The sequence below is a fragment of the Dasypus novemcinctus genome, chromosome 4, assembly GCF_030445035.2.
Source record: "Dasypus novemcinctus isolate mDasNov1 chromosome 4, mDasNov1.1.hap2, whole genome shotgun sequence".
In the NCBI taxonomy this organism is placed as follows: Eukaryota; Metazoa; Chordata; class Mammalia; order Cingulata; family Dasypodidae; genus Dasypus; species Dasypus novemcinctus.
This window is the reverse complement of record NC_080676.1, coordinates 163,605,844-163,747,803: the sequence shown is the minus strand read 5'-3', so window position 1 is coordinate 163,747,803 and position 141,960 is coordinate 163,605,844. Positions and strand designations below refer to the sequence as shown.

General features: G+C 55.0%; 1 protein-coding gene across 1 annotated transcript; it reads right to left on the bottom strand.

Moving 5' to 3' along the window:
- Window positions 1–39,145: 39,145 nt before the first annotated feature.
- Window positions 39,146–106,645, bottom strand: UMODL1 (uromodulin like 1). The gene is made up of 22 exons (XM_071214496.1): window positions 106,534–106,645; window positions 102,750–102,992; window positions 95,181–95,342; window positions 94,328–94,449; window positions 90,874–91,060; window positions 88,943–89,083; window positions 75,103–75,357; window positions 73,545–73,657; window positions 71,757–71,976; window positions 68,332–68,469; window positions 66,212–66,850; window positions 57,734–57,991; window positions 55,671–55,783; window positions 53,048–53,261; window positions 51,222–51,359; window positions 49,261–49,586; window positions 47,047–47,192; window positions 46,707–46,943; window positions 46,306–46,465; window positions 44,887–44,971; window positions 41,492–41,694; window positions 39,146–40,093 (listed from the first exon to the last, which is right to left on the bottom strand). Exons 1-21 carry the CDS (start codon window positions 106,643–106,645, stop codon window positions 41,513–41,515), a joined length of 4,191 nt encoding a protein of 1,396 aa, XP_071070597.1. The 3' UTR covers window positions 39,146–40,093; window positions 41,492–41,512.
- Between the last annotated feature and the right edge of the window lie 35,315 nt (window positions 106,646–141,960).

The following is a 141,960-nucleotide window of genomic DNA, read 5'->3' as shown; positions in this document are numbered from 1 at the left end:
TAGAGCAAAAGTTTACGCCACCTCTACTCCCAGCCCCTGGGACGGAGCAGCCAGTGCGAATGCTTGGTCCGCAGCTTCCGCAACCATCTCTGTCATAAAACAAGTGTGTGTGTGCGTGAATAATTCACGTAAAATAGCTTCCTCCTTTTGGAGGTAGGAGACCAGTGGGCTCCCCAAGTAAGCAGGCACCCCAGGGCCATCCTGGGGCAGGGGTGGGGGGTGACCTCCCTCTCTCAAACCTTGGACAGACAATTCTGAGAATTCCACACTCTCCTGAGCAGGTCCCAGCTGAGCCAAGCACCAGTGCCCTCAGCAGCGGCCAACTTTATAGAAACCGAGAAATGGGAAATGTGCCTGCCGTTTAAGGACACGGAACCAGAGCGATGAACCAGGAATCAAGGTGGGTTTTCCTTTCTTTCTTTTTTTTTGTCATTGCTGTTTTTCAAGTTTCCACCAATTGAAAGAATTGCTGGCCCCCAAGCGTGTTCTCAGACCTCAATGCAGTTAAATGAGAAATCAACAGCGTAAATACTTCAGAAATATGTTTAGGAAAAAAAAAAAGGCCTTCCTAAAAGACTCTTGGGTTAAGAAATTATAAAAGACGCTGTTCCACCTGAATGGCTGCGGGAAAGGACATATGATTTTGTATGGGCTGAATATTATCCCTGGGAATAATTTTAAAAATCAACAAACTCAAAAGTGAGTTCTTTATAAAACTAATAAAATAGAAACAACTCACATGGTGACTAACGGGAATGGAAAGGGAAAATTAATTGCCATGGAAATTTAAAACACTGTTAAGATATACTCTGAATAACTTCATCTAATAAACGTGGAAACACTGATGAAATGAATAATCATTAGAGAAGTAAATATCACCAAAATTGAATCAAGAAAACAGGCATAAGCATGCATAACCAGTACATAAATTATATTGGTAGTAAAAATTCTCCCACCAACCTAGAGGAACCAAGTAGATATTTCAAATGAGTTTTATCAAACTTTGAATGAATAAATAACCTTTATTTATGCAAATTACTTAAAAGAATAGAGAAAGTATGTGCTATTCAACTCATTTTTAAGATGTTAGCATAAGCTGGGTAAAAATCATACTAGGAAAATCTGTACATACAATTTAACCACACAAGTTTAAGAGCTAGAATATCTGAAGACATCATACAAATCAATAACAAAAAGGAAACAATCTAATTTATTTTTTAAATTAATATCACCTTTTTTTTTAACCTTTTTTTAATGTGTCTACTTGGACATTTTTATTTTTATTTTTTTAAGATTACTTTTTATTTCTCTCCCCTCCCCTTAGTTGTCTGCTCTCTGTGTCCATTTGCTGTGTGTCTGTTTTCGCTTGCATTCTTGTCAGTGGCACCGGGAATCTGTGTCTCTTTTTGTTGTGTCATCTTGCGCATCACCTCTGTGTGTGTGTGGTGCCACTCCTGGGCTTGGGCCAGGCGGCGCTCCTTTACAGGGTGCACTCCTTGTGTGTGGGGGTCCCCTATGCGGGGGAAACCCCTGTGTGGCACGGCTCTCCTTGCATGCATCAGCACTGCACGTGGGCCAGTTCACCACACGGGTCAGGAGGCCCTGGGTTTGAACCCTGGACCTCCCATGTGGTAGGTGAACGCTCTATCAGTTGAGCCAAATCCACTTCCCACAATCTAATTTATAAATTGGCCAAGTATACCAAAAGGAAATTCACAGGAGAGAAACCCAAACATATGATAAGCGCGTGAAAAAAAGGTTCACATACGTTATAATCATAAAGCTGGACTTTAAAATGATGCTGGACGTTTTCACTCGTTAGGCTGGGAAACTTTTTAAATCTGTCTGCTCTCCTAACGCACATTCCGCGGGGTGTAAATGGACCCCCATCTCTGTAGGGCGAGCTGGCAGCACTGGGAGAAGCTGAAGATGTGAATGTTCCACGGCTTGCTGCGTTTCCTGCTGAGATGACCCTGGAGGCACAAAGTGCTCGAGGAGGAGCAGAGGACGGTCACCGCAGCTTTGTAAGAGCAACTCCAGCCGCATCATCTCCAGCCAGCCATCGTGCGTTCCTCCGCACACCTCGCCAGCGCGACTCCCGCGGGTAAGGGTGGGCGGCTGGCGGGGGGCCTGGAGCGCCCCCTCGGCTGCACAGCGGAGCTCTTCCCGTGCAGGGCTTCTCTGTCCCACCTCTGCAGACATGCGTGGGGACAGGATCCGCTGCGCTCGCTGGGTATGGAGACACTAACAACCCCTTGACCAAGGCGGACGGGAGCTGGTGGATAAAACTGCCCAGGCCGGGTCTCAGGTGGACAGTCACGGGACACGCTCTGTGTCAGCAGGGCTGAGGTCAAGCCCCATCGCGGTCCCTGGTCTTCCCTTCCACCTTCCCGTTTCGTCCTTCCAAGTCCGCCACGTGTGCTGCCCTGGGGTGGCTTTCCCAGATAAGCTGCCTTCGGGAGCTACTACAACCAAGAGGTCTCTGGGTGGCCAGCAGTGGAAGACGGGGGCATTGTCACGAGCTCAAAGGACGGGAAACCGGGGGGGGGACGGCCGTTTGTTCTCCCAATACGCTCTTTCCCTTTTCCCTTTAGTAAAAGCAGTTTTAGCTCAGGACACGGTCCCCATCGACCTCCGTGGGCCCGTGGGCCCTGGTGCCTGCACCTGGCCAGTGAACTTGAGTGAGACCAAGGGCAGCCAGCTCCCTGGCTTTCCCTTAGGAAGAAAGCAGAGTTCCCTTCAGGGCCCCCTCCCCCACACCCTCCCATCCCCCTTCTTCCCGGTCCCGCAGGCTGGAACAACACAGTGGCAGCCCCCGTTCCTGACTGTGAGACACATGCTGCCCATCGAGGCCAGCAGCGCTGCAGACAGAAGGACCCCACGTACCTGCCACATCGACCCTGCACTGTTCCCACTCAGAACCCTACCTGAGCGAGGTCCTCTCGTGTCCTTTTTGCCACACCAGCAGCACCTGCCTCCTAACTAGGACAAGCGCAGGGTCTCCTGCTCACCACCCTCGCCCTGTCCGAATCGCCGAACGTGAGTTTATTCGGATAAAACTGTTAGGCTCTTCCTCTATGTTCAAACTCTCACAAGTTCCTAGAGCAGTTCAGCGCTGTTTCTCAAGCCCCTAGAACTCCGCAGCTGGACATCCCTTACTTAGACAAGTTCACTGTTGGAATGTCCAGCCAGCAGCCAAGGGAAGCGGTGGGGAGCCGAGGAGCTGTAAGAGGTTGTCAGGTGGCGTCGGGTGATCGCGAGGGTCTCACGGCACAGACGGCCTGAAGGGAAGCGTGCAGACAAATGTTTGAAGGCTTTTGGAAACTGTATTGACCTTTGAAAAGAAACCTGCCAGCAAGGAGGGGGCGGTCAGTGTAGAGTCCCCCGCTGCAGCCCTTCCTGGCAGGTTGAAGGTGTTTGGGCATCAAAGTCGCCGGGGACAGTAGGTGAAAGAAAGACAAATTGCAAAGACAGGTCAGAGTCAAAAGCTCACCACTGAGGGGCTTTGAGGTAGGACCCTGCTGAGTTGGTCGGAATTCTGGAAGTCAGGATGGAAGTGGACTGCCAGACAAATTGGCTCTACGTGCAGAAATGAAGCCTGGCGGAAAGTTAAGTGCTATACATGCCAAGCAAGGGGCAGCTGGCAACACGGCTTTAAAATAATGCCCGATGCATTTGGCTTTTAATGCAGCCTTGCTCCGGGGGGGTGAGGGGAAGAGCGGGTGCCGTTCTGGGGCCTGTCAATAGTGAGATAATTTGAGAGACAGAGAAGCAGGATCTAATGCCACAGGCCCGCAGTGGGTTCTGCCTGCCTCCCTTCACTTAACCACTCACCTTTCCTCTGGGGAGGAATCCTTTCTGCGTGGTCCAGGTAGGTCCCACCCCTCGCCAAACCTGCATCCCACCTGACCAGTCAGAGCACCCTGCCGTGCTAATTGGTTAGAGCCCGAGCACATGACTCAAGCCGGGCCAATCAGAGGCCCTCCTGGCCTGGGCTAGGGAGCTCGTGGGAAAGTCTTGCCCACGAACGTGGTTGTGACCCAGGAGATGGGAGCGCGGGGGTGCGGCCGGCCCCCTCCCCAGTGGAGCCGGGAGCGCCTCTGAGCAATGGGGGCACGAGCAGGGGGTGGGAGAAGACCCGCGGCGCCTTTGAGCCCCGCCGGGGCCCGCCGTGCACTTCCTGGACTTGGCGTTTATGTGACCCAATAAACTCCCCGTTTTGCTTAGGCTAGTTTGAGGTGGTTGCATCTTGGACAAAATCCTGACTTTACAGCTTTTTACGAGAATGCTTTTTTAAGTAGCAGTTTAAAGAAATTACGTCTAGCCATTCCCCCAGATAGAAATAAAACTAGCTATTAATGCAGGCCATTGCGAGAAGAATGAGCTACCTTGTAGATGTTCTGATAAACCCTGGCGTTGCGGCACCCTTTCCCACCCCCGCCCTCACCCCCACGCTTTACAGCCTGTGACGAGAGGAAAGTACTTTTCCTTGTCAGCATTTTCCAAGTGGTACCTTATCATCTTGGAAGGGTTACTGGAACTTCTGAGACGATGCCTGCAGCAGGGTGAATGCTTGGCCCCTGCCCTTACACTGCCACTTCGAATGCAAACAAGACATTGACACTCTGGTGTGGGCGCCAGGCCTTGGGGCGCTCAGGTGGTGATTTGGACATTCTTCCCCAGCAGTTGTGCTGCCTGCCTCCCCAACTAGGACATTTCCTGAGGAAAAAATCCTGCCCAGGTCCCCCTCTTAGGGATCTCCTGGATTCACTGATGTCCCTGTGGGACCCTCAATTAGCCGGTTCCTCTTGTCCCTTCCAGCCACCCAACAGCTCTCCAGCGGGCTGGGACCCAAACAGAGATAGGCAGGATGCTTGGTGGGACCCTGGCCTCAGCCTTCAGGCTCTGAGGGGTCCTGGATGCTAGAAGCGCCAGCCCCAACTCACCAGCCACTGCTGTGCAGCTTGCCTGGCCATCAGACAGAGGAGCAGGGGTCCCGGTCATCCCCAAAGCAGCCACTCCTTTTTCCCCACCCCTACCCTTAGCCAGTACATTCTGTGGACTTGCGGCCCAAGGAGTCAAGAGGGACAGAGCTCTGAGAACGGGGTGCAATTGGAGGCAGCGACCTAGCGGTGGAAGACCCACCACTCAGCCAGCTCTGCTGCCGGGGGCTGGGGGAGCTTGGTTAAGTCCTGTGGGTCTCTGGCTCCTGCTCCCCACGTGTAAACGAGGGATTGGAGGAGATCAGTGACGTTCACTGTCCCACCACGCGTCGGAGGCCGTGGGGCTGGGGGTGAGTGGGCACCGCTGCCAGCCCCTGCCCCCTTTAACAGGGGCAGCTCTTTTTCCATCGGAATCACTCAACAGTGGATTTCTGGGCTGAAAAATAATTTGAAAACTACCGAAGTGCATTCTTCTCAAAAAGTCTCTCCAGTTCTGTGGTGCAGTGAATGAGAAAATTAATGCTAATCCAGAATAACCAAAGTGCTGGGAAGCCAAAAGTAAGTCTGGAGTGAATCAGTGAGCGTTTGGTGGGAGCTGTCCATGCCTCTTTTGGGGCATATAACACCACTGACCTCATATTGGAGTCATGGATACGTGTGACCTACCTTCCCCCTCCTGTTAGCGCTTAAAAAATATGTTGTAAATAAAATACGTTGAACTTACTTCTGATTTTACATTTGAAAGAAAATTCCTTAGTTTTGTAAAAAATTAATATATATTAAAGATCTTTCTTTGATATAAGTCTCCTTCTATAACAGAAGGCTAAAATAAGCTGGAAGGAAATATTATTTTTGTTTTTTTGTTGTTGTTGTCTATTTATGTAGTAACTTTTGTTAAAACACATTGTGAGCATTGTTATTATCTTCCCAACATTTCAAGGATTAGAAAATTAGACAAAGGTCAGCAAAGCAGAGTAAAAGTCATAATGCTGTAATTGTTCTGAATTCAAAATGCTAGAAGAGAAATATTTCCACACCCTCATTTTCAGAACAGAGAACACTGTTGCATATTGTGAGCCAATTTTAGCTATTTTCGTGCCCCCCAGTCACATGAGAAAACACTCAGGGCATAATTTTAAAACTTTGAGCATGAAATTTCCATACCCCAGATGCTTAATGCCATTCACATTAGTATGTATTCAAATCTAGTTCAGTTTCAGAAAATCCCTAGCATTTGATGAAGCTGCAAGCTGCCTCAATTTCCCCAATGAGACTGGGACAGTCTGGTCCCAAGAGACCACAGTAGCAAAAGCAGTGCTCTGGGCCACCGTGCAGGACAGTTGGTGCACTCCCACTTCCAGACAGCCGTCCATAGCCACATTTATTTACTACACAACCACATCTGGGACCTCTAGACACAAAGGTCCCAACAGGGCCCGGTCCTGCTGCTCCCAGAAGGAGGCCAAAGTCAGATTCCACGCTGTGTCCTGATTTGTCTCTTTGGCACATCTTTTGATGTGCCATGCTTTCTTCTTCCCTCTGGCCAAAATTCGAATGGGAGGTTGATATTGAGTGGCAAGGACAGCAGGGCGAGGTGATGTGCATCTCTGGTTCTCTCGGTGACAGAGAGATCCAGCCTGTGTTCAGCATTCGTACTCCAGCGGTCTCATCGTTCCTTCATTCCCTAAGTCAGAAAGGCAATCAGGAAGTTAGTGACTGGAACATTTGTTGAACTTCTACCGAGTGCCAGGCATTGTGCGAAGGTTACAAGATGAATAGATATTGTTTCTGCTCTCAAGGACCTTATTGTCTAATGCAGGAGGACAAACAAATAAATAGCACAAAAATGCTGCTGCAATCAAAGTATGAATAGCACGCTCTGGAAGCAAGAGGAAAATGCCACACATCTGCAATGTGATTATGGCACTTTATATTAACAATCTTTTTATCTGAAAATTATTTTTCCTTCTAATTGTGATTTTAAGAGGAAGGCCTGCTTTTAAAAGATGGCTGTGTTTTACAGGGTTCCTAGCAAATGTAAGAATAAAATTTATGGAAACAATAGCTCAAAGAAGGGGTAAGGAAAATAAAAGTATGGAGTCATAGTTGTAAGTTTCTTACATTATAGTGAAGTGGTATAATGCTATCTAAAGGAAGACGGTGAACATTTTAAGTTTCCCGTAGAGCATAATACTAAAAAACCATAAAACAACCACTAAATAACAAAGCAAGGAGATACAACTAGTAAGCCAATGGTAGAGATGAAACGGAATACTAAAAGGAAAAAAAAAATAACAACTGATTGAAATAAGGCAGAAAAAAAAAAAGGAAACATGAACAAGCATCAGATGGGGTAAATAGTAAATAATATATTTATCCAATCCTATCCAAAATTATCTTAAATATAAATGGGCTAAATTTGCTTCCAGTTGAAAGGCAGAGATTGTCAATGGACAAAAACAACAACAACAACAACGAGACCCAATTATAGGCTGTTTACGAGAAATCCACTTTAAAAACAAAGACACAGATAGGTTAAAGGTAAAATAGTGGGAAAAGATACAACACGCAAACACTAAGGATAGAATAGCTGAAACGGTGTCTTAGTTTGCCAGGGCTGCTATGACAAACACCACACACTGGTTGGCTTAATCAACAGGAATTTACTGCCTCAGACTTGGATGGCCAAAGGCCCAATACCAAGGTACTGGCAGGGCTCACTATCTCTCAGGGTCTACAGTATCCCAACAATCCTCCATCACATGGTGATCTCTCTCTACTTGCATCTCTCCTTCTGACTCCTACTGATTTCTGACTTCTACTGACTGACTGTCCCTGAATTTCCTTTGCTTTTAAGGACTCCATTCAAATGGACTAAGGCCCACCCTGATTCAATTTGGCCTCCTCTAAATAGGACTTTTTTAAGATCCTACTCACAAAAGAGTCCACACCTTAACTAATAACAGTTTCAAAGCTTTTATTTACAAAATGGTTCCACCCACAAGACTAGGGATTAGGACTTGAACTTGTCATTATGGGGGACCTGATTTAATCTCCAACAAATGACTCTATTAGCATCATACAATATGAACTTCAGAACAAGAACTATTACCCCAGATAAAGAGGGATATTTCAGAAGAGTTCCTTTTTCAAGAGGACATAACAGTCTTAAGTATATATGCACCTGGGGGGAATTTATAGCTTTAAATGTTCATGTCAGAAAAGAATTACAGAGCTTCAAAATACGTAAAGGAAAAGCTGATAGATCTGAAAGGAGAAATAGGCAAATCTCTAATTATAGTGGAGATTTAAATGCTTCTCTCTCAGTAATTGATTGAGCAAGTAGAGAGAAAATTAGAATATTTCCCTTACTCAGGGGCAATACTATCAACTGCTATCACCAACAAGCCTTATTAACCTTTATAAACACCTCACCCAACAACGAGGAAAGTATCATTCTTGTCAAGTACACATGGAGTAGTCAACAAGATAGACCATATTCTGGCCCATAAAACAAGTCTCAATAAATGTTAAAGGATTCAAATCATGCAATGAATGTTCTTTGACCACAAAGGGGTTAAACTAGAAATCAATAACAGAAAAGGATGTGGATAATCCCCTAATATTTTAAATTAAAGAACATACTTCTCAAAAACCCATGGATCAAAAAAAGAAATCACAAAGGAAATTAGAAAATATTTTGAATGGAATGTGTGATGGTTTGAAGTTATATGTTCCCTCAGAAAAACATGCTCTTAAATTTAATCCATCCCTGTGGGTGTGGGTCTTTTGGTGAGGTTGCTTCAGCCAAGATGTCTGTGGCCCAGCCCAATCAGAATGGATCTTAATCCTATTACTAGAGTTCTTTATAAGTGGAATGAATTCAGTCAAGAAAGAGAGATAGCCACAGGAAGCGAGGAGCTGAAATAAAACCTGGAAGAGAAGGGAGAGACCAGCAGATGACACCATATACCTTGCCATGTAACAGAGGAGCTAACCCAGAGTGCCACAGTGCTCATAGAGAAAGCATCACCTTGATGATACCTTGGTTTGGACTTTCTCTTAGTCTCAAAACCCTTTCTCTTAGCCTCAAAACCATGGGTGAATAAATTCCCATTGTTTAAGCTGAACCATCTCATGGTATTTGCTTAAGCAGCCTAGGAAACTAAAACAGAATGAAAATGAAATCACAGTATATCAGAATTTATGGGATGCAGCTAGAGAGAAATGTACATCTTTAAATGCTTATATAAGCAAAAGGCAAAGTTCTCAAATCAATAGTCTAATTTTACAAGTGAAGAAATTAGTAAAACAACAGCAAATTAAACCCAAAGTAAGAAGGAAGGAAACAATTCAGATGTGGGTGATGAAACAGAAAACAGGAAAAGAATGGACAAATCAACAATGATATAATATGTATATATATAAACAAGATCTAGTGAATAAAAATATATATTTCCATTGGGGTTAACCCTTTCCACTCTCTAGGTAATCTCCATCCTAATATTATATCTCGGTATTATTATGCTTTTAAAGGTGTGCCTCCTCATTACCATAGATCTGGGGGTGGCTGATTGCCACAGTGTTTGCTTAACTGAATGTGCTTAAAACAAAGGACAATTCAGATGGGAAAGTGGTTGCTTTTAAACTCTGAGAAACATGAGCCGGTCCTGCTAATTGCCAGTCATCTTGACACTGAATGTGTTCAAGTCCAGGGACCCTTTCTTCCTTGAACATCCGAGTCCTAGGAGTCCCCTCGTCAGAGTTGTTGGTCCTCTCTTCCTCAGTCCTTGCCTTGCCACCTGCTTTTTCTGTGAAACTCAAATGAAAGTAAAACAAAGTTTAATTAAAGCAGAAACCTCTGTTACTCCAACCCAACTGTGCTCGAGGCAGACTTGAGCTTCTTGCTCACAGGCCAGGCTGCCTGCATGGGTGGGACCTGGAGCTCCGGTCGGGGCTGACGGGGAAGGAGAACAAGAACGCAGCAGATCGTAGCACCTCCGTGCTGAGAGCATCACCTGACTGGCTCCTGAAAGCAGACGGTTGAGACCCAGCTTTGGCTCATGTATGCACCAATTTTTCTCTGTTTCCATTTTTAAAATGGTGGTTGAAATGAGCCCATTATGTATGGAGAGAAAGTGAGATGAACCTGAAATCTTACTTTATTCAACCAAGGATGATAATTACGACTATTTTTAGGCAAAAAAGAGTTTGCCTAAGAGCTATGTATTTTTCAAACCGACTGCAGCAAAGTTGAAAGGATCTGTGCTGGCTAATGCCTCGATTTTCAATCAGGCTAGTATCAGAAGTTATTAAAGTACTCCTGGGTTATTCATTCATATGACAAATATTTATGGAGTACTTACTAATTTCCAGGAGTTATTCTACGTATTAGGGTTTATTAGTGACAAAACACACAAAAATCTCTGCCCTCATGGAGCTGAGGTAAAGCAATGTTTGAAAATCCTTTGCATGCAAAAGTATTTTATGAGCTTCATTAATTGATGCATTAGGGGAATGTTTGTTGTTTATAACATCCCCTTATTATCACTTTTATATCTACAGGATCTCCAGTAATGCTTTCTTACAATTCCTGATATTGATAATACATGTCTTCTCTTCTTTTCTCTCATTTTGTTTTTGTTTTTATAGAGAAACTTAGCATTTGTATTGATTTTTTCCAAGGAAGTTGGTTTTGGGTTTGCTGAGTGTAGAATCTATGGCACTGTTGGTAAACTTTTTCTGTAAAGGGCCAGAGAGTATAAATTTTAGGCTTTATGGGCCATGGAGTCTTTGTCACAATTACTCAATCTGCCATTGTAGCAAGAGCACAGCAATAGACAGCATCTAAATGAGTGAGCGTGGCTATGTTCCAGTGAACCTTTATTTAGGAATGCTAGAATTTGAATTTCATATCATTTTCATATGTTACAAAATAGTAGTCCTCTTTGGTTGCTCTCCAACCATTTAAAAATGTTGGAACCATTCTTAGCTCCCAGACCACACCAAAACAGGTGGTGGCCCAGATTCAGCCCACAGGCCAGAGTTTGCCAGGGGTGGGTATATGGGCAGTCGCAGTACAATTCTATCAACTTCTCTATATATTTGTATTTTTAAATAAAATATTGGGGGCAAAAAAAGATTAAAAAGTGAACCACAACAGATACCTTTTTACAGACTCCTGTTGGTATGTATTGGTATGTATTCATGTACACCTGTAAGTTTTACTCCATATATTTTGCTTCTGGTAACTCAACAGCCTTGGGGAAGTTTCTTCTGCCTGCACACAGACCTCACTTGCTCTGTTCCATGCACAAGATTTTGCCTTAGTGATGTGTTCCTTCACAGCTTTTTCTGAAATTTCAGCTGCAGGATCCATTCTCCATTTCTTCCCACATCCTTGCTCAATAACCATCGCTTTCAATATTCCTTTGTATTAGTCAGCCAAAGGGGTGAAATCTGTTGGCATTTATAAAGGGTCTTTATTTGGGGTAGAAGCTTACAGTCACAAGGCCATAAAGCATAAGTTACTTCCCTCACCGAAGTCTATTTTCATGTGTTGGAGCAAGATGGCTGCCGATGTCTGTGAAGGTTCAGACTTCCCAGGTTCCTCTCTTCCAGGGTCTTGCTTTTCTCCGGGTTCAGGGTTCCTCTTTTCCCAGGGCTTGCTTCTTCCTGGGCTCAGGGTTCCTCTCTTCCTGGGGTTTACTTCTCTTTCCTCTGTTTGCTTACTTCCTGGGGCTCCAGCTTAAGGCTTCAGCATCAAACTCCAACATCAAAAACCCTTGCATCAAAAGCTTCAACTCTGTCCTCTGCCATGCCTTTTATCTGTGAGTCCCCACCCACCAAGGAGTGGGGACTCAACACCCTAATGACATGTCCCAATCAAAGCCCTAATCATAACTTAAGCATGTCCTGATACAGACCAGATTACAAATATAATCCAATATCTATTTTTGGAATTCATAACCATATCAAAATGCTACATATGCCTTGTCATTTTCTCTGTGAGTCCCCATCCACCAAGGGGGCAGGAACTCAATGTCCTACTGACGTGGCCAAATCAAAGTCCTAATCATAATTTAATCAAGTAAAAGTGAAACCTCTGGATTTAGTACAATCTAATATGCTCAGAGGAACAGACCAGTTTACAAACACAATCAAATATGTATTTTTGGAATTCATAAACAATGCAAAACTGCTATGCTCCACTCTCTGAATTCTAAAAAGACATTGCAACATTCAAAAAACCTTATTTCAATAGCAATGCTCACTACAAAATCACATCACAGTCAATAAATAGAAACACAGTTTATCTTGGGGCAAAGTCCCTTCTGGCTGTAAACCTCTGAAACTTACAAAACCACTTATCTGCTTCCAATATACAAAGAGACAAAGGATAAACATTTGCATTATCATAAAGAGAAATTGGGAGGGAAATATGAATCATAGGTCCCAAGAGTTCTGAAAACCTGCAGGGCATACTTCATTAGATTTCAAAGTGTGAGAGTCATTCTTACAATGATGGTTTCTTCTCCCAGGGGTGTCACGGGGACCTACCCTTTCCACATGCTTAACCAACAGCCAAGGAACCTGGGTGGTGACTGAGCTCTAGACCTCACCTTCCAAGAGCTTTGAGGTGATGGCCACTCTTGACCCAAACTTTGGAGTAGAGTCTCAACCCCCTTGGTACAGGGAGGGGGAGGCAACATTCTCCCTAAGTGGTGGCATACAGGCCCAACCCTCTCAAAGCAAAGAGTTGAAAATCTGAACTTCCCTGATCCATGAGGGACAGGCCCAGCCCTCTCAGACCTATGGGGTGTCCACCTTCCCCTCCCTAGCCCTTGGGGGTGTGCTCCACTCTCTCTGTACCCTGGGGCTTCAACACTCTCCCTGAACAGCGGGCAGGAACATCCACCCTCATCAACTGCTGGGGCAAACTCACCCACTCCATACACATGGGTGGGGTTCCTCTCTTGGCCCAAGGAGATGTCTTAATTCCAGATCTCAGCTTTATGGTTTTCCTCTTCAAGCTGTTTTCCCTTCCATCTTTCCCCTGCATGTCCCTTTTAGTCTAAGCTGATGTGGCTAAATCAAAGCCCCAATTATAACTTAAACAAGTAAAAGTGATTAAATCCTCTGGATTTAATACAGTCTAATACACCGAGAGGAACAGATTAGTTTACAAATACAATCCAAATCTATTTTTGGAATTCATAAACAATGCCAAACTGCTACACCCTTCCATCAAGTCTATGGCTTGAGGTTTCGGGTCTGGCCTGATTTCATTAAAGGTAGAGTTTATATGTCTGCTTCTCATTCCTCTTGCTGCTCTTGAGTCTTTAGAATATAAGGGGAAATTCTGACTTAAAACCATTTTTACAACAGTACTCCTATAGTGCATTTTAAATGTGCCAGCTACAATCATGATTTACACTTTACCACATTATTTTCTATGTAAGAAGTAAAATAGATGTTTTCCTTCTTCAGAGAAAACTAAACCATTCTTTTAGATTGCTGTTGGGGTTATTAAAACAAGATAGTCTGTAGGTTAAATGTAATAAGGTTGGTGAGTGAATCTAATTTCCTATAATGAATAAGGAATAGACAAATATAATTTATCTCCACAAGTAAGTATTGCAAACGTCATAGTCTCAAGGATAAGAGTTATATAAAATAAACCATTGCAGAGAAGCAGGTGAAGCTCAGGGGCTGAGTGCCTGCTTTGCGCGTACAATGTCCTGGGTTCAATTTAATTTAAAAAAATTACAAAATAAAAACAATAAACCATCGTAGTTTAAGTAGACTCATGGGGAAGCATCTTGCTAATAAGTGGCTGTTTTATGACAGCAAGATGCTGCTAACGGTAGATTTAATTTTAAACGATTCCCAGGTAGCTGCAGTTGTTCTTGTTTTCTGAGATGGATTTAGACTTGTTGTCAGCACTCACCACATCTGTAGAACATCAGACCATGTCCAGACCGGGGCATTCTCAAAAACTTTGTGTCCCTTGTCCCTTCACGAAGGTTCTCGTCTGAGAATCATTTAACCTCTGGCCTTTGGTTCCAGCTCTAACTCACCCCACATTGAAACAAGGTCTAGGGAGTCAAATTCATCTGTTTCGATCCCCTTCTCCCAGAGTTGTCTCCCCAGTTTGGGGGACCTCTCCTCACCCATAGTGTGAGGGCTGCCAATCAAGGAGCTCAGCCACCTCGCCCAGTCCAGGCCAATTGGACTCTCTGTCCAGCAGCCTTTACTGGGGCAATGGAGGGAGGCGACTGTTGGAGCCGCTTCCTCCCAGGGCCAGTGGCCTGTGGCTGCTCTGCTATCGGATCCTTGGCGCTGCCCGGAAACTGCCCTCTCTTGTTCTTTTGCCCGCCCTCCAGTCCTATGCATTCCCCCAAATCCCGCCTGTGAGTCCCCTTTTGGCTTCTCAACCAGATCCGTACTCTGTTGTAACCGATGACCCTGGACTGGCTTAGCTGACCACAGGCCCCATTCTGGATCCCAGAGGCCCAGCCCAGACCCCAGGGGTCAGGTCATCAATAATCTCCCCAGGTAAGCCAGCAGGTCTCAGGCCAGGTGCTGTAACTACATTACACACAGAACAAAGGCTTAGGGGGGGTGGAAGCACAGCCTCCGGGAGGAAAGGAGGTGCCGAGGCACCCAGGGGACTTGCCAGGGAGACCTTCAGCCAAGCAAGATGTTCCTGGGGGTGGGGCGCCACCACTTCTTACAATTATCTCAAAACAAGGAGTTTTAATAATGGAAGACGTCAGCAGGTGCAACCCTGAACTGCCCTCGCAGTCCCCACCCCCTTCGGCCCCTGGCTCTGAGCCAAGGCTCCTCTCCTGCTCTGTCCCCCAGCCCAGGCCTCCTGACCATCTCCACCCCTCCACCTGGCCCCTCACCCGACCCACTGGATCCAGAGGCTGCCCTCGTGTGTCCTCCTTCTCCTTTTGAGGCTGGCAGTACCCCTGCCCCACCCCGTCAGCACCTGCTTGCTTGGCCCTTCTCCCTGCTTCCTTCCCGCGGGGTGTGCCCTCTGCCTCTTTCCCACTGACCTACGACTTCCCACTTTTGCTCCTGGCTGAAACAAGCCCCTCTGAATCCGGTAGCTCTTCCTCTCGGCGCCAACGCCCTAAAGGACAGTCTGTTCTGACACCTCATTTCCTCGCCAGCCCGCCCTGACCCGGCCAGCGGCTGGATTCCTGGCCCTTGCCCGGACCCGCCTTCGCCTTCCCGGCCGCCCCTCCTTCCCCTCCGTGGGGCCAGGCCATTCTGTGACTTCACGGCGCCAGCTCTGCCCCTCCGCTGCCCCAGGCTCCCTGCTCTCAGGGGCTGCTGGAATCTTCAAGTCTTGAATAAATCAGGGAGAACAGAGCCTGTCTAGAGAGGCGGCTGTCTTCTAAACACAAGCAGCCTGAAAATGCCAAGGTGCCGAGGGAGGGGGGGCGGCTGGGTGCGAGTCCTGGGTGAGCAGTGAGGACGTTAACCAGCGGGTCCCAGACATGCCGCAGACACTGCGTGTGTGCATGCGTGTGTGTCCGTGTGTATGTGTGTGCGTCCATGTGTGTGCACGTGTGCATGAATGTGTGCGTGTGCAGGTGTGTGCAGGTGTGTGTGTGCATGCATGTGGCCTGTGGAGCAGGGAAGCCCTTGCCCATGGCTCACTGCCGCGGCGAGCCCCTTGCTTCCCGACTGGGGGAGGTGATCTTAACTGCAGAGTGGACGGATTGGGAAGCAGATTTGGCTCAACTGATAGAGCATCCTCCTACCACATGGGAGGTCCAGGGTTCAAACCCCGGGCCTCCTTGACTTGTGTGGAGCTGGCCCATGTGCAGTGCTGATGCGCACAAGGGGTGCCGTGCCATGCAGGGTGTCCCCGCATAGGGGAGCCCCACGTGCAAGGAGTGCACCCTGTGAGGAGAGCCGCCCAGTGTGAAAAAAAGCACAGCCTGCCCAGGAATGGTGCCACACACAGAGAGCTGACACAACAAGATGATGCAACAAAAAGAGACACACATTCCTGTGCCTCTGACAAGAATGTAAGTGGACACAGAAGAACACACAGCAAATGGACACAGAGTGGACAATGGGGGCAGGGAAGGGGAGAGAAATAAATTTAAAAAAAGAAATCTTTAAAAAAAAAAACTAAATGCGTTCCCCATAAGGACACATTCCAGTGCTAAGCCCGGGCCTGCGGGTGGGAACTGGTTCACAGAGTCTTCAAAGACCCTCGGAGGTAAGGGGAAGTCAACCTGCCCCAGGTGGGGCCTTCTCCAGGGAGGCTGGAGTCCTCCCTGGACACCTGGACCTGGCGGGAAGCAGGAAAGAAACGAGGAGGCTGGACAGGGATGTGACCGTGACAGGGGCCAGGCTGTGCCGTGGGCAGCCTCCACCAGACAGCAGGGGACCAGAGAAAGCCTGGCCCTGCCTACACCTCTTTTTGGACTCCTACCCCCAAAACAGTGAAGCAAAGCTCCCTGTCATTCGCGCCTCCAGCCTGCCGTCCTTTTTTACTGCAGGTCTGGAAAACCGAGACCTGAAGTCACTGAAAACTGGTGACGTGCAGGACAGCTCGCCTGGGCTTATCCCTGACTCTTCCGAACACAAGCCAGTGAGCCTCCTTGTGGCAAAGGAACCCGGTTCTGCCCGAAGAAGGCTGGCGGACGGAGCCTGTGGACCCAGCCAGGAGGATGGCGGGGCGTCGGGCCGAGCTTTGCGGCTGCCCCGGACGAGGCGGAGTGGAGGGTCCGCCGGGGCTGCCCGCTGTCCCGTCCTCCTCCAGCCCTCCCTCCAGCCCCTGTGGCCAAGGAGACATGCCCACACCCCTGCAAACTCCCGAGCTCTGAGTCGCCCACTTTCCCCCGCCCTCCTGGGGTCTGCTAAGGGGAACGGGGTGGCTCGGCCGCCCGGGACACATGGTGCTCGTGAACGGCTCTTGGGGAGCAAGGGGTTCTCGTCGACATTATATGGATGCAGTGAGCAATTGGGCCAGCCTGGAGGCCGAGTGAGGCTGTCTAGCCCCCAGGGCTTGCTGCCCTTTCCACGGGGCTCACAGAATAGATGGGTCCAGGTAGTGCTGGCCGCCCTCTCCAGGGCGTCCTTCTAAAGATGCTGCTGTCAGGGGCGTCAGGCGGCCTGTGCACGAGGCAGAAGGCTCCAGAAGGGCCCTCTGTCTGGACACAGCGGCAGACACAGGGCTCCCCAGCCCCCTCCCATCTGCCCAGAAGACCCCATCTGGCAGCAGGTGGCCCTCTTCAGAGCCATGCTGACCTTGGTGCGTTCTCCTTCCTTGCTTTTGTGTCCTCGGAGACCCTTGATGGCTCTATTTCATCGTGAGCGGTTCCAACCCCTTATGTGAAATCTCCTGCCCATTCTGCTGAGCTAATATTTACTGAGCACCTCCTACATAGGAATCGTGCTGGGCTCCAGGGATACAAGGGAAAATGCACAATCCTGCCAACTAGGCACCACAGCCCAGTGAGGATGCCCGCGGAGCAAGCCAGGATTCCAGGGGCGTGTGGCACACGCTGTGCCCAGGAGAAGCCGGGGCTGGCGGGGACGTCGAGGGCACTTGACCCAGCCTGCCAATTGGGGGGAAATGTTCCTGGGGCGTGCCTGCAGGACAAGGAGGACCTGCTGGGCAAGGGGACAGGGGGCCACGGGGCATCCCATGTGGAGGCTACCTGTGTGCAAGCAGGGTCGGGAGGGGGTGGGAGGGGGCAAGCACGGGGTGTGAGCGGCTGAGTGAGGTTAGAGATGGAGGCAGGCAGTGGCGTGCTGCAAAGGTTTGACAGCCAGCTCTCTGCAAGATGATGTGTGTTTGTGTGGATGTACAAAAGGTTATCCTAAGTTTTTACCCATATAAAGCATGCATAGCACGCAGTTTACAAATAATTGTAAAATGTCAATATAAATTCCTTTGGCCATTGATTCATGCAGAATGCTTCTGTGGATTTTTATCAGACTTGTGTTTGTAGCCAACCTCTAATTGCAATTTGACCAATTATTGTGCTATTCACAAGGCAAAAGGTACAAATGCAACACACGTGTAGGTTCATCTTCTTTCTTGACAATTTTCTCCATCACCTACTTAATCCTAGGCAGTCAACAAAACAATCAGTCAAGCCTGGTTTGCAGCATTTGCTGATTTCTGTATTGTAAATACTCCCTCCCTGGGCAATTTCAAGCTGCCAGTTCGAGGTCACTGGAGAAGCTGGGAAGGAGGAGGGCAGCTCACCACCGCCAGCTTTCCCATCGTGCAGGTGCAATAGGTGTAAATCACCTCGAGGGCATGGATGACAGTAAAATGGAGCAATTAGGGTGTGATGAATCCTGAGCGATTCTTACCTTGGTTTTAATATAATTTATTTAGTTGTAACTTTATATCATTTGATGTTTGAAACCAGCAGTTTAACAAGGGGCTCCCAGAAGCCAGGGTCAGGCAGGTGCAGCCCACCCTGCCAGTAGGGGGTGGATCTGCATGGGCCCCCATCCAAGTTAGGGAAAGGCCGTGGAAAGTTTGCAGCTGGGGGTGATCCGTGTTTGGGGGTTCACTCTGGCTGCCCTGGGGAGGTCAGCCAGGCTGCGGCAAGCCTGAAGGAGAGTTTGTGGAGAAGAAGCTGAAATAAGAGGGGTGTGGAGTGGAGAGAGACACGCGCAGAGAGAGGCAGATTAGAGACCTCTACTCCCTGCTGTAAAAAAAAAAAATCCTAGCGGGGGGGAGGAAGGAAGAAGGAGCCAATGGGGTGAGTGAGGAGGCTGAGGAGTGAGAAGAAGAGGAGGGCAGAGGAGAGGGAGGAGAGGGCAAGATGTCAGCGGTCCAAGAGGCGGCTGTAAAAGCAGGCAAAGGTGGCAGTTCTCCTCCTTGTGACCACATGCAACCAGGACACAAAACAGCGCTGGGGCCGAATAGCGCGCAGGGACGTCTGCGCAGAACCCCTGGCCCCTGTGCTCGTGGCACCTCACGGCAAGGGGGACGAGGGCTGCTAATCGGCTGGCCTTGAACGAGCTCGTATTTTTTTCCCTTTTTTAAAAATTCTTTATTTTCTTTTAAATGTTACATTCAAAAAATATGAGGTCCCCATATACCCCCACCCCACCCACACCACCCTTCCCTCATCAACCTCTCCCATCATCACGGCACATCCACCGCACCTGGCGAATACATTCTGGAGAACCGCTGCACACATGGACAGTGGTCCACACTGTAGTCCACACTCTCCCCCAGTCCACCCAGTGGGCCACGGTAGGACACACAACGTCCAGCATCCGTCCCTGCAGCACCACCTAGACAACTCCAAATCCTGAAAACGCCCCCACACCAGATCTCTTCTTTCCTTTCCCAACCATCAGCAGCCACCGTGGCCGCCCTCTCCACATCACTACTACAATTTCCAGCCTTACTAATCACAGTAGTTCCCCAGCAGAACACCAGTAAGTCCACTCTAATCCATACTCTATTCCTCCATCTTATGGACCTGGGATGGCTATGTCCAGTCCCCCTCTACATCAAGAGGGGGATTAGATTCCACACGGATGATGGATGCAATTCTCCTGCTTGCAGCTGTAGGCACTCTTGGCTCCCTGGTGTGGTGGTTGACCCTCTTCACCTCCTGTCAGCTGGCCAGGGTAAGTCCAAGAAACCAGAGGGTAGGAGTTGCAAGTCTGCTGAGGCCCAGGGCCTGGCCGTCACATGGACAGTTCAGAGATTCAGGCCTCCTGAGTATGCACCAACCCAAACGCCAACCACAGGTCCGGTGAAAGTAACAGAAGAGGCATGTGTAGAAAGGTTATATCTGAGCCCAACTCCATCACACTCAGGAACACAAACTCCAAAGCAGGGCCAACTGACATAGCACTGAACTCCAGAGCCATCTGCCTTGACCATAGAACCTGTGGGTCGCTGCAGCCCTCAGGAGAACCAGCACCTGGGTGTCCATCTCCCTTGGCTGTCTCTGGCACCCTGCTGAGGCATGCATAAGCATCACCCTCTGATGACCTCTCAACTCTTTTTTGGAGACTCTTAGCCATATAAACTCATTCGTCCTTTCCATTTCCCCCTTTTATCAAAGGTCAAAATGCAGTTTTTAACACCTGATATTACATTCAGGCTGAGATATTCTGCCGGTCTGAGTTGACCTCTTTGTTCATGGTCTTTTCGTAGTTACATCATCAGCTGGTGCTTGGTAGTAATCCCTCGAACGAGCTCACTTTGGACTAACCGGGGGCCCAAGGTCATCACAAGGCTCTGAGCGGGGAGGAGGCTGCAGGCGGGTCAGCGGGAGAAAGCCTTTGAGGACGGAGGCAGCGCCACGTGCCCAGGGACGCGGGCTCAGGGAGCTGGAGAAGGCCAGGAGAGGGTGTTTCCCCGGAGCCTCCAGGGGACCCAGCCGTGCCCACTCCTTGATTTTAGCCCGTTTCAGCAACACAGTAAGAGAATAATGAACCTGTGACGGCTGCGCTGCCCATCACCGCGGTGCGGGAGGCTCACGCGCGAAGTCACCAGTGGACCCCCCTCCTTTGTCCCACCGTGGTGGTGGGAGACCTGCCCTGCCCTGCGGCGTGGCGTTCAGTCGTGAGCGGACCGGCTTGCAGCGGGACTGCGCAGTGAAGTGCCGCCCGTGAGCCGCGCCGGCTGCCATCGCAGCAACGTGGGCGTCCAAGCGGGTGCGTCACGTCCAGCCGCTTCTCCTGGAAACCTAGGTTCTATTTTTCCAGAAACAGCAGTGGCCGGAGGCTGGCCTGAAGCCGGGGACAGTGACCGCTGTGCATTGTTTTCCCGCAGATGCAGCCGGCATGAGCCGCTTCATGCCTGACACCGGTGCCCAGAGCCGCCGGCCAGCTTGCTTTTGTCCCTTAATGACTTGGGGGAAAGCCATCTTTGGGAGTTATTCTTTTCAAACAGATCGGCAAAGCAGAAAATGCCTCTTGGCCCGCCCGGCCGCAGCTGGCCCTGCGGTCTCGCCCGCAGCCTGCCGTGCAGGGCAGAGAGCTTTCCAGCAAACTGACCTTTCCAGCGGGCCCTGGCCACGCTGGGGAAAGGACTGGAGGAAGCAAAGGCGGTTAAGATTTCCCTTTGCACCCCGGGCAGAGGGTGGCACGTGCCAAATCAGACTGATTCCCACAAAATCACTGCTAAGTGAGAGAAAAAAATATCAGAAACCAGGACAGCTATTTGGGGGCAACCTCCCCAATGCCTGCCTCAGGCTTCCTTCCCCAGCCACCCCCGTCCTCGCCAAGCCTGGGGACCCCCGAGTGCTTCTGGCATCAGAGATATGGGCCTCGGAGTCTGGAAAAATCCCAAAGTGAGCCAGAAGGGCAGAGTCGGGGCTGGGGTGGCACTGGGGTCCCCTTCCTGGCCCAGCTCCAGGACCCCTCTCCCCCACTGCACCTCCAAGGCAGGTCTGCAGGTGGAGGGGCAAGGACCAGCCGAGAAACCCTCAGTATGGCTCAAGCTGGGGCTCCCTCTCTCGTGCCAGCCCCTGGGGCAGGGAGGTCTTCCCCTCTCGTGCCAGCCCCCGGGCTGGGGGGGGGGACTCCCTCTCTCGTGCCAGCCCCCGGGGTGGTGGTGGTGGTGGCTTTGGCCCATGGGCCTTGGGGAGAAGAGGAACGCTCTTTTGGGGGGTGGTCTGGAGAGATCCACGGGTGTAAGTCAGACCCTGTGCCCTGGTGGGCTGGGCCGTCAGGTGCCACAGGAGCAGGCCGGGGGTGCTCGGGGGTCCTGCCCAGGTCCCAGAGCGCCCCCAGCCTCTGCTTTGCTCAGCATCCTGCTGAGGGCACAGGTGCTCACTGCCTCCCTCCTCTGCCGTCCACGGAACGGAGCCTCGGCCATGGCCTGGGGTCCTATTCATAGAGGGCAGGCTGCTCTTTCTCAAAACACCTGGACTGCACCTGGAGGCCAAGAGCAAGAGCAGCTTATTTCCTGGCTGCTAAAGCAAATTCCAGACAATGGGCTGGTTGAGCAACAGGACTTTATTGGCTCAGGGATTAGAGGTTGGGGGGCTTCTTGGGGATCTGGATCTTCTGGCTGGCGGGCAGTCTTGGGGGCTCCTTGGCTCTCCCGTGACGCGGCTATGCCCATGGAGGCATCCCCCCCTTCCCTTCTGGGTCCCGCTGACCTCAGGTTCTGGCTGCTCTCCGGCCCCTCTCTTTCTACCTTATCTGTAATCATTAAGAGGGTTACGACCCACCCTGGGTTAGCGGGGCCACAGCTCAACGGGAGGCACCCCATCAGAGGGTCCTGTTAAAATGGGATCACACCCACACGAGTGGATTAAGATCTTAGAACATGTTTTTCTGGGCTTCGTAATTTTAAGCCACCAGAAGGGATTTGAAGGGAATCAGGTCAGAATTCAGTGGGGTAAGATCTGACCTTACCAAGGGGCCCGGATCTAGACTGTGCGTTTATTCAAGCTTGCATAGTTTCCTGAAAGTCAATTAAGTGATATGGGCTCTGTGTAATTTAGGAAGGCTGGGGGTGGTTTGTATATTTAAGCTTACCTGGGGTCCTAACAACCCCTAGGCCCTAAGAGACTGAAACCTGACCTAGCAAAGAAAGTTATTTTTTGCACCAAAGGCGCCGCTTGACCCTCACTCCTAAATCCTCTGCGTAAAAGGGACCTAGAAGCCCAGCTGGGGGCTCGGTCTTTTGGACAGAAGTCTGCCGGGCCCCGCCGGCCGTAATAAACCTTCCTTCTCGGAGAATTCCTGCATCCTAGCCTTCAATACGCGATCACCGAATCCTCTCGACTTCTGCTCCATTAGCAGAACCCAAGTAAAGTGCCGGGTCCGGCTGCCCTCTGCTCGGGGGTGTTCTACCCTATGCCTCTTGTCCTCCAACTAGGCAGTAAGTTCTTTGGGGCCTGGGCTGTGTGTCTCACTCTCCCCAGAATATCTATCCTTGGGAGAATCGACAGGACTGGAGGACTCCATCAATGCTGAATTGCAGAAAGAGAAAAATGTCAGGCGTGCACCAGGGTAACTTCCACCATCGTTGACACTCCACACCAATGATCCTATCCTGTCATAGAGGCAACCCTTCTGCGATCCAAAACTTCTTCGAATGTGAAGCCAATAACCAAATAAATTCAGTAAGAAAGTGAGATAATGATAGTTTTAAAAATAAGAAATAAAATAGAAAAAATTAAAAATGTACAGATAATAAAAGTATAAAAATTAAAAGTAAAAAAAAAGCATATTCTTGCTTTGTACACTGCAGGTGCTAAATAAATGTTTACTTCCAACAGAGACTCTATGATTTACTCCACAACATCCTATAAAAGCAGACCACGAGGGCCTTGGCTGTGGCGCCTGTGTCCTCGGCTTCTAGTTCTTCCCAAGCAACACCGGTCTAAGTCATGGGGAGCAGTGAGCATCTCCCTCGTGTTTTAAAACCTGCAGAGAAGATCCCCACCCTGCTCAGAGCGTGTGGGGAAGCAGGCGGGTCACCTGCCTCATCCCACCTGAAGCAAGGCCTGGAAACGTGGATAAGAAATGAGGGCTGCTTCTCATTTATGGAATCAGAAACCCCGGGGTGGGGCCTGGGGAGCTGCGCTGGGAACCCCGCAAGCCCCAGCTGGCTCTGGTGCCTGTGACAGCAGCAAAGGCCCTCCTGAGACCCAGGGCGTGCTGCTTCCCAGTCACGCAGAGGCCCCTGCATCATCTAAGCCTGCCGGAGGACACACCTGGGCAGGTGATTGCCCAAGGAGCCCAGGGGCAGGTGCAGCCTGAGTGCCGCCCGCCCCCAGCCTTCCTCTGCAGAGCCCGGGAAATGCGTCCTCCGCCTTGTCCCTGTGCCGTGGTGAGAGCCCAGAATGACCACTGGGACCATCGGGTGTGTCATGGAGGGCAGGGATCACTGTCCCCTGGTCGTTTTTAACCCCAGCCTCGTCTCCAGCCCCCAAGGGCGGCCGGGGGTCTCCAACAGTGAGGCCAAGGGCTGACCGCTGCTGGGGGCTCTGGGCAAGGCTGGCCGGCTCTCAGTGCGCCCACCAGAACCCAGCCTTGTGCCTCTTCCGTGCCCGTGCACTTGTGGCCGTACAACCTGCTGGACTGCGTGGGACAATGATTGTAGAAATGCAGAAGGAGGCTGTGGGGGCTGGCTGCTTGGGTTTTCTAAGAATTCTGAAATAATTTCCATCAAAACGGTTCTTCTAATACTACCCACACCAGCTGAGACCACAGGGACAGCGTGGGCAAAGAGATGCCCGCCTTGAGCCCTTGGACTGGGAGCTGGCCAAGCCCTGGGACCCTCTCCCCTGGAAGTCTCCTGCTCTGCCGCCCACCTGGTGGAGACCCCTCCCCAGATTCTGCTGGGTTCCCTCGCCCCATGGGTGCCCTGCCTCTCTTGTGGATTAAACGCAGTCCCCACCCCCCTCCTGGTAGAGGGTTTAGGAGGTTTAAGACTCAGCATCTTGGTACACAACACCTGCAGCCTCGGAACGCAAAGTGGCGCAGACCCAGCATTCCTCTTTGGAAGTAGCCCCTTACACCGTTCTCTTACCTGAACTCCCGTGGATTTGACATGGAGGGAATATAATCATTTTACAGCCATAGGCGCGGCTCCCAGACTTGTAGGGAGGCTGTTGATGACTTGGGGGGAATTTTTCATTGAAAATCCTACACGTTAATTATGTTTTCCTTTATCCTTAGTTCCCTCAGTTTCTTTCTCTTCTTTTTTTTTTTTCCGCTTTAATCTCAAAACCCACAGAGATTAAGACTGGGGTTAGCTGGTAAATGCTGTAATACTTGGCTTTTCTGGTGCCACCTTGGTGAAAAAAGAAACTGAGCGGCTCATCGTTCTGGTCTTGTGTCCTGATTATCCACAGTCCCTGCCCAGGGGGACGGGGCTGGCTCTACTGGAGACTGGCACCGGTGGCAGCATCCTGTGGCTGCTCGGGCCTCACAGGTGATTTATGAAACAGAAACGCGCCCCCGGAGGCAGCCCAGGACGTCCCGGCAGCAAGACTGCAGGTTTTCAATGTGACCAACTCCATCTTTAAGCGAGCCCCCTGGATCAGCACACGGGGTGCCAGGTGGCCGACCGCGGCACGAGGTCCTCTCCGCCCAGGGCTTGAAAGCTTCCATCACCATGGTTACCTCTGTGTTTATTTTTGCTGGGCGGAGGGTGATTTCTGCCACTCTAAAGAAAATATTTATAAACGCTTTCGGAGATGTGTAAAATAGGAGGCAGCCAAAACTGACTTAGGGGAGCCCCCACCCAGCTTCACACACTTGTCATGTTCTCCAGCCAGCGTTCAGTTTTTTCACACCACTGAAATCAAGGAAATCCTGAGCTGAAGTCTCCCTTGATCCCCGAGGCCAGGTTATCTGTGGATGGGGGTGGTTTCCCTGCCCCAGAAGGGCTGGCGGCCAGCGGGCAAGGGGCTGTTGCGGGAAACTGGCTTACCTGTTCCTTACTGTACCTATTATACCTGTTCTATTGTAGATGTTGCAGTTGTTCCCTATTACTGTAGATGATGTTGCAGTTCTAAGAGCAAACAGCTGCTCAGCAGTTTCCAATAAATACGAGGTGGAAACTAGGGTCGAGGCTCTCAGTTCCAGCAGCTGGGAATGCCCTGGTCCCAGCTTTGTCTCCTTTCTCGTGTCCTTTATTGTAAAGTTCTGAGTTGCCTTCCCTTCGAGCCAACCTATCACTGAGCTGATCACAGCAAGGGGCTGGGGACGAGGGCGTGTATGAGAATTCCGTACTCTGCGGGACACACCATCAGACCCTCGCTACTTTCCCCTCCGTGCCCCAAGTCCCCCATGCCACGTGGGGTTAGCTCAGCAGGCTTGGGGTGCGCAAATCCTGCACACTCCAAGGAAAGGAGGAGCCTTTTCCTGGCCCCTGGAAGGTGACCTCTGAGCCTCTGGAATACCCTCTGATAAAAGGGCCGCCACAGGCCCTGGGCTGTGCTGCATCGGTTTAACCTTTGGGGATGGTGGAGAGCAAGTGTCCAAGGTCAGACACGAGCCCCCTCACCTATGGGACTGACGCCCAATAAAATCCCTGGACACCGTGGCTCGAGTGAGCCTCCTGGTTGGCCCTACCCCAAGGTGTTGTCACTTGGTGGCTGGGAGAATGACGTGCCGTCCACACGACTCCGCTGGCAGAGGACACTGAGAAGCTGGTGCCTGGCCTCTCCTGGACACCCCCTCATGTGCTTTTCCTTTGCTGATTTTAATCTGCATCCTTTCACTGAAATAAAGCATAACCTCTATGTTCTGTGAGTCCCGCTAGTGGATCATCCAAACGGCGTGCTCGGTGGGGAGTCCCAGTACACCCCTCCCCCACAAACAGCCCCGGCCTGAGCCTCGATGGAAACAGGATGCCAATGATCCCTGCCCTTTTGTGAAAGAAAGAGATGCGTCCCCGGCTAGCATTCGCCGCATCATCTTGTAACAGAGCGGTGGGCGGGGAGCTGGGCGTGGCGTGGAAAAGGGTGGGCTGAATCCCAGTCTCCACCACCTTCCCCTCTGGCCACGGAGGCTCCCTGAGATCCGGAGCAAATCCAGCCCCACTGCAGCGTCTGGGGCCAAGCCCACGAGAAGGAGGGTGCCGGCCCATCCTGCCGAGTTCCAGGGCCCATCTGAGCAGCCTGGAGTCAGCTCTAACTACACTGATTTGCACCCCGAGCCCCCCTGGTACGGCCTGACGAGGCTTGAACCGTGCACCCCAGCCGGGCGTGTTCTTGGTTCTGGTCCCCATTCTGGGGTGTCTTTCCACAGGAAACAAGAGCTCCTCGAGATGTCACTTCAGCAGAGGGGTGGCCCTGCGGAGTCAGGGGGCTCTACTCCCATGGCTAGTGTCCTGTTTAAGCAGGGGGAAAGTCAGATGGAGAAAGAAGCCACAGGGAGCAGCCTGAAGCCAAAGTCCACGGAACGCGGCAGAGAAGGGAGCAGCCAGGGGAGGCCGCCACGTGCGTGGCCGTGAAGTGGAAGAGCCAAGGGCCAAGGGTCAGCGGCTGCCAGCCCCGGAACGCCACGGTCTTCTGGAAGAAAGCATCGCCTCGGTGACTCCTTAATTATGGACATTTTCTAGCCTCAGAACTGTAACACAATAAATCCCCATTACTTAAGCCAATTCATTGCATGGTATTTGTGATAGAGGCTGGGACACTAAGACTGAGTCCCAGAGGCAATGAGTGCTGGGTTGGAATCCCAATCCTGCCCCAGGCCAGGGACCTTGGGCCAGTCACACCTGCTCCCTGTGCTCCCGTCCTCCTGCTGAAGAATGAGGATGGTGGTGCCTGCCCGGGAGGGTAGACTAAAGGGCTCCATCAATACCAAGTGCATAGTACAGTGCCTGGCATGTAAAAAGAAGCTCAGTAAGTGTTAGCACTAGAAACTGTGCTGGCTTAGAGCTAGATGCCCTAGAAAAGCGTTCTTAAGCTTCATAAATCCCTGAGGGTGTGAATCCATTGTAAACAGGCTTTTTAAATAAGGAGACTTTAGTTAGGGCGTGGCAACTGAGTCAGGATGGGTCTTAATCCTATCACTAAGGACCTACAGGGAAGGTCACGGAGAGCGAGAAAGAGGGAGCAGCCGGAAGCCGAAAGTCAAGGGAACCCGGAAGAGAAGGGAGCAGCCAGGGGAGCCCGCCACGTGCATGGCCGTGAAGTGGAAAAGCCGAGGACCAAGGCTCAGCGGCTGCCAGCCCCAGAACGCCGCGGTCTTCTGGAAGGAAGCATCGCCTCGGTGACTGCTTGATTTTGGACCTCTCCTAGCTTCAAAACTGTGAGCCAGGGAAGCAGACGTGGCCCAGTGGTTAGGGCGTCCGTCTACCACGTGGGAGGTCCGCGGTTCAAACCCCGGGCCTCCTTGACCCGTGTGGAGCTGGCCCACGCGCAGTGCTGATGCGCGCAAGGAATGCCGTGCCACGCAGGGGTGTCCCCCGGTAGGGGAGCCCCACATGCAAGGACTGCACCCCGTAAGGAGAGCCGCCCAGCACAAAAAAAGTGCAGCCTGTCCAGGAATGGCACCGCACACACGGAGAGCTGACACAACAAGATGACGCAACAAAAAAGAGACAGATTCCGGGTGTCGTGGACAAGAAAGTGAGAGGACACAGAAGAACACACAGCGAATGGGCACAAAGGGCAGACAACTGGGGGGCGGGGCAGGGCGGGGAAGGGGAGAGAAATAAATAAAAAATAAGTCTGAAAAAAAACCAACTATGAGCCAATACATTCCCATTGTTTAAATTCACCCATTGCTTGGTATTTGTTTTGGCAGCTGAGAAAGTCTTAGAGGGAGTGATTTAGTTTCATGGCTGCCGAAACAAACGCCATAGGATGGGCTGGCTCAGCAGCAGGGATGGAATGGCCCGTGCTTCAGAGGCTGGGAGGCTGGCTTCCTCCCGTATCTTCCGGCCGGCCGCGATCTCTGGGTTTCCTTGGCTTTTCCATCCCGTGGCGATGCACAAGGTGGCACCCTCTTTCTCTTCCAGGTTCCGTTGAGTCCCAGCTCTGGCTGCTCCCTGGGCGTCCCCTCCCATCTGCGGTTTCCTTCGCTTCCGAGGCCTTCAGCTCGTGTGACCAAGGCCCGCCCTCCTTCAGCGTGGACACCTGAGCCAATAACACCTTCAAATTCCTGCTGACGACGGACCAGGCGCTGGGAGCCGAACGTGCCTCCGTGTGGGACGCAATTCAGTCCCCAGCAGGGCACTAGTTACACGACCTTGAGAAGGTCCTTCTGGGTGTTTAGCCTCCATGGCCCCACCCGTGAAACTGGGAAAACGCCACCCCCTGCCAGCTTTCCTGAGGTGCTGTGATGCAAGGTCAGTGGAGCTCTAAGCAGTCCCGGCGCCGTGCAGGCCACCCATGGTGCCATGCGTTCCCTGGGCTGTCCCTTAGAACAGGCCAACCAGGGGGTCCAGGACAGCGGCGGGAGAGCCGGGGACAGGCGTGGAGCCCGGCGTAGACCAGTGGACGCACCAGAGGGCCGGGCGGGCCCTGGGCCTGTCAGCAGAGCGAGAGGCCCCGCCATAAGATGGAAAGGTCTGACACGTAATTTAGCATCGACTCAGGGAAGAAGGAGGGACTGAGCTGAGTCCTCGCCCGGGGGGCACAGAGCACACGGTGGAAGGACCGGGCGTGTTCTAGGAGAACCTGGGCCAGGCTTGGCGCCCCGCAGGAGGGGGCCCCTGGGTCAGGGCGGCTCTTCCTGCAGGCTTCCCCGGGGGTGACGGAAACACCCCGGGATCTCCAAGCCCAGGGCTCGAGTCCTGGAAAAAACCTCCCGGCACTGGGCGAGGGTGGCTCCAAGCAACGAGGGCAGCTCCGTTCTCGCGTGGGCCGGCGAAATTGTTTCTTTTAACTCCAGGAAGGGTTAGAATCAGGTGAAGAAAACAAAGAAAACCAAACCCACATGTTAATTCTTTCCCAGTAAGTTTTGGACTAGCCCACATGTGTGTTTTAAAGTGTCCGTTGAAACGTAGCGTGTTAGGGACACCACAGAATAGCTCTGTGACTCTAGATAAAAACGTGCTGTTCCTTTTGGGCTAGTGACTTTAGCCCAAATAAAAAAGTAAATTTTAAAAAATTTTAAAAATTGAAAAAAAGAAGTAAATATGTAAACAGACAGAGAGAAATAGTGAAGTATGAAGAGAAATGAAGTAAATGTGTAGGCAATCAGAATGTTACTACACTGCGAGAGGGACCGTGCTTATAAATTTAAATTATCATTAGCTTCACCAGAGTTTTTAAAAGTATTGGGAAAAGTATTGATTGCCGTGTTAGGCAGATGAAGTGCCTTAAAAAGAAAATCAAATGAGTTAAATTTGCAAATACACTTTTAAATGGCTGAGGGAATTTAATTCCCAGGATCGATGGAGGGGGTTTCGATTGTTGAGTTCATCAAACATTAATCAAAGCTTCTTCAAAAGTGATTGTTAGAAAATGCCAGATGTATGGGGGGAGAAAGATTTATGAGTTGAATTGAATTGATTTAGGGAAACAAATCGTTTTTAAAAACTAACTTCAATAGATTATAAAATACATGTTGAGGCCTCAAGCAGCCTGGACAAGCCAAGCTCCCAGAGAGCTGAAGGTGGAGAAGCCCCAGGGCCAGGTGGGAGAGGGTGGGGGGGGAGGCTGGGGTCCCAGCCCGGCCCAAGGCCGCCTCCTCCCCAGCCAGGAAGCGCCCCACTTCCCACCTGCAGGAGCCAACCTGGCTGCAGGGGAAACGACGGTGGCACTCCTGGCCGCGAGGACCCGGCAGCCGTGGCCGTGGCCGGCCATGCCCAAGCCCCAGCCCAGCACCTGCCCTTGGGGTTCCACAGGGCCGAACCCACCCCTGCCAGCCAGATCACCCTGGCCTGGGGCCGAGCCTCCAGGTGTGTCCTGGGAGGAAGCAGGAGCAGCCGCTCAATGGCCAAGGGCACCGCAAACGAAGCCACCACCGAGAAGGGGTCCCTGGGGGACGGGGCCCATCTGCCCCCAGGAACACGTGGCCCCCTTGAGAAGTGGAAGGATTCAAGGACTCAGCGCCATTCTGTGAAAGACCTGGGGGTACCCGGGGGGCGTGGATCTGCCCTGCTGCTGGCCGCACCCCCAGAGGGGCCGTGGGCCTCGAGCCAGGCCTGGGCTCCGGGCGGGGAGGCCAGCGGGGGACGAGTCGCTGACCCTGCGAGAAAGACGAGCAGGCCCGGGGCGGGGAGGGCGAGCAGCCACCGGCCAATCCTGCACCCAGCCAGGGCTGCACAGGGCGGCTCCAGAGCGAGGCGTGGGGACCTCGGAGGCCGAGGCCACGCCGGCCACATGGCAGCCGTGGGCAGGGGGTGCCTTCTCCACCCCTTGGAGAGGGCCCCAGGCTGGTGTGGCGCGGGCCCAGCCCCACCCAGCTCCCTCCTGGGGGGGGTCCCCGGAGGCTCACGGGACTTTCCGGAGCCCCTGCCTCGGAGCCAGGCGCCGTGCCCCCCACATGGAGCCTTGAACCTGCCGGCACCAACGGCTTGTGGAGAAGCTCAATGGCCACGGCAGGGTCCAGCGGGGACCCCTTGACTGTGGAGCACCCAGGACCCCCATGGAAGAAACGGAGATTAGTTTAGTTTTCACATAAAGGAAGAAAATATTGATTAATGTAACCTGACAGCCTACTGCCTCAGTCTCCCACTCCTGGGTTAAGCAGGTCCTGTAGGCAGTAGAAAAGATGCCTAAGAAAGAGCTAAGTCAATACCAATTCAGCACTAAATTCCATTCCTTATTTGCAAAGGGGAGCAGGTAAAAGCTAAAATAGGGGAAGCAGACTTGGCCCAGTTGTTGGGGCGTCCGTCTACCACATGGGAGGTCCGCAGTTCAAACCCCGGGCCTCCTCGACCCGTGTGGAGCTGGCCCATGCGCAGTGCTGATGCGCGCAAGGAGTGCCTTGCCATGCAGGGGTGTCCCCCGCGTAGGGGAGCCCCACGCGCAAGGAGTGCGCCCATAAGGAGAGCCGCCCAGCGTGAAAGAAAGTGCAGCCTGCCCAGGAATGGTGCTGCCCACATGAAGAGCTGACACAGCAAGATGACGCACCAAAAAGAAACACAGATTCCCTTGCCACTGACAACAACAGAAGCAGACAAAGAAGAAGACACAGCAAATAGACACGGAAAATAGACAACCGGGGTGGGAGGGGAAGGGGGAGAAATAAATAAATAAATCTTAAAAAAACAAAAAGAAACAAAAAAACAAAAATGGTTGGAATGTGACAGGGGAAGCGGTTAATCACAAACTCCTGTGCAGAAAAGTTAGACCTTCTCGGATAGGCTGTAACCTCTGAAGCATCCAATCTATGGAGAAACAGAAGAAGAGCTAGCTGCTAGGCTTAGGGGTATGAATTGTGCCATTTTTCTTTTTTGGGGACGCCAGCCACGTTTTCTGGTTGTGCGCCCCTTCTGGCAAGATTGAGAATAAATTCTTTTCTTCTTCACTATCAGGTAAGTCTTATTTTCTTCCTGAAGATTTCTTTCTTACACCCACAGACGCTGGCAGCAGCATTCACCCAGCCTTGCCCACCGGTGTGGACGAAAAGCCCCCGGCTCCCAGAGGCCGTGGACAGGCCAAGCAGGCGAGGCAGGGGCCCCCAGGACCGGGAATCACCCGCAGCCTCGGACTCCTCTGGTCTGGGGTGGTGACGCCCCTCCGGGTGCGAGCTCCAAGGCCGAGGGCACGTGCCTCCAGCTCCCCCGCCTGGGTCCCCCAGGCATCGCTGTCCCCAGCCAGGCCCCCACCCCCAGGGGCAGGTGATTTCGTGCTGCCTCTCTCAACTGCCAGAGGAGGAACTCGAGAGAACGCGAGTGGCTGGCCCGAGACTCCCCAGGGCCCCCAGCCCCGGCCAGGCCCCCCAGCCCCCGCCCTCCTCCCTGGGGCTGCTTCTCAGTGGGGATCAGAGCCCTAAAGGAGCGAGTGGGCAAGCCTAAAGTCTCCTTCCCTGTTCCAGAACAGCTACCGGACCCTGGCACCCCCAGCGCCAGTCCCCCTGGGGCGAGGAGGGGAGCAGTCCCCAGGCCAAGAGCCGGCCTCTGGCCCCCACAATGGCTGTCGCTCTGAGTCGCCCTCGAGGGCGGGCAGGCTGCACCAGCCCAGGACCCGTCCACGGAGAGAGGCCCCAGGTCCATGGACTGTGGCTGGAGCAGGCGCTGCCTCGGGGTACCCCTCCCCACACGCTCCCCAAGAAGAAGTGAGCTCCCTGGCGGTCAGCCTGTGGGAAGGGGGATGTTGGGTGATGGATGGATGGATGGATAGATAGATGCGGATGTGGCTCAAGCAATTAAGCTCCCACCTGCCACATGGGAGGTCCTGGGTTCGGTTCCCGGTGCCTCCTGGAGAAGACAACAAGCTGGTGCAACAGGCAGGCATATTGTGCTGATGCAACAGAATGACGCAACAAGGAGACACAAAGGGGAAAGACAACGAGAGACACGGCAAAGCAGGGAGCTGAGGTGGCTTGAGCAATTGAGCACCTCTCTCCCACATGGGAGGTACCAGATTCAGCTCCCAGTGCCTCCAAAAGAAAAGGTGAGCGGGCACAGAGAGCACCCAGCAAATGGACACAGAGAGCAGACAATGGCCAAGGGCCAAGGGGGAAATAAATACATAAAATAAATCTTTTTTTAAAAAAGCCAGTCAGCACTTTGGGTCACAAGTGGGGCGAAGACCCCTCTCTCTTGTGCCAGGCACAAATGAGCCTGTACCCCGATGACGGTGACAGCAACCAGGTCCTTGGGGACAGACCAGGAGCTTCAGGCTGACGCTCAAGCCCTGGGAGGCAGAGCAAAAAGAGAACCAACCTGGGTGCCTGGGCGCTGCCGGATCGAGCTGCGCCCTCCTCGGGACTTTTCCCATGCAAGGACCCACAAGTTGTCTTTATTGTTAGAGCCTATTGGAGTTGATTTCTGTTTCTTTTTAAAGATTTATTGTAGTTCTCTCTCCCCCCTCCCCGTTGTCTGCTCTCTGTGTCCATTCGCTGTGTGTTCTTCTGTGTCTGCTTGCATTCTCATTAGGCAGCTCCAGGAACTGATCCTGGGACCTTCCAGAGTGGGAGAGAGGCAATTGCTCTCTTGTGGCACCTCAGCTCCCTGTTCTGCTACGTCTTCTTATTTTCTCTGTGTCTCTTGCTGCGTCATCTTGCTGCACCAGCTCTCCGTGTCGGCCGGCACTCCTGTACGGGGTGGCTTTTCCCACACAAGGCGGCGTTCTCATGCAGGGGGCACTCCTGTGCAGGGCCACATTCCCACATGGGCCGGCAGTCCACGTGGGCCAGCTCGCCACGTGGGCCAGCTTGCCCTCACCAAGAGACCCCGGGCATTGAACCCTGGGCCTCGAACCCTGGACCTCCCACGTGGTAGACGGGAGCCCAGTGGCTTGAGCCACACCCACTTCCTGATTTCTCTGTTTCCTGTTGTCCAGAGCTTCCTGGCAGGTGCTGGTGCCCTCTCTACGGAAGAGGAAACTGAGGCTCAGAAAGACAAGGTGACATGCCCGACATGGCTGAGCCAAGACTCGAACCCCAAATTCCTTGGCCAGAAAACCCACACTCTTGGCCACCGTCCCCACAGCTGCACACTAACTCAGGTGCAAACTCCAGCTGTCACTGGTTTGGGGGAACTCCAGGGGAAGCTCTTACTGCTCCTTCTCTACACCGGAATCCCTGGTGCCCAGGGTCTCACGAAGCGAGAATCTGCTGTCCCTGGGAAGGGCGAGCTCTGTGCCCCCCACCAAGCAGGCTCAACGCCAGAGTCCTGGGGCCACCCCGGGCCCACGAGGCTCCTCGGTGGCAGGCACTGCTCCCGTAGCCCCTGATGGCCGCATCACACCCCAGAGCCTCCCTTGCCAGGCTATGGGTTCCCAAAACAGCCCACTAGATGTGCAGACACGTGCACTTTGGTGAGAAAGCCCTTCCCCCCGAGTCGGGCCCGAGCCCCTGCTGCACCTGCTGCTGCCCACGCCTCGTGGGCCTCTCTGGGCCCAAACCTTCCGAGCTTTCTCGGCGTTTCCCGGTGTGGGAACGTGGCACAGGGACTCGGCCTGCGTGAGTGGGTTTCTCCTGGGCCCTGCCACAGCCGGGCGTTCTCTTGCAGCAGGCGAGCTGCGCGAGTGAACCCTGCCACCCCAGGGCCTTGGCGTGGCCAGTGGCAGAGTGGGAGACCCAGGCCTGGCCCCAAAACCAGCAGTCCCAGGGAATCCAGACATCAGCCAACCCCGTCCTGAGCAAGTAGCTCCCACGTCAACCAGCCTCGGCCTCGGCGGCAGCCCTCTATGGCCCTTTGACACCCGCCGGGAGGTAAATGCCGGAGCCTCTCCGTCTCCCAGCCACGCGCGGGCCCGTGGGCTTCAGGGTGCAGGTCCAGAGTGCCGGGGTGCGTTCCTCCAGCAGCCGCGTTGGCCGTGGGCAGCCGGGCCAGGCGCAGTGCCCTGGGGTGCAGCCAGCTCCGGGCTGTCGGCCGAGCCGCGTGGCACCTGCTCCCGTTTCCAAGTCCAGTCCCAGCCGCAGTCCACGCCTCCCGGCTGTGGCCCCGTGGGCGTCACCGCAGCCCGTGGCGCAGAGCACGCTTCCGGATAGGGAGGCGCTGGGCGCTCGTTGGTCTGGCTCGGCCCCAGCCTCGTCGTCATCTTTGTCTTTCCAGAGGGACAGGGCAACGAGGTGGAGGAGGGTTTGGGAACAAAACCAAGGATTTGATGCTCGCGCTGAGACAAAGCAGAGACTCCAATAAGGGCGGTTTCCTACCACCCAGACCCCGCTGGGTACGAGAGCGGACGCGTCTGTCCAGCCCTCCCACTTGACAGCGTAGACGACGCATCACCGCTTTCGAACACTCGCTTTTGGTTTTGTCATTCATTAGGCAAAGTGCCAGACTCAGCCTCCAAAACAAACCCAGGGGTCACCCACCTCTGGGGAGGCTTTACTTGCATTAGCACCCCGAGTGTCACCCACATTCACACCCCCAACCACACGGACTAGCTCAACTGTGGGCATCACCGCGGCACCATCCTTTCACACGGCCGCGCCTCGAGGCTCCCGAAGGGCTGTCTGTGCCCCGACTATCTATTGAGCAGTCCTTATTCTCCCAGAAATGGAACGGGGTGGAGAGAGAAGATGTCTTGTCTGCTTTGGATAGCAGGTGGGACCCTGGCTTTGTCCACAAAGACACATTTTTGTCCCATACACCTAAATAGCTCATTGTTGCTTGAAGAAGGCGTGGCCGGTTGCCCCCGAAACACAGCGGTCACCTTCTGAGCCGCTTACAGGGCCCACAGGGCACCGCCTCAGCGGACACACGTCCTGAGACCCCGCAGTCCTGAGGACAATTTCAGATTCTAGAGAACAAACAAGAAAACAGGCCTTTGGCTGCAGCACAGGCTGAAGGCAGCTCAGGGGCCCGCACGGCACAGCCCTGGTTTGTGGCGCCATCTAGTGGCCTCAGCAGGCAGTGCAGCCTGGACTAGAGGGTGTGCCTGGGAGCCGAGGGCTGGACTCTGGGGACCCCCCATGCCCTCCAATCCCTTTTAGCTGAACAAGTGACAGTGTCAGGTCCTGGGTGGGAGACCCGCCTGGGGCCTGGAACCACAGCAGGCTGAGGCCCTTGGGCCTGGGGAGCACCCAGGTTGGGTCTCCCCAGCTCAGAGGCACCCCAAGTTCTAAGGTCCTCTAGCACCCTCCCTCCCACCCATCAGAAAAGCAACCAGCACCCCCTGCAGGGGCCTGGGAGCCGAACCAGGGTGAGAAGACCTGGGTTTCGGTTCTGGGCCCCTCGGGCCAGTCACTGAACACTTGGCCTCGGTCTCCCTACCTGTCAGTGGAATTAGCGACGCGGAACTCATGGGGTTCTTGCGGCACCTGGGCCCGCGGCGGGGCGGGCAGTGCTTATTGCCACATTCGCCGTCCGGGCATGGCCCGCTGCAGGATGCACCCCCGCCACCTTCCAACCACAGCGGCCTGGGTTTAAATCCAGCCACAGCGCCTGCCCTGGAAAAGTTGTGAGATACCTCTGTTTCCCCTAGAGGGAGGATACCCAGAGTGGCAGGCTGAATAGGAGGATACCAGCAATGTGTGCACAGATCCAAGCCAATCGCCTACCCCCCCGCAGCAGAGGACCCAGTCAGCCACTGAAGGGACCCTTCTAGAGACCCTGCATGGCCCCAAAGTCTGGCCCATAGGTTGTGCCCTGCACCAGCCCAGGGAGGACACTCCCACTGAAGAGCAGTGACAGCCTCCACCGACCTCCCAGGGGCCCCCTGGGTCCCTCCCTCCTTCTGCCTCAGTGCACTCGGCATTTAATCCCTTGAGCCATGCCAGCAGAAAGGGTCTGGGATGGGAGAGTTTAAACTACAAGCATTTTCGGGACTTGGAGTTGTCCTGGGTGGTGCTTCACGGACAATTACGGGACATTGTAGATCCCCCCAGGGCCCACTGGATGGAACGTGGAAGAGTGTGGGCTATGATGTGGACAATTGACCATGAGGTACAGTGATGCCCAGAGATGTACTTACCAAATGCAATGGATGTGTCATAATGATGGGAGAGAGTGTTGCTGTGGGGAGAGTGGGGGGTGGGGGCGGTGGGGTTGAATGGGACCTCATATTTTTTTAATGTAATATTTTTTAAAAATGAATTAAAAAAAACTACAAGCATTATGCAGATGAGAATATTCTTACACAGCAGCATCCCCTTTGAAGGGCGCCCCTTTGAAGGAGTGTGGGTGCATACACACGCATATGCACAAACACATGCAGGCCTTCTTTTTCTCTTTCTCTCCCTCCCTTGTGAGGGCTCCCCAGCCTCACTGTATGTTGTATTCACAGGGTTTTCTCTCCAAAAGTTTGTAAATTCCTGGGGTAAGGATTCCACCTCATTCTCTTTGTCTTGCTAACATCAGGATTAATGGTGGGAAAAAATACATTCCTTCATTAGATGAATGGATGAAAGATGGATGAGTGGATAGATGTTGGATGGATATTGGATGATTGGATGGGTAGATGAATGGATTGGATGCATGGGTGGGTGGTGTTTGGATGGACAGATGGATGGGTGGATGGATGATGGATGGATAGATGGATGTTGGACAAATGGATGGATGGATGTTGGATGGGTGGATGGATGGAAGAATGGATAGATGAATAACTTGGATGGATGGCTAGATGGATTTTGGATGAATGGATGGATGGATAATGGATGATAGATGTTGGATGATGGATGTTGGATGGATGGATGGGTGGATGGATGATGGATGTTGGATGGATGGATGGATGGATAGGTGGATGTTGGATGGATGGATGGATGTTGGATGTGTGGATGGATGGGTGTTGGATGGATGAATACCTTGGATGATGGGTAGATGGATTTTGGATGGATGAATGGATGGATGGATGTCAGATGGATGGATGGATGGATGGATGGATGGATGGATGGATGATGGATAGATAGATGGATGCTAGATGAATGGATGGATAGATGTTGGATGGGTAGATGGATGGAAGGATGGATGGATGAATAACAATGGATGGCTAGATGGATTTTGGATGGTTGGATGGATAGATGGATTAAGGATAACTAGAAGACATGTGCAGATTGCCTGCTCCTTCGGTGATCCTTTTCGTGTGAGTTTTACACACCCACACACTATATAGAGGGTGCCGCATCCTCCCAGTAGGATAATAAATGCTTCTGAGTGTAAATGTGTTCCTGAGACCCCAAGCCATGACTCTGAATTTCTAGCTCTTACAGCTGGCAGTAATAGCTACGTCTCAACTTGGATGATACGTCTCAGAAGTAACACATCCAACCCAGACACAGCCCCCCCCGAACCTGAAACCCCTAACATGTCCCATGATCCAATCTGCGCCATCGCCACCCCTGAGGTTCCCAGGCCACCAACCAGGGTCAGCCTCTTCATTGCTCACACTCAGTCGTCAAGTTCTGTCCACTTTATGTCCACTGTCTCCCTCCCAGGGTAAGCTGGTCGCATCTTTTGCCCAAATTTGTGCAATCGCCTCTTACCTGAACCCCCAGCACCCACTCTTGTCTCTTTCAATCCACCTGAGCACTGCGGCCACCGCGACGGTTTACAAACCCAGTCGGGTCTTCATCCCTCCCCTGTCGCGGCCGTCCTCTCCGCCTCTTAGAATAAGGAGTGGGACAATTCCTACCCTGGCCGCAGAGGCCCAGCCCCCCGCGCGCCCAGCCCCTCGCTCCCGCCGGCCTCGCCTCTGACCTTCACCCAGAGCCAGGACCTTCCTGCCTCGGCCCTCCTGGGGTTCTCGACCCACTCCCCGCTCAGGTCTCCTGTGCCACCACGGCACCTGCGGCACCGAGTGCAGGGCAGGGTGCGCGGAGGGTGTCAGGAGATACGGGCCAAGGAACAGGGGTGAGAGAGGGCAGGGAGGCGAGTCTCTGCTCTTAGGGAGCACGAGTGCAAGCGGCTCAGTGCTTCATCATGCACGAAGTGAGAATGAAAGTCCACATCGACCACTTTGATCCGGAATCCACAGGTCCATGGTTCTGCTGCCCAGTGCCTGGCTTAACCAGGTACTTCAAGAAAGACACCGGGCAGAGGGACGCCGCTCATGTAGAGCCACACGCGAGCCGGACTCCCCCGCGCCCGTGCAGACCTGCCGGCAGGTGCACGCGCCATTGCCGAGCCCGGGCAGGCGGCCAGCGTGGCCAGGGGCTGTGCTAGGTGCATTCGAGTCGCTCAAAGTCAGCTGACCACACTCTCAGCGTACTCTAATGATTTATTAACTCTGAGAACATACACAAAACCCAACTCTCCTAGTTTCCAAATGTTCTGTAGGAAGGACAGCCAATTGCCGTCTGCACATTTCATCTCAGAAATTAAGAATGAAGACCGTGCTACAATTCAGTCTAAGCGCCTCAAGGTAAAATACGATAATTTCCAGTGCTATTTAATACTACTCTAATTTTTCAATAAAATAAAAAAGCATTATATGCTAGCATAATAGGGAAAATAGATTCTAGGCCGCTTTCCTCATGAATTCATTTTATGACCTCAAGTAATTCATCCAGTTTTTCTCTAGCTTCTTGTCTGTGAAGCAGGTACAGAGTGTGCTCTGGCAGGATTCTATAACAAAATAGCTGTGAAATGCTTGGAAAAATGTAAGAGATCTATAGGCACATTATTGTATGTTTACTGATTAAAAAGATTATTCTCTGAAGAGAGTGCCTTTTAGTCATTGTATCTATATAAAAGCAACATCCCAGGAACACAGCAGAAAAATTTCCCAGGGGCTTTTAAGGACCACATAGTCTACTTAAAATAACATCAGCAATCTGTTCATAAGAGCTAGTTTTTAAATGAACTTCAAGTGCACTGTCCAATATCTTAGGAAACGCGAGGTGTTCTGTATCTGGCGGCGTGCTGGGTGGTGGGGTTGCAGCCACCCTGGCAGGGCTGCCCTGACCCCCCCGGACGTGCGGCTGCAGGGGTCGGGGATGGAGCGGGTGGTGCAGGGACGGTGGAGCCGCAGGCGGGTCTGCTCGGAAGCTGTCAGGCCCGTCGCGTCGGGGGCTTGGGGCCCCACGTCTCCATCAGCCTGTCTCACCCGCCTCCTGAGGCTGCCGATCTGGTAGCTGCCTGGACAGTGGGTCTCGGGGCGTACACTGAGGCTGTGTTCTCATCTCTGGGGCTCCTCCAAGCGCTGGCCCTGTGTGGGGGACAGAGCGGGCTCCCGTTAATGCTGGATGGACCCAGAACCGAGTCCCCGCTCCCTGGATGGGAAGGAGGCCATGCAGGTGAGCGCACCTGCAGCACAGGAGCAGGTAGGAAGCACCCCCGGAGAACGCCAGTGGAGGGCTGTTGTGGCTGATTGTATAGAGAAAGCCCCGGACCCCGGGCGCCCAAAGAGCCTGAGCCCCCTGGAGTTTTCTCTTCATCTTCTAAATATTACAATGCCCACCCAGGGAGCCAACCCAGGGAGCCAAGCAGACCCTAGTTCTTTCCGTTTGTCCCAGTGCAAAATAACCAACCCCGCCCCGTAAGACGGACAAACGCCATCCAGTCACGGGAGTCCAGCTGGGAACACCCTGTGCCGTCCCTAGAACCCCAAGGCGACTCCCATTCCGGCTTCCTTTGCTGCGGCAGGACTTGGGTGTCCTGAGCAAAGTGCACGGTCCGCCAGCTCGACTTCGGTTGGCCTTTCACACCCCAAAACGGATGTGGTCACGTCCTCCCCCAGGTCCCGAGGGTGGCCTCGCTTGGAAAGAGGGTCTTTGAAGATGTGATCAGCTGGGAAGAGGCCAAACTGGGTTAGGGCAGACCCTAGCCCCATGGGCCCTTATGGGAAGGGGAAATGGGACACAGAGGCAGAGAATGCCAGGAATTGCCAGGAAGCCCCCCCAGAAGCCAGGAGGGGCATGGCCCGGCCCGCCCCACACCCAAGGGCCCCGTCGACCCCGCGGGGGCAGGACGGACACCTGCTGCTCAAGCGCCCGGTGGGTGGCCCTGCAGACTCAGACGCAGCCCCACCTCCGTCCTCCAGAATGCGACTTCCAGCGCCTCCCAGAGGCGTGGCGGGGCAGGTACACGGGGCGGGGCTGGACACAGCGTCCAGGACGCAGGTGAGCGAGCCCCTGCCCCGTCACCCGTCACCCGTCACCTGGTGGGTGCAACGGCGCAGACCCCTGAGTCAGGCAAACAGCATCTGTGCCCCCTGGGGCCCCAGGGACGCTGGGCGCAGGCCCAGGTGGGCTGCGCCAAGGCTAGCCCGGTGGGGGCACATGTTGGACGCTTCTTTAAACAGAGTTTAGAGGAACTTGAGAACGACTGATGGAGGTTTTCACCCCGGAAGTAGGAAATCCCAGGAGAATGCGGGAAGACAAGGTGACTTGCCCCCAGCGTGGCAGTTTCAAGGAAGGGGAAACAGGCGTGATCCTGGGGCTCACACACCCAGTTTTTCCTTGGAAGATCTGCAGGACAAGCGTCTGCCCCGCTGCTGGGATTCACATTTCAAGCCCGGGACCACCGAATTCGAACACCCACAAATCTACGCCCTGCCGTGGGGAGGCGGGTCGAGAGCCCCCAGCCTCTCTCGCCCCTTACCCACCTTCTGCTCCTCCAGGGACCCCTACTCGTGGAACACCTGGTAGTTGAAGCTGCCGGGCTGTATTGCGAAGCTGTAGGTCCCGGTCGCTCTCTGGTGGTGCATGGCCAGAAGGGTGACGACGCCCGCTACCACGGCGAGGACGGCCGCCGCGATCAGGATGATGTAGCCCACCCCCAGGCCAGGTCCCGTGCCGGGGGGGCCGCCTGCAGGGGACAAAGCAGGCACAAGGTGAAACGACTGCCCAGCCGGGGGCACCCATCTCCATGGGGCCGGGCAGCACCGGTCCCCAGGGCTGACAAGCTCTCCGCAAGCGTCGCCTACTTCAGAATAACTGCTCTTATCTGGAGGTGATTGCTCAGGAGAGCTGGTGTAGAGAGGGCCCCTGTGTGCCCAGGTGGTTGAGGGTTCCCAGCACGGTGGAGGCAGCGAGCTAAAGCCCGGAGAGCCCAGCCACGCGGCTCAGTCTGCCCCATGCCTCGGGACAAGGACTAGCCAAGGGAAAGGAGGGCTGAGCTGGCTGGTGGCAAGGAGACACGGCTGAGCCTGCCCTTGTCCCACAGCACAGCGGGTGGGGCCTGCCCGAGACCACGGGGGCCGTGAAACCACAGGAGAGTGCACACACAGAGCAATCAAAGCAGGGACTCGAACAGACGCTGCTGCAGCGCTGCTCACAGCAGCCACCAGGAGAAAAGAATCCAAGTGCCCATCTGCAGATGGGCCAATGGACAAATGATGGTACAGCCGTGAGATGGGGTATTACTCAGCCTTAAAAAGGGAATGAGGTGCTGATACATGCTACAACCTGGATGGACCTGAAAACATCATGTTAAATGAAAGAAGGGAGCTGCAAAAGGTAAATATCGTGTGATTCTACTTATACGAAAGCCCAGAAGAGGGGAATCCACAGAGTCAAAAAGTGGACAATCAATTGCCAGGGGCCGGGGGGTGGGGGATGGAGAAGGACCGCTAATGGGGGCAGGGTTCCTTTCTGGGGTGATGAAAATTTTCTGGATGTAGATAGTGGTGACGTTTGCACACTAAATACACTGAATGTCCCTGAACTGATCACGTAAAAATGGTTACTTTCATGCTCTGTGAATGTCATCTCAATTAAAACATACACACAGGAGAAAACTGTGCTGCCTGAGAAAATGGAAGCCACCAGCCCACCCTTCAGCCTTCCCTCCTTCACCCCCCAAGACGTGGCCCAGCATCGTGGGAATGAGTGTGTGTGGCACGTTGTGGAGGGCATCTCTAGCAGGAGTCAAAGTCGCACCCGGCTGCAGGTTCCTTTCTGTCCAGTCCCCTTCTATTGCAGAGCAACTGCCTTGGTGTGACACGAAGGTCTTATTTACAAAGGATTCTTATTTACTGTAACCCACTGGACACCCACAACAACCTTGTGAGGGAGGCAGGGCAGGTGTTACGACTCCTGTTACAGAGAAAAAACAGAATGCCTGACACGTAGTAGATGACGTAATATAGAATAAATGAGTAGATGGAAAGATGGACGAATGAGTGGATGGATGGCTGGCTGGATGAGTGGAAGGATGGATGGATGGATGAATGGGTGGGTAGATGGATGGGTGGAAGGAAGCAAAGAAGGGAGGGAGGGAGGGATGAAGGAAGGAAGGAAGGAGGGAGGGAGGGAGGGAGGGAGGGAGGGAGGGAGGGAGGGAGGAAGGAAGGAAGGGTAGATGGGTGGATGGGATTCAGGATGTTCTGTAGTTTTCCCAGAACCATACAGCTCACGTTGTTCAAGTCAATATTCAAACCCAGGTGTTCTAAGTCCAGTGCTTTGCCCACTCTAGTTTTGATATTCCCTATACTATCTATGAATAAATGAATATGTATTCTATTTCATATCAGGACCTAAGGCCAACTGGTTCTCCCCAACTATTTAAGAAAAGGGCAAGAACACCAGGTTGTCTCAGGACCTCACCAGCAGTCACCTGCGGGCCAGTTAAAACTCATGGGCCAGGATACAGCATCACAGGTTCTGAGTTGGCAGGTCAGGGGTGTGGCCAGGGATCTGTGTCTATTTTTGAAATTTCTCAAATGGTTTGGATGAAAATCAGTGGTTGAGAATCACCAGCCCAGACCCCCGTCCTGCTTCTCCAGCTTCTTCCCCAAGGTCTGCTCAGCCCTCGGCTCCCAGCTGGTTCCCTGAAGCACAAACCACAAGTCCTCGTACTATAGACAGGTGGGGGCGGGTCACTAATGTAAGGAAGAAAAGAAAAAAGTAAAAGGAAGGAAACCCACTAGGATGAGGTTCAGTCATAAAAAAAAAAAATAAGAGTGGCTTTTGAAACAAGGCAAGTTTCTTTCTTCCTTGCAAATAATGGAAGGTCAGAGCCAAGGCCCAGCAGCTTTGCTCCACGGTGTCCTTGGGGCACCAGGCTCCTTCCCTGAGTTCACACCCAGAGTGGGTAGTCCTTGGCCTCAGGTCTAGGATGGCGACCGGCCACAGCCATCTCATCTGCAGGCCAGGCAGCAGGAAGGGATAGCACCAAAGAAGAAAGGACAAAGGCTAGGAGCCAGGGGACTTTTAAGGAAGGTGCCCCAAAGTTGTCACCTGGCATTTCCATCTGCACGTCACTGGCCAGAGCTTACTCGTTTGGCCACACGTAGCTGCAAGGGAGTCAGGAATTATGTGTTTGGCTCCAGGCAGCCGTGTGCCAACTGAAAATTGGATTCTATTACCGCAGAACGGAAGGAGAACATATACAGGGGACCATGGGCAGTTTCTGTCCTCACACCTAAAGCACATGATTTCATCAAACCAAAAATTTTTTCAAAACAATAAAATAGATCACATAGAAAATAAAGTCAAGTTTTCTGGATTTTTTGGGGTGAAAGAGGCCGATGGAAGTGGTACATGGAGAGAAATCAGCAATGCCATATTTTGCCTCTTCCGACTTAGAGCCCTGAATAAAACGGCTTTTTCGTGTGAGCACACATGCGCGTGATCACCCACACTCAGAGAAGTTGACCCTGCCTGGGTACAGCCCGAGTTCCTTCCTCTTAGAAACCCACTTGATGTACCTATCCCGAGTTGGAAGGCTTTACTGGCTGCGTGTTACACAGCTCAAGCTGTTGTATTACTTAACCTTGTGCTTGACCTGCTGGAGCTTCCAGCTCTGCACCAAGAAGGTGGAGAGAGCAATATATCCCGCTCCTCAGTGTTGCTGAGGGGCATACATTGCACCCTGCCACTGGCACAGAGCAGGCTCTTAATAAATGTTAGCTATCATTATTTTTACTATTATGCATCTTCTAGGAAAATCTTAAAAGAGTTTTGTGTTTCAGAGCTGTTCTTTTTCCTCTTGACGTGCTCAGGAAACAGAATCGGCTGCATCGTTTCGGCAGCTGTTTAAACGGCGTCACCGACTCACCTTCAGAGCGCATGAGGGGGCCCCAGGAGGTCTGGTGTGTTCCAGGTTCTTCACTACTCCTCAGCAACCGGAAATTGTTGCAGTTCTGTTTTTTCAAGGAGAGAAACTTCACATCAGTTGACGGTGTTAATGAGGTCGTAATTCACTATCAGGGATGATCCCTGCTCCGTGCTGGGGTTTTTCCTGCTGCAGAAATCGAGTTACTGGACAGAGAAGTTTGGATGGGGGGTAGGAGAACAGGGAGGCCTGGGTCCCGGGCTCTGCCAGGTGGGGTGGCACCGAGGGGTGGGGTGGGGGCACCAGGAGGCCAGAGGAGGGCTGCAGAACGCGGGCACGCCAAAGCGGGGAATGTAGAGGGCCCCTCGGCGTGTCTTCTCATCCCTCTGGGGACCGAGACTCCGCCCCGGCTCCCAGAATCAGGAAGCTGCAGCCACTTTCTGCTCTTCACGCCTCTGCCTTCCAAAAAGGCTGCCTGGCTCCGTGACATTATGGGGTCTGCTCACCAAACACCCATCCTAAAGGAACTCGTAGAGAGGTAGGTGGCGGTCACGTGGCAAAGAATTTGAGAACCAGCAGCTCTCTGCAAACGAGCATTCGGGAGCTGATGTGTTATTTCTGAGGGTGTCAGGGGCCCAGGTGCCGCGTGGTCATTGGCCACCCTGGGCGTCTACCCTATTGCTCAGGAAGAAAAAGTGACATCAGCAGGATCGGCGTCCTGTGCTGCTCCTCCTCTCTGTGTCCTACAGACGCTCTCACCGGGGCACGGCTGGCGTTCAGATGAGCACAGCAGCCAGGATGTGCCTCAAGGCAGCCGTGCAAATCAGCGCAGCCCTCTGAGCTGTCCTCAGCCAGAGAACGCCTGACGAAACACCAGTCCCTTCACCCACTTGTCTCGAGGCAAAAGGACGGCGGGGCAGCAAAGGCTGGCTGTAAATCTCAGCAGCGCCCAGTCGCTGTCCCCTTGACCGTGTAAGGGAGTGAGGACGCAGGACTAGTCCCGGCCCCAGCACCAACGCCGAACGTGGGGGAGCCTCGTGAAATAGCTCAGTGTGAGGTACTTAGGGGACGTTTGGCCAATGTGGTTGGAAACAACATTAAATTAAATCGCCTTTTTACACTAGATAGTCTCTATATCTCCTCGGCGGGAAGCACCGCGGCGGCGCCCCGGAGTCGAGCCCGTGGAGCCGACCAGGGGCATGGGCCGGTCTCGAGGAGGTTTAGACCGATAAAGCCCAGATGTCCCCGCGCGGCCGCCCGCCTTGGCGCTCCCCCCGGAGGCTGCGGCCGCTGGACATGGTTTCACATCTTTTAGGCGCCGGGACGGCGGGGTCCAGTCCCTGCCCCCCACCCGGTACTGGGGCCCAGCGTCCCCCAGAGCAACAGAAACCCAGACAGCGCTCAGCCAAGGGAATCGCCTACTATTCTGCAGGTGGCCTCGGGGGACTCCACGCAGACGCGGAGCTTGCAGTGCAGGTAGACCACGGAGTTGTTGACGAAGGAGAAGACCTTGAGCTTGAACTGCGCCCGGCTGGACAGCCCGTTCTCGATGACGTCGGTGTATGTGTTGGGCACGGGGCAGCTGCGGAGAGAGGGAGGGGCCCGTCGTTGTTCCCGGCCCCCAGCCCCGGCCGGCACCCCCCCGAGCGCACACATTACCGCAGCGCTCCCCCGACAAGGGCTCCGTGGGAGTCGGGGAGACGGGCTCCCCTCACCAGCCCCCCCAGAGACGGGCCTCCCGGGGCAGGGGGCGTCCGAACCCCCGCCTCGGGCTTGTCCGGAGACGCAGGGGCGGCCGCGCAGGCGGCGGGGGACGCCCCCACCTGTTGTTGATGAACCCGAACGTGACGGGGTCCCCGGCGTCGCTGGACGGGGTGGCCCAGCACTCGGTCAGCACCACCCTGAGGAGGCCCCGCTGCCGGTAGAGCCCCACTTCGATCTTGACGTCGTCGCTGGCCGACACGCTGGAGTTTTGCGGGATGGGAGAGTCCCCGATGAACAGCTGCATCTCGGTGACGAAGCTGCCGGCCCCGTGCAGGTCCTCGACGACCGCGTACACCCTGCGGGGGGCCCACGTCAGCGCGCGCCTCTTCCCAGCCGGCCGCCGCGGGGGGTCCTCGGGGGGTGGGGGGCCCGGGGGGCTGCAGGGGCGCGCCCACTCACCCCCACTGCGGGGTGTACCCCGATGACGTCAGGAGGTCGTTGCGGAAGGTGCAGTGGATGGGGCTGAGGATCTGCAGGTGGTGGATGACGCCCTCCGCGGACAGGTCGCTCCGGAGCGTGGTCCTCACCAGCGTGTCCGTCTTGTTCTGCGCCGAGAGGGTGGCGTGAGCGCGGGGCGCCGGGCGCGGGGCGGCTTCTCTCTCTGAAGCTTGTTCCCCAACATCCCTGGCGACCCCCCCCCCTCCCGTTGCCTCCCACTCTCCGTGTGCCTCGCCGCTGGGAAGACAGGTGCGTCTTTAGGGGAACCCTGGCTTGTCCAATGTCCAGAAATAACCATCTAGAACTTCTGGGTTCCAGGGGCTCGACGACTCCTCAGGGACACATTAGCCCCTGCTCTGAATGCTGCTGGACTTAATTGCCAAACCAGGTGTCTGTCCAGCTCAGAAAAGCAACAGCTGCGCATCGCCATCTGCCAGGAGACGGCTCTGACGTCCTCTGTCCCGGGGCAGGTGCAGACAACATGGCCGGCGTGCGGTCAGCTGCCACAGGCGCCCGGCGCAGACACGGCCGCCTTGGATTTAGCGCCTTTAACTTGGGTTCTGCAGCTCGGCCCGGCGGCCGCCGCGTCCCCGGGACTCGAGAAGCTGGCACGGCAGCTGCCCTGCCCACCGCAGCCTCCACGCACGCCATCGGACGTCCCAGCTTGTGGCCGAGGCCGCCCAGAAGCTGCCACTGGGCCGTCGGCTCACACTGCTCGTTCCCTTCCCAAAATCGTCCGCGGGCTGAGATTGTCACCCACCTCCAGGTGAGCGTCTAAAGAACCTTAAGAAAGAGGATCTTCAGAAATAAAACCCAGACGGTTGTTTTTCAGTTATGCACGTTTGGGAGGTGGGAGCGGAATGCCGTGTGGCCACATGAGGCTTCTCGGGCCACAGGACCTGCCTTGGGGTGTCCAGGCCCCTCCTGAGCAGGGCCAAGTGGTGCCTCGCAGTGACCCCCACACTTCAGGTCACCCCAAGCTTCCCGGAACCCCCATATCCTGGGTGGCTGTTGCCTCTCCATGCCGCAAAGGCTCCTTCTCTGCCTCGTCTGGCCGCATCCTCAAGCCGCGTCTCCTGCTCTGAGAAGCCCCCAATCGCCGTCTGTCCCCAGCCTTGGAGGGTCCCTGCTCCACGCCCCAGCAGCCACTCTTAGCCTCAAGGTCAAAGTCTGAGCCCCCTCCTCAGACGCACTCCCCGGTCCCTCCCTTCCAGCCCCCCCAGTAGTCGCCCCCAGCCCCATGGCCCTTCAGCTCATCTGTAAGCTGAGCCCCCAACTTGTCCCTGCAGGGTAGCATGTCGAGGCTCCAAGGGGAGCCCTGATGTCTGCATGTGGCGTGTCTGAGGGCGAGGGTCCCCCTGAAGAGGCCCCTGGAGAGGCAGAGTCAAGGAGCAGCGGGGCTGACCTTGACCTTGACCCTCCATGGGCCTGGCTGAGCCTCCGTGGATCATGGTCAAGCGAGGACAGTGTTACCTGCCCTCGGGGCTGCTGGGAAGAGCACGCGGCACACAGGAGGGCTCCTCTTCCTAGGAACCACGGCCTCCCCTGACTTGCTCTCTGTGGCCCCGGGGACAGAAGCCCACCCCAAGCCACTGTCCAGTCTCCCCGAGGTGACAGCTTCTCTGTCCCAGGTCCCTGGCCGGGCTCTGGCCCTGCCGAGACTCTCCCTGCAGTCCAGTCTTTGGCCCTGGACCCACGCCCCAGCCCCTGCCTGGAAGGCCACCCCTCCTTTCTTGCACATGGGGTGGGCTGCCCCCCTGGGTGGAGCCCCTGGGATGCCCGAAGCCTGAACCCTCCCCCTGGCTCTCCAGCCGCCTGTTCTGGCCAGTGCTGGCATGTCTCCCAGGCCACACGGGGCCATTCGCACGCAGGCGCCTCCACTCTCCCGTCCCACTGGCTCTCGCTCCTGCCCACTCGTTAAATCCAGCGGGAGGAGTCAGGGACGCTGCTGCCCCTGCCCAGGGGGTTCCATTGGACCCCCATGGCATGGGGGGGCCCCAGCCCCACCTGCTCCTGCCTCCAGCCATTTGGGGCTCAGACCCTCAGCCCTGACTCCCTTTGCTGGGCCCCCATCCCGTAGAAACGGAGACTCAGGATGCAGGGTCTTCCCAGACCCCCAGCCAGATGCCTGGATGCCCAGAGCACCCGAGCCGCCCGTGGGGCTCCCCCACTTACGCTCTGCACGACGGTGCCGCACTCGCCCCAGCCGGCCGCCAGGAGCACGTGGGTGCTGTTGCTGCCGCTGACGTTGCAGGCGGGCTCCCCCAGGTAGAGGGAGGACTCGGGGATGGCCTCCTGCTGAAGGAAGCGCCTCTGCACCGCGATGGCCACCTTCTCCAGCTCACACAGCACCCTGACCGCCCCGGTCAGGTTCATCCGCCCAGGCGGGCCCTCAGGGGTGGCCGCGAGGGCAGCCCCTGCTCCTGACGTGCTGGGAGGCCCCTCCGGGTCGGGGGTCACAGTGGACCCAGGGGCCCAGGTGGTGTTGCCAGGAGAGTCGCCTGCAAGGCACGAGGGAGACCAAGGCAAAGGGGGGGTCTGTGCTCCGGGAACCGCTGCTCGGCCCCCGGCAGTGCCGGCCTGAGAATGGCGCATTCGGGCCACGTGTGCGCCCAGGCTCCACGTCTGCCCGCTCACGGGGGGCCGTGCCTGGTCCGGCCTCTGTGGGCCACCACGGGCCACTGTGGACCAGAGCACCAGGGCCCTGTGCTTGCAGCCTCTCCCAGGCGCTCTGGGTGGGCACCAGCCTGTGGACTGGGCAAGCTGTCTAAGTCAGGGTCGTGGTGGCTGACACGGGGCTAATTCCCCCTGGAAAACTGGGGACCCGGGTTCCAGCTCCCTGTCCACACTAAAAGGAAAAGGGGTTATAACTAATCACCAGGTGCTCAGAGGGCCCATGCCCTGTCTACACTAGAAGAACAAGTGGTCGTTGGTTACCAGATGCTCAGAGGGCGCACACCCTGCCTACACTAAAAGAAAAACAGGGGACATGACACATCACTGGTGCTGAGAGTGCCCACATCCCATCTACACTAGAAGAACAAGGGGTGTTGGCATACTAGGTTCTTGGAGGGCCCACACCCCGTCTACACTAGAGGAACAAGGGGTCGTTGTATACCAGGTGCTCAGAAAGCCCATGCCCCGTCTACACTAGAGATACAAGGGGTTGTAGCATACCAGGTTCTTACCCCGTCTACACTAGAGGAACAAGGGGTAGTGGCATACCAGGTGTTCAGAGGACCCATGCCCCGTCTACACTAGAGGAACAAGGGGTCATTGTCTACCAGGTCCTCAGAGGGCCCATGGCCCATCTACATTAGAGGAACAACGGGTCATTGTATACCAGGTGCTCAGAGGGCCCACGGCCCATCTGCAATAGAGGAGCAAGGGGTCATTGTATACCAGGTGCTCAGAGGGCCCACGGCCCGTCTGCTCTAGAGGAACAAGAGGTTGTAGCATACCAGGTTCTTAGAGGCCCCAGGCCCCGTCCACACTAGAGGAACCATGGCTGGAGGCGCGTCACCACGTCCTCAGAGCTCATCTGGTCTCGGGGAGCAGGTGCAGGCTCGCTCCCAGCCCTGGCTGGGCCTCCGGCTGGCCTTGTGCCCTCCTCCAGCCCGTGGCCTTGGCTCTCCAAGCTCCCTGCCCCTTCCTAGTCCACCCCGTCTCCCTGTGTTGGACCTTGGATCCCTGTGTGCCTGGGTCATCCGGAGGTCACAGCTGAATCCCTAAAGCCCCACTTAATGGACTTGCTGAGTGCAGAGTGACGGAGCCCAAGTGTCTCCCACGTGTCATGTCACTAGGCCGCAAGTTCTGCAAGACCATCCTTTAGCACCTGAGCACCCATGAGCCCGCCTGAGTTAGGTGCTGCCTCGAGCTAGCACTGGCCGAGGTAAGGCACCATGCAGAAGGCTGGGGTGCTTGAAAGATATGAGGGGGCACGCTCGTGCCCACGCCCCACCATACATGCTCACACACACGCATAAACCCACACACGTGCACATGCGTGTGCATGTAATGAAGACACCTGCCCAGGCCACAGACATACCCTGGCCTTGTTTGGAAGTGAAGCTCGCTGCGCCGATGCGCCTTAAAGAACGGACACGCAGGCGGCCCTGCGCGCCCGGCACATTTACCTGCACAGCCTCGCCTGGGGTACTCAACGACGAGCCCGGGGACCCCACCCGGGCAGCTGCACGCAAACGACCCGAGCGTGTTGTGGCACGAGGCACCCGCTGGGCAGTCGTCCTCGCTCTGCGTACACTCGTCAAAATCTGCGCAACATTTAGAAGAAGAGACGGAGAAACGTGACACGTGCATGAGGGCCAGCAGCCGGCCCAGGGGCGAAGTGCATCTCGGGGAGCAGCGGTGAAAAGCCTTAGGTGGGGGCAAGCCACACGCCAGAGCAGCAGCTTGGGGTTCGGTGAGAGGTGTGACCCCATCGTCTACAGGGGTGGGCGGAGGAGCAGTGGAAGGAACCTGCAGGGGCTGCCTCTGCCCAGGGGGGGTGGGCTTGGGGAGACGCTGGGAGCCAAGCGGGCGGGCGGCAGCACCCACCGGCAGGGGCCCTGGCACGACTGTCCTGTCCGCCCTTTTAGGCTCCATCGGGGGAGCGACAGGGCCCAGGGTTTGCTGCAGAAAAGCGGGACCCAGAATCTAAAACCTACCCCAGAAGGCCTCCGCCGGGTGTAACTGCCTGCCCGGGTCGCTGGACTTCCTTCTACATCGCTACGATCATGGTTTACACACAAATCAGCAATATTTCCTAACTTAACAAACCTCGTTTTTAATAATTTCCTAACAGCCCATGACATTTACTTAAAATCTTCCCCTCCTCCTGGCCCATCAGGTATTTCCAATCCTTTTGCTTTTAAAATACCTTCGTACATAAACTGCGATCCACATTGAAATCTATTTCCTTAGGAAAAAGTCCTAGAAGTGTTATTCCAAAGTCAAAGTGGATGAGCATTTCGTAAAGCCCTTGACACAAAGTGCCAACTGACTTCCAGGAAGTGTGAGCGGTTTCTAATCCCCTCTGCAATGCACGCAAGCGGCTGTTCTACCACACTTCCAACAGTGCTGTTATTACTACAAGTGTTATCATTGGAAAGAAAACAAAGAGCACATTTCACTGCGTATGTCTTTGTTAGTCATTTGTCTTCCTTTATATGTGTCTGCTCAGGTCTTTTTTGCATATATTTATCAGATGCTTAGGATTCTGTTATTCATTTGGGTGATCTCTCTATATTTTGGCTACTAATTCTTCATCAAATTTGTCAAAAGTATTTTTTTTGGTTTGTTTGTTTTTTTATTTTGTCTGACATGAAAGCTTTCCATTTACATGTAGCTGAATGGTTCAGTCTTCTTTTATGGCTTGTTTGCCCCCTGCTTTAAACCATGAAAAACCTTTGTCATTCCAAAAATCAGGAAAATGACCACCTTTATCGTCCTCCACTTTGGCTTTATATGTAACTATAAGCCAGTTATCGCTTATTTTCCAGTAATTTTCAACAGCTAATTAAGTTTAATTTTTCATTCACTTATTTTCAAATGATTTGCTTTCCATGTGAAAGGAGACAAGCACTTAAGTTGCCTGTTTCCTCTGCTTTCCTTTTCAGTTATTTCCATGAGGCTCTCCTTGCAAACCACCTGCCAGGAAATCTGGCTGCAGAGAGGGGCGCCTGCCCTCGGCGCGCCGCAGTGGGGGAGCAGTGGGGCAGCAGCGGGGCGCGCCCTGGACAGGAGGAGCAGCTTCTGTGGGAGGCTGGGTGGGTCCCCCCGAGAACGCCTAAACCCGCCAGCCCCTCGGGCCCCGGCGGCGGGAGCAGCGACAACCATGAGGAGGCCCCCGCCTCTCTCAGCTGCATCTACCTCCCGGGAGAGCCCTCGCCCTGGCACACGGGACAGCTTCCGAAAGCCGGGGGCAGAGCCGCACCTTTTCGGGGGGCCCACCCCCGCGTACCCTCTATGACCGTGTCATCCGCAGCCACCTCCAGCAGCGACGTGTTCCGAAAGGCAGCAAGGAACGCGGCCGACACCTCCCGGACGTCCACGTCTGCGATGACCAGCAGGTGAAACGCCACCACAACGCTGCCCCTGGAGATGTTGGTGACCTCCAACCGGATGCCCCCGGCGTCCAAGTGCCCACGCATGGCAGCTGGCAGGGATGTCCGCACCTTTATAAAACACCGGGAGGGAGGAGCTGCCCACCCCGCTCCTCCTGGCACAGGGAGCAGAGCTGCCCGCGGCTGAGAGGGGGCGGGCACTGGGCAGCCCAGGGCCCCGCTCCAGCACAAGGCCTGGGTGTTTCAAAACCAGCCGGAAGCTGCAGAAAGATTTCAGTGGTCGGGTGTGGGGCTGGGTGCAGAGGCAGGGACCCTACTGAAGGGGCTTGCCACTTGGCAGGAGGCCACGAGCGCATTTAGACTCTGCTATCCTCAGCGCAGAGCCACTGGGAGCAGTGGGCATCACAAGCGGTCCTGGCGGAGGGAGACCACCCCCCCTTAGTTGTTTCTAGAACAGCTCTTTTCTTCTGTTTCTGCAGAACGTTTCCACCTTCCGTGCTTCCTCCCCAGACTGCTTCCCCTTGACCAATGCCAGCATTCCTTTTGGAGGGATGCCCCGTAAAGCCTGGTTTTTATACTCTAACTTTGGGTAGAGTTATACATCATACACCGCATTATTCTATTCTAACCCATCAAGGTCAATATGCCCAGAAAGACACACTCTTACAACGTGTTTCAAATATTTGCTATAATGCAAAACTTCTACAGAAAAAAGGACCTCAGAGATTTGCCGCACAGAGAACACCCCCTCCTTCTCTGAACAGGGATGGGGGGCAGCGTCTCAGAGCACGGGCTCCTGGCTTCATTTCCCGAACATGGAGTGGACCAGCTTAAGTAAATCCATTGTTCTGTCACCCCTGCAGACGCCCTGAGAGCCCAGGGCCGTCTTTGGTTGGTGCTGTCACCCCCTGTCACTTTACCATTTGAACAGACAGTGCTCTCTCTAGCTCCCTCTCTCTGATTCCAGACAAGGCTCTGTCACATTTTGGATTAATGTCACTTTCAGTTGCATTTCAAACAAGACTCCAAGCAGAGTTCCTGGGCCCTTGTCAGGAAGTGATGAAAAATTGGGTTCTGCCTTAACCCCCCACCCCTCAAAGCCTATTTTAAGGTCCTGCAGTCATAAGCAAGTGCACAGTCATCTGCTATCCTGAAATTCTAGACAAACGAAAAACAGCTATGCCCCAAAATGGACAAAGAAGGAAAGATTCATCAAGCCACGTGGGGCGGAACTGGAGCCATCTCACTGGCCGCGCTGGTGCCAGCTGAGCACCTGCTGAGTATTTTGAGTAACTCGCCTTCACCCTGAAGGAGATGAGGATACCCAATTGCCATCGACCACCCACGACTCTTGGATGCCAGGCGCTGGGCCAGGAGCTGCAGATCCTGATTCATCAGGCACGGCCCAGCCCTTGAGGCCGCCGGATCCGCGTTAGTAAAGCCGATAGGGCTGGACAGAACCACTGGCATTGCCCCCGCGCCACCCTCCTACCGCCCTCCACCACCAGGGGGCACTGCCAAGCGCTCTCTGTTCTGCGTCCTGAAATCAAACTCCCAGACTAAGGAAAAGCTAGAATTTAGGAGATTTCCACTATGCCAACAAGATCACTAGATCATCATTTTCAAGTGCATCCTCTAGTCTTCGAAGGGTAACCTAACCCTTATCCAAAAGAATATGGTACCCTAAGAGGGAACCCTAGCAAAACGCATCCCAAAGAATGCCAAGGCATGGCTGGGGGAGGCACAGGAAGGAGGGAAGGGATCACAGCAGCATTGCCCTATAACCAAAAGGTGGAAGCAACCCAAATGCCCGTCGACAGACGGATGCACAAGCCAAGCGTGGCATATCCTTTCAAAAGGAAATACAAGCCAGCGGTTGTAAGAAATGACGCCCTGACACAGGCTGCAGCGGGGTGAACCTTGAAAATCTCTGCTCAGGGGAAGAAGCAGATGCAAAGGACCACGCTTTGTACGAGCTCACTGATAGGAAACGTCCAGAAGAGGCAAATCCGAGACAGAAGGCAGGTAGGTGGTTAGCAGGGGCTGGGGGGGTGGGGGGCAGGACTGGGGGGCGGGGCGGGGCGGGACTGCTAACATACAGGCTTTCCTTGATAAAAATGTTCTGGGATTAGATCGTGGGATGCTGGACAATTTTGCGAATCTACTAACATCCCCTGAATGGTACGCTTCTAAAATGTCAAATTTTGTGATAGGTGAAACCAGTCTTAAATTTTTAAAAACATGTTAAAGGCCAGGGTAGGGCTCTGCACTGCTCAGGGTCCCAAAATCAATAACGAAGTTTCACTGGGAAAAAGTCAGCATGAAGCAAGGATGCAGCAAAGAAGCGGGGGTGCCTCCTGCCACCGGCCTCGTCAGGGTGCTGGCGGGTGGTGGGAGAGGCCGGTCGACACCCAGCGGAGCCGCAAGGAGCCACACGTCCAATGCCGGGCTGAGCCTAGAACTCGGCCCCTGCCGTCCCTCAGGCCCCAAGGGAAATGAGCCTGCATTTCCCCAACTCACCGTCCTCAGGAACAGTCCCCGGAAGTCCCGATACTCCTTGCTGCCGGCATCGCGGAAGGATTCCGAGTACCTGACGTTTATGATTCTGACCCTCCCATGGAGCTTCTGCGCCGCTGCAGGGGAAGAGCGGGAGCCCTGGCAGGCTCTGCACGAGGTGGCCGACGACCTTTTCTTTTTTTCCCTCTCTTTATCTATTTATTTTATGTTACATTCAAAACATACGAGGCTCCACATACCTCCCACCCCCTCACCCCACTCCTCCCACATCAACATCCTCTTTCATCATCGTGGCACATTCATTGCACCTGGTGAATACATTTTGGAGCACTGCTGCACCACATGGATAGTGGTTTACGCTGTAGTTTACACTCTCCCGCAGTCCACCCAGTGGGCCGTGGCAGGACATACAATGTCCAGCATCTGTCCCTGCAGCACCACCCAGGACAACTCCTGAAATGTCCAGCATCTGTCCCTGTAGCACCACCCAGGACAAGTCCAAGTCCTGAAAATGCCCCACATCACATCTCTTCTTCCTCTCCCCACCCTCAGCAGCTACCATGGCCACTTGCTCTGCATCAAGACGACCATTTTAACATCAGCCATGGTGCCAGGCTGCCCGGGGCCCCAGGAAGGAGGGTCAGCCCCCAGAGCTCAGCACCACAGCCCAGACCCCAGAGGGGCTGCACCACTGTGGCCTCACTCGCTCGCTGTGCTCTCACCTGGAGGATCCTCCCCTGGGCTGGGGCTTGCGGGCCCCTTAGCAGAGCCAGGGCCATTTGAGAGACAAATGCTGAGAAAGAGGGCCCCGTGGACAGCCAGGCCGGGGCCACGGGTGGAAGCAGCCCAGGCAGGGCAGGGCCTGGGGTCGCCTTGCAGCATCCCACTCAGCTCAGCAGCCCCGGGCCCCGGCAGGCCTCGTTCACGGCCAGCTCTGCTCTCTCCCCCGATGCCCTGCCTCCCTCAGAGTTCAGGGCAGCCCCTGCCCGGGTCTGCTGCTCCATCCAAAACCTTTTCTGTCCACGGAGGGCTTTTGGTGGATGTGGTACGTGAATGGGGCCCAGGCAAGGCCGGGACCTGGGACGCACCTGGCACCGGGGGGGGCGGGGAGGACATGGGCAGCGACAGAGAGACGAGGCTGCTTTCCCATCGGGTGTCCAGCCCCTCCTGAGTGCTTCTACCCAACGCCCTCCCCTCCTGGAGAAGTCCCAAATCCTTGCCCTCGGGATCTCCACTGCTGCCACACCCTAGGCCTGAGGTCCCAGGTTGTGACAGCTGGAGACTGTGACCTCGTCTAAAGGACGTCAGGAGGAGGAGGACAGGCGTGTGGGCAGGAGAGGACCGGGACCCAGCTCGGGCTGGCGGGGTCTTTACCATGAGAGCCCGGCTCCAGCCCTGAGTAGGGACCACCCTCCCTGACCGCCCCACGCCACGCTGACCTCCTTTTGAGCTCGTCCCCAACTCAATGTCCACCTGGCACAATTAGCAGCAGCATCCTATCTTTTCTCTGGCTAGTCAGGGAAGCTACAGATTAAGGCACAGATATTTCTGGATTATAGATGCCCTTGAGGAGAAAAGAGGACATTTACCTGAATCAATAATTAGCAACAAGGATTAGCGCCAATTTACTGAGTCTACGTTTGATTTGCTATCACTCAACTCTATCACTGCCCCTTTTTCTTTGTGCTCCCAGGCTCTCAGGGGCTATTCAAAGATTTTCTATTTGTGCTTGTCTTTCCTGAAAGCCTAGTATGGACTCCCTGAGGGCAAGCATGAGCAAGTGTTTGCAACCTCTGTGGGCAGAGCTGGGGCACCTGGCAATGCTGCCTCTTTGACCACAGTCTACCTGACAACTTTTCCTGAACGAGCCAACTCACATCTGGCAGTTCCAAGCCAGTCAAGTAGGAAGCAAGTGAGCCAAACGCTACTACATTGAGAAGCACAAGAAGAGCTGGCAGCCCTCAGACAACTCCAGCTCTTCTCAAAACTTAACCACCTAAAGTCTTTTCATGCATTCTTTCCTGCCCTTGGAGAACCAGTGGCAATGTGTTTCTGAAACCCATTACCTGTCCTCACTTTCAGGCGTGCTGCGGTGCTTTCTTCTCCACATGCTTTGGCCGCTATCTCAACCACATGCAGCATACCAGGCTCCAGCCCTGACAGCATCAGGCTCGTGTTCTGTGTCTCCAGGTCCAGGATGAGGTTTCTCATTGAAATCAGGGTGAGCTGGAAAGTGGGACTCAGGGCGAGATCTGCAGCCCATGCCACGTGAAAGCCGGAGCTGGTCACGTTGAAAACCGTGATCTTCTGGATGGGAACGGGAGCTGGGAGAGAAATATAAAACAAGGCTGAAGTTAAAGCCAATCATTTGGTTCAGAGAAAGGAAAAGAGAAGCCTCACTTCATGCTAAAATCCTTTTATAATTAATGTTGATGGGCCACTGCCTATAGTGACCTGATACAGGGGATAGATACTTTTAAGCTCTTATAAATTAGAGGCATTTTTTTACAAAAATTCTCAGCCCATGAATATCTGTCAGAATATTCTGATTCTGCCACGTCTTTCCCTGAGACCAACACCAAATAGCAGCCAAGGCGTTTGTCACTGGGTAAAGGTGACGATGGTAACCACTTTCTATTCTCAAACATTACGCATGAAGCATAAGAGCCAAACGTCCCAGGTTAAATCATAAGGGTGGATGCAGCAACTCCTCTGGTCTGTCCCAAATCTCCTGTGTGGTCCCCACCCTTGGCTAACCAAGAACGTGCAAAACAGAAGCTGGTTTAACAAATAATTATTGGGCATTTGCTGTCGGCAAAGCACACTACGAGAGGCAGTGGGAGGGGTGAGGTGGGGGAAGATGTATGAAAGTAAATAATGCAAAGTTCTTTCATCTGGAAGCACATAAGAGACACTGGAGTTTGAAAGATCAGACCTTTGTGTCGCCAGTAGCCACTGGGCTCAGGGTGACTGGGACGTGTCAGGCAGGGCCAGCTCTGTAATTTGTGGGGCCCGGTGCAAAGTGAAAACCTGGGGACACTTCTCCAGAAGGGAGTCGGGGTGTCAAGATGGCGATGGCAGAGCATTAAACCAAGCTCAGGGCACTTCTGAGTTTGGGCCTGGTGACCGCTCAGGCCAGTGCCCTCGAGGCTGGCCCTGCATAGAAATTCCTACATTCCTTGGGGAAAGGAGGCACAGTCGCCTCTCGGGCTGGGGCTCTGCCCTCTCCTTCAGCAGGGGCAGTGTCTTCAACCAAAGACGAATCCCAGGGAGTCAGCGCAGCAGGCTCCTAACCCGGCCACAGATGGAGTCCGCCCGCCCCTGGGCTCTCCGACCCTAAGAAGCCTGCGAGAGGACGTGAGGACGGGAATTTCCACCGCTCCTCCTCTGACCCTGGAGACAAGTCCTCCACTCCCCTGTCCATGGCGAGGCAGAGACGACTCATGATTTCCAAGGAGCACGTCCTGCTGTGCCCTGCAGAACTGTTTAGCCCTTCTTTGTAGAGAAGGACAAAGGGACACACTGAGAGGAGCATGACTTGAAGTCGGACGGGGAGTTGGTGGTGGAGCCATAACATCTGACTCCCTGCCCTGTTTTGTTTTGTTTCCGTTTTTTGCTTTGTTTTTAATTATAGCAGTTGTAGATTTATAAAAAAATCTTGCAGAAAGAGCAGAGTTCCCATATGCCCCCCTACACACATACACAGTTTTCCCTATAATTAACATTTTGCGATAGCACGATACTTTCATTGCAATTGATGAAACAATATTATTGTAATTATGTTATTAACTTTAGCCTCTTGTTTAAATTAAGGTTCACTCTGTGTTGTACAGTTCTGTGTGTGTGTGTGTGGTAACATATACAACCTAAAATTTCCCTTTTTATCTCTTTTCAAATACACAATTCAGTGGCGCTAATTACATTTGCAGTATTGTGCTACCATTACCCTCCTCAATTGCCAAAAACTTTCATCACACCAAACAGAAACTCTGTACCAATTAAACATTAACTCCACATCCCCGGCCCTGCTCAGACCCTAGTACCCTGTATTCTAGTTTGAGAATATATGAATGTGAATATTCTACTTACTTTATATAAGTGAGATACACTGTTTTGTCCTTTTGTGTCTGGTTTATTTCGCTCAATACAATGTCTTCAAGACGCATCCATGTTACCACATGTATCAGGACTTTGTGCCTTCTTACAGTGTGATAATGTTACAGTGTGTGCACAGACCGCAGCCATTCATCTGCTGATGGTCATTTGGGTTTCCATCTTTTAGTACTTGTGAACAATGCCTCTATGAATCGAACTTTGGTGTGCAAATATCTGTTTGAGTCCCTGCTTTCAATTCTTTCGGGTTTATTTCTAAATGTGGGATTGCCAGGTTTTTTGGTACTTGCATCCTTGACTTTCTGAGGAATTGGCAAACTGTTTTTCTCAGGGGCTGCACCATTTTACATTTCCACCAACAATGAACAAGTGTTCCTGATCCTACATATCCTCTCCAACACTTACTTTCTCTTTTTAATAGTAACTCTTCCGCTGGGTGTGAGGTGGTGTCTCATTGTGGTGGTTTTTTTTAAGGACTTACAAGGGATTGAACCTTGAACCTCATACATGTGAGGCAGGCCCTGAACCACTGAACCACGCCTCATTGTAGTTTTGATTTGCATTTACCAGATGGCTAATGATATTGAGCATCTTTTCATATTTTTATTGGTCATTTGCATATCTTCTTTGGAGAAATGATTATTCCAGTCTTTCAACCAATTTTTAATTGGTTTGTCTTTGTTGTTGCATTGTAGGCAATCTTTAGATATTCTGTCATATAGTTTCAAATATTTTTCACCCATTCTGCTACTTGTCTTTTTACTTTCTGGGTAATCTTTGACTTTTTATGTGCAAAAGTTTTACAAATTTTACTTAAGTCCCATTTATCTATTTTTTTCTTTTGTTGCTCATGTTTTCGACGTAAATTCTAAGCAACCATGCCTAGCCCAAGGTCCTGAAGCCGTTCCCCCTGTCTTCTTCTAGGGCTTTTATAATCCTGGCTCCTCTATTTAGGTCTTTGATCCCTTTTGAGTTAATTTGTGTCTATGGTGGGAGTAGAAGTCCACTCCCTCCAAGCACCATTTGTTGACGAGACTCTTCTTTCCCCACGGAGTGGACTTGGTACCCTGGCCAAAGAGCAATTGGCCAAAGGTTTGAAGTTGTATTTCTGAACTCTCAATCAGATTCCGTTTGTCAGTATGTCTGTCCTTGAGCCAGTACTGTGTTGTTTTGGCTACTGTAGCTTTAAATAAGCTTTCAAATCAGGACGTGTGAGTCTCCCAAATCTGATTTTTTAAGGATGATTTTGGCTATTTTAAGTCTCTTCCCCTTCCACATGAATTTGTTCATTGGCTTTTCCATTTCTGTGAAAAAGCTACTGGAATATTGATTGTGGTTTCATAGAATCTGCACATCGCTTTCAGAATTGCCATATTAACAATATTTAGTCTTCCAAACCATTTCCATTCAAAGTCTTCTTGACCTTTTTTAGCATTGTTTTATAGTTTTCTGTATAAAAGTTCTTTACATTTTTGGTTAAATTTATTCCTAGATATTTGATTTATTTAGTTGCTATTATAAATGGAATTTTTTCTTGCTTTCATCTTTGGATTATTCATTACTATTATATAGAAACACAACTGATTTTTGCTGGTTGGTCTTGTACCCCCACCACTTTGCTGAAGTTATTTCATGATTTCCTTTGTGATTTCTTCTTTGACCCATTGATTGTTTAAGACTGTGTTTAACTTACATACATTGTAGGTTTTCCAGTTCTTTCTCTGTTATTGATTTTTTCCCTCCATTCCATCATGGTCAGAGAAGATGCCATGCATTATTCCAATATTTTTAAATTTATTGATACTTGTTTTGTGACCTAACATGTAGTATATCCTGGAGAATGATCCATGTGCACTTGAGAAGAATGTATATTCTGCTATTTCAGGTTGCAGTATTTTAAATATGTCTGTTAGGTCTAATTAATTTTTGTATTGTTCAAATTATCTATTTCCTTATTAATCTACTGGCTAGATGTTTTAACCACTGATGAAAGTGGTGTATTTAAGCCTCCAACTATTATTATAGATAAGCCTATTTTTCCTTTCAGTTTTGTCAGTGTTTGCCTCATGTATTTTGGGGCACTGTGGTTAGGTGCATAAATGTTTGTGATTGTTATTTCTTCTTGGCAGCTTGACCCTTTTATTAATATATAGTGTACTTCTTTGTCTCTTGTAACAGTTTTTTACTTAAAATATATTTTATCTGATGTTAGTAAATCCCAGCTCTCTTCTGTTTACTATTTTCATGGTATATTTTCTTCCATCCTTTCACTTTCAAACTATTTGTGACTTTGTGTCAAAGGTGAATCTCTTGTAAATAACTTACAGCTGGAGCATGCTTTTTTATCCTTTTTGCCAGTCTATGTCTTTTGATTAGACATTTACTCCATTTACCTTTAGTGTAATTGCTGATAAAGACAACACTTACTTCTGCCTTTGTCCTCTGTTTCTTATACATCTTATTTCCTTTTTGGCCTTCTTTTTCTTAATTACAGCATTCTTTTGTGAATAGTTGATGTTTTGTGATTTAACTGAGTGATCCCTTCCTTATTTCTATTTCTGTATATATTTTAAATACATTGTGGTTAACCTACAGTTTGTATTAAACAACCTAAGTATATAACCTACTATTTAGAAAATACACCAACTTAACTTCAATAGCATACACAGTTTCTGCTCCTAAATCCTTCCTTTTCGCCTCTTTATGTTGTTTTTGTCATACATTCCCTCCTTATATTTTGTGTGTTCATAACATGGGAACTATGATTATTTCTTATTCAATAGCATTCTAAATCTTAGAGGAAACAAGGAGTAGAGTTACACACCAAGGATACTGTACTACTGGGTTTTATATTCACCTTTACTAGAGACCTTCACTTCTCCATTCTGCTCCCAGCTACTATCTCCTTTCAACCTGAAGAACTTCCTTCAGCATTCTTTATAGGGCAGGTCTCTTGGAGATGAACTCTTGGATTTTTGTTTATCCATGACTGTCTTAAACTCTCCCTCCACTTTAAAGGACAGTTTTGCCAGATTCTCTCTCTGCCCTGTTTCTATACTGGTGGTTCTCTGACCCAAGCGGGCATCGGAAGCACCACGAGGGCTTGGGAAAACAGGTGGCCGGGCCACCTGTTTCTGGTTTCTGGTTAGAGTTTCTGGTTCAGTAGGTCTGGGTTGGGATCTGAGCATTTGCGTTTCCCCAAGTTCCCAGGTGGTGCTGAGGCTGCCGGTACAGAGACCACACTTGGAGAACCTCTGCTCCTCATCAGTGGAGACCCCAGAGCAGAAGAGCCTGTGAGTCTCCCCAACATTGGTGCTCACCTCTAAGCAGAGCCAAAGGCCAGCAGCCCTTTTGCTGCACAGAAGGAGGTGGCGGGGGTCCCCAACCCACACATCTCGAGTCTGCTGCTGCTTGTAACAAAGGGCCATTGGGAAGGTTCAGAGGTAGGAGTTTTCTGAGAATCTGACTTAGAGAAAGGCTGGTGACCCCAAGTTTGAGAGTCCACACTCCCACCTCTGAGGAATCTTCATGCACTTGATTTTAACTCTTCTCCAAGCCAAGGAATGTGGGGCGCTCCTGCAGCTTGAGAGTAAACCAGGTGATGGGCAGGGGGCAGACTGGAGTGAAGTGGGAATGCCCATTGAGTGACTGGAATACCTCGAGCCCTGCCCCAAACCCTTCCTGTACGTACCCGTGTGGATATACGTGCGTGTGTGACTACAAGTACATGAGAGCATGCCTGGGTGTACTTGCCATGTGGTCAAACCACACGTGTACCCTGGTGCTTGACTGGGTCAGTGTGTTTGTTAGATTCAGCATCGTAGAGGTACAAGGAGTCTTGATATCATCTAGCCTGCTCCCCTCGACCTACACTTGGGAAACTGAGGCTCAGAGAAGCAGAGTTCCCACCTGAGCCTCAAGGCGGGCATGGGGATTCAGGGTGGAAAGCCCTCCCAGGCATGCCCTCCTGTCTGCTCACATGCCACCTGCTTGCAGGAGCACACACCCACTGCTGCCTAGAAGTTGAACACATAGAATTGCCTTACGTTGAGGCACACTGGCTCTATAAACGTCAAAACCAGTCCTAATTCTGCTGGCGAGCGTGCTAGACTTGCTTGAAAAGACACAGCTCCAAACCCATATTGCTAAAGGAGAAATGGGAGCACCGTAGTGGGGAGCAGTCAGTCCACTGTGGTTTTCTGGTTCTCGGTTGTCTTTCCCCCACTGCCCCTCTTGATGGCCTTATTAAGGACATTGTGATTCAAGGGTAAAGCGCACCCCTAGAGCTCTCTCCACAAATAAAACATTAGATCATGGAAGCATCTGCTCCCAGTAAGAGAAGAGAGCCCTGACATGAAAACACAGTAGACCCCTAGACCTGGACTTGGAGAGCACAGTAGACCTCTAGCACCTGGACTTGGAGAGCACAGTAGACCCTAGACCTGGACTTGGAGAGCACAGTAGACCCCTAGACCTGGACTTGGAGAGCACAGTAGACCCTAGACCTGGACTTGGAGAGCACAGTAGACCTCTAGCACCTGAACTTGGAGAGCACAGTAGACCCCTAGACCTGGACTTGGAGAGCACAGTAGACCCCTAGACCTGGACTTGGAGAGCACAGTAGACCCCTAGACCTGGACTTGGAGAGCACAGTAGACCCCTAGACCTGGACTTGGAGAGCACAGTAGACCCCTAGACCTGGACTTGGAGAGCACAGTAGACCCCTAGACTTGGAGAGCAGGGTTTCATGAAGAGCCCCAAAAAAGGGCACAGAACAAATGGAAAAGATGTAAAACCACATGGATATAACGGGCCAAGGTCAGGGTTAAGCAGTGTGTCTCCCCAACCAGATGGGCACAGGCCCAAGGAGGGCACCATTATTTTGAATGTAGAAGCCTCCAAGTCCTCTTCTTTCCCTCCCTCTGCTGAGAATGCCCCAAGAAATGGCCGTCTGCTCAAGAAGATGAAGCCCACTGCTGCTTACAGAATGTGAACTCTCAAAACAAAACTCCGGGAAAGGAAAGGGAAGATGAGCAGACTTCCCATCTCGAGGGCTGTCGGTGGCACCAAGGCAAGTCCTGTGAAGTCCCCACTCTACTACATGTGCAGGTGCTCCTACGTGACCTCCTGAGGCCAGCACGTCCCAGGACAGCCCCCAGCCCTGACACAAAAGGACTCTGGGCTCATCTTGGCCTCAGGTTACGGCTCAGACTCACCGAGACCGCCCTGGACCTTCAGACACCTGCGGGCAGGTTCTGCCGAGGGGCCGTCCACCTTGAAGCCCCGGGGTGGGCACTGAGGGGCCGGCCGGGTGGGCGCTGCTGGCCAGGGAGCCCCGGGGGCCTCGATGTTACTGGCTTACGTGGGCTTCAGAGTGTAGATCAGGAGCCTTCTCTCATTTGGCCGGAGAAAGCACTGCGGCCCTCACAGGTGACAGTGAGTTTCATCTGGGTGAAACCCAGGGTGGGTGGCCCGCCGCGTTTCCGACCCCTCTCCTGTGCAGCCCAGGCCCGTACCTTTGACAGCTGGGGACCTTGGCAATGGCTGAGTCCCTTCTGTGCAATGTGGACCTGCTAAGGGTGCAGAACTGTGGGGGTGCAGCACTGCTGGGAGGCACGGCGCTGCTGTGGTGTGCAGGAATGTGGGGGTACAGAGCTGACAGTGCAGGATTGTTTGGAAGTGCAGGATTGTGGAGGTGCAAAACTGTGGGGGTACAGAGCTGTGGGGTTCAGAACTGTGGGGGGATACAGAGATGTGGGGTGCAAAGTTGTGGGGGTGCAGGGCTGTGGGGTTCAGAAATGTGGGGGTACAGAGCTGTGGGGTGCAGGGCTGTGGGGTATAGGGCTATTGGGGTACAGCGCTGTGGGGATGCAGAATTTTTGGGGTGCAGGGTATGGGGTATAGAGCTCTGGGGTGCAGGGTCACGGGGGTACAGGGCTGTGAGGGTATAGGGCTGTGGGGGTGCAGGGCTGTGGGGGTGCAGGGTTGTGGGGATAGAGAGTTCTGAGATGCAGGGCTATGGGGGTGCAGAGCCGTGGGAGTGCAGAGCTCTGGGGTGCAGGGCTGTGGGTGTGCAGGGCCGTGGGGGTGCACCACTTGGCTGGGGGTGCTCTGGGGCTCAATGTACCCCACAGACCCAGAGGTCCTTCCCGGGCGTCCAGCTTCCTGCCCGAGCAGCCCACAGACCTGGAGACCCATGAAGTGGGGCAGAGAGGAGGGAGGAGGAGACCCAGTTCTCTGGAGACCAGAAAGCCGCACCGAGGGGCCCGGCACCCCCGCACCGCGCCGCTGGCACCCAGAGCCTGCGAAGGCTGTCCGCGCGGTTCCAGGAGGCCCTATGTCTTTGCCAACCCACAGTTGCACAGACCACTCGGTTCCCACCCCCTCTGGCCTCTCCCCCGCCTGAGAACACAAGCGGCTCGAGCACTCACCACAGGCGGGGGTCCCCGGCAAGACGGGGCTGGGGGCCGACGTCAGGCGGGGGGAGCTGGGGGCTCCGGGGCCTGTGGCGTCCAGGGCTGCGGGCGCCGTCTCCTGCGGGGGGGCGCTGGAGTGCCACAGGATGTGGCCCGTGGGGGCCACGGTCGGGGTAGGCCAGGAGGGCGGCTCGGGGGTGGCGTTTTGCAGGGACTGCCCGGGGGGGTCCTGCAGGCCGTCTGTGGCCCCCGGGAGGGAGCCGTGGGTCGGCCCGAGCGTGCCGGGGGCGGAGGCGGTGCTGGCCAGCGAGGCGGTGCTGGCCAGCCCGCCGGCCCTCCACTGGCCCGTCCCCAGGCCTGGGGCCGTGCCGGACACCTCCTCTCCCCTTCCTCCCCCTGTGCTGTTCCGGTCGTACCCAACCATGCCACCGTCACCCGCTCTCCCGGGTGGGGATCCAGACGCCGGGGCCCGGCCTGCCTCCGCGGTGTGCTCCAGGTACGCGGGGCCGTGCGACGTGGCGGGGGTCCCTGGGCCCGGGGTGGCCTTGCCTGCAGCTCCTGCTGCACCATCAGCCGCCACTCCGGTTCCGAAAGCTGGGGCCGTCCCCCCTGTTGAGGGAGACAGCGTGCCTTCCGCGGGGCTCACCACGTCACCTGCAAGACACACGGCCATTCAGACCCACAACCATGCTCGGGGGGGCAGCTGGTCTACCACTGATAGCTGAGGCCTGCTGGGAGGAAGGGTGCCCTGCTAGGAGGAAAGCCCGGGCTGCTCAGCCAGGCCGCACTTGCACCCCCGGGGGGACCCCAAGTGGGGGCCCGGCTGTGCTGGCGGGTGGTTTAGACGCTCACGGGGGCCTGTGTCAAGCTCTCGAGGGAAGCCGGGCAGCTTGTCCACTTTGTAAGTGACTGAGCTCAGACCCCGCGAGCCAGGGCAATGCCCGAGGACGTGGACACAGGCTCGGTGCTTGCTGGCCTCGGATCAACCCTCAGGCTGTCGGGGAAATGAACCGCCTCGCACTCAGGGCGGTGCGGGCCGGACTTTGGCAGAAATTGGAAAAAAAAACAATAGGAGACGAGGAGACAGAATATAAGAAGCGAGCAGCATCCGTGCTGGTCAGGGGTCCAGTGGCTCTCCGCAGGGACACTTGTCCACCTGCTCCTCCCGGCTGGAAGGGCCTCCACGGGGGGTGGTGGACAGGTGCCAGGCACCTCCGTGCCCGCTGTGTCCAGGGCAGGTACGGCTAATCCATCACAGCATTTTAATCGGGATGTTCCTCCTCCTGCTGTATGACTGACCCACTAGAACTGGCCCCCAAAAGACTTGGGGGGCAGAAATGTGGCAGGCCTGGGGCTCAGGAAGACCCACACTGAGCCGCTGCTCCGTGCTCAGCCCACGTGGGCTTCCACGCGCTCTCCAGGGCCACTTCCAGGCTGTCCCCTCCCTCCATCAAAAATGTAAAGTGGGAAGTGGACTTGGCCCAGTGGTTAGGGCGTCTGCCTACCACATGGGAGGTCCGCGGTTCAAACCCCGGGCCTCCTTGACCCGTGTGGAGCTGGCCCATGCGCAGTGCTGATGCGCGCAAGGAGTGCCGTGCCACACAGGGGTGTCCCCGCGTAGGGGAGCCCCACGCGCAAGGAGTGTGCCCTGTAAGGAGAGCCGCCCAGCGCGAAAGAAAGTGCAGCCTGCCCAGGAATGGCGCCGCCCACACAGAGAGCTGACACAGCAAGATGACGCAACAGAAAGAAACACAGATTCCCATGCCGCTGACAACAACAGAAGCGGACAGAGAAGAACATGCAGCAAATGGACACAGAACAGACAACCGGGGTGGGGGGGGGGGGGAGGGGAGAGAAATAAATAAATAAATAAATAAATCTTTTTTAAAAAATGTAAAGTTACATTTTCCCACTGCCTTGTCCTAAAGAGGAGCAGAACCCAGCCCGGATTCACTATTCCATGGTCAGTATCATTAGATCAACTTTTTTTAAATATCATTTTTAAAGAACTCAGAACGGAAAACTTTCTGTGGGCTCCCCCAAAATATTGGGGGGCATCAGACCCCATGCCCCCCGTGCTGAAAACCTTGCTGCCCCCCCACCCGCCCCGGCTCCCCAGAGGCTGGGGGACCCACCTGCACAGGCGCGGCCCGCTGGGCCGGGGTCGGCGTCGCCCGCCGTGCGGCATTCGCAGGTGTAGGCGCCCTCGAGGTTGACGCAGCGGGCGGCCGGCGAGCAGCCGTGCCCCAGGCTGTCGGCACACTCGTCCCAGTCTGCGGGGGGTGGGGGGGTGAAGAGAGGCGCCGGTCAGAAAGTGACGGGGGCTGGCGGGAAAACGGAACCGCGGGCGCCTCCGCTCCCAGGGAAGGCAGGGCTGCCGGGGAGCGGCAGGGAGCGGTCAAGGCATCCCGGGCTCAGCACCCTGAGGGAAGGGCCAGGGCGAGGGCCACCTCCCGGGAAGCCCGTACCTAGCCAGTGCCGCAGGCCCACAGCCCAGCGCCTCCCCCGTCCCCCTTCGGGGCTGCTTGGCTTCTCAGGGGGCCAAGGGCAGGGAAGGTGGCTGGTGGGTGCAACCCAAACGTGCAAAGCTTTTCCTCTCTTGTGTGTTCCTTCACCCCAGCCCCGGGAAGCTGGCCTTTACGCCTTTTCTCCCATATGCCAACATCCCGTGATATTTAGTGTTTCAGCCAAGAAGCAGGAAAGGTAACCGGGCCAGGAGGTATCCGGTAACAGCAACATGATGCCACGTGCCGATTTGCAAGGGCCAGGTGTTTTGACAGGTATAGGAAGGGCACTCGATGCCCCCCCGCCCCGTGTCCTAGCATTGGCTCTGGGCGCCCTGCTGTGACTTGAGTTGTGTCCCCAAAAAGACGCGCTCAAGTCCTCACCCGCAGTTCCGTGAGTGAGACCCTACGGGGAAGCTGGATCTCTGAAGATGTGATTCATAAAATGAGGCCACACTGGAGTGGGGGGTCCAGCACACTGAGCCGGTGTGCTTCTAGGAAGAGGGGATTGCACGCAGATAGAGGGGAGACGCCGCGTGGAGGCAGAGGCAGGGCTGTCACCCCACAGCCGAGAGCACCTGGGAGGGCGCCCCCTTCCCCGAATCCTGGGCTTCAGCACCCGGAATTCGGGCTTCCGGCCTCCGGCGCTGGGAGATGATACATTTCTGTTGTTTCAAGCTGGGGGCATTTGTCTCAGCAGCCACAGGAAACAAAGACGTGCCCCAAAGATCAGAGATGCCGTGTCTGTCCCTGGAGAGCCCCGCCCCTTCTGGCTTGGGCAGGAAAGACCCCACCCCTGCCCGCACCCAACAAGCCCCATGTGTCCTGGTCAGCCAGGGCTAGCTTGCGGCCAAATTTTGAGAGAGAAAAGTCCTCGGGGACGCCATCCCTGCCCTCTCTCCTCCTCTCCTCCCTTTGGGTTTCCCTGGTCATGGCCACCCCCGCCCCAGACCTGCGCTAAGAGAGTCTGACCGCCTCGTGCACTTTGACGTGTGACTGGACTGTGTAAGCGTTGATGCCGCAGGCCTGCAACAGAGCCTGAAGGAATGAACTTCTTGGGCTGTATTTCAAGCATGAAGGAGTTTCCCGCACCCCAATTCCACCCTTCAGCTCAGACCCGGCTCTGCAGGTCGCTGCCTGTGCCCCGCTTCTCCGGGAAGGGGGCTGGGGCGTCTCCTGGGGGATGCTTGGTAGCTGGGCAGGGCTTTGAAGGAGCCGCCTCTGCTAGCAGGGTAGGGTGTGGTGAGGGGCGTGATTCGCACGCGGGTCGCTCAGGCTGAGGCCAGGCAGGTAAGCAGAAGCACCCCAGGGGCATACCGTTCCACACCCGGCAGACAGCTGGGCTGGGCCTGGCTGGAGTTCAAGTCCCACAAGGGACTAGCTCCATTCTGTTCAAGGAGAAGCGTGCAGCCCCGGGCTGCGAGGCTCACTTGTTCTCGCCTTGCCTGAAACCCTGGCACACTCGTGGGAGTGCGAGACCCTGAGACCAGCGAGCGCGCCAGTGGACGCAGCACTGACCCCAGCCCAGCCCAGGGCCGCTTGCTGCCACCAGGGCGCCGCTCCACCCGCCCCGTCTGCAGGCAGCGCCTGGGGGCCTGGGGAGGCCGCGTGCGGGGCCCAGGCTGGCAGGAGGCACCAGGCAGATGTGCCCCGAGCTCAGCACGGCTGGCATCCCCGTCCAGCACAGGCGGGTCTCCTCGGCCCTCGCCGCCCCCGCCCCGAGCTGACAGCTAGCGAGGAGCTTGGCGTGAGCCCCGGCCGCGCAGCTGTCTCATGTTCCTGGGGCGGGAGGAAGGTGGGGGGCAAGAGCGCGGAGAACCTGATGCACCCCCAGCCTAGCCAGGGCGGGGCAGGGAGCTGAGGTCCCCTCCCCAAGGACGGGGGTGCCTGCCGCAGCGCTGTGGCCCCCGGCACAGCGTGTCCCTCCTGAGCTGGCCCCCGAGACAGGACCCAAGCCCCAGCAAGCTGGAGCTGCGGGGCTGCCAGGGGGTCACGGGCCATCTCTTGGGGCCCCAGGGTGCCCTTGGGAGGGGCAGCCCTGGGCCAGAGCCCCCATCCCTCCTGGGGGGCTGACAGGCACGCGGGCAAGCATCTGATTCCCACTCGGAGAAACGGGGGCACGTTGGGTCCCTGCAGCACAGAGGAAGTCAGGCCAACAGCAGCGCTGCAGAGTTCAGGGAAGGAAGACCCACGCAGGGCGTCATGCCAGCCCAGGCCAGGGCACGGGAGCTCTTCCCTCAGCCCCGCAGTGCCATGGGAGGCGGTCTGGGGCTGGGGCTGGGGCAGCGCGGCCAGGCCCGTGGCTCCTGCCGAAGGAGGCTGCGCTGGTGGGGCCAGGGTGGGGAGGTGCAGAGGGGACCCGCAGACCCAGGAAGCCATCCCACCGGGTGGCACCACTGGTGCATCCCGCTGTGCAGCATAATATGGAAAGGCAAGGGGTCCCGGGAAGGCTGAGCAGGAGCCCCTGGGCCAGCTTCCCCCGAGGGCAGGCGAGTGCCCCCACCTCTCCTGAGAGCAGAGGGGGGCGGGCAGGAGGCCGGGTACCCACTCAAAGGAGGGGGCGGGGGGAGGAGCAGGGGACACCTTCTGTGTCTGTGATTTCTGAACATTATCCACCTCCAGGCAACACTGAGCAAAATTCGACAACGCGTGGGCTAGTGAAGCAGCTCCGCGGGTTAGCAAGTCCAGCAGCCGCACGACAAAGCCGGGGTCCCAGCCTCAAGGCGCACGTGAGCACCCCAAACCCTTTCCCTCGTGCAGCCCTGCACCCGGACTTCCACCCTGTGCTCTGGGCCCGCTGCAGCCTAGCAACCTCATCCTGGTGGGTGCGAGCGCCACCCCAGACCCTCCAGAACCTTCTCCCACCTGGGCCCACCACGTGAGCTGCAAGCGGCCTCGGTGTTTCACGGCCCCCGTTCTGGTGAGGGAACACAAACTAACGATCTGCATTTCATTTATTTACTTATCTCTTGGGATAAAATGAATGTGGGCCCAAAGTAACGTAGCCCGTAGGTCGGAGGGCGCCGTGGCGCGCCGCGGGCCTGAGACGCACCTACCTTGCACCCATGTGCCCTGCGGGTCAACTTGGAACACTGCACTGGCCAGCAGAGGTCGGAGCAGGGGCGACAGGGTCTCCATGCCCACCGGGAACTCGGGGTCTCGCACCGTGATTCTGAGTCTCACGACCACGCTTCCAGCCTGGAGCGACACGATCTGCACCCGCAGCTTCCCCCTTCTGTGCAGGTCGGCCACGGCCGGCGGGAAGCATTTTTCAACCTAGCCGAGAGGAAGCAACGCGACTCAGAGGGAGCACGCGCTCCCATCGTCATCCTCTTCAACGCCGTGAACCGGGCGCCTGGTGGGTTCGGTGGCCGGTGCACAGAAGCCATTCGTCTCCCTTGAGATCAAGAAGAGACGCCCGCAGCCACCCTGCCAGGACCACGCAGGGACACGTGCCCGACTGCACCGGGCTTCGCTGGGACAGCGGGGATCGGGCCAGGTCTTTGTCGGGGAGCTCACGCCGACCACTGTGATCAGCCCCTGGACGTGAGGCAGTGGGTGAAAAATTCCCTCTGGCTGCCCCCGAATTTGGTGTGAAGATAATTTGTATGGGAGGAGAGGGAGCGAGACAGCCAAAGAGACAGAGAAAGAGAGACCATTGGACTGATGGACTGACTGACGGACAAATAGACTACCAAGGAACCATCCTCGTGGCTATTTGGAGCTGCCCCTCTCCTCCTATGGGCTGTATCCCCAGGAAACCCACAGGCAGAGCCAGGTGCTCAGGGCCCCTCACGCTGGGGCAAGAGAGACCCCAGCCGTGGCCCCTGACCCCCACCCCCTCCCCTCTATACCTGCAACACAATTGAATTGACCTAGAGAGAGAGCCAATTCACCAAGAAATCCCCAGCACGGATCTCCCCTGTAGGTGGGAGACCATCTCCTCGGGTCTCACATTTCTGCAAGCCTTAGGAGAAGAGGCACCAACTGCCCTTTCATTCCAGGATATTTTTTCAAGGATGCCTAGATAGAGAACAGCCTCAGAAGATAGCGACGGTGTCTTTCTCTGGAGCAAAGGAAAGCTTTGTCTACCATCCGGTACGACGCAGATAAGGTCTCCTGCTAGCACAAGTTCTGGAGGATTGCTTCCAGCCCACTAGAAAAGACTTGAGTTCCTCAGCCGTGACCCAAGCCCACGGTGCGGGAAGCTTGTACCTGAGCCCCTGGCCACCCCCGGAGGGACGTGAAGCGAGGGGAGCAGGCAGGAGCGTGAAGCTCGTGTCGCCTGCTGTGCAGGAGCAGGAACATGCTTTATCTCTGACCCAGGAGGCTCGTGTCCCCTGCCAAGAGCCGTGAAACTGCGAGGGGCTCACTCATTAGCGGGCAAGAAGGCTATGATCTCAGAGCCCTCAGCTCTTCCCAGATAAATAAGTCATTTTCCCTCCAATTCATCACCCGTGGATAGTGTCAAACACGGGTGCTGACTTCTCCCTTTAGCCACAAGGGAGGGGTGGACACTGTGACCATTGGCAAATGCTGGTCAATGAAGTTACCCCCAGGCAGGAAGACAGACCACCCGGGGGAAGGAAAACCAGAGGTGCCATCAAGTGGGGCAGCCCCTTGGAATTTTAGGCACGTGCTTCAAAGATGGACCAGCCCAATCCAAAATCTAGACTAAAAAGCCTATAAAAGAGAAAGATGAAAGCTTCCGCACAGCTACAGTGAGATTTGGGTTTCGCCCCCTGACGCTGTGATAAAACGTGGGCAGGCACCGCTGGCCTGCGTTTGGTGTTCTTTCTCAGAACCTCCACGGAAAGCTCAGCGTCTCGGTGCTCGGGCTTTACCTCATCAAGCAGCTGTCTGGAAAAGTCCTGGTATTCTGCGCTGCTGCGGTTGAGCAGCTTCTCGGTGACGTTGCGGTTGAGGATGCGTATTGTGACTTCAAACACCCGGGCCTCTGAGACAGAGAGCAGTGCGAGTTAGCTGAAATCGTGCTCCCTACGGCCTGTTCTCTTGAAGGGACATTCTTTAAATAGCACGTGTCTTCGTCAGGGGGGCTGCGATTCGACCGCGCACGTCGGCGGTCAGAGGCCCCCCCAGCATCCCGCTCTCCTTGGCCCGCTCACGGCCTGGGGCCCCGTCAGGCGCACGTGCTGGCCCCACCCACACTCCCACTCCTGGGTGACAACTTGTCCCTGGTTGCCCAAAACGTCCCCAGCTTTAATGCCGAGAACCTGCCTCCCAAGGAGCCCCTCAGCGCCGGGTCCATCAGTTACGTTGCTCACCCCACAAGGAGGATGCCTTCTCTTTGAACATCAGCAAAGCTGGGAAAGACTCGAGGTGACAGATGTGTCTCTTTCATCACCGAGAACAAATCAGGCCCCCGCAGCTGCCTCTTAATCAGTGGGCATTGGAAGCAGGTCCCACTGCAACTCTGCACCTTTCTCTGATTACATGACAGCTGCTAAGAGCTGTGCCCCTGCCCTGGTTTGCCCCTGCCCTGGTTTGCCCCAGCTGGGACACTTCAGCCCAGGGGACTTTGGGTTGTCACACAGTTGGCCACCTCTGTACAGTCCCTTTTTTTTTTTTTAAAGATTTATTTATTTATTTCTCTCCCCCCTCACCCTGCCCCGGCTCTCTGTTCTCTGTGTCTATTTGCTGCATCTTCTTCTTTGTCCGCTTCTGTTGTTGTCAGCGGCATGGGAATCTGTGTTTCTTTTTGTTGCGTCATCTTGTTGTGTCAGCTCTGTGTGTGTGTGGTACCACCCCTGAGCAGGCTGCACTTTCTTTCCCACTGGGCGGCTCTCCTTATGGGGTGCACTCCTTGCGTGTGGGGCTCTCCTACGCGGGGACACCCCTGTGTGGCACGGCACTCCTTGCGCGCATCAGCGCTGCGCATGGCCAGCTCCACACGGGTCAAGGAGGCCCGGGGTTTGAACCGCGGACCTCCCATGTGGTAGGCGGACGCCCTAACCACTGGGCCAAGTCCGCCTCCCTTTTAAGGCCATAGAAATGTCACCATTGAGTATTTGCATATTTCCAAATCAAGTCCCCTCAGAACCTTCTTAGCAACAGAGATGAGGTGGCTTCACGTGACCTGGTCTCTGATATTAGGCCTTCAGAACATGCAAAGGTGACTCTTCACGGAACTCCTCCCTGGGCCCTTGGATGCCAGAGGAGGCCCCGGCCGGAATGAGCCGCGCGGACGCGAGCGGGGCCATGAAGGCCCAGGCCAGGTCCCAGCTGGGGCACTGGGTGCCCTCCCCGCCCCGCCGGGAGCGGGCGTCCTGCCCCGCCGCTCCCCTGCCCCTGGTACCGACGACGCGGAGCCCCGCGGCCGGCAGAACCGGGACGGAAAAGCAGACAGGAGAAGCGACGCGGGCGCGTGAGGCCGGCCCTCACCTGTCCTGACGGTCAGCACGGCCGTGGCGCCAGCCCCGCGCGCCGGGCAGCCGGCCTTCACCCTGTACAGCTCTCCGGCCTCCAGCCCAGTGACGGCCACCGTCCTCCCCACCGTTCTGATGCTCCTCAGCAGCTCCTCGCCCTTGTAAATCTGCACGTGGACAGTGCAGTTCTGGGTGGAATCCACGCTCCAGGACACTTGGAAGCCGCTGCTGGTGACGTTGAAGACCGTGTAGTTTCTGATTGGAGAACAATCTAGAAAAGCCCCAAGGAGGAAGGGTCAAGAGAGGCCAGAAACGGCCCTTTTATCTGCTGTGTACGTAATACTGTTTTGCCTTTATTTAGCTCTCACCTATTTATTGATAAAGTCTACAAGTGCAGGACTCACTTTTTTTAAAAATTACAAATTAAACCCACTACTTCCAAAAAGAGCCATCAAGCCTTTCTTCCTTGAGGCTCCTGAGTCGTTTTGGAAGGGAGCAGAGGATTGCATGGAGGCGACAGGGAAATCTGAGATGAAATGGAGAAGCACGATAAGGTAACGTGTGACCTCTCAGCCCCTGGACCACTGAGCCAGGTTTGGGGGCAGCTAACCCAAGCTTGCTGAGGTCCACACTGCAAATAACGCTTTGTCGTGCTGCCGTTTTCGTCATCCAGAATCCGCGGTTCCCGAAGAGCCTGGGACCGTCAGCGGATTCATCCTACGGAAAACATTCAGTAGTGGCGGCTGCTACGGTGTGATTTTTCTGTCCTTTGTCTAAACACCGCCCCATCATAAACTCACAGGGATCTTAGCCTGTGTGCCTCCTGACAAAGACTTGATCTTTTGCGCAGGTGATTCGCACTCACCATGCTGAGAGGATGGACGCACGGAGTCACACTGAGATCCCTTGACTAGAATTAAAGCTCTTGGGGGAGGGGGTGGGGTGTTTCTCGGTCTATCTACTACAGGCACCTGAGCAATGTGAATTATATAAAAATGCCTGGTAGCCCTCTGTGTAGTCACCATCATTTTTATATCAGAATTTCAATTATATGGAGAACTATCAATGAGAAACATTTTAATCTTTTGCAAAATCGTATATTTTTTTTTAATTAAAAGGGTGTGAAGTTTTCCAAAGCCCTTTAGGTAAGGATTCTTAGGATATATATACTAGAAATCAATTTCATGAAAAAATTTTCCTTTCAGTAAAAAAATGAGAACCATACAACCCAATACATTTTCCTTTTTGCCTTGGCTCCCAGGAGGCTCAGAACCAAGCTGAACACACAATCACAGAGCTACTTAGTCCTGCTGCTCCTCTTCCCACTTTTCTAAATCTTGGTCTTCTGGTGTGTGCACTGTGGCACTGGAAGCCCTCACAGGTCCACTTCATAGAAGGTGGCTATAAACCACCAGAAACACGCAAGAGAGACGAAGCCCAGCTCTTCCTCCTCTGCCTTACTTGGACAGGATCCGTGAATTCCACCCAAACTCTGTCTTCTAGTACTCTCCTGGCATGGGGAGCTCGAGCACATGACGAAGCAAACACATCTGTATTTTACACTGAATTGCGCAGCCTTTTTCTGTATATTTGTCATCCAAATAGGCAAGGACACAGTAATTCCTTCTTGATGGTTCCCTTCATGGCAAGGAAAGCGGAATGTGTTTGGGCTGAGAGGCAGCCGGCGACTTGGACCCTGAGACAGTGCACCCCACACCCCCATCTCTCAGTCCCCGGAACCCTGAAATGAAAAAGACAGCCTCCCCCGGCCCGGCTGCCCTACCCTCTAACAACCACAGAGCTTTCTGCTCCTTTCCTGGAGAGCACGTGTCTTCCTGGGAAAGCAGAGAAGGGCCATGGTTTCTGTTCTGAAAACCCACTAAGAGCGCTGCGTGTTCTGATCTCATGCCGTAAAACCAGGCAAGAGCAAACGTTTTTGGAAACCCCGCTGTGTAGATGCCAACATAACTGCCGAGCACTGGCGAGGCCTTGGGGCGTCCCACCGGCCACTCTCGGGGCTGCTGGCTGCCACTTGGACCCCAGTGACTTGGAAAGAGCAGGTCAGATGAAGGCGCATGGCTAAGGGGACTTTGGGCTCGGCGTTGAGCCGCCACGACGTGCGTGCCACAAAGGGTGCATCTAAGATGAGTGGAATGAAAACACAGTAACCCAGAGGACAGGTGCTGGGGACACAGTCTGAGAGTGTCAGCTGGACTTTATATATCCTTGAATGTCCTGGGGGGAGAGTGTGAACTGCAGGGTAAACTATTATCCACGTGGTACAGCAGTGCCCCAAAATGTGCTCACCGAGTGCGATGAGGGTGCCACAAGGACGGGGAGGTGGTTGGTGTGGGAGGACTGGGGGGGGTATACGGGACCCTCTCATGTTTTTTAATGTAACATTTTTTGAGATGTATGTATCTTCAAAAAAATACAATTTACAAAAATGATGGGGTGGAGTGGGATATATGGGAGCCTCTTATGCTTTTTACTGTAACGTTCTTTGTGATCTATTAACTTTAATTTTAAAAAGTGTTAAAAAAAAAAAAAAAGGATATTGGTCCTGGCCACTCCTATTTAGAATTATATAGGTTATAGCCAGTTAATAGGAAAGGAAAAAGAAACAAAATAAATGCAGATTGGAAAGGAAAAAAAAAGCGAGAGCAGCAGGGCTGGCGAGGCACAGAGGGCCTGGCTGACGACCACCGATGCGCTCTTGAAATCGAGGTTCCGGTGGGCTCTTTGGTCAGGGGACAGAGGAACGGCCGGTTCTAGGGCTGCGAAGCCCTCGGGGACATCGCAGGAGGCCCTGCCGGGGTCCTGCCCCCAACCAGGCTGAGTGCACCCAGAGCAAGGCCACCCCTTTAACCCAAACGCTGAGCCCTCCCCCAGGACCACCTGCCGCTGCGCATTTCTGTGGCTCTTTCTCCAACGTATTTCTTGGAGGCACTCGGACTGGACAGTATTTGACCCAGGGAAGCGGCGATTCCAGGCGGCCCCACCTAACGTGCCCGTCCACAGCTCTTGCGCTCCTCCTGCACGCCAGCACTGAGGGGACAACGATGGGACGACGACAAATCCACACCCACAGCCAACGCCAGGCACGCGCCCGGGCTCCTCCAAGCCCACGCGGCCTCCACCGTCACAGCAGTGACACGGGGCCATGGGGCCACATTTCCCTGGAGAAGGCCACAGAGAAGGAGCTCATCCTACACCTGTTTACAGAAGCCGAGAGCATGTCCCTCCACTCTGGTCACGGAAGGGGCCGGGCTGGGGCTCTAGCCCCCTCCCACGTGTTCCCGCGACGTGCCCCCTTTGACCACCGGCTGTCACGCCGCCAGCCCAGCTGTCGGCGGCACAGATGCAGCTAACGTCCCCTGCGCACTGTGTCCTTACGGCGACACCTGCGCCGGGTTCTCCTACGAGCCCCGCCTTTCATCAGACGGTCAGATGGAACTAAGCGGCCAACTGGCAGTGACCAAGTCCACCCGCTGGGGCCGGTGTGGAGGACAGAGCAGCGAGGGATGTAAAGATGGCGGCCTTGGAGGGCAGGCCACAAGCCAGGGACCGCCGGCTGCCAGGCGAAGCCGGAGGAGGCGCGGAAGCTTCCCCGGCACCTCTGGGCGGACCGCGGCCCTGCCGACATCGTAACTTAAACCCGGTGGTGCTGATTTTGGATTCCTGGCCTCCAGAGCTTGAGGGAAGGAGTTTTTGACATTTTAATCCACCCAGTTTGTGGTACTTGCTTACAGTAGCCGCGGGAATCTCATTCACTTTCCACCTCTTGTTCTTTTTTTTTTTTTTTTTGAGGTATGGGAACTTGAACCCAAGACCTCATAAGTGGGAGGCTGGTGCTCAACCACATGGGCCCCCTTCCAACTCTTCTCGACCTAGTTTTCCAGGCAGCTGCCCAGGCTGGACCGCACCGCTCCTTACAAAGTTCTTTTTGTCGCTATAAAATTGGCCAGCTCCTAACACATGAAGTGACATTAGGCCCTCTACTGTATGGCAGACCTTGAGACATGTTAAAACTAGAAATATTCCTTCCAGCCCTCACCCTCCTCTGCCACAGGAAAGGCCCTGCCCCTTAGTTTTTAGGTCCTCATTAGCCAGGACTCCGTCCTCTGGTTGCACTTCAGCGGCTCAATGTCCCTGTGAAAAGGTGGCCTGCAAGCTAACACTCGGCCCCTGCTGTGAGCACGACGCCAGGGCAGCAGCCAAGCGGAGAGTCTGACGTTCACATCCCAGGGCCCTCAGCCTCATCCCACGGTCTTGACCCAAATCCAGGACTCAAGCGCTGTCTCAGTAAAATGCATCGATTATCCACGTCGTGAGCCCGCAGCCCTCGTTTATTCCAGGCTGACCTGGCCAGAGGGCGCTGCTGGGAACACCTCCATGCCCCTTCTCTCAAGGTCACATCTACCCTCCATTCCTGAGCTACAAAGGTAGAAACGCGGAGCTGAGCCCAGTTCCTGAACACTCACTGTGGAAAAGCAGGTTGGCGTTGGAGTGCTGGCCCCTGACCTTGAGTTGTTGCTGCTCGCCAGCCCCGGCTGCCCCCAGCGGGCACCCTGCCCCCACCAAGCCACAAGGTCGGGCGTGGTTTCTCGGTGAACCTGAGAAGCACTTGTCGGGTTCCAGCAAAGAAGCAGAATCCTGCCGGACTGTGTTGGGGTGACCCTAGAGAACGGTTCCCGTCCATTCTAAAAGCAGATGTTGGGAAGCGGATGTGGCTCAAGCAGTTGGGCTCCTGCCTACCATACAGGAGCTCCAGGGTTCGATGCCCAGGCCCTCCTGGTGAGGGCAAGCTGGCCCATGTCGTGAGCTGGCCCATGCAGAGTGCTGCCCCATGCAGGAGTGCTGCCCTGCACAAGGAGTCCTCGCCCACAGAGAGAGCTGATGCAGAAAGATAACGCAACAAAAAGAGACACAGAGAAGAGACAATAAGAGACGCAGCAGACCAGAGAGCTGGAATGGCATGAGAGAGTAATCGCCTCTTTCCCACTCCGGAAGGTCCCAGGATCAGTTCCCAGAGCCACCTAATGAGAATACAAGCAGACAACAGGGCTGCGGGGAGGAGAAATAAATGAATAAGTCTTTAAAAAAAATAAAAGCAAATGTTCCTGGGCGCTAATCAACAAGTATTTCCTATGGTTTTCTGTTTGTTCAGTAATCCAGACGCCCTGTGTGTCATTAATGGGGTGACTAATTTCACAAGAAGAATATCTGGGATTTGTGCTGAATTTTCCGGGGATTTATGCCTCTGAGCCGTTCCAGCAGACTGCTCATTTATATTTGCTTCTAAATTTAAAGCAGGTTGTTTCCCTTAGCACTGTGTGATTGGAATCGCTCTAAGTTTCCCTTCTAGATTCGTCTCTCCTGCCCTCTTGGAAGTGAAGCCTGAGCACTGTCAACGCCCCCCGCTGCCCCACGCCCTCTCTCAGAGATCCTGCCCCTCAAGGGGCAGGCGGCACGGCAGGGTTGGCAACCCTCCTGAGCGTAGAGCGTAAAGTCTAATGTTTTTTCAGATTACCGACCAGAGGAAAAATAACTACTCCTTCCTGGAGCCCTCATTGAGGGGACAGGACTGCCACCGGAGGCCACAGACCCGGTGGTGGGGGGACGGTCGGGAAGCAGGTGCGTGGGGTGGGGCGTGGGCCGGATCCGCTTCTCCAAGGCCATGACCTGCCGTATGAGACTCTTAGATAAAGATTTAAGTAAATTACAGACTCATATACCTTATTTATATAGATGCAAAAATCCTCAACAAAATACTATTGCTCTGAACCCAAAAGCACATTAAAAGAATTAAACACCAAAAAAAAAAAGACTCTTAGAGCAGGGTTCTGTCCCAGGGACGGGGCTGACGGCTGTTTTTTTGAACATCTGACCTCCTCTTGAGCTTCCCTTCTCATTCCTCTCTTCGGCTAATGCCTGCTGAGTCCCTGCTCTCGCCAAGCACTGGGGGCTCCTTTGGCAGGAGACAAGGCCCCTTCCCTTGTGGGAGACAGAACATTCCAGAGAGAGAGGACCGGCCCACAGGTGGTGCTGGCAACCAGCCCAGGGCCCTCGGCCCCTGGCATCTGCCCTGGGCCTCCACCCCCTCGCCCACCGGAGAGGGAGAGGGGTCAGCCGATAGGAATCGTGGGTTTTCTGGAGCACAGAGCCTAGCAGATCCACTGCCCCCTGACTCTCTCAACTCTGGGTCCCACGCGCTAAAGCAGGGAGAAGAGAGCGTGGTCCCTGGGTGGCACCGCCAGGCGCCGGCCGTGGGCCACACCGAGAGCGGCAGTCCTGGAGGGCGGCCTGGGGCATGGGGGGTAGGTCCCCAGGTCCACAGCGGCGTCCTCCACCAGGGTGCCAGGGAGCACGGCGGCGGACGGGGCAAATGAGCAGCCCGGGGCTGCGCCAGTTCTGCCTGCAACCACCTCCCACGCCCTGCCTGGCCTCAGTTTCCTCTCCTGTAAAATGAGCACAGTAAGAGCAGTCGTGTCACGGGGGTTCCTCTGAGAATTACGGGAGTTGAGGGCCACGCTTTGCTTAAGAATGGCGCTTGGCCGTGCTGAGCCGCTCTCAGCTGTGTTGTCGTCACGAGTGAAGGGCGAAGAAAAGAGCATGTGCCTTGAATTATGAATTAATTCAAACAAGGTATAACAAGATTCTCTCTAACCACTTCATGACGGTAATGAAGGTTCCAGCGTTTATTGCAGAATGTTGGAAACAACCTAGCTGTCCCACATGATGGAAATAACTCTGGGTATTAAATCATGGCTACAAAAGATCATTATTATTTAACCCCTGGAAATTATAATCATGAAGACCAGGCTGCGGCTTGGAGACCTCACATGCTGTAACGTGAAGCCAAGAAAGCGGAATCTAAGGTTTTCCCTGTAGTGGGATTTCCGGGAGGTCAAAACATGCCTTCACCGTGAAAGCGCATGGAAGGAAACGCGGAACAGGGGAGACGGCTCCACTGTCGTTAGAACGTTATTCAAGTGCTCAGTCAAGGTCGGGTAGGGCGCGGAGGCGCTGGGTGCACGGCCAGCCGCACGCCCGCCGTCCAGGCCCCCCGAGGGCCTCCGCGCCCGTAAGCGGGAACCACGACTGGGAAAGCAGCTGTTGGTCCCTTGCCGGTTGTCGCGGAAACCACCAGCTCGGCAAACCCAGCCTGGTCTGATGAACTCCGCGGTCCCCTCGTGCCAACGCCTGCTCGGCAGGCACCCCCCCCCGCCCCGCACCACACAGCCCCCCCCATCACCCCCCTCCCCTGGTCCCAGCTGCTGACAACAGGTCAGCCGGAAGAGGGAGCAGCTGCTACCTGCGATAGAAAACCCCAGATAGAATGTAACATTAAAAAAATAAAGAAAAAGAAAAAGAAAGAAAGAGAGAGGGAGGGAAAGGAGGAAAGGAGGGAAGGAGAGAGAGAGAAAGAAAAGAAAGAAAGGAAAAGAAAAGAAAAGAGAAAAGAAAAGAGAAAAGAAAAGAAAAGAAAAGAAAAGAAAAGAAAAGAAAAGAAAAGAAAAGAAAAGAAAAGAAAAGAAAAGAAAAGAAAAGAAAAGAAAAGAAAAAGAGAAAGAAAACCCCAGATGCCGGGGGCTGACGCAGCTGCGGGGGGTGGCGGCCCCAGCCCCGCCTCCTCCACCCTCGCGGCCCCTCCGCCCTAACCCCCAGGACGCCACGTGTCCAAATGGCCAACGGGGCCACGGCCACCGCCTTCCCGTGTGCTCTCAGCAGGGCCTGTATCCTCTAAACGGCCTCCCCACACCCCACAGGACACGTCCACGTGGTCTCACGGGGCCACCCTGGCTGCAAGGGAGGTAGAGGAAGGCAGCGTTCTCCACCCAAAACTCAACCGCGCCATCCCCAAAGGACCGGAGGTGGGGTCTGCCACGACCCCTGCGGGCCGCTCTCCAGCCAGCAGCCAGGGCGCACCTGGACGCAGGTGGGTCGGATCGTGCCCCCCGCAGCCCCAGCCTCCTCAGGTAGGGCCCCAGGAGCACCAGGGCTCGTCGCGGCGCCAGCATCTCAAGAGGAGCAGCAGGTATTGCGGAAGGACAGAACATCCCTACCGACGCTGAGGTCGTCCCCCTCAACAAGTTAAGTATAGAATGACCAGGCCATCGGGCAAGTCCATTCTAGGTAGATCCCCCAAGAAAGGGAGATCAGCGTGGCCAACAGACATGTGTACACCATGTTCACAGCAGCCAAAAGGTGCGAACAACCCACATCCACCCACCGCGTTGTGGAGAAACACGCCGCGCTATATGCATGCAGTAGGGTGCTATAGGGACGCGGCATGCAGTAGGGTGCTATAGGGACGCGGCATGCAGTAGGGTGCTATAGGGACGCGGCATGCAGTAGGGTGCTATAGGGACGCGGCATGCAGTAGGGTGCTATAGGGACGCGGCATGCAGTAGGGTCTTAGAGGGACAAGGGAAGGAATGAGTTCTGAGACTTGCTGCAACTTGGGAGAACCTTGAAATAAGCAAGCCTCATAATGACGACTACTGCATGATGACACTTGTAAGAGATCTCTAGAAATAGCAAAGATGCAGAGATGGAACAAAATTAGAGGTCACCAGGGGCAGAGGGAGGATGGGAGGGGTAGGAAAATGTTTGGACATGGAGTTTATATAAAGATATTAATTTTTAAGAAATCACCCCTGAGCCTGGTAATACCCCTGAGTCGGGGGTCCTTAACCTGGGTGGCAGCCACAGGTAGAACTCAGGGGGCCCCAAATTCAGAAGGCAAGAGGTCACTGACTCTTCCCAAAATGCAGCCCTTCCTTCAGTGAGGACACGGTCGACCAAAATCGTGGAAGCAGCTGCTGTGCCTTTGGCTTCTACAGTAATTCACGACTCACAACAGGTGGTGTGCTTCTCAAACTACCGCTCCTGCTCATCACGGCTGCTCTTACATCTCGAGGTTAGAAAAAGAATCCAGGGGCTCACAGATCACACCTTGGGCTGGTTTCTCCCAAGAGTGAGCCTGGAGACAAGGATCTGAGCACAGATGGTTTTACTTGGGAATTGGGACACATAAGGAGGTCCTACAGTGGGGAAGGTGATCGATAAAGTGTGGGCAACAAAGTTCAACCCACTGCCCTACTCCCAAAGGGAGTATCCATCCACCAATGCCAGCACCCACTGGTCAAGGGCTGCGGGTGGCAGGGGCCCCTGGCACGAGCTGCAGATCCCAGTGACGGGCAGTTGGTGGGAGCCCACCCAAAGCCCCGAGGGAGGGGAGGGACGGATTGCTGCGCTGCAATTCCAGGTTGTACAATTCTGATCACGGTGTCAAATAGCATTGGTTTCCTGTCATTTATATTTCATGCATCTGTTAACACGAGATACCAAAGGGATCGAGGCACATGGGACAGTGCCCCTAGTCCAGAGTCACTGCCGTGTGCTGGAAGTCCAGGGGGTGGACGTGTAAAGGACACCCCGGTATGTGATGTGCTCCTCCAGCCTGTGGGAAACACGACCGGCAAAGGGCCAGACTCCCACAAGGAAATTACAAGAGGTAGGAAGAGAGTTGAGGGAAAACATCTAGATTGGAAAGAAAACGGGGCAGATGTGGCTCAGGCAGTACAGTGCCTGCCTCCCAGATGGAGCTGCCTGAAGAAGAAACAGCAGACAAGAGCAAAAGCAAGGAGCCGACAAGGAGCCAAAAACAAACCAATGGCAACTGGACGAGGGCACCATCTCAGGGGTGGAGGGAAAAACAAAACAAAACCTTGAGGCGTGCTGTCTGATTGCTGCACCGAATTCAAATCTCAAGTCAAACACACTTAAAAAATTACGACAATGATGAAACTCTGAGTAATGTCGACAGCCTGGCTATTGGATGATAATAAGGAATGGTGACTTTGGGCTTTTAAGGGGTGACAATGGCATTGTGGGTTTTTAAAATCCATCACGTCACTTAGGGATATATTCTGAGATAGTTACAGATAAAAGGCTATGATGAAGGGCTTTGCTTCAGATAATGTGGGGGTGCGAGAGGCTGGGCGGGGCCCTGGCCCACCAAGGCGCTCATCTCCAGGACCCATTACACTCTTCCCTCTCCATTTGTATTTGTCTACAGTTCTCTATGATCAAGACTAAAACAGGCCCTGGCCCTGCCCCATTTGCTGCCCTGCCTTGGACACCCCTCCAGCTGCAGGGGCCTCTGGGTGCTGATCCCACCTGGCTCCCAGGCCTGTCGTCTCCTGCTGCTGCTGTAGCAACCCACGCCGTGCACGTCCTGACTCAAAACCCCACGGGCTTGTTCTCCTACAACCCTGGAGGTGGGAAGACTCAGGTCCAGGTATCGGCCTGGCCGGCTCCTTCTGGAGCTCCAGGAAGAGCCTGTTTCCTCGCCTTCTCCAGCCTTTGGAGGCCGCGGCATCCCTTGCTCGCCACCCCTCGTGCCTCCTGAGCCAGCAGCTTGCGTCTTCTCCCCTCCCGGCCTCCTCTAATTCCAGCCTCTCTGATTCCAGCCTCTATTTTATAAGCACCCTTGCGAAGATGTTGGGGCCACCCAGACAATAGAGAAGAAACACTCCCAACAAGGTCCTTAACCGAGCCACACTTGCAAGGTCCCCTCTGCCTTGCCAGGTAACATAAACAGGTTCAAGGGAGTAGGGCATGGACCCCTGTGGGGCCATTATCCGCCCATCATACTTTTCCTTCCCTCTTGACTGCTCTCCCCCTGACTGCCTCATGGCTCACCTACACTCCACTCGGGTCTCTGCCCAAAGGCCGCCTTGCCCGGGGGCCCTGCCCTGACCACTGGGCTAAGACAGCAGGCCAGGACACGCCCTGCCCTGCCACCACCTACATCCCTTTTCTTTTCAGCAGCTGATCATCTCTGCATTTTGTATTGCCCATCTCTGGGCCCTCTTCTCTCACTGAATGAGAGCTCCCTGGGAGCTGGGCTCATGCACTGCAGAATTCCCTGTTAGAACGGCTCTGGCATACAGCAGGCACTCACTGAAATATATATCCAGTGAGTGTGTGAATGAATGAGTGAGTGCTACATTGACCCTCACCACCATCTGAAGGTCAACATCACTATCCATTGAAGCTGCAGGTGCATCTGCTCGTCCCCTGCCAGGCCAAACCCCAGCCCTGCCCACCCAAGCGGCCTCCACCTGCAGCCTCACCCCCACCCGACAGCCCTGCAGCACATGGCATCACCCTCCCTTAGCCCTGAAGCAGCTGCCAGGTGACCTTTATCCCCTGTGACTGGAGCCCTGGAAGGGTGAGGGCTGAGGGTGGAAAGAGGAGTCCAAGGGCAGCTTCCCAGAGGAGAGAGCGCTGGAGCTCTAAGGAGCTGCAGGAACTAGCCAGGACGTCCAGCATCAGCTCACAGATGCGATTTAGTGCTGTCCATCCGTCCAAAAGGCCCTCCCTGAGGTCCCCACGCCTTCTAGCTCCACCGTAGTTCTTTGAGTCCCTGCACAGTAAAACTTCCATTGAGGGTTGTGGCAGTTTGAGATTATTTACAAATTCCAAAAAGAGAGACTATGTTTGTAAACTGGTCTGTTCCTCTGGGTGTGATACCCCTTTGACTGTGTTAGATTCAGCTGAGACATCTGATTAAATGATGTTAAGATTAGGGCTTTGGTTCAACCACATCATTAGAACGTGACTCTGTTGCATTCCAGCTCTTGCTAGGTTAATGAAACAGACTCTCATGTGGAAGTAGATACACACAGAGAAGATACACAGAGGCTCCGGCGGCCCCAGGAAGAAAGACGAGCCTGATAGTCTACAGCTGACCTTGTGAAGTGACCAGAGCAGCTGAGGCCAGAAAGAAACGGGCCCCAGAGGAAGAGAAATGAGCCCCATGCCAGCCTGCAGCTAGTTCAGAAGAAGCTGGGGCCATGGAGCCTTAAGAGGAAGCAGGCAGGCTGAACCCTCGCAGACATCGCCCGCCATCTTGCATCAATACGTGGGAACAGACTTTGGGTGACAAAGTACTTCTCATGGTACCTTGAGTTGGACTCTTTAGGGTCTAGTGACTGTAAGCATCTACCCCAAATACATCCCCTTTATAAAGCCAGCTGAGCTCTGGTACTGTGCATCAGCACCCTTTTGACTGACTACTACAAGGGTTGCCTGTCTCTGTACAGAGTTCCACCCGCCACTCCCACAATAGGCCGCCGCTGGCCACCAGGCGTCCGGCGGCCTCATCCCTGCACTCCTGTCACACAGTGCCCTGGTCTCCCTGCAGCCTTCCATGCAGCTGGCCACGCCCAGCCTGCTGAGCTCCCTTCTCTCTCGACCCCCTGGTGCTGCCCTCTCCTGCAGGTCGTCCTGCCTCACGCGTGTCCTTTGCACGCTTCTCCTCCTGTGCTGAGCTTGCAATATCAGGATTCCTGGGCCCAATCCCCAGGGCCCCTTCCCCGTCACCCAGCCACCTGTAGGCTGATGGCTCCTCGATTTACACAAGTGGGCCAGCCCCCACCCCGAGCTCCAGCATCAAATATCCAACTCAACTGCAGGTTGACACCTCCACTCGGTGTGAACTCCACCTCAATTTTAACTTGTAATTTTCAAAAACAATAAACATAATCATCACTGCCTCCCTCATCTCATTCAACGGAACCACCATCGAGTTTGCGTTCCACCAAGACTTCTGGAATCTTCATTTCCTCCTTCCCCTCCTGCATTGGATTAACAGTAAATCCTGTGGATTCTATCCCCAAAATTGTTTTGCCTTCACAGCAATTTCTAAATCTGAAATTACACACTTATTTCTCACTGCACGCTCCTTGATGGCAGAGGCCAGTCACACACACTGGCAGCCGGCACAGCCCTGGCTGCCCCCTCACCCCACACCCCACTCCCACCTGGAATGGAGCTGGATACGCCCGCCTCTGTGTCTCCCCCGGTGTCCAGCCCAGGCTTTCGCTTTCCAGGTGGGCCACACCATCTCAGGGACAGTCCACGTTGCCCTGTTGTCCCCATGGCAGTACTGACCATGCCCTTCTCCCTCTCAAAAGTGTCCCAATTTATCCGAGCCTCCTCTTGACATAAAGGTGCAATGGACACAACCAATCCAAGGTCCTCAGAGAAAAGGTGGCACTGGAGTGGGAAAAGTGGACATGGTGGCTGATGGGTATGGGGAATGGCAGGAAGAGATGAGATGTGGAGGCGCCTTTGGGACTTGGAGTTGCCCTGGACGGTGCTTCAGGGGCAATCACTGGACATTGTAAATCCTCACAGGGCCCACTGGATGGAATGGGGGAGAGCATGGGCCATGATGTGGACCATTGACCATGAGGGGCAGAGATGCCCAGAGATGTACTTACCAAATGCAATGGATGTGTCATGATGAGGGGAGTGAATGTTGCTGGGGGGGAGTGGTGGGGGGGGGGGTTGAATATATTTTTTTAATGTAATATTTTTACAAAATCAATAAAAAAAAAAAAAGTGTCCCAATTTAAACAATAAGCTGCGTATACCAGCGTCCTGCTTACATGTCACATGTGGCAAACATCTGATGAGTTCTTTGATGAATTTCCCCAAAATAAGATAATGCTCTGTCCATGCATGTTTAGATCAGTGGCATCTAGAGAACAGCACTCAAGTGGAAGATGAGGTCAAGAGTGGCTAAAAAGGGGAAAGGATGTGACTCAAGCAGTTGAGCACATGCTTCCCACATACGAGGTCCCAGGTTCAATCCCAGCCCCAGTACCTCAAAAAGTAAAAATAAAAATAGTGGCTAAAAGAACTGACTAGTCCACGTTCATGAGCCAGCCTTCCACTCTGTGAGAAGAAGAAGGTTCTGTGGTCCACAGACCCTCTAGCTATAAGTAAATTCCTTAAGCCATCCTAGGGCCAGCTCAGAAGGGCCAGCCTGTTACCTTCACAGATGTCACTCAGGTTCTGGGGAGACGAAGTCGGGGAGTCTGGGTGACAGAGGCACTGGTAGGAGCCCTCCATGTTTACACAAAGCTCCCTTCCAGAGCAGGTGTTGAGCTCGTCGTGGAGGCATTCGTTCACATCTGCAGAAAAGGAGAAGCGTTCAGAACACTCCCCGCGTCAGAGGCGCTCTGGCATTCTCGTGAAGTTTTGTGTAGCCTCGTGGACTTGTGTCACATGAGCTGAGGAGGCACACGGGCAGGGTTCCAAGCCCTGTCTTGTAGACAGACCCCCACGTGGCCGCTTCTGCAGCTGCTGGCCGCCTCTGACCACACGCAGCTCACCTGGTGGCCACCATAAGCTCTGGGGCAGCTGCTGTGGCCTGAGCGGAACTCTTGGGGGCTGTGTCGAGTCTGAGTGCTGTGAAATGACGGAGACCACATACAGATCCTGAATAAGCAGTTTTCTGAACTGAGCAGCCCCAGGCCTTTGGCAGCTGGCCCAGACTCACAGCTGGGCCACCTTGTTCTCCAATTAGACACAAACCAACTCACAGGACACCAACTTCAGATGAGGTCACTCTGGGGCCATGGTTGAATGACACCAAAGCCAGGGCACTTCAGAATTTTGTCTAAGTACAGACAAAAACAAGACCTGTCACCCACAAATTGACTGCCTCCCTCAGACGAAAATGAGTGACTCTTACTTCTTTAGCAATTACAACTTCAACGTCATGCTAGCCTTCCCCTTTCCATTAGATAAGGTTGATGGAGATAGCCAGCCATAGAATTGCTCCCACTTTCTGATAGCATCTAATCTAGAACAAATCCACACTTCCTTAGCTGCTCCTGCAATCAACCATCCAAAGCCCAAGTCCTATGCTACGTTCTTTCTAACATCCTCTTACTGAGACGCCCAGTGGTTCTAGCAGTGTGTGTTCTCTCGCTCAACTGGTCACTCACACAACTTGGTCAGCGACAGGTGTGTTCCTCAGTCTTTGGCTGAGGGTCATGGGCAATAGAAACCACAAGATAAGCACTGATTGGCACTTGAACAACTCATCTTGGCTTTCATTTGTGGATTTTAAAGGAAAATAAATGCAATCAGTAAAGCATTCACTGAACTCAAATCCCAGTGATCTTCAGTGTCATAGAAGAAGCATTTAGAAAAGCAGCCATGTTTCCCATAACCCATGGGGTCAGCAAAGTATGGCATACCTGTTTTTGGAAAGGAAGCTTTCTTGGAACCCAGCCACAGCCATTTGTTTACATCTCTCTATGGCTGCTTTTGCACACAGCAGCATAACTGAGTAGTTGAGATAGAGACTGTGGCCTGCCAAAGCTGAAAATATTTCCTGTCTGATGCTTTGGTGGAAATGCTGGCCAACCCTTGACATAGATTTTTAAAAAGGAACAGGTCATTTCTTCCAGGCCACACCTATAGGTTTTACAGAACATAAATTCAGTTTTGTACAAATTCTGCTGAAAGAGCCTTCTTGGTGCAAGGATGTTCACCATGAGAGTGGGAAAGAGGTGAGAAGGCAAATTTAGGAACCCAGAGGTCTAAGGAAACAATTATCCGTGTGTTGTTCTTGGATTTATACCCAGTGCCAATTTGAATGGAAGGAGAACCTTACCTTGAAGAGAGTGAGAAAGGCAAGAGAGTTTCAAGGAGAGAAAAGGGAAGGCAAGACAAGAGGTGACACTGGAGAAAAATAAGACGTTCTCCTCAGAACCCCTATTTCAGAACTTGGGGTTTAAACTTAGTCTGGACGAGGATGAGCTAAAGATATGTTAAACCAAACGTGATGGGCTAATGAACTTGAACCAGTTGGTCTCCCATGCCTGAATTTAAACTCCTCTAATACACTAGCTTCAGAACCCACCTCCCCCTCTTACAGCCTCCCCCAAACAAGGGCCCCGAGAAGCACAACCTTGCACCTGAACGTTGATCACTTCGTAAGTGCGCTTCGTGATGTCATCCAGCATGGCAGAGACGTTGGCCACAGGCAGTGGCTGCGGCAGACCCAGCAGCAGCCATGACACTGTGACGGACGTGTCCCTGCTGGCTGAGCGCAGGTGATGGACGGTGGAATTCAGCGGCTGCAGGGCACTCGTGACCTGGGAGACCCGAGTCAGAGCGTCATGCGGTGGCAGAGCACCCCATTGGACAGATACGGAGACTGTAGTCCAAAGCAGTTAAAATTAATTGCCCAAGGTCACTCAGTGGATTGCAGCAGGCATCAAGGTCAATGACCTTGACAAATCATGCATGCTAGATATACACACACAAAAACTAATAATAAGTTATGTGTGCACATATACACAAGAGCAAACACCATTTTGCTCTACGGAAAACAATCTACAATATTTTTATATTATCCCAAAAAAAGTCCAGCAAACCATCATAAATACTTTAGCAACAGCAGTCAACCACAGGACCCCTTGGTCCCCTGCCCTTGCAGATAGACACCATGTGTCTTCTGCAACTGATGACAAAGAGAATTAGAACTGGGATTAGTGGATTAGGGATCAAAAGCCATGGTCTCGTGTTGTACACATCTGCTTTTGGGGGGAGGGACAGAGGAGAGTTTCAATGACCACTTTTCTCATTTCATGTGAATTATTTTTAAATGCAGACTAATATCTTGAAATCAGAATCCTTGCTAAGTCAGACGAATCGGTGTGATTGCACAAGAACAATATCACCAAAGCAGATGTCATCAACAAAACCCTAAGTCCCTCTTGAGAAGAAGAAAGGAGGTTTGGGAGATAGCTACAGTCCTTCTCCTTGGCAGCCTTTGAACACAGTCTCAGGAGGAGCTACAACCCATAATTTAGGGGGCGGCAAAGAGAACCAGGCCCTGGCCTCTTGGGAACTCCTGATGCAGCAGCAGACACAAGCATTGGAGCCCAGCATCACTGCACCAGGATCCAGAGAGAAAACAGCCTGGATGGAGAGACAAAGCCTACACACATGAAAAGATGTCTGATTTCACACAATAATAACAATATTTAGAACACCAACAGTCACAACCCCATGGGAGCCCCCTGTGTCGGGCACCATTCTATGTTCTTTACGTGTGCTACCTTATTTAAATCTCACAGCCACCCTCTGAAGCAGGATAGTGATCATTTCTATTGAAGAAGAGCTATCTCAGGCATAAGAGGCTAGGAAACCTGCCAAAGCCACACAGCTGATGAAAGACAGTGCTGGGATTTGAACTCAGGCCGCCTGACTCCAGCTAAGCTCTTACTGGTCAATTGGGCAGTGCCACCCCCAGCAAGCTAAGAAGAGTGGAAATTGCTTCCAGTCGGGCTGGTCAAGGAGGCTCTGGGTGAAGGAGAGCTTACAGAATGCCTCTCAAGTGGCTTTGCTGGATAGCAGCATGGAAACAAGGTGAGTGTGGGTACCAGCTGTGCTGGGCCCACCCAGCCAGCTGGGTCAAAAGACTGGGAGAGACTGGGGTCTGGGTCTGACACTGCCACACCCAGGCACATGTGGAACACAGTCCTGAGACTGACGGTCAGGCAGGACCAGCCACGTAGTGGGCGGGGCCCAGGGCACAGTGAAAATGCACAGCCTCTTATTCAAACATGAAGCATCTCAGGGAGCAGATGTGGCCCAAGCAGCTGAGTGCCTGCCTCCCACAGGTGGGGTCCCTGGTTCAGTTCCCAGTGCCTCCTAAAGAAGACAAATGAACAAACAAGGAGCAGACAACAAGTAGACATCAAGCAAAAACAATGAACAGATGAGCGCAAACAACAAGCAATCAACAATGAGCATAAAAAAACAACATGCAAACAGAGGAGGGAGGCATCTCAGGGGGTAAAAAAAAAAAATGAAGCATCTCAAGAGATGCCTGTAGAGCATCAAAGCAAATGCAGGGCCTGAGGGCCTGAGCAGGTTGCCCACCCAGGGCGCCGGTCCTGAGGCCAGGCCACCTTAGGGCTTCGAGCCCTGTCCCACCTTCCACTGCAGTTCCCAAGACTGGAGACACATGGCGAGGGAAGCCATCCTGGTCGAAGTTCAAGCTGAAGTGTCAGAAAGCCCAAGCTGCGTCTAGACCAGTGGTTCTCAACCAGGGGCGATTTTGGCCCTGAGGGGACACATCTGGTGGTCACAGGGTGGGGAAGGTGCTGGAATCTAGCAGGTGGAGCCCAGGCTGCTGCCACACACTGTAGTGCCTGGGACAGCCCCACAAGGACGAACCATCTGGTCCAAAGGTCAATGGTGTCAAGGTCAAGAACCTCACCTGGAAATGCTCATCTCAGCACTTTCCAAGATTCCAGAATTTCCCTCAGGGTCTGCTGAATTCAGGGACTTGTGCCTCAGGTTAGTGAGGGCAGAGCTCGGGGTCCGAGCCCATCTTGGCTGGTGTGGCACCCCAGGAGAGGACAGAGACTCCGTGCCTGCGGCCAGGCTGGGAGCAGGCCCACAAGGGGTGTCCGTCAGGACTCATCCAACTCTACCCGGCAACTCTGCGTTTGCTGAATGTCGACTATACCTCTACAAAGTTGGGTTTTTTAAAATTCAGAATTCACATTTGGTTCAGAGTTGGTCATTTTCGGGCCACTCAGGGAAAGCCCCTACCCAGCCCCAGTTCCCAGCCGGGACCCCCACGCCCATGGCAGCCGGAGAAGCCTGGCGCTGGCCGAAACCCAGCCGAGCACTTCCTCCCTTCTTACCTCCTGTAGCAGTTTGATATGGTCATGAATTCCAAAACTAGATACTGGATTATGTTTGTCATCTGGTCTGTACCTGGGCCTGATTAAGTGATGAGCAGGGCTTTGACTGGGCCACGTCACTAGGGTGTGGGAGCTCACCAATGGGTGGGGACTCACAGATAAAAGGCACGGCAAAGGACAGAGTTGAGGGGTTTTGATGTTGGCGTTTCAGTCTTGGAATTTGATGCTGAAGCCTTAAGCTGGAGCCCCAGGAACTAAGCTCACAGAGGAAAGAGAAGCCAGCCCCAGGAAGAGAGGAACCCTGAGCCCAGGAAGAAGCAAGGCCTGGGAAAAGAGGAACCCTGAGCCAGGAGAAGAACACTAAGGAACAGAGACAGCTCCTTAGACACAGCAGACGCCCCAGAGAGAGAGACAGAGCCATTCGCCCGATAGTCTACAGCTGACCTTGTGGAGAAAACAGAGGAGCTGAGCCCAGAAAGCAGCAGGACCCAGGGAGAGAGGAGCCCAGGAAGCCTGAACCCTCACAGACGTCGGCAGCCATCTTGCTCCAAAACGTGGAAATAGACTTTGGTGAGGGAAGTAACTTATGCTTTATGGCCTTGTATCTGTAAGCTCCTACCCCAAATAAATACCCTTTATAAAAACCAACCAATTTCTGGTATTTTGCATCAGCACCCCCTGGCTGACTAACACACCTACCAAGGAGCAGAGAAGCCGCGTGTGATTCAGGAGTCCGGGGTCCACTTGGCGGAGGTCCTCAAAGTCCATTTTCACCAGGGCTGTCACGTTGTACCAGGAACTGGTCAGGTTCTCCCGCGGAGCTGCAGGAAGGCACAGGCCGAGCGGTTACACGTCCCGAGGCAGGTGCCCCGTGAGCCGCGCGGGCTTGAGAGAAGGAAGGGGCCTGGCCAGCGGGGCACTGAGCCCCCCGCGTGGAGCGAGAGCCTGGGGCCCGGTGGCCAGGGGCTTCCCTTCAAGAAGTGCACTTGTGATGCACGAGATGTACTTTATAATACTAAATAACTTAAATGCAGGAGCATTTAATAATTCAGGCATTATAAATATTTTAACCAATAGAGTCTATAAATACATATATTGTTTCCCCTCTGAACACTGACCAGCCCCATCTCCTGAGTGCAGTTCATGACTCAAAAGCAGAATTTTCCAGGGAACCCCCAGATGCGTGGCCTCGAGGGACTCCGGTCCCCCATGAGGCTTCCTGAGCGGGCGGCTGCTCACCCTCCCTGCTCCCTGATGGGTCAGCTGCCAACGGGCCCCACCACGCCCCCAGGGCTTCCCCGGGAAAGCGTGGGAGGTTTGGATGGTGGCCCACCTCTAGCAGGAGGTCTCCCCTCAACGGGGCACCCAAGAGGCCGTTAGCACTCCTCTCCCATTGAAATTCCAGGGGCAGATTTCGGCAAGGACGCTGCTGCCCAGGCCCTAATACGGCCGCTTCTGGAAACTCCCCTGGCCTGGACCCTCATCGGGCAGGTCCCTGCGCCCCATCTCCCGACCGTTGAAGTGCCCTTGGCCGCAGATCGCAGGGTCCTACCTCGGGGCTGGGGGGCAGCACAGCGGGGGCCCCCGGGCATGGGGCAGCACTTCTGAAGGCCAGGACAATCGGCGTCTACGGAGCACGGCGAGGTGGCAGGTCCCAGCCCGCGCTCCGGGCAGACCCCAGGCCTGGAGGCAAACTCCCGGGACCTATTCAGGGCTGGGAGGGAGGAAATGAGAGGGTAGGTGGCGGCAATGATGAGACAGAACCGTGGGCCAGGGCCTCGGGCCCTGCCCAGGCTCTCCCTGCCCGGGACGCCATCTGTGGTTCTTGGAGGTGCCAAATGGGCCTGCTGGGGACACCCCGGGCAGGGGCCGCCTCGCTTCCTGTCCCTGGATCAGTCACCAAGGCCTGCCCCGCAGGGGCCAGTGGCTTTGCCTTCAAGATAGTCTGCTAAAAAACGCTGGCCTATTTTATCTCAAAAGAATTGATGTATATGCAGCAGATGCCGCAATCATCGATCTGTTTAGATGAAGGCTATATATTGCTCTTAATTCTGCCTTTGTTTTAGCTTCTCTGTCAATTTGAAACTTTTCAAAATGAAAAGCTAGAGAAAAAGAACCTCCACGGCAGTAGAACAGGAGCACTGCATGCAGAGCTGGGTAAGCCTCAGACACCGGCAGGAGTCCCCTCTAAACACCGGAAGGCACATCTCCAAGGACAGAGGGCGTCACCCGTGCAGGAAAACTAACTTACACGTCATAATTTAAAGAAATGCAGACGCCATCCTCGGCTGAGGCCCTCGGCGCCCCCTCTTGCTCTCTGCCGGAGGGGTCCGGGTGCAGGGGGCTCTGCCACCCTCGGGAAGCCCCCTTGCTGCTTCACGTCCGGATGGCCCACTCACTCACTCATTCATTCATTCGATAGGTATTGACCGAGCACCCGCTCTGTGCCACGTGCTGTGACAGGGGCCCAGGTCGAGGCCCTGCCTTCAGAAAGCGGATTCTGGCAGGAGATGTGCATGCACCTGTGTACTTTGGGGTCAGAGGGCGTGGGTGCCGCGGGAGGCAGCAGGCATGGGGCGAGGGGTGGGGACAGGCCTGCAGGGGGAAGGGAAGGCATGGAGCCTGCCCAGGCCCCACGCCCAGAGGACTGAGAAGCCCGGGGGTCCCGTTGTGGAGCGAGGGGACAAGAGGGATGAGGCCCTCCGAGGGACCCGGCCAGGACCCCCCAGTGTTTGGAGCATCCTAGGGGTGCCCTGCCCAGCTCCTAAGAGGACCCCCAGCTCTGGGGCCCCATCCCCGGTGGTGGCCTCTTGGGGCCCTATGAAAGCCTGGAGCTCCTGGAGGGTGCAAACCTCCTGGCACCTTGAGGCCGATGGCAGAGGGCGCCCCGGGCAGGGCTCCTGCCTCCCCCATCTTGCCCGCGGGCCCCTGGGAGCATCGCCGAGGCCAGGGCCCGCCTCGCACGTCCACGGCACTCTGGCCGCTGGTGGAGAAGAGCCCAGGAGGGAAGGGGTGCGGGCACGAGCAGGGGGCCTGTCTGTCGCACAGTCCAGGTGAGGACGGGGCCTTCGGGCCAGGGCTATGGGTGGGGCTGCCAAGAAGCTTCAGGTGCAGGTGTGTTTAGAAGGAGGGGCCCACGGGATGAGCTGATGGGTGGGCTGGGGGATGCAGTAACCGAGAAGCCTCCAGAAGGCCCCGGCGCTTCTGAGTTGGAGAAGGCTGCGGGGAGCGCGGCCGTGGTGGAGTCTGAGTTTGGTCACGCAAACGTCACGCCTGACATGGGTATCCACGTGGAGATGCTCGGCGGCAGGGCAGCGCCCCGCTCCCCCGGTGGGCTTGAGGGAGACGCGCCGAGGCTGCGGTGCAGCCTGGCTCTTAGGCCGCACAACTCTGGGGGGCGCCATTCGCACAATGTCCCGTGCGGGTGCTTCCCCTGGGGCAGGTGGACTACAACCACCAGGGGATGCGAAGATGATGAGGAGCGTGCAGCCGGACACGGGGGGGTCACTCGGGGATTCCAGGGAAGCTGGTGGTGGCCAGGGCCAGGAGAGGAAGGGGCTCTCAGGGATCAGAGAAGAGCTGGAATTGTCTGCACATCCGTGGGCTCTGAAGGGGCCTGGACAGGAGCCAAGGGTGCTGAGAGGGCGAGCAAGAGGCACTAAGAAGAGGGACGAGAGAAGGAGTGGCCTCCAGGGGACGCTGCTCAGGGAGCTTGGCCGGGAGCATGCACCTGTGCCGGCCCGGCAGAGCCCCTGGTCTCTGCAAAGCAGAAAGGGGAGTGGGCACAGGACAGGCCGGGAGGGAAGCGGAGAAGACGCCAGCTCAGGGTCCAGGGGGCCGAGGGACCCTGATGTGGACCAAATGACAGATGGCCAGCCCCCGCCGGGCTGTTCAGACCCCCTGGCCACTGCCTGGACCCACGTAGGTGCCCTGCACCTCCAAGTGGGCCCTGGGACGCTGGGAAGGGCGGTTCCAGCATCTGCCAACGCCAGATCACCCAGACACGAGGGAACTTGTCCGAGCCCTTGGAAGGGCAGCCGCGCCTCCCTGCTGATTGGCACCAAAGGTTTCCAGGAAGGGGGAGGGGGCCCTTCCTTCTGATGAGGACACGTCCCCACGGGCAGCTGCTCCGGCCCCGAGGCAGACGCGGGAAGCCGAGGCTGCCAGGGCCTGGCCAGTCCTTCCCCCCCTTCCCACCGTGGGGCTGCCCTGTCGGCCCCGTCTGACTCATGTGCTTGATGGAAAACTGCACCAGGTTGGATGCGAGCGTCTCTCTCCGTGACATCCTCCTCTCCGCGTTGTCCTTGGCTGCCTCTATTTTCCAGTCCTCCGGTGGCCGAGCCAATGTCCAAAGTTCCTGGAGGAACCGCAGGGCAGTGGCAGGCTCTTGGGCATGAAAAACGAACGTCACTAGTGAAGAAACGAAAGGTCATCGCTTTGTTTCCCGTTATAAAAAGCAGTGGCCTCAAGGCTAAGGAGTCATGACAACTAAATGTCACGTGGAATCCTGGAACAGAAAAAGGACACTAGGCAAAAAGTGGTGAAATCCAAATAAAGCGTGGAGTTGAAATTACAGGGAACTTCTCTGTGGCTTCCTGAGTTGTGACAAAGTACCCTGGGAGCCTACGATATTAACATCAGGGCCAGTGAGGTCAGGGTGGACGGAACCCTCTGCGTCATCTTTGCAACTCTGCTGGAAATCTAAAACTATTCTCAGCCGAAAAAGTTTATTTAAATAAAAGGAAACTATAAGCCACCAACCCCCAAAATGGCTTCCAAAAATGTTTGCCTGATCACAACTTCCAGGTTCAAGGTCTTCGTGTAAATTTGGACGATTCTGGGAATCCCCCACCATCGCTGGGGCCAACCCGGTTCCCAAAGGCCCCGAGAGGACAACCGGGAGCTCGCTTGGTAGACGGTCAACAGTCTGCTTGTCCTTCCCCTAACTCAGTGCAAATAGTGAAACAGAGCTGCCCACTGCCTGGCAAGCTGAGGTGCGCCACAGCTCGACCAGGTGACAGCCGAGGCTTCTGTCTGAGGGACACCATCGAAGGCTCCCTGCCGCCCAGGGTGGCGGAATCTGCTGGACTGGGAAGTCATTGTCCCTGTTTCCTCCACCTTCCTCGATGACCCAGTCTGGGAAAGACTGGGGGTCTCACCATGGGCCCCTGCTCATCGGTGTTGGGGGTACTGGAAGCTCGTGGGTTCCCGGTTCACTGGGGTTGTGGGTTTACCTAGAGGAGGGAGAGCCAAGGAGAAGGGGAGCTAAGAGGAAACGGGGTGCCACTGCAGTGTGTGATCGTCAGCTCCACTGATTTCCACCTCCAGGAGCTTGTCCTGAGTAATTAATCCAAGGAGCGTGTAGCGGAGTTGGCACCACAGGATGCTCATTGCAGCATTATTTATAAAAATGGAACGTGTGAACTCAGTAACTGGCAGGACGTTGCTTACTCTGTGAGGTCAGTCCAAGTGGTCGTTAAGTCATGCTCTAGAACGACATTTATTAACCCGGAAGGGCATGCACGATGAATTGCTGAGTGGTAAAGTTTTCTACTAAAGATCTCGAACAGGGCAGCCGTGATTTTGTAAAACGTCTGCACTGAATAAAGTCTATAAGAAATGTCAACAGTGGTTGTTCTTGGGTTGCAGGCTTATGGGTAAATTTTCTTTCTTTGTGCTTTTCCTGCATTTCCAAATTTTCTGCACGGATCATGTATTCATTTTTGCAACTAGGGAAAATTGCATTTAAATAAAGTAGTGTTCCACTTTTCACTGCATTCTCAATGCTAGACTTGACTATTGAAAAAATCATTTCGAGTGAAAAAAATATCCCAAGTGTCCACGTAATTTCCCTGTTTCTGTAGATAATCTGTTGTGGAGTGGGAGGAGAACGACGGAGACCATCTGGAGTCTCCATGGCCTCAGGCGCGTCTGGATTCAGGGCACCACGTTGTCAAGACGCGTCACCCCACATTTTGGCAGACTCCAGGTCCTGGCTGACCCCATTGCAGAGCGCATCCTTGCCCTCCCCCAAATTCCCAGGCTGTTCCTCTTGTCTTCCAAGTCCAGACTGTGGCCCCTGCCTCGTGCTTCACGAATCAGATCCCGGTCCTTAGCTGACCACCCACTGCGACCATCTCAGTTCCCGTCCCCGTCACCAGCCTGTCCGCGGCCCCTCCAGAGGAGCTCTAATTAGCTTGTGAGTGTTGATCAGAAGAGCCGCCTGAGCAGAGAGAGGGCTGCGCCCCGTGGTGCGCTGGGGAGTCGGCTCCCAGGAGGGGAGGAAGGGCCTGACCCGTGGCGTTTGCCGATGCCTGCAGGTAGGGTCTCCCACTGGGGCTTTCGAGCGCCCGCAGCGGGGTCACAGAGTGGAGGAGAGGGGCGCACGGCCGCTTCGGCCTGGTGTCACGCATTCTCCCAAACCCCACCCAGCCACTCCGCAGGGGCCACAGACCTCTGTGCAGCCGGCACAGCTGGGTGAATCAGAAACATCTCAGCCTGTGGGCCGGAGCCGCAGGCAGAGGCCACTTGCAGCGGGGGAAAAGCCCGGGCCATCTGCAAGGGGGGACGCAGCACAGGCCACCTGCAGGGTGGAGGGGGAGGACACATCCCTTTGCACTATTGTGAAAAGAAGGGAAGGCGAAACTTCCTAGGCTGGCCTGTTATAAAGCAGGCACCTTGAGATGCCTTTGTTCCCTCCACCTTCCTCCTGGGCTTCAGAGCACTACCTACCCACCCTGCATTAGAGTGCTCCCCAAGGCCCACCTGCATTAGAGTGCTCCCCCCACAGCCCACCTGCATTAGAGGGCTCCCCCCATGGCCCACCTGCATTAGAGGGCTCCCCCCACGGCCCACCTGCATTAGAGTGCTCCCCCACAGCCCACCTGCATTAGAGTGCTCCCCCACGGCCCACCTGCATTAGAGTGCTCCCCACGGCCCACCCTGCATTAGAGTGCTCCCCCACGGCCCACCCTGCATTAGAGTGCTCCCCACGGCCCACCTGCATTAGAGTGCTCCCCACGGCCCACCTGCATTAGAGTGCTCCCCCACGGCCCACTGCATTAGAGTGCTCCCCCCACGGCCCACCTGCATTACAGTGCTCCCCCCACGGCCCACCTGCATTAGAGTGCTCCCCCACGGCCCACCTGCATTAGAGTGCTACCCACGGCCCACCTGCATTAGAGTGCTCCCCACGGCCCACCCTGCATTAGAGTGCTACCCACGGCCCACCTGCATTAGAGTGCTCCCCACGGCCCACCCTGCATTAGAGTGCTCCCCACAGCCCACCCTGCATTAGAGTGCTCCCCATGGCCCACCCTGCATTAGAGTGCTCCCCACGGCCCACCTGCATTAGAGTGCTCCCCCACGGCCCACCTGCATTAGAGTGCTCCCCACGGCCACCTGCATTAGAGTGCTCCCCACGGCCACCTGCATTAGAGTGCTCCCCCCACGGCCCACCTGCATTACAGTGCTCCCCCACAGCCCACCTGCATTAGAGTGCTCCCCACAGCCCACCTGCATTAGAGTGCTCCCCCACGGCCCACCTGCATTAGAGTGCTCCCCACGGCCCACCTGCATTAGAGTGCTCCCCACGGCCCACCCTGCATTAGAGTGCTCCCCATGGCCCACCCTGCATTAGAGTGCTCCCCCCACGGCCCACCTGCATTAGAGTGCTCCCCACGGCCCACCTGCATTAGAGTGCTCCCCCACGGCCCACCTGCATTAGAGTGCTCCCCACGGCCCACCTGCATTAGAGTGCTCCCCACAGCCCACCTGCATTAGAGTGCTCCCCCACGGCCCACCCTGCATTAGAGTGCTCCCTCATGGCCCACCTGCATTAGAGTGCTCCCCCCACGGCCCACCTGCATTAGAGTGCTCCCCACAGCCCACCTGCAGGTCCCCCTGGCTCCTGGCCATACCCCCTCACTCACTGACACCCCAAACAACCCCCGCCGTTCCCCAGAGCCACACACTCTTCCTACCCCTTGGACCCTCTAACTAGAATGTTCTCGCCTTGGCAATTTATCCTCTAAGAGGGGGTGGAGGGGAGAAGGGTGCGAAGCTCGCAGGCACTGACAGTTCAACACTGCAGAAGCGTTTTGGACCAGCACAGTGGGTTTCACGGGAGGGAAAGTTCTGGTAAGGATGAGGACAGGGCGGGGGGAGGAGGGGGCTGCTGACGAGCATCTGCTGAGGCCCTCCAGCCCTCCCAGCTGGGAAGAATGTGCCCCTCCAGGTGAGGGGTGGGCTGTGCCCACCTTCCCCGCCCTCCCACCCACTGACCGCAGGACCTTCACAGCAGGGGGTCCCAATAGGACACTGGCCCGGCAGGGCGCATGCCCCCGCAGCCTGGCTGGCTGCCCCCTCCACTCAGCGCGGGGCAGGAGGGCGGTGGGGTGGGGCAGCCCGGGCGCAGAAGGGGCCTCTCCTGCAAGTCCCCCTGGGAACCACGGTGAGCGGGCCCCACCCGGGCGGTTTGGGTGCAGGTGGGGGGGCGCCGTTTTACACCCCACTAAAGCTGTGCCCACTGGGACCCTCCAGGGCTGCCCTCTGAGCTTTTCCACCTCAACGCCGGCAGCCTGTCCCCGTGGAGGGGGCTTCAGGGGACCTGAGGGCACCCGGGCAGCTCGCGCACCAAGCCCCTGTGCATTCTGGGGGTTTGTACCAGCCCGAGACCCTCCACCCCGCACCGCAGCCCCTGGTTTGGGGAGGAGGCAGGGGGTCCAGGCCCTTGTCTCCGGTCATGGGGGTCACCTGGGACCCCCTCCTGCCCCCCCCCCCCGGGGCCGGTCTGCCCGCACACCACAGCTGCAGCCCTCAGCCTCGAGGTGGGCCCTGGGGCATCTACCTGGGGCCACCTGAGGGGCTGGGGGCTCCTTCCCACCGCACAGAAACTCACGGGGGTCTGGTGGTGACTCAGAACGGCCTTTCATGCCCCCACACACACGCAGGCGCACATGCCCCCCTGCCCTGGAAATTGCCATCTGGAAAGCTCTTTCATGTCGAGACAGGGGGCAGATCCGGGGACCCCTCAGTGCTCCGAAGGGTCTGCAGGTCCTGAACAGGGACCTTCACGGGGACTCAGGGGTCCCAGGGCCCCCACCTGGCCCCCAGGACTCACGCAGGACACAGTAGAGCCCGAGCTGCTCGTAGCCCCCGCAGCAGGCGGTCACGCTCCTGTTCTCGGGGACCTCCACCAGGCGGTACTGCGTCCTCTCGGCCGTCTTGGGGCAGCGCCGCCACGGAATCCACCCGCCGCAGGGGGCGGAGGTGGTGTGGGGCGCCCGGACGGCCAGCACCCTCGGCACGGTCTGCGTCACGCGGTAGCTGCACAGCTGGTAGCTCAGCAAGGAGAGGCCGTTTTCTAAGGGGGAGGGCGGGGGCCGGGGAGGGGAGGGCCAAGGAGCCAAAAGACAAAAACAAAACCCAGCAGAGTCAGACCGACGGGCGCCGTGACCCAAAGGCCCCGCTGGTGCGAGGGCCGGGGACAGGAGGGGCGGCTGTCCCAGTGGGCTCTGCGGGGCCACCCGCCCTGACCGCAGGGCCCTCCTCCGAGCTGAGAAAGCCTGGGTGGGGGACACGAACTCACAGGAGCTGCAGGGGAGACCTTCTGTAGGTGGCACAGCTGCCACTCCCCCGCCCCACTCCTGCTTCCCACGGCCCAGGCTTCGGACAATATACTAAAGGGAGAGTGCAGCTCGTGCCCCTCTGCCTCGGGATCTCTCATTCTCTATCTTTGGAATCAAGCAGCTCTCTCAGATCCGGGAGCCTCAGAGTCACCAGCTGTAACATGAACGTGCAGCCATTGCCCCCAACAAATCCATTCAGAAAGCCGAATGGGTAGCACGTGCAGCACCTTTCCTTGAGTGAAGCTGAAGATGAATAATATTTAAACTGCATGTGAGTGAAGTGGATTTGGCCCAATGGATAGTGCGTCCGCCAACCACATGGGAGGTCCAAGGTTCAAACCCCGGGCCTACTTGATCCGTGTGGAGCTGGCCCATGCGCAGTGCTGATGCGTGCAGGGATGTCCCCCGTGTAGGGGAGCCCCACGCACAAGGAGTGCGCCCCGTAAGGAGAGCCGCCCAGCGCGAAAGGAAGTGCAGCCTGCCCAGGAATGGTGCCGCACACATGGAGAGCTGACAACAGCAAGATGACAACAAAAAAGAAACAGATTCCCAGTGCCGCTGACAAGAACACAAGCAGACACAGAAGAACCCACAGCAAATGGACACAGAGAGCAGACAACTGGGGGAGAGGGCAGGAGATAAATAATAAATAAATAAATAGGCTGCACGTGAGATGATCTATAGATCATCAATAGGCTGCCAGGAAAAGGGGGTGCAGTCGTCCCCGCGGAGGCCCCTGTCATCACCAAGCCCACCTGCTGCACCTGTCACCTGGAGACCTACTTCCTGCACACAAACGACCCTCTCCCCTGCATCAAGACAGTCACAGGAGGCTGGAGACCCCATAGCACCTCCTACCTGCGCCAGCCCTGAGCCCATCCTGGAACGCCCCCCACGTGGTTCCCAGGGCTAGCCTCTGCCACGTTCGTGGGCTGGGGCTCAAGGCCACCTAGTCTGTGCATCCACGAGGCAGGGGTTCACTAGGAGCATTAGGCTCCTCCAGGAGCAGCTGGATTCCCAAGGGAGAAGGCCAGGATGGCAGCAGCACCTGCCCACTCACAGCCCAGCCCCCCACCCTGGCCATCCCCTGCCAGCAGAGGCTGGTGGGAGGCTGCCTCCAGGTACCCAGGGAGAAGCCCAGGGGGCCATGGCAGCCCCTGGCCTGCAGGCGTGGGCCAGAGGGACCCCACTCCACAAGCGGTGTGACCCAAAAAGGGTCAACCCTGGGGCTGCTGTCCGGGCACCCCATGGGATCCACGGGGCCTCGGGGATGGGGCGACCGCTGCCCGTCTTCACCAGGGGTCGGTACCGTCAGCTCTGTGCCTTGGAGAAGGGACTCCTGAAAGTGACCGCAGGGACGGCAGTCCTGGAGGTCGGGGTCGCGTGGGACAGGACAACGCCTGAGGACTTGGTGCGCCGGGACCTTAGCCAGGTGCGTCCACATCGTTTCACTCTGCATCAGCTCCTCCAGGAGGGGTGCGAGCTCCCGAGGCTGCCCAAGTTTCCATCGGTCGCTGGCAGGGCCCTTCTCCACACACCCGTGCACACGTGCACACTCATGTACACACACCGCACACATGTGCATGCACACATAGACACACTCTTGCATTCACACAACACCCATGCATGCATGCACAGGCACGCATGCACACACAGGTGTGCACATGCTCCCCTGCACACACACGCAGGCATGCATGCACACACAGGTGTGCACAGCCCGCACACGCACCCATGCACACGCACACAGGCATGCATGCGTACACAGGTGTGCACAGCCCACACACGCACCCATGAACACGTGCACAGGCATGCCTATACACACAGGTGTGCACAGCCCGTACACGCACCCACAAACACGTGCACAGGCATGCATGCATACACAGGTGTTCACAGCCTGCACACGCACCCATGCACAAACGCACAGGCATGCGTGTACGCACAGGTGTGCACAGCATACACACACAACCACACACGCACACACATCTCCTGCAGAACCCTGCCTGACAACTGGTCCATTTATTTCACATCCCACCCAAGGCCTCCTGTCATCCCCAGACCTGGCTTTTTGGGGAGCAGAGCCCGGAGTGGATGCCTTTGGGCAACGCCTGCCTCCCAAATCCCTTGGAGGCCAGGAGAGTGAGAGCTGGGGGCCCAGTTCTGGTCCGGAAGGCTGGCAAGCTTTGGAGCGAGTGTGGGCCCAGGGGCAGCCAGGCCAGCGTGCCCACCAGCTTGGCCTGAGCACATTCTGTGCCCTCGGTGCCCCGTCCTGTCATTTGTCAAATAGTGGCTGTGCCCGGGGTGTAGATGGCTGTGAAACACGCCCGTAAGTGCACCTGGCACTGAGGAGAATTCAGGACGGACCTTGTGGCCCAGAGTTGAGCACACAGCTGCGCAGCCCTGACCTCACCCAAGTTTAAAAAGTCACCATTTGAGGATGAAAAGTCCCACTTGAGGATGAAAAGTCTCTTGAACCAGCATAAAAATGAGGTGGATTTTAGTAACAGAATGGATCTGTTTAAATGCCCGGCAGAATCAGTCGATTTTCCAAGGGAAATGAAAAGAGATTTGCCACCTCCAATCCCTGAAATCTGGGGTTTCCGAAATGCACTGGGGTTTGAAACAGCCACTTTGCGCACTCTGTGCTGCCTGAAGCCTGTGGATGGGACCCCTCGCTGCCACTCGACTCCCTGCAGCCATTGGCACCCCCGTTCTGCCCCCGGGCTGGGAAGAGCCCAGGGTCGCTGGTCCAGGGAGCAGGGAAGATGGACGTGGCGACCCAAGCCCTTTCCCCGTCCTGGGCCCTCCCCAGGTGGGTGGAAGAAGCTCCGTCCGAGGCATCTGCAACCAGGGCCACCCTGCTCAGAATTCTGCCCTTGGAGAACAGTGTGATCTGGGCAGGTCCCCAGCAGGGTGGGGTCTGCACACGGAGGACTTCGGTGTCCCCAGGCCCAGGACAGCCACCGCCTGAATCTCCCAGAACGGTCTCCTCCCAGCTTGGCCCCAGAGCCTGCCACTCGGCAGCACCCACGCAGGCTCAGAGCTGCATTTACACCCAGTCCTTCCCCGCCCTGTGATGCCCGGGCACACTCACCTTGGAGCAGCCCCGTCGCCCTGTAAGAGCTTGCATGACGCCCTATGCCACGTTGGCTGCCCAGGTGTTAGCACGCCACTCTGTCGTGGCTGCTAGTGAGTTTGGCCAGGAAGGAGCAAGCGCCACCTCTCAGAGCAGCTGTCCCGGGGAGCCCCCACAGCTCGAGATTAGCCTGAGCCCCTCACCTGTGAAGCCGCTGGCTCGGCTGGGGCCCACGGCACTGACCAGGGCCAGCAGGGCCAGCCCGAGGGGCCTGAGCCTTGGCCGGCGCTGGCGGTGCAGGGCTCCCGGCTCCATCGCGGCCATCTCCATCCGTCTCGGCCGCGGCAGTGGCTTCAGAGGCAGCGCCGGCTCACTGGGGAGCAGCCCCTGGTGCCTGCTCATTAAGGCCTTCCAGCACCACGGCCGATTCCCCTCGGGGCCCCTGCGTGTCACCGCAAACAGATGGCATCTCTTAGGAAAGGTGAGTACCCAGCGGCAGGGGCCGCCTCGCTGGCCCCCATCTCACTGTTACACAGAAAGCGTGGTTCAGACCCAAATCTCACTCCCTCCATCAAGGACAGGGTATTCTCTTACCAGCTCGTTCTGAACTGGCAGGAGAAAACAGCGTCAAATCAAAGTGGTCCATCAGATTCAGAAAAGCATCCTTCAAACGACTCGACAATCCCGCCCAAGGGCCATGGAGATGTCCAGGCACCTTGATGTGGCAGTTCCTGCGTGGGGAGCGGTCGGTGGGTGAAGCCGTATCCGTAGCCACGTTCGTTATTTATCATGATTTTAAATGGCAAGTTAGAGAAGTCAACAACCGCAGGAGAACGTAAGGCAATTATCGTGGAGCATCTGGGCGTGATATTCTACAGCACTGAAACAATCATTTTGAAGACTTAACAGCATGAAAGAGATATCTAACAATGTGAAGTCAAGAAAGAACTCCTACAATTTTGTCTCCATTAAGATTACAGGTCTGTAAAATTATATAAAGGGGCACAAAAGCCAGAAGGGACCATAGTGTTAAATTTTTTAGAGGTGGTAGGATTATAGGAGATTTTTTATCTTCATAGCCATCATGTTATATGTGAAATGGATGTTTAATTCCATCTCTATTTCCTGCTACCTTGTTGGATTGCCTTGCATCGACGGGTTTTGAAATCTGAAGCACTGTTTTTAACATTTGATGAGCAAGATCTAGGGAGGTTTTACTGAGAGAACTTTCAAATACAGTAGAGAACCATTTGGCTGTCTGGTTCAAAAGTATAATTCCCTTGTGTTCTAAATGCCGAAAAACATTCTTGCAAGAGGGACTGCTAGCCTAACTCCTGTATCCACACTGCTACATCTCTCATTCTCGGGAGATTAATCTCTGAAATGATGAGTTCCCTTGATCACCATCACTCTTTATGGAAAATCAAAGCATCAAGCAGTATTGACCCCTAAGCTGTGGTTATGAGGTTAAAAAAATAGTTTTATTAAGAAAAGAATAAAATGTGAAGCTATTCATATAATATTTAAGGAAATAAAAATTTGATTCATGCTTGCAGAATAGATGTAAAAATCTTTTAATTTAGCTCACTCTGGACATTTTGCTCAACATATCATCTTGAGAATTTTTGCATTTATGAAAGCTCCTATAAAACATGAAGGTAGAGTCAGGAATACTGTTATATTTTAAAGCTCAAAATTGTCAGTTTCTTTCTAGCTTGGTCTCTCCCTCAATCTCCATTTTATAAGGCACAGGAAAAAGACTCCCATGTTGCTTTTTTCATTTAACCCACAGTAAGGTTTTTTCCTCCAGTTATTATTTATGCATATTTTCTGCATGATGGCTATAGGGTTTTTCCACAGTTGCCTTTTCCAAGTAAACCCTTGGAGGAGAAAATATCCACTGTGCTTCTCTCAGTGGGAAAAGAATTCTCTAGAACATCACGTCTGCCTCTCCAGGGTGTGCCCAGCTCCGGGGGCCCGTGCAGGAGCCCCAGGGAGGGAAGGGGTCCGTCCTCAGCAGGAAGGCGGGGCTCTTGCCTGAGACGGGGTCCAGGACCCGAGCATGAGGGAGACACAGCGGTCCAGGGCCAAGTTCAGGGACATGCACACTCGCACATGCTCACACACGTGCACACCCACACACGCATACTCATTCTCACACAATCGCTCACACGTGCCCACACTCAGATACTCACGCATGTTCACTGTCCCCCACACGTGCTCACTCACTCACACATTCACGTACATACGCTCACATGTACTTTCACACACGCTCACACATGCACACTCACCCACGTTCAGTCACACGCCAACACTCATGCACACTCACACATGCATATTCATTCTCACTCACACATTCACTCACACCTGCCCACACACTCACATGTACTCGCACACATGCACACGCGCACACCTGCACAGTCACATATACACACGCACACATGCATATGCATTCTCACACACACGCAGTCCCCCACACATGCCCACACTAGGACATACTCACACACATTCACTCTCACCCATATGCGCACACTCACATTCTTGCACACACACCCTTGCACCTTCTCGCACACTCACACACCTGCGCACACATACACACGAACACACAGGAGGTCGTGCTTCCTGTCGCTGGGACCCAGTCTCTCCCCAGGCACGAGCTGGCCTCCCCGTGGTGCATGGGGGTGACAGCTGCATTCCCCCTTGGTTTCCTCACCTGTAAAAGGAGGGGTTCAAAGCAGAGACCCTCTCGATGGTCTTTCACAAACAAGTGCCAGGTTCTGTGGTTATGGGCACACCCCCAAAGACCCCAGCACGGAAGTCCATGTCTCTTGGCACCCTATGGACGGACGCGTATAAAGCAGCGTGGTGGCCTGGGGCATGGACGGCTCTTCCCAGGGACAGATGTCCGCCGTCCTTTGTGGGCTCAAGACGTCAGTCTAAGGCAGGGCCGGCAACACGGCATCAGTCCCTGGCCCCAGCTCCGGCCCGCTTGGTGGGCAGCGAAGGGCACAAGCTGCGGGCAGTGGACCCGGGAAAGGGGGGGCTCAGTCGCCTTGCCCGGTCTCAGGGTTCGGGGGAGGCTGGACAGGAAGAGGCAGGGACGGCCGAATCAGGAACCCAGGAAGCTGCCCTGGAGGGGGTGGAGAGGCTGGGCAGCATGTGGGCGCTTGAGGGGTTCAGGACGGGGCAGGACCGGCCACCCGGGGGCCCCCCGCTCTGCTCGCCCATTGGTGAGGGAGGGGGAGGTGTGGGCGGGGAGGTGCCTGCACCCCCACTCGGCAGGGTGGGCTTACCTTCCAGGCGGGGGCTTCGTGAGCTCGTGAACGCTGGGATCTCGAAGCGACCCGCGTCATCTGGCCCAGCCTGCGGTCCCTGAAAGTGTTTCGGGGGCGTGGGTGAGGACCCTGCCCCAGAGCGTGGGAAACGCTCGGGGGCTGCAGATTCCCAAGCCCCACTAACATAGAGCCCCGGGGGAGGGGGCCCAGACCCGGCCCTCAGGCTGCACAGGGGCTGCTGGACCCAAAGGACACGCCTCCCAACGCCAGGGGACGCACCCCAGTGCCGCAGCCACCTCTGCTGGAGGCTCGTCCATGCCTGGAGCCTCCCCCCGGGGGACCCAACTACCCCCGGGGACGAGACGGAAAGTTCAATCCCCCTTCCACCCGGCAGCCTGCAAATTCTGCTGCAGAGTCCTGCAGGGTCCCGTGTGTGCATGTGTGTGCGTGTGTCCTCACCTTCCTTCCCCACACGCGTCTCCCTGTCTATCTCTCACACGCCTGCTTTTCCTCCTCGTTTTTTTTCACGCGTTGAGCTTTGCAGAGGCTCAACATTTTAAAGTCCTAGAGTAGGAGACTCTGTCACCTCCTTTGACAGTCCGCTTTGGAAACCGCTGCCTTCCTGGCCAGGGCTGGATGGTGTCGTCCCCGAGCCCCGTGGAGCAGGCTGGACACTTGGCCTCTTTGTGCTGGGGCCAGAGCAACCTGGAAGGGGAGAGCAGCAGGGAGAGGTGACTCGGGCCGACGGAGGAGGCACCCCTGCAGCCGCGAGCTGGGGAGCTGCTGGGTAGGCTGCCAGACCCCGCCGTGGACGAGGGTGCACGCTGGGGCTGTCCTCACCTCCTGCTGTGCTTCGTGGAGTCAGGGGAGGGCCCTGGGCTAGTCCACGGTCCTGGGTCCAGGGCCAGCTCTGCCAACTGCCCAATGTGTCACCATGGCCAACGCTGTGCCTCTGTGGACCTCAGTCTCCTGATCTACAAAATGGGGTCATTATGCCTTCTAATGTAGTAATGCTTTTTAAAAAATATTTCCCCCCTTTTAAACTTCTATTGAAGTATAACAAATAGAAAAATTCACAGATCATAAGCCTAGAGTGCAGTGGATTAACATACCGTAATTGCACCTCTTTCCCCGTCACAGATAGAAAAACCACAGAGGCTCCTCTCGGGCTTCCTCCCAACCACGACCTCCTCCCTCCTCTCCAGAGGTCACTTTCACTTTGATTATTGAAGCACAAGTATTTTTAATTTTTATGAATTCCAGTTTATCATTTTTCTCTTTATGCATCTGTTTTCAGGTTTGGACCCAAGAACTCATTGTTTTAACCCAAGATCATGCAGACTTTTTCCTAGACTTCTTTTCTTTTGTTCTAAACAAATCAATTTTATTGGTCCATATTAACAAAGCATAAATCCATCCAAGGTGTACAATCGACGGTATTTGGTGTAATCACCTACTTGTGAACTCATCGCTCCAATCACGTGATGGTATTTTAAAGCCTTCTAATATCGTGGGAATCAAATAAAATAATGCATGGAAGCCATCCTAAAGGCAGTGCCCTGCCCAGCCTTCTGAGGGCACCCATCGCACCCCGTCGTGAAATGCAGATGAAGGTGTGCGCTGCACGGCGTCACGTGACGCAGGCGCCCCACCTGGCGAGACGGAGCGGGATCTTTCAGGGTCTCTGGAAGAGACTCCAGGCTAAGTTTAGAAGCCTCCAGGCTAAGTTTAGAAGCCTCACGGCTACACTGAGAAGCTGTTGATAACAGCGCAGTGGTCAGGAGCGATGTTGGTCCTAATAAATATTGCTATAGTGGAGAATCAGCGGCCCACTAGAGAAGCTAATGCAAACGCAGAAACAAAAATACATCCACGTTAGGGTCCTGGAACTTAGCGGTGGACGGCCGCCAAGTGGAGCAGAAAGGTCCCAGCCGGAGCCTGGGTGTCGGGGGCTCTAGCCTGGCCTCTGGGCTCTCTGGGATCCGGGCAGTCGCCAGCCCTGGGGACGCTGAGGTCTGAAGAGGGCGGGCGTGGTCCTTACCAGCCCCAACCCCGATGGCCGCATCCTCTCTCTCAGGGTGGGCCGAAACGTCCCCTGCTCAGTGCCCCTCCCACAGCCCCCTCACCCTCTGCTCCCCTCTCCCACCTTCTCCACCCCTCTCCAAAGCCCTCATTCTGGCAGTGTTTATTTGGGGTAAACGAAGGGAGGTGCTCAATAGACATGAGATTTGTGGACCGATGGACGCCTTTAGCCCCATGTAAGCCTGGAGTATTTGTAGCCTCCATGTAGCCTCCATGTAAGCCTGGAGTATTTGCAGCACCCTAAAAGATGGGCCCATGCTTCCAGGCCTTTCAGGTTCGGGGGTTTCTGAAGCTTTGCAGGGCCCAAAGCAGACCTGTGGGGAAGGTAGCGGAAGATGAGTCATCATGGGAGCCCTGGGGCGCGTCCTGCTTGCAGCCAAGCCAAATCACTGCTGGGGGCCCCTGTGAGTGCCCCTCCTTTGGTGCAGTGGAGCTCCGTCTTCATCCATGGAAAATCCCTCCCTCGGCCGGGGTGCTCTGCTCCTCGGTCTCCCACGCCGGGCTCCGTCCCCCTACGGGGCGGCTCTGTGGGTGCTGGTGCTGCGCACTGTTGGCACAGCCTCGGCTCGCTTCCCTCTGGCTTTCCTCTGGAAATTCTCTCTCTGTTTCTCACAACATCGGCGCTTGGTGGTTTTTAGGGAGCGTGTTTCTGTCCTGGGGTCTTTATCCCCATTGGGTGGGCCCTGGGTTCAGTCAGGCCAACTCAGGGTGGAGAGGAAGGGGCCGGGACCCTCGGGGTCGGGGCGGCCGGGCTCCCCGCCGGTGGGGCCTGCGCTGCCTCCTGCCCCTCATGGCCCAGCCGCTCCCCGGGCCCTGCACGGTTAGGTAAGGGGGCTTGTCAGGGCAGCCCTCACCAGCCCCTGGACCTCGCAGTTTCCTGTGGCCTCAGAGCCTCGTGGGATCACAGGCACCGCCTGCTGGGGGGTTTCCAGCTGCAGACAAAGGGCAGAGAACCAGGGCGGGGGAGAGCGAGCGACCCCCATGCCCACGGAGCTGCCCACGGTGCCCGGAGGGGGCCTGGTCCCCGGGCAGAGCCAGGGTGACCCAGGAGCCTGCTGGGGGCATGCGTGGGGTCAGCGTGGAGACCCCCGTGTCGCCGCTTCTCCCCCGGGGAGGGAGAGCGCGCCCCATCTCCTAGCATGTCCAGCCCTGGGGGGTTTCAGCTGAAATGGCTCAGATCAGAGGGAGGGAAGCAGGGGGTGAGAACTGGGGCCCAGGGAGGGCGGGGGGAGATGTTCACAGCTGAGAAGACTCGAAGCCCCCCAGGAAGGAGACAGAGACGGTGGGCCTCTGTCGGGCCTTCCTGGAGGCTCGGCTCTCAGCGTGGACGGCCTTGCGTGGACAGGCCTCCCCTCCCCTCAGCACGGCCCTCCCCGCAGGCTCCTGGGGGCGGCAGGGGGCCCGGCAGCGGACAGGCTGACCCGGGCCCCAGAGGCCTGCAGTCCGGCCGAGGGGCTGACTTAACCTCACGGACAATCCCGTCGTGGTCTTGGCAGCTGGAGACGCCTCTCTGGGAAGTGACCCCTCGGTGGAGACCTAAGGAAGAGGGGTCGGGTGGCCCCCGTGAGACGGCCCGGCCAGCGGAAGGTTCTGGGAGCTTGGTTCACCCAAGGGACTGAAAGAAGGTGGGCGTGGCGGGAGCTCAGAGAGCAAGACGCGTCCCCGGCCGTCGTGTCCCTCCGTCCCTCCAGCCCTCCCCCCAGCCCCCCGCCCCCCGCCCGGGACAATGTGGCATCTGTGAGCCGAGGAGCAGGCCCGGGGTCACCTCTGGCCCCCGTGCCCCGCGCTGAGGCCGCGCCGGGGCCAGACGAGGCTTCTCCACTTCAGTCGGGGCCGACGCACAGAGGTGGGCTTAAGTTTCAGCAGCAGGTATTTAGGTCAGATAAGCAGGGCTGCTGCACCCTGGCAGGCCCTGGCTCGGGCGCTGTGACGGGGATGCCGCCCCCCCCCCCGGGGCTCCAACTCTAGGGACGTGCAGGGGTCAGGTCCAGGGAGCCAGGACACAGAGGGGTCAGGCCTCTTGGCCACCTGGGAGGTGACCGAGGCAGGGCGCTTCCCAGGGCCCTCCGGACCGCAGATCTGGGTTCTTGCCAGCCCAGGGGCCCTTGGCAGGCAGTAGCCCCTCTCCTCTGCAAGCCGGGCGTGGGGACCCCTCCTCACAGGCGGTTCTGGGAGCCAGCTCACCCAGGGTGGAGCCGGGGCTCAGGACAGCTTGTTTCTCTGCTTCCTGGTGACAAAGATCAAGGACAGGTGTGGCCGTGAAGCACCCTGTGGGCTGGAAAGGGCGTGCCAGAAAAGGCACAGGCCCTGTCCGTGCAGGTGACCCGCCCTCATGGGAGCCCCTGCCATTGGGGGTCCCCGGCAAGTGGCGGGCTCGGCTGTCCCAGGGGCAGGTGGCAGGGGTCTGGGCCCAGCCGGGCAGGGACAGTGCAGCATGCTCAGCCTGGCCAGGCCAGGGCTTCCCCGGAGGTCCGGCAGGGGCCGGCCAAGGGCTGAGGCCAGCTGGCGAGGACAGCTTCAGGGCAGGGGGTGCACCTGCTGGCCTCGGGGACTGGTGGGGCCCTGGCCCCTGCCCTGAAACTCAGGACCCAGAAGGGCCAGTGAGGGCCAGCACGGAACACAAATCGGACAGAGGCCGAGTGGGAGGAACTGGGTCCAGGGTCCTTCTAGCTGGCCTGGGGACAGAGGGCAGGTTCAAGTGTCAGAATCAGGAGCTGAAGACCAGGGCCATCGAGCCAGGGCCAACCAAGGGGGGAGCAAACGTGGATCGACCGTCCCCCCAGGGGTAGCTTGGCACAGTTCTCCCCTCCCCAGTCCCCTTCCAAACCCTGGAACCAGCCCTGGTGGCCTCTCAAGCACAACCGGCCCCTCTCTCCTCTGTGACAAAGCCAGTAAAGGCCTCCTTTTCCCACACAGTCAGTGAGCCCCACAAGGGCAGGCCATGCCCAGAGACCATCTCCTCACTGCGCCTGGCCCAGGGCCTGGTATACAGGAGGTGCTCAATAAGTGGGGCTAAACGAATGGCCTGCAGGCAGCACACATGCGCCTCAGCTCATCACCCAGGCAGTCCAGAAGCCAGTTCCCACCTGCCTGTCCCCTCCCACCCTCGGCCCCAGCTGCAGGACGAGATTTTAGGGTGCACCGATGGCCTAACGAAACCACTGCCGGGCGTCCCGGAGTAAACCCCACATTGGGGTCTTCAGACTGTTAGGAAAATGCTTCATTCTGGAGTGGGGGGCTCAGGCTGGGTGCCTCTCCTTCCCCGTGGGGATCCCAAATGGGGAAATTGACTTTCTCAGCAGCTATCTTGACCTGCTCTCTGGCTAGGGACTCCAACAGGGAGAGGGAGCTCTTCCAGGATAGTAAGCAGAGGCCAGATGGAGGGCTGGGTCTTAGAAACGATTGAAATGTAATATTATTATACATTTGAATTTGTATCGGGGAGGTGCCTGCCTCTAAATCTCACCACTGTGCAAATCATTGACCAAGGAAAGACTTGCTCACTGTAAGGACAAAGGATGACTCAGAATCAGGCTTTTTCCCCTTTCATCATCCTGACTGTTGTGATTTTCCAGGCATACGGAATTTGCCAGACATTGCAAGAACTCTAGCTGCAAGGCTGACATTGCCAGGGCCTCCTGGCAGGTAAGAAAACCCACTGGGAAATGCTGGTGCAGAAGGTAAACCTATGGCAGCACCATAACATAATGCAGAAATCTCTGCCAGAGCTGCCTGGGGCAGGACGGTCCCTTCCAGGCAGCTGGAAAACAAGGTGACCGCCAGTGCCCTGAGAGTTTGGCCACAGGTTCTTAAAACTTGGAATTCCCTTCCCAATGAGTCACTTCTGTTTTATTTTCCGAAGGTTAGAGAGGTTTCTGGTAAGAAGGACATCTGAGGCGATGTCAGGGGAAAATAGACCCTTTCTGAAAACCTCAAAGTGTGGGAAGAAAGTGCCTCGTTGTCCAGCCCGCCTGTGGATTTGCTGGGGAAGGGAGGGCTTGGGGTCCAATTCTAGCATCTGCACTGTCTGTAAATGAGTGGGTGTTTGCCAAGCAGTGTTCAGTGGTTTGGGACTTGTATAAATAAAAGGTAGACCCACGAGAAAGCCAAAATGGAAAGATTGACTTGGAATGTCTCGCCAACTGGTAGAGCCCTAGAGAGCATTTTTCCAGCCCAGAAGGGGAAAGAGAATGCGGCGTTTCCAGCATGGCCTGCAAGGGAATCTGCTGAACTCACCAGGGAGAAATGACACATGCCGCGTCTGGGCGCAGCCGCCTCGTGGAAGCAGCTCATCAGAGTGTTTGAGGGAAAACAAAAGAAGGAACAAGTTGGGAGGCCGAGAAGAAAGAGATAAGAAAGAAGGATAGTATTTGTAGTGGGTTGAAGGGTGGCTCCCCAAAAGTCATGTCTACCCAGAGCCTCAGAACGTGACTTTATTTGGGGTCTTTGAAGGTGACGGTAAGGTCAGGATGGAAGGGAGAACATTCACTGGCAGTGTCCTTAGAAGAGCAGCTAAGGGCATGAGAAGAAGGCCAAGTGCAGCTGGAGCAGAGGCTGGAGGGATGCGCCAAGCCCAGGACCGCCCCGGCCTGCTGGGAACACGAGAAGGCTTCTCCCTCAGAGCCTCCAGATGGAACCAGCACTGCCCACACAGGAGCTCAGACCTCTGGCCACTGAAAACATGAAGAATAGCAGTGTCTGTGGTTTTAAGGCCCCCATTTGTGGCAATTGGTTACCCCAGCCCCAGGCCACTGCCCAGTAGTCAGTCCCTGAGACGCAGGTGGACCGGATGTCCAGCCAAGTTCTCCCCAGTTGGCAGCGGGCAAGGGGCCAGGCTGTGCCCTTCGTCCCACAGGGTCCTGGGTGGGCCTCCTCCGAGAACCCCCGGGGCATTTGCTGTGGATGGCCAGTGGTAAAATCTCACGTGGAGAGAAGTGGTTCAGGCATGAGTGGCTCACAGTATTTTCTCTTGAAACCTCTCAAGCGTGACCTAAGCCAACAGATGCAGGTGCCTTCTTTACCCATTTAAAAGAGTCACAGATTATCCACAGCAGTCAAAGCCAATGTCACCAATATTGGCACAAATCGACTCCTGATACAAGGCACTGCGAAGGGCACAGGACAGGCTTCTCCTGCCAAAAATGTGTACCTGGATCTAATCTTGAGGGAATATCAGACAGAAAACCCTAGGAGACAGGCTACAAAGCATGGTCTGGGCTAATCGAAATGCCAATGTCATGGAAGGACTCCAGCTTAAAGGAAGTTCAAGACACATAACAGCTAAGACAGTGCGTGACTCTGGACTTGATCCTGGCTGGGAGTAAATGGCTTTCATGAATGATATCATGGTGTGAGGCAATTGATGACATTTGAGTATGGACTGTGCAGGGGATAAAAGTATCAGACTAATGTTGAGTTTCCCGATTTTGATCCTGTGACTGTGGTTACTTAAGCCCACTTAGGCCATGTTCTCAGTTTGCAGGAAATATATGCTAAATCGTTTACGGACCAAGAAGTGCATTGTCTCCAACCTACCCTCACATGGTTCAGAAAAGCATATTAATATGTATTTTAATATGAATATTAATTAATATTCATATGTAAAAATATAAACATAGGGAAAGAATGATAAAGCAAATGGGACAAAATGTAAACAGTTGATGAACCAGGGTGAAGCGTATGAAAGAGTTCCTCCTATTTGTGTTGTAAGTTTTGTGTACGTGTCAGTATATATTACATTTAAAAGTTACACACACAAAGAAGCTAACTGAGCAGAGATTTTGAAGAACTGTTTTCAATAAAGCATCATCAAAATTTTATTTCATATTAAGAACAAAGATGTGTCAATGTTCCCATAGGGAAGCATTCTTCCAGAAATCAGCCCCAGCAGATCTGAAAACACCACTGCCCGGAGGCAGTGTTGGGAGAGCAGACGGGATGTACTTTCCACCAAGAAAAGGAATGTATCCAGGGTTACAAGCATTTCCATCAAAGCAAAGTAAGGTTGCCTTATCAGCGGACTTGAAAATGAAATCACACGAGCAGGTCTCAGGATGAGAAAGTGGTCAAGGACCCTTGGACCTGCCAAAAACTACGAAACTAAGATTATTCACGTAATGAAGAGCCAAGCAAGACCAGAAGGGGGAGCGGGTGGCAGTGAAAAAAAAGACACAAGAAAGCAGAAAGGATCTGAGAGAAGAAACAGCCTTCACACAAAGAGTGTTCAAATCGTTTTGGAGAATGGCTTTATTTCTCAACTGGTTTTGCATTTATGGGGATGGTTTCCAAGCCTGAGGGTTTGACGGAGAGGATCTGGAATCTCTCCTGCGTTTGAGCCTGCTTTTCCACCTGGCCAGAGTTCTGCTTCTAGGATTTGGAAAACAAAAGTCCTGAATCCTCCCAAACGTAAGTTTCAGCTTTGGTAGACTGGAGGGGATTCATCAGGGTAGCACTAGGATGTGCTGCAGAAACAAGTTAAGCCTGAAACCTAATGACCTAAGACCAACAAAGGCTTTTTCCTCCTTCATGCCACATGATGACATGTGCTGGCAGGTGCCACTCGGGGACACCGGTGATGTAAGTGCTGCCGCCTCAGCAGGTGGCATCAGGGTTAATGCAGAGGAGAGGAGGGGCAACGGCTCCTAATGACGGCCCTGGAGTGATGCGCATCCCCTCCGCTCACAGACCCTGGGTCAGCTTGGGGTCCCGGCCCCAACCAAACTGCAAGGGAGGCTGGGAAGCAGACGCCCTTGGAATACAATCGTCACCTGGGCCAAACCTGTCCTGAGGCCAGGAGAGCCCGAGCCGTGGAACACCTCGGTGGCCCCTCTCGGCACTGTGGACCCCTGGCTGAATCCCCCGGCCTTGGCCCCAAACCTCCCGTGTCAGGGTAGACTGACCAAGTCTTCTAGAGACATCACTCCTTCACCCGTCCTTCACTCCTCTGGCCAATGAGCACGTCTGAAATAGCCACAGCCTCACAGCTTCCCGGCGCTGTCCTGGGCAGTGGAGACACCTCCTAGACGTAGCCGAGAAACAGTCGGAGGTCCAAGGCTCGCAGAGGGCAGGGGTGGGCAGGCTGCTGCCTTTGTTGGAGCTGTGGGCCGAGACACATGTTCAGACTCAGCTTTTATGGGAAGCGGATTTGGCCCAGTGGTTAGGGTGTCCGTCTACCACATGGGAGGTCCACGGTTCAAACCCCGGGCCTCCTTGACCCGTGTGGAGCTGGTCCACGGGCAGTGCTGATGTGCGCAAGGAGTGCCCTGCCACGCAGGGGTGTCCCCCACGTAGGGGAGCCCCATGCGCAAGGAGTGTGCCCCGTAAGGAGAGCCGCCCAGCGCGAAAGAAAGTGCAGCCTGCCCAGGAGTGGCGCCGCACACACGGAGAGCTGACACAGCAAGATGACGCAACAAAAAGAGACAGATTCCTGGTGCCACTGACAAGAATGCAAGCGGACACAGAAGAACACACAGCGAATGGACACAGAGCAGACAACTGGGGGGGTGGGGAAGGGGAGAGAAATAAATAAAAAATAAATCTTAAAAAAATAAACAAATAAATAAAATCTCTGGCCACGGGCAAAAAGCAGGGCGTGGGAGCTCCTGCGGGATCCACAGAGCCTCAGGGGAAGCCTGATCAGAGCCTGGCGCAGTCAGTCGAGTTTGAAAGGCGGCGCCCACAGGACGTGCTAACGGACGGGACAGGGAAGGTGAGAGGTGGGCTGTGCCTTGGCAAGATGGAAATGAAGGCTGGAGGGGAAAAGTCGGAATCGGCTTTGCACGGGAGACGCCGCTGGCCATCGAGGGGCAGGTACAGTGGGCAGCAGGTTGAGACCCCTGGGTTCCGCAGGCACCTAGACTGGGAGCTCCACTGCTGCACGCTCAGTTTACATAGGGTTTGAACCCCTCGTCCCCTGTCCAAAGGGAAGGCTCGATGGCCCAGGGTTCGAGCAGGACTCTTCCCCACGTCCTCACTCATCCATGCCCACGGAGGCGCCTTCCCTCCAGACTTGTTTCTTTTTTTTTAGCCCTATAGTATGTTTTATTTTTATTTTTTTTCTTTCTTTATTTTTTTAATATTACATTCAAAAAATATGAGGTCCCCATATACCCCCACCCCCAGACTTGTTGCAATAAGACCCCAGAGTGAGTCCTGCTTGTGCTGGCAGAGAGATCCGTTTTCTCAGGAAAGATGAGTCCTTTGCATATTAGGAGTGGAACTCATTTTGGTTTACCCTCAATACTTCCAAACTATTTTGAGAAAGTTAGATGAGAAGGGTTAGGTAGACAGGTGATGGAAGAGGCTGGAGCTCAGGATCGGGTCGTGTGACCCTACTTCCAGGCTGAGAAAGGGAAAGAGACAGCTCTTCTTCCACGTGGCCTCCTGGTCGAACGGGAGAGGGGGCGCTTAATCAACGAAGACACAGAGGGGGCGGCCAGCCCGCGGGGGACAGGGCTGAGCGCAGGATGCTAAATCAGGATGCTTCCCGGGCTGCGAGTCAGGGGAGGGCTGTGGACTGCTCCCACCAGGCTGAGCGCAGGATGCTAAATCATTCCAAATTCTTCTTTGCTCAATTTTAATAAAGTAGAAACCAAGTGGCCCTTTGACTCTTCAATAGCCCTTAGATATACAGTGCTGCCATGCGCAAGGAGTGCCCTACCACACAGGGGTGTCCCCCATGTAGGGGAGCCCCATGCGCAAGGACTGCGCCCTGCAAGAAGAGCTGCCCCATGTGAAAAAAGCACAGCCCACGCAGGAGTGGCGCCGCACACATGGAGAGCTGACACAGATGCCCGGTGGCGCTGAGAGTGCAAGTGGACACAGAGGAACACACAGCGAATGGACACAAGGGCAGACAACGTGGGGGGGGAGGGTGGAAGGGGAGAGAAATAAGTAAGAATAAATCTTTAAAAAAATAAAAAATAAACAAATCAACCCAACAATTCCAATCCTAGGTATTTACCCGAAAGAAATGAAAAAGCATGTCCACAAAGCAAATTTGTACAGGGATGCTTATACAGCTTATTCAGAATAGCCAAAATTTAAAAACAACCCCTGTCCCTCAACAGACGAATGTAAAACTAATAATGGAAAACTACGCGGTAATAAAACGGAATGAACGATTAATGACATGGATGAATCAGAAAACATTATGCTGAATGGAAGAAGCCAGATGCAACCGGGTACATACAACAGGATTCCGCTCACACAGCATTCTAGAGCAGTCTACACAGATGCAGGCAGTGGCTGCTGCTGAGAAGGGGCGTTAGGGGACCTCCCAGGGTCCTGATGATGGCCAGTATCTTGATGGCGTTTATGCATTTGTCAAGACCCCGCAGGTGTACACTTACCACCTGTGCATGTCACTGCATCTCAATTTTACCTCAGAACAAACAAAACAGAACTGTAAGCACACGCTGAAGACTCCCTTAGTGACGGGCACGGTAAATTATTTCGGCTGAAATGCATGGATGTTTGCAACTTTGAAATGCATTGAACACAAGAGAAGACGTGATGATGGATGGATAGAGAGAGAGACAGAGGAGCGAGAAAGCAGGGAGAGCAGACGGCAGCTGCAGACTCCACAGTGTTCACTGTCTCGGTCTGCTGTGACGCACGTCCTGGGTGGGCGTAATAGGAACTGACTGCCTCCTCGTTTTAGAGGCTGGAAGTCCCAATGCAGGCGTCAATGGGCTGCACTTCCTCCCGAGGTCGGGAGCGCGGGCGCTGGCTCGCGGCGATCCTCGGGGCTCCCTGGCTTGCACCTCTGCCGCTGTCACAAAGTCCTCGGCTTGCCCCGTGGCTTTCTCTAACTTCTCTTATAAAGCTTTTCAGGGACCCAGATGGAGACCCGCCTCCTTCACTGGGCAGGCCCTTACTAAAAGGTGCATCTCCAAGAGGTCCCACTTACAACCAGCCCCCACACACAGGGACGTGGGTTAAGATTTTCTCGGGGTACATGATGCAATCTACCACGTGCACTTTACAAGTTTTCTCCTTTTCTTTGTGTTGGAAAATTTCATAATAAAATGTTAAGGAAGAAAACCTGGGCTCCTGGGCGGCTCAGGCGCTCCTTGGACAGGGGACAAGGGGCCCTGTCAGAACTCGACAATTTATACCAGGCATTTTGTTTCCTTTGCGTTTATAGTTTTATCATTTCTGGTGGGCACCTATTCAGATCCAAGCAAGGAAGTGGATGTGGCTCAAGCGATTGGGCTTCCACCTACCACACAGGAGGTCCTGGTTTTGGCTCCTGGTGCTTCCTGGAAAAGGCAAGCTGGCACGATGGGCAGGCACAGTGAGCTGATGCAGCAAGATGACACAACAAAGAGACATAAAGAGGAAAGACAATGAGAGACACAACAATGCAGGGAGCTGAGGTGGCTCAAGCAACTGAGTGCGTCTCTCCCACAAGAGAGATCCCAGGTTTGATTCCCAGTGCCAACAAGCAGACAATAAATGCAGTCAACCAAGGGTGGGGGAGAATAAATAAATAAGATAAATCTTTTAAAAAGAAGATGCAAGCCACGCACTCAATCCTTCTATGCACATGACGTCACGCAGCCCTTACGTTCCGTAGGTTGAGGGGGAAAGTATGACTACAAATGTCCTCATTTCCTGATGAGAAAATGGAGATCCAAACCCAGATCCCCTGATTCCAGTCCCGACCGACTCAGCAGGACCTGGATGCTCTTAGAAGACGTGTAGACGCAGCGAGCGTCGTTTTGGAACCCGTCAGCCGCTTCGTCAGCCTCCAGGATCAGACGTGGCGCACTTCCCTGCAGCGGCCGCTCCCCACAGCCAGGGCTGCTGCGAGCGAACGATCTCTGTTTTCCAGAACACTCTGGCAGCCGCCCTGTGACCCGCTGGTGCCGCGGTTACCTCTAAGGCAGTGCCCCTGGGTGTGACCGCCCACCCGGCTCAGCTTGGGTGAGCTCCTCCAGCCCCGGGCTTCGTCGTCCTCTCCTGCCAGCCAGGACAAGTGTTCTGGAAGTGTCCGTTTTTCATCCCCACCGAAGCACCCCGAGGAAGGCGAAGCCACCTCCCACGCCCCACCTCAAAAAATGAAACGGGGGAAACGGACTTTGGCCCAGTGGTTAGGGCATCCGTCTACCATATGGGAGGTCCGCGGTTCAAACCCCGGGCCTCCTTGACCCGTGTGGAGCTGGCCATGCGCAGCGCTGATGCGCGCAAGGAGTGCCCTGCCACGCAGGGGTGTCCCCCGCGTGGGGGAGCCCCACGCGCAAGGAGTGCGCCCGTGAGGAGAGCCGCCCAGCGCGAAAGAAAGAGCAGCCTGCCCAGGAATGGCGCCACCCACACTTCCCGTGCCGCTGACGACAACAAAAGCGGACAGAGAAACAAGACGCAGCAAATAGACACAGAAAACAGACAACCAGGGGAGGGGGGGGAATTAAATAAATAAATAAATCTTAAAAAAAAAAAAAAATGAAACGGTGGACACGAGTCAGGCCTAGCTCTCTGTTAAGGACCGTCCACTCATCCCCCGAGCATCCTGGATGTCCGCCTGTGGAATAGGAAAGTTCAGCGGACACTAAAAACAGGGGTTGCGTGAAAAGCAGGCCGGGCACATGCTGATTCCGCGTGTGGTCTCCTCACTCCTGGGAAGGCGCCAGCGTCCCAGCACCGAGCCTCACCTGCAGGAGGACGTGGCAGGCAAGCCAGGTCAGGGTGCCCCGGGCCGAGCCGCGCCTCTGGCAGGGAGCCTCGGGGGGCAGCCAGGGCCGAGCACGTGCCGTTCTGTCCCCTTATCTGCAGCACGCAGGCCCCCTGGGAGCCCGGCCGCCCTGCAACCGCACTTACTCAGCGATGGAAAGACAGGGGGCCACACTGAAACCTGGAGACGCGCGGCTTTCATCTGGCCGGGAAGTTTTCATCCCTCCAGAGGGAGGCCAGAGTTTGGAATTAAATTCACAGCTGAAGAGCAGGGCCAGGAAGCTGCCCGTGAACACGGAGCAGCACCTAGCCCAGCTGTGTGCCTCGGTGAGACGCGGGCTCAGGACAGTTCAGCTTCGCCAGCTGCATGCCTGAAACAGGCCCGTGTGCACCTGCAGGCAGATGTCAGCCGTGGGGAGAGATTTGCCCAAGTAGATGTGTTTTTATTTATTTATTTTTAATTAGAGAAGTTGTAGGCTTACAGAAAAATCGTGTAAAAATTACAGCATTCCCATATACCTGCTACTGTTGACACTCTGCATTAGCGTGGTACCTTTGTTACAAGTGATGAAAACACATTAAAATTGTACTAATAGCTGTAATCCTTACTTTATAGTAGGTGCATTTTTCCCACGTACCACTCTATTACTAACACCTTGACTTTGTGTAGTACATTTGTTATAATACAGGAAAGAATATTTTTATGCTTGTACTACAGCCCATCATTTACAATAGGGTTCACTGTGTTATACAATCCTATGTTTTAATTTTTATTCTAATAACATATATAAGACCTAAAATGTCCTCTTCTAACCACATTCATGCACATAATCCGGTGCTGTTAATTACTCCCACAATAACATGCTACACTCGTGGGTAGATTTTTCTTTGGATTTTTGTTTGCAGATTGCTTGTGGAGTCCAAGACTTTAAAGGCAACTTTCAAGCCATCGGGTGTAGTTTTACACTTGTGTACTTTTCTTTACGAAATATCATTATCACCGTGACCACTAAAGGCTGAAGTGGGACCCGGGCTAGAAAAAATTATACTTGAACACGGACAGTGGATTAGAGAGTTGGCTGTAGCAAGGTTAAGTGTCCTAATTTTGATAATTTGGCTAGGATGACCTTTGTTCTTAAGAAATGGAGACCAAAGTATTTAGGGATGAAGAGACTTAATATCTGCAACTTCCTTTCAAAAAGAGACACATGAGAGAGAGGTATCCATAGAGATAATACTTTTATATATTTTAGTACAACTAGGATTATGCTAGAGAGAGCACAAAATAGAGGCTGAGCAAACAGGGCAAGACGCTGACTGCGAGTTGGTTGGAAGATCCCGGGATTTCTCCGTATGACTCCTGCACCTCTTCTCTGAGGCTGAGAGACCATGTCACCGAGAAGAGCTGACAGCCCCTGTGACGCAGCACCCCGCCTGCGCCTCACTGGCGTGCGCTCGGGGAAGCTGGCACTGGCCGGAAGAACCCGCGAGCTGAGGAGGCGCCTGGGAACGCGGGCTCGGCGGCGGTGACGGCCCTGCACGCCGCAGCCCCTTCCCGGAGCTCACAGCAGCGCAGAAGGCACCTCCCAGGGCCAAACGCACTGGGCGACGCTGAAGGACAGAGCGAGGTGCTGCAGGGCCCGCAGCGGGGGGCGGGCAGGGGGGGTGGGCTTGCTGCGAGGCGCTGCTTGGGGCGCCTGCCCCTCCTGGAGCCTGGCCTGGCCCCCATCTCTCCGCACCTCCACCAGGGCAGGCTCCGCCGAACGCTCGGGGCGGCCCCAGGGTCACACCGCGGTGCCTGAGTCAAGTACCCGCTGGGCCAGCCTCTTGGTCCCCGCACTCCCGGGCCCACCTTGGTTCCCTGGACCCCCAGGACCCACACCCAGGCCCTTTCTCCTCTCGCTCTGAGACTGGCGTGTTCTGCTCTCCTCTCCCCACAGCCAGCCGGCCCAGGATCACCAGGCACCAGCGCCCCAAAGCCCCGGTGCCTGCACACCCCACGCAGGCTCGCCCGGTTTCACACCTCCCCATGCAGGCTCACCCGGCTGCACACACCCCCGTGCAGGCTCACCCATCTGCACACACCCCGTGCAGGCTCACCCGGCTGCACACACCCCCGTGCAGGCTCACCCGGCTGCACACACCCCCGTGCAGGCTCACCCATCTGCACACACCCCCGTGCAGCCTCACCCGGCTGCACACACCCCCGTGCAGGCTCACCCATCTGCACACACCCCCGTGCAGGCTCACCCGGCTGCACACACCCCCGTGCAGGCTCACCCATCTGCACACACCCCCGTGCAGCCTCACCCGGCTGCACACACCCCCGTGCAGCCTCACCCATCTGCACACACCCCCGTGCAGGCTCACCCGGCTGCACACACCCCCGTGCAGGCTCACCCGGCTGCACACACCCCCGTGCAGGCTCACCCATCTGCACACACCCCCGTGCAGCCTCACCCGGCTGCACACACCCCCGTGCAGGCTCACCCATCTGCACACACCCCCGTGCAGGCTCACCCATCTGCACACACCCCCGTGCAGGCTCACCCGGCTGCACACACCCCCGTGCAGGCTCACCCATCTGCACACACCCCCGTGCAGGCTCACCCATCTGCACACACCCCCGTGCAGGCTCACCCGGCTGCACACACCCCCTTGCAGGCTCACCCGGCTGCACACACCCCCGTGCAGGCTCACCCATCTGCACACACCCCCGTGCAGGCTCACCCGGCTGCACACACCCCCGTGCAGGCTCACCCGGCTGCACACACCCCCGTGCAGGCTCACCCGGCTGCACACACCCCCGTGCAGGCTCACCCATCTGCACACACACCCGTGCAGGCTCACTCGGCTGCACACACCCCCGTGCAGGCTCACCCATCTGCACACACCCCCGTGCAGGCTCACCCATCTGCACACACCCCCGTGCAGGCTCACCCATCTGCACACACCCCCGTGCAGGCTCACCCGGCTGCACACACCCCCGTGCAGGCTCACCCGGCTGCACACACCCCCGTGCAGGCTCACCCATCTGCACACACCCCCGTGCAGGCTCACCCGGCTGCACACACCCCCGTGCAGGCTCACCCGGCTGCACACACCCCTGTGCAGGCTCACCCATCTGCACACACCCCCGTGCAGGCTCACCCGGCTGCACACACCCCCGTGCAGGCTCACCCGGCTGCACACACCCCCGTGCAGGCTCACCCGGCTGCACACACCCCCGTGCAGCCTCACCCATCTGCACACACCCCCGTGCAGGCTCACCCGGCTGCACACACCCCCGTGCAGCCTCACCCATCTGCACACACCCCCGTGCAGGCTCACCCGGCTGCACACACCCCCGTGCAGGCTCACCCGGCTGCACACACCCCCGTGCAGCCTCACCCATCTGCACACACCCCCGTGCAGGCTCACCCATCTGCACACACCCCCGTGCAGGCTCACCCATCTGCACACACCCCCGTGCAGGCTCACCCGGCTGCACACACCCCCGTGCAGGCTCACCCGGCTGCACACACCCCCGTGCAGCCTCACCCATCTGCACACACCCCCGTGCAGCCTCACCCGGCTGCACACACCCCCGTGCAGGCTCACCCGGCTGCACACACCCCCGTGCAGGCTCACCCATCTGCACACACCCCCGTGCAGGCTCACCCATCTGCACACACCCCCGTGCAGGCTCACCCGGCTGCACACACCCCCGTGCAGGCTCACCCGGCTGCACACACCCCCGTGCAGGCTCACCCATCTGCACACACCCCCGTGCAGGCTCACCCATCTGCACACACCCCCGTGCAGGCTCACCCGGCTGCACACACCCCCGTGCAGGCTCACCCATCTGCACACACCCCCGTGCAGGCTCACCCGGCTGCACACACCCCCGTGCAGGCTCACCCGGCTGCACACACCCCCGTGCAGGCTCACCCGGCTGCACACACCCCCGTGCAGCCTCACTCATCTGCACACACCCCCGTGCAGGCTCACCCGGCTGCACACACCCCCGTGCAGGCTCACCCATCTGCACACACCCCCGTGCAGGCTCACCCAGCTGCACACACCCCCGTGCAGGCTCACCCGGCTGCACACACCCCCGTGCAGCCTCACCCATCTGCACACACCCCCGTGCAGGCTCACCCATCTGCACACACCCCCGTGCAGGCTCACCCGGCTGCACACACCCCCGTGCAGGCTCGCCCGGCTGCACATACCCCCGTGCAGGCTCGCCCGGTTTCACACACCCCCGTGCAGGCTCACCCGGCTGCACACACCCCCGTGCAGGCTCACCCGGCTGCACACACCCCCGTGCAGGCTCACCCGGCTGCACACACCCCCCGTGCAGCCTCACCCATCTGCACACACCCCCGTGCAGCCTCACCCGGCTGCACACACCCCCGTGCAGGCTCACCCATCTGCACACACCCCCGTGCAGCCTCACCCATCTGCACACACCCCCGTGCAGGCTCACCCATCTGCACACACCCCCGTGCAGCCTCACCCATCTGCACACACCCCCGTGCAGGCTCACCCATCTGCACACACCCCCGTGCAGGCTCACCCATCTGCACACACCCCCGTGCAGGCTCACCCGGCTGCACACACCCCCGTGCAGGCTCACCCATCTGCACACACCCCCGTGCAGGCTCACCCGGCTGCACACACCCCCGTGCAGGCTCACCCATCTGCACACACCCCCGTGCAGGCTCACTCGGCTGCACACACCCCTGTGCAGGCTCACCCATCTGCACACACCCCCGTGCAGGCTCACTCGGCTGCACACACCCCTGTGCAGGCTCACCCATCTGCACACACCCCCGTGCAGGCTCACTCGGCTGCACACACCCCTGTGCAGGCTCACCCATCTGCACACACCCCCGTGCAGGCTCACTCGGCTGCACACACCCCTGTGCAGGCTCACCCAGCTTCACGCCCCCTTGGAGGCTCGCCCAGCTGCACACCTCCCCATGCAGAACCACACAGCTGCATGCCCCTCCCCACAGGCTCACCTGGTTTCACACACCCCTCCATGCAGGCTCTCCTGGCTCCATGCCCCCCATGCAGGCTCGCTTGGCTGCCCACCCCCCATGCAGCCTCGCCCGGCTGCACGCTCACGCCAGGTCTGGCCAAGCTACTCCCGGCTTCGCTTCATGATGCTACCTCCTTCCACTCCGTGCCTTCAAGATGCACTGATCAAGAACCTAGCACCCGCCAGCCGCGGTCCGGGGCCCCCAAGGCGCAGCGTCAGCAGCTCCCGGAGGACACCCCAGCCCGAGGGGCAGGGCCGTCTCTGCCTGGCTTTCCGGGGCTCAGCCGAAGAGCTGCCCTCGAGGTCCTGCAGTCATGCTCTCCATCTCGTGCCCCCAGGTCACTCTGCAAGGAGCCCAGAACTGCTCAGCTTCCCTGGCCTGTGCCTCGCTCCTCCCTGCCGTGTTGGCACCCGGGACCCCCGTCCTCCGTGAGCAGATGTCCTCATTGCACTCTGCACTCAGTTTCTCCCCACAGCCTTCTCTTCTCCCCAGACCTGCCGGGCTCCCACCCACGCCTTCCTAGACACCCGAGGGCCGGCCTTGCCTCAGTTTCTCAGGCCTGACCTGGGCCAAGAGCCTCTGCTTACACGCTGACCTGTGGAAACTGCCGCTGCTAAGGACAGCTCAGCAGGAAGTCAGTTCTAGGTGGCTCCTGGGACGACAGGAGGGGTACGGCCTGGTTCCTCGGGGGGCCACGCCGGCCAGCAGCGTTGGCATCCCCTGGGGGCTTACCAGAAAGGCTCGCTCTGCTCCCGGGCCCCGTCCCAGACCTGCTGAATCAGAATCTGCATTTTCGCAGGGTCTCCACGTGATTCGTGTGCACATTAATGTCTGGGAAGGTTTAGGAAATGCCGGCTAGGAGAGAAAAAGAGCAAAAAAACCAGGAGAAAAACAGGATCACTTTATTAATCACAGATGTCAAGCCCAGGAAGAGACTAGAAGGTCAGGGGCAGGCCTCCAACACGAACTCCTCTGACCCTCGTCATCCGCCCTGAAGACCTGGCCAGCAGCAAGGTTCGATCTGGGCACTGGCGACCACGGAAGAGGTCAGGCCACTGCCCTTGAGCAAGTGGTCAGGGCGGCCCGCCCAGCGCTACTGTGGAAGAAAGAAAGGAACTAGACTGTTTTTCTGAACTTGTTACCCTGTGTTTAGCCCCTCCGTAGTGGAGCACGCTGTAGGCTAAAAAGACAGAGGGTCAAGAGCTGGCCCCCAGCTGGGTGGCCAAGCCGTCCTGCCCCTCGTAAACCTGCCCTTGGCAGCAGCTGCCGATGACCTCAGCCCCAGCTCTGCTCGGGGATTTGTGGCAATGACCTAAAGCTGGAGGCAGCCGTCTCCTTTCAGTGTCTCCATGACCTGGTACTTTCTTCAGAAAACACTTCAGTGGGGATGACCTCAGACTCTTCAAAGGAGTTCTATTTGGAGAAGAAATTTCCTGTCAGCTATTAAGTCTTGATGCTGTTTTACTTACCTTCTACAACTTAAGTCATGTGTGCAAAGGGCATCCTTCCTATAGGTAAGAAATGGTAGGAATTTGTAAAAACCCATCTTGCTGCGCCATCACCCCGGGTTTGGCACAACAAAGTCATACAATTCCCGACAGACACAAACCAGTGGCCCTTCAACTGTTTTGACTAGAAATGCCTAAACCCAGTTTTGGTTTCCCAGAATTCTACCTCCTCCTCTACAGACTGGTAAACCAAAACTTTTTTTCCCACCGAGACAGGATTTAAAGAAATACTACTATTAAAGATCCAATCATACTTCAAAAACACATGGAATTATCAGTTGCCAAGTCCTAAATCCTGCCTTACCATTTTTTAAAAATTAAATTGTCTTTTTTTTTTAAAGATACATAGATCACAAAAAAATGTTACATTAAAAAATATAAGCGGTTTCCCCTCCCCCCCCACTCCTCCCACATCAACAATGTCTTTCATCAGTGTGGCACGTTCATTGCATTTGGTGAATACATTTCGGAGTACTGCTGCACCGCATGGATTGTAATTTACATTGTAGTTTACACTCTCCCCCAGTCCATTCAGTGGGTTATGACAGGATATATAATGTCCAGCATCTGTCCCTGCAATATCATTTAGGACAACTTCAGGTCCCAAAAATGCTCCCAAATCTCATTTCTTCTTCCCTTTCCCTGCCCTCAGCAACTACTGTGGCCACTTTCTCCATATCAATGCTACAGTTTCTTCCATTACCAGTCACAATAGTTCTATAGTAGAATACCAGTAAGTCCACTCTAATCCATATTTTATTCCTCCATCCTGTGGACCCTGGGATGGTGATGTCCACTCCACCTCTATATCAAGAGGGGGCTTAGATCCCACATGGTTGGTGGATGCAATTCTCCTGCTTGCAGTTATAGGCACTCTTGGTTCCCTGGGGTGGTGGTTGACCACCTTCACCTCCCTGTTAGCTAACCTGTGCAAGTCCAACAAACCACAGAGTAGGAGCTGCAACTCTGCTGAGGCTCAGGGCCCAACTGGCATATGGACAGTCCAGAGATTCAAGTCTTCTGGGTATACACCAACCCCAGTGCCAACCACAGGTTCAGTAAAAGTGACAGAAGAAGCTTGTGTAGAAGGTCATATCTGAGTACAACTCCATCATACTCAGGAGCACAAATTCCAAAGTAGGGCCCACTGGCAAGGCACTGAACTCCAGAGTCAACTGCCATGATAGTAGAACCTGTGTCTCTGTAGCCCTCAGGGGCACCAGTACCTGGGGTTGTATCTACTTTGGCTGTCTCTGGGATTCTGCTGAGGCATGCGTAAGTGCAACCCCTCTGATGACCTCTCGACCCTTTCTTTGAAGATTCTTAGCCATATAAATTCATTGTCTTTATCATTACTTTTATTTAAGGTCTTTTTCTAGTTGCATCACCAGTTAGTGATTGGTAGTAATCCCTTGGTACCAGGGAGGTTCATCACCAGGAGTCATGTCCCACACTGGGGGGAAGGTAATGCATTTACATGCTGAGCTTGGCTTAGAGAGTGGCCACATTTGAGCAACATGGAGGCTCTCAGGGGGTAACTCTTAGGCACCCTGCAGCTCTAGGCCTAGTTGAAATTTCAGGCACACAGGCTTCTAAGCATAGTCATCAGTATCAAGGGCTCATCATTGGAGCATCCTTCTTCATTGGTCTTTGCCCCGCACTTGGGGGATTGTTGCTGTCCCATTGGAGAATGTGACAGAGCTCCCCTGGCTAGGAACTCAATACTCTCTCAGTTGTCATTTGTAATTGTAACTACTGTGAAAATACCCAACCTACACCCAAACATTTTTATGTACCCTATATACATGCCCTGAAGAACTCCCATGTATAAACCACAATGTAAACCAAAATGGAGCCATGTTTGATAGCTATGTTTCAATATCTGTAAACATGTAAAAAGATCATTGCTGGGGAAGGGGGAAAAGGGTTTGATGTTGGATATATGGGAGTCCCCCTATATTGTATATGCGACTTTACTGTGATCTAAAACTTTTTTGACGACAAAATTAAAAATTAGAAGGAAAAAAAAGGATGTAGACAGTGAGAAAAAAATGAAAGAAATCGCCTTTCCACTGTACATACAGGGCAACACCTATTACAGTGATGAAAGGGAAAATGTCAAAAACAAAGTTTTATGATATTTTTCATTTTTAATACCCCAATTTATTTTTACTTTATTTTAGTTTTTCTAAATTAGTATGTATTCTATTTCTAATCTTTAAACCTATCACTACTATTTCACTTTCTTATTAATTGAATTTGGCACTATATTAGGCTTCATTTTTGAAGAAGTTTTGGATCACAGAGGGGTTCACCTATGGCAGGGGAGGAGCGCTGGTGTGGGGTGCTGCCTCACCATTTTAAAGACTAAAGCCCCCTGCTTGCTGCTCACTGCTGAATTCATCTTTTATTCTTCACACTCCTTTTGAGACACAGAGAATGGAAGAGAGTCACAGGTGATGTTTGTCCAACGGTGAATGCTATGGCCAGAGCCGGCTCTCCCTCCTCAGCAACCCCTGGTGTCCTCTCCTGCCCATGGGTGGACGCTAAGCAGAGGCTCTGAGGAACTCTCAGCTTGCTGCTTTTAGTTTTAGGGGAATGATCAGGAAAGTCAGATAAATTCACCCTCCCTTAGCCACTGACTGGGATCTAAGCACAGTGGACTTGGGAGTGAAAGGGTCCCGGGGCCACCTGAAGACACTGGCAGGTTAGCACGAGGGGACGTTGGGGCCTTGCTCCAAGGATTTTGGAAAAGGGGTCAGGGAAGAGGAATAGTACCTAAATCTAATTAGGAGCCACATAAAAGGCAAACTCCCCTAAGTCACTTGGTTCTTTGAGCTCACTGATCCTTCGCGGAAGAGGCCACCGCTCTCCCGTAAGGAAACAGGCAGTCCTGCTTGTCCCTTCATAGAGCTGTTAGAAGGTGAGTGCCCACCAGCTCCCGAATCCACTTCTGAGCTGCCCTGCTCCCTCTGTCTGCAGCCTCCTCTGGGGTGTGTTCCCACCTCAGCTCTATTTAGGAAAGATCACATTCAAGCACAGTCACTCGGTGACCTGTGCCATCCTCTCGCCCACTAACTCCAAAACCAAGAAGAGCTGGCTGTGCCTGAAGTCCATTCCCCACTCAACACAGAGCCGACCTCGAATCTTCTTTCTTTCCACATTTGCAGGCCCAGGCTCTAGAAAATGCCTGAGGCCACGCCCTGCCCCTCGAAAGCCCCAGCACACACTGGCTGACTAAAGGGCCCTTTTCCTTCAGTTACTCTGAAACAGGAAGGAAGGGGAAGGCGACCTCACAAGGTGGGCCTCCAAGATTGGGAAGCAGGGGGAGTGAAAACAAGGACAGCGGGGGCCCCTGGACCTTGGGAGTGGAAAATTCATAGTAATTGTGACGGTGAGGTCCACGTGTCACAGTGCCCAGGTGGGGGGCGTCCAGCTGTCAGGTCAAGCAAGCACTGGCTGATTGCTCCTGTGAGGGGGTTCCATGCATTCAGATCATTAGCTGATCACATCTATTGCCAATGACGTCTACAATCAAGAAAGACAATTGCAGTGAGAGGCATCTCAGCCCATCAGATGGAGGCCTTAAAGAGAGACCTGAGGATGCCAACAGTCAGAAGGAAGGCTCTCTGTCTCTTCTGCTGGCCAGCTCATCCTGGGGAATTCATCAAAACCTTCACTGGAGCTTCCACCTTGTGGCCTGTCCTGTGGAATCAGACTTCCAATCCCCACACGGTTGTGTGAGCCAATTCTTATAAATCGCATAATATTTTCATTTATTTATTATGCGTTATATAGCATATATTGTGTACACACACATACACACACATATCCTGTATGTTGTTTCTTTGAAGTACCCTAATACAATAATGTTGCACAAAATTCATTTCAGGGAAGCGGACATGGCTCAACTGATAGAGCATCTGTCCACCATATGGAGGGTCCAGTGTTTGGTCCCAAGGGCCTCCTGACCCATGTGGTGAGCTGGCGCATGCACAGTGCTGCCGAACGCAGGGGGTGCCGTGCCACGCAGGGGCGCCCCCACATTGGGGTGCCCCACGTGTAAGGTGTGTCTCCTGCAAGGAGAAGCCGCCCTTGTGAAAAAAACCACAGCCCACCCAGGAGTGGCACCACACACAGGGAGAGCTGATGCAGCAAGATGACGCAACACAAAGAGACAGAGATTCCCAGTGCTGCCTGATAATCAAGTGGGCGCAGAAGAACACACAGAAAATGGACACAGAGAGCAGACAACAGAGAGGAAGGGGAGAGAAATAAATAAAATAAATCTTTATTTTTAAAATTCATTTCGGAAGCATTCTCCCTCAGGAGAAGCAATGGCAGGGGGTCTGAGGACTTGGGGCTGAGGCGTCGAGGTTAAGGGGCTGCAGCGGGAGGCACTTCCTTCACTCCATCCACAGCCTCTGCACCTGAAAAGTCTGAAAACTCAGAGGCCAGCAAAGCATGGTGATGGCCCCCCAGCGTGGAGAGGAGAGGGCTTCCCCGCCGGCCCCCGCCTCCTCTGGGGGTCTCTGGCTGAGGGTGACAGAATCGAGGGACAGAAACAAGCCCGAGTCGGTTGGGGATGAAGTGGGGGAAGGCAGCCAGTGAGGACAAATTAAAGTCAGTGGTTGAGCCACAGAAAGGCTAAACTTGGATTTGTTTATGTAAATTCCAGACCACGTAACCAAAAGATCCCGTTGAAGTTGGCAAAAGAGAAATAAAAATAGACGACTGCTCTTTGCAATGGATAATCAACTTGTGAAATCAGTTTCCTTCTTCTCCCTCCCATCGTTCCCAAAAAGTGACCCAGCCTGAAAATATAAACATACGCCAAGAACCCGTGTGAAGAAGGAATTTCTGCACTACCAGCTGAGCACTTAGGGGGTCCCCCCCTTCTGCATGAACACCTCCAAAGGAGCCCATTCTGGGTGCAAAGCCACAAGCAACAGGGGACAAGCACAGGGAGAGGGGGCCGGAGTGGGGGGGATACCCTGGGTGGGTGGTGAGGAGAATGGAAGGGGATACAAAAGGAAGGTGAGGAGTCCACATCCAAAAGGAGAGAATTATACAGGGGCAAAATTCCCAGGGGGCCCAGGGTGACCCATGGCCCTTGTTTTCCAGGGACCAGACAAGAACGCGGTGGAGCTGCTGCCGCCAGCCCCGTGGCTTCCTCGCTGTGCATTCACCACTGTGCAGAGCAGACGTCACCGCTGAGGCCCCCAAAGCCGATGGGCAGAGTGGGGAGCGGGCTCTCGGGTCCGCAGGACTGACGGGGCCCCAACTCCGTTATTTACCAGCTGGCTGATGGTCTTAACGTCTCGGTGCCTCAGTTTCCTCTTGGGTAAAGCAAGGATAAAGAATAATATCTAGGGAGGGAGGTGGCTCATGCAGTTGATCGCCTGCTTCCCACACGGGAGGTCCAGTCCCTGGTGCCTCCTGAAAACAAAAAGACAAACAACAAGAAAACAAAACAGATGGAGGCGTCTTCGGGACATGGAGCTGCCCTGGATGGTGCTTCAGAGGTAATCACCGGACATTGTAAATCCTCACAGGGCCTACATGATGGAATAGAGGAGAGTATGGGCCATGATGTGAACCAATGTATATGAGGTGCAGAGGTGCCCAAAGATGTACTTACCAAAACCAATGGATGTGTCATGATGATGGGAACGAGTGTTGTTGGGGGGGGGGAGAGGGGGGGTGGGGGGGTGGGGTTGAATGGGACCTCACATATATATTTTTAATGTAATATTATTACAAAGTCAATAAAAAATAAAAAAATTTAAAAAAAAAAAAAAAAAAAAAAGAAAACAAAACAGAGAAACCAACTCAGGGGAGCTGATGTGGCGTGGCGCCAGCTCGCCGCATACGAGGCCCTGGGTTCAATCGCTGGCTCTGGCTCCAAAAGAAGAAAAGAAGAAAAGAATGTCTGACTCACAGGTTGTGGAGAGGCTCCAAGGAGCGCGTGTGTGTGAAGACCCTTTCTAAAAGAGTGGGCTTACTGACATTCTGTCCATGAACTACTGTGATTAGTCATCGAAGAAAATGTGGCATTGGTGTGGAGAAAGTGGCCATGGTGGCTGCTGGGGGTAGGGAGTGGGAGGAAGAGATGAGATGTGGGGGCATTCTCGGGACTTGGAGTTGGCCTGGGTGGTACTGCAGGGACAGTTACTGGACATTGTACGTTCTCCTATGGCCCACTGGGTGGACTGGGGGAGAGTGTGGGCTATGGTGTGGACCATTGACCATGAGGTACAGCGGTGCTCAGAGATGTATTCACCAAATGCAATGGATGTGTCATGATGATGGAGGAGGTTGTGGTTATGGGGGGAGGAGTGTGGTCAGGGGGGTGGAGGTATATGGGGACCTCATATTTCTTGAATGTAACATTAAAAAGTAAGTAAAGTTTTTTTTTTTAAAAAGGGAAGGTGCTTTAGCTGTGATGATGGTTGCTGCTGTCGGAAGTTATAATAACACCGTCAGTGTAGACGCCGGGTCAACTCACATCCCCACAAGGCTGGAAGGCCAGGGGCCTCGACTCCTCTCAGCACCAGAGGGTGAAGTGGGCTGAACTGTCTCCCCCAAAAGAGAGCTGGGCGCCCTCGCCCCCAGCCCTCTGCACGCGTCGGGCTGGACACGGGGTCTTGGAAGGGGAGCCAAGTTGAGGTCGTGCTGGGGCAGGGAGGCCCCTCGGCTCAGCGGCGGGTGCTGTGATGAGAAGAGGAAGATTTGGGCACAGAGTGGCAGACACGGAGGACAGCAAAGCTGGAGCAGACCCCGGAGCGCTGCAGCCACAAGCCAAGGCACACCAGGGCCCGGGCCACTGCCGGGAGGTGGAAGAGGAGGGCCACCCCCAGATCCTCCCAGGGTGGCCCGGCCCCTTAGCACCTTGATTTCAGACGCCGGCCCTCAGGGGCCCGAGGCCCACCCATGCAGCCCTCCCCCTTCACGCAGAGATGGCCATCAGCGCATGGTAGCCACCACCGGGCTCGAGGCTCCTTAGACCACCGCGAGGAGCCCCGGAGGGGGAGGGAAGGGGCCGTTCGGTCCATAACTAGGGGGTGGACAGATGCCACTTGCTGGCCTCTGCAGTCCCCTGGCCCCACCGCACGCCCCAGCAGCCCACATGGAATCCCAGCAGGAGGTCCGTGGCCCATCATCAGATGGCGACGCTGACCGGAGCTGGCCCCGCCACCCACGGCAGCAGCCAGAAGGGGCTAAATAACAGTGATGGCACGTCGGGCTCTGCGCTCGGTTCTGCTTGTGTCACTGCACCCCAGAGCTGAAGCCTTAAAACGACAGGGACGAAAGGAAAGTGGGCTTGGGCAGAGGTACCCGTCCCCCGCTCCGGGCGGGGTCAGGTCAGAGCACGCGCTCCCCCGATTCACGCCACTGGCGACAGAAGCCCCGAGACCCAGCCGCGGGGTTCCCGGGCCCCGGCCGAGGCGCCCGCACGCCTACCTGTCTCCCGCAGGTTCTCGTCCACGTCGGGGGCCAGCCCGCGGGAGGCCGGCTGGGGGTGGCCGGAGGGCAGGGCTGGGTGGGAGGTCAGCGCCGTCATGCCCGCCGCTGGCCTGAGTGGCGCTGCCCAAAGCGCGTCCTGCGGCCGCTGTCCCTCCCGCCCCCTCACGTCTAACCGGGGTGGCCTGGCCCTATGCAGGCAGGCGTTGCTTTGGCAGGGCAAATTAATTTAGGAACACACTTTTGGAATACTGGGATGTAAGGAATGTCCTTTGCATAGGGAAAGACTTGTCTTTTGGGGATTCGGAGGGTAGAATGTGGCAGTTTGAGGTTACCTCATGAATCCCAAGGAGAGAAGGCTTATGTTTCTAAACTAATCTCTTCCTGTGGATGTGATGCTCTTGGCATTAGAGTCTGTCGCCTACTTGATAAGGTCGCTGGAGGGCCGTCGACTGGACCAGTCAGGGAGGCCTCAGGGACTCAGGCTGAGTCTCTGCCCTTTAGCTGGGCCTGATAAAAGTGGAGACCGACACAGGAAGAGGAAGCCGCCATGTTTGACCTGCCGTGAGGGGGAAGGACAGCCGTCGCGCCCACAGCTGAGCTCTGGGAGAGAGGACTCGAGGATCCCCTCAGCACGAGGCCCCCGAGGCTCAGGCCCGCGGCGGAGCTGGAGGCTGAGGAGACGAGCCCCTGGCGGCCCTCGCTGAGCGCGACCCCGGTGGGGAGCGGCGGCCATCTTGCCCCGCCGTGGGGCGGCCCGCTCTGCTGAGACGGTGCCTCTGGTGCCACCTCGATCGGGACCTTTCCCAGCCTTGGAGGGGTGAGGCTTTACCCCACATAAACCCCCTCAGTCAAAGCCAACCTGCTTCCGGCATTTCACTTCCACAACCCTGTGGCAAACTGAGACACACAGCAGGGAAGGAGGGACTGCTTCTCTGACGAGAGCGTCCCCACTGGGTCCGCTGAGAGGCGGTGTGGACACTTCCAAACTGCCCCAACGGGGGTGAGGCAGCGAGGGACTGGCCCGTCGCCAGGGCCGCTGGAACAGCACCACACAGCGGCGGGCTGGACAACAGAAATGCACTGGCTCACGTTTCTGGAGGCCAGAAGTCCCAATCGAGGCATGGCCGGGCCTTCTCTGAAGTCCGTGGTGTTTTGGGCGTGGCTGGCTGGCAGTCACGCTCTGCCTCTGTCTCGTGGCCGTATGTCTCTTCCTGTCCCCCCGGGGCTGGTGCTCCCTATCCTAATGTCCTCTGCTGATGAGGTCTCCAGTCACTTGGGTGAAGGCTCCCTGGAGTCAGTCTGGCCTCATCTTCCAGGGTCTTCAAAAGTCCCATTTACAGCAGTGGTTGTGGCTTAAGTAGCTGGGTGCCTGCCTCCCACACGGGAGGTCCTGGGTTCGGTTCCCAGTGCTTCCTAAAGAAAACAAGCAGACAACGAATGAATGCAATGAGCAGAGACAATGAGCAGACACAACGAGCAGAGACAGCAAGCAGACAATGAGCAGACAGACAGGGGAGCCTTGGAGGGGGATGGAAAAAATATATATATAAATCCCATTTTTAAATGGGTTCACACCCACAGGGCCGGGGCTTAGGACTTGAGCATGCCTTGTGGGGAATGTGACTCCATCTCCTACAGCTCCCCCCTCACTGAGCACTGCTCCATCCTGACCTTGTGGCCATACCTGCCTGCCCCTGGCAAGGCCAGAGAATGTCCCCAGCTGAGAGAGCGGGCAGAACCCGTGGGCATGTACCAGAATTTCCAGAGAAGCAATGGATGCCTGGGGCTGGGGGCTGGGGAGCTGGAGGACTGGGGGCTGGGGCCCGGGGCTGGGGGGCTGGGGCTGGGGCTGGGGCTGGGGGCTAGGGGGCTGGGGCTGGGGCTGGGGCTGGGGCTGGGGCTGGGGGCTGGGGAGCTGGAGGACTGGGGGCTGGGGGCTGGGGAGCTGGAGGACTGGGGGCTGGGGGACCGGGGCTGGGGGGCTGGGGCTGGGGCTGGGGCTGGGGGCTAGGGGGCTGGGGGCTGGGGCTGGGGCTGGGGCTGGGGGGCTGGGGCTGGGGCTGCCATCCCCAGGCCAGGGAGGGCGGCTTTGCCAAGGTGGCGACTGAGCTCACGGCGGCAGAATTGTACCTCAGCAAGTTGACAGCGCATGCCCTTAGCTGGCCAGGGAGCACCCTCCAAGCAAAGCCAACCTCGTGGACAGCATCAGGCAGAGGGCAGGACACCTTGGTGGGCAGGGCCGCAGCAGGGCAGCCTGAGGCCAAAAAAGACTGCGGGACTGCCCAGGGACCCCCACGACAGGGCTGCCTCCAGGGGCTGCCCCCATCCAGAGACCGCTTGCAACACAAGCCTCTCCTGTTACTTTTACTGGAACTGTAGTTGGTGCTGGGGTTTAATGTATGCCTGGGGGACCTGAATCTCTGGACTGACCATGTGACAGCCAGGCCCTCAGCCTCAACAGACTTGCAGCTCCTACACTCTGGTTTTTTGGACTTACCCCACTCAGCTAACACGGAGGTGAAGAAGGTCAACCACCACACCAGGGAGCCAAGAGTGCCTACAACTGAAAGCAGGAGGATTGCACCCAGCATCCATGTGGAATCTAAGCCCCCTCTTGATATAGATGTGGAGTGGACACGGCCATTCTAAGGTCCACAGGATGGAGGAATAGAGTATGGATTAGAGTGGACTTACTGATATTATATTCATGAACTATTTTAATTAGTAATTGAATAAAATGTGGCATTGGTCTAGAGAAAGTAGCCACGGTGGCTGTTGGGGATAGGGAGTGGGAGGAAGAGATGTGATGTGGGGGCACTTTTGGGGGTTGGAGTTGTCCTGGGTGGTGCTGTAGGGACAGTTACCAGACGTAGTATGTCCTCCCATGGCCCACTGGGTGGACTGTGGGAGAGTGTGGGCTATGATGTGGACCATTGACCATGAGGTGCAGCGGTGCTCAGAGATGTATTCACCAAATGCAATGAATGTCTCATGATGATGGAGGAGGTTGTTGTTATGGGGGGAGGCGTGGGGTGAGGGGGGTGGGGGTATATGGGGACCTCATATTTTTTTAATGTAACATTAAAAATATATATAAAGACAAAAAAATAACAAAAATAAAAAAGAGAGAAAAAAAAAAGAGACCGCTTGCAGGGGTCTGGGGGCTGCACAGGGCTCTCCCCCCAAAGCAGGCCAAGGACCCCCCCATGCTCTGGAGGGACAGTAGAACGGATGTGGGGACCAAACCAGAGTCTCAGACCAGGGCGTGAGGAGATCAGGCCCAAGCCAGGTGGTGAAGAGGCTGAGGGTCCCAGCAGACCACAGCCCAGGCTGCAGCTGCTCTCAGGTCTGGCTCCTCCGGCTCAAGCGCCAACCTGGCCATGGCTGGGCAACACCGACCGCTCACCAAGAATTAGGGAACTCCTCAGGGGACCTTGGACAGGAGAGTCAGAGGAGAAACCGTGAAGAAACAGCCCCAGGCCTGCTGGCGCCGGGAGAAAACCAGTGGCCGCTAGAATAAGGAAGCTTCCAGATCGATTTGTTCAAGCTCGCCTGTTGCCCCGCCATTACCCATCCTAAAGCCCTGACACGCTTTTTCCGACGGCTGCCGGCACAAAGCACTGCCAACCCCGTTCCTTTAAACAACACAAAGTCATCATCTCGCAGTTCTGGAGGCAGTGTCAGCGGAGGCTCTGGGGAGGGCGCGGTCCCTCGCCTTCTCCAGCTCCCACGGCGGCCTGCGGTCCTGGTTCACCGCCCTCATCCTCAAGGTCAGCCGCATGGCATCCTCCAGCCTCCCTCTCCCTCGCTGTCATCTGGTCTCCATCTCTCTTGGACCCTCCTGCCTCCTTCTTCCCTGTGAGAACACCTGTGATCCCATTCACACACACACCCCCTCGGATTAAGCAGAGCAATTTCCCCACCCCAAGACCCTTAACTCAAGATGCGTATCCTTAAGTCCCTTTCGCCATGGAAGGTTCTGGGGACTGGGGTGTGGCCTCTTTGGGTGGGTGGGGAGGGGACATACTGGTGCCTACCACGGCTCTTCCAGATGGACAGGTCTGTGTCCTCGCTCTCAAGACCGCAGGGTAGAGATGCAGTGGGCAGCTCGGCCCCAGCTCCAAGCAGGGGAGGCCAGGGGGCTCAGGGAAGGTGAGCGGCAAAGGCCCGAGCAGAGCGCCAAGGAGGCAGAAGCCCTGGCCTCCAGGACCCGGGACCCGGCTGTGGGCAGCTGGGCGGAATTGAGAAGTGGCCGCAGAGGCCTAGCCAGCCAATAGCCTGGGTTTTCCAACTCAGATACAGGCGGGATGTTGTTGCCGCATTCTGGAAGGCCATCTCAACTTGTGGGGCCAACATCTTTCTGCAGTCATTGTGAAAGGAACGATTTCCTGTTTAATGAGGACGTTCGAATCAGACCAGCATTTAGCGCCGTCGTGCCTGCTTCTGTTCTCCAAGATGCAGAGATTGTGGCTCCAACTGGGAAGAGCAGGATTAATGCAATCAGCTGTAGCGCTTGATAAAGCTTGGCGTCAGATCAAGGAGATGAAACTTGGCATGTTTGTGCACGTTTCTAACCAAGCCCGATGCTGAAATAT

Bases quoted from the DNA above. Each gene is read 5' to 3' on its own strand.
- UMODL1 (XM_071214496.1), bottom strand. From the start codon at position 106,645: ATGGAGCCGGGAGCCCTGCACCGCCAGCGCCGGCCAAGGCTCAGGCCC. The intron at 73,658-75,102 runs GTGAGGGCCGGC...TCTCTGTCTCAG, and splicing joins CGTGCTGACCGTCAGGACAG to AGGCCCGGGTGTTTGAAGTC. The intron at 66,851-68,331 runs GTGGGTCCCCCA...TGTGTCTTGCAG, and splicing joins AGCGGGCCGCGCCTGTGCAG to GTGACGTGGTGAGCCCCGCG.